This window comes from Sceloporus occidentalis, unplaced genomic scaffold, assembly GCF_023333645.1.
Source record: "Sceloporus occidentalis isolate IW3139 unplaced genomic scaffold, rSceOcc1.0.p SCAF_44, whole genome shotgun sequence".
In the NCBI taxonomy this organism is placed as follows: domain Eukaryota; kingdom Metazoa; phylum Chordata; class Lepidosauria; order Squamata; family Phrynosomatidae; genus Sceloporus; species Sceloporus occidentalis.
This window is the reverse complement of record NW_028317024.1, coordinates 5921234-6065412: the sequence shown is the minus strand read 5'-3', so window position 1 is coordinate 6065412 and position 144179 is coordinate 5921234. Positions and strand designations below refer to the sequence as shown.

Sequence of the window (144179 nt, the reverse complement as noted above, 5' to 3'; positions counted from 1 at the left end):
TGTGACTACAAATTCAGGATAATTAAAAATGAAAAAGTTCTATTTATTCTAGGGATGCACCAAAATGAAAATTCTGGACCAAAACATTCACATTTCACTTAGGCAAAACCAAAAATGACCCCCCCACCTTTATAAATAATAATAAAAACTCAAATTTTTTATAAAAGTAGGTAACACACCACAATTGGAGAAAAAAAGTAGCAATATGACTTGGCATGATAGGAGTGTGATTGCTAACAGCAATCACACTCCTATTATACCCAGGCAACCAGTAAATGCTGGTACCTAGGCTTGATGGGACTGTGCTTGCTGTGATTGCTATTAGCAGTCACACTCTTATCATGCCAAGTCAGCCAGTACATGCTGGTACAGGGTGGCTGTAAGTGATGTGCAGACCCCATACTGCTGGCAGCATCAATACACAAGGGGGGCAGCTAGCTAGGTTTCAGCATGTACTGGCTGACTTGGCATGATAGGAGTGTGATTGCTAACAGCAAACACAGTCCCATCATGCCTAGGTTCCAGCACTTACACATCCATGCTATCACACACACACACTCATTCATTCATATACTCATTAATTCACAGATTAATTCCCTCAGTCACGCCCCTGCTATATAATATAAACCACTACTTTCAGGGCCGGCCCGACAATGGAGCCGAGTGGGGCAACCGCTCCAGGCGGCACTTTTGAAGCCCTTTTTTTTTTTAAAGCGAAAGAGAGAGAAAGGGGCGCCAAGTGGTTTTCGCTTACCAAGCTGTCAGTACCCGCTCGGCGCCCCTATCTCTCTCCTCTGCGGCGAGTCTTCCCGTTCGGTCTCGGTGCCGGCTTGTAATGCTGAGTGCCGGAAGATTTCCGGCGCTCAGCATTACAAGCCGGCACCGAGACCGAACAGGGAGACTCGCCGCAGGACTGCTGAAAGGTAAGTACAGGGGGGGGGCGGCAGGGACGGAAGGGGGGGGGGAGAGGAAGGGTAGATAAGGGGGGCGGCGGCATTTTGCCTTGGGCCGGCCCTGACTACTTTATGTAAATCCTCACTACTCTGTACAGTCTTAATACCCTATAAACATGGATATTACACAATGCAGTCGCACTACCATAGACACAACCATACTGAACAGTACACATTAACCCTACACTATACACATATGTACTACCCCAGAGTCACCCTACCCTATATACATGCATCCCAAACAATTCACAGTGGAAATACGCATTTCACACACAATACCCAGTAACACAATGCTACGCACATTTATACTACACTATAAAAAGTGACACTGCCCTATTACACATACTAAACAATACATAGTGACCATAAAATTAAAGGTTGCATCCAAGGTGTACTCATTTTAAAACAAATGTATAAGGCTTTTATCATAATTAAACTTGAACTAGTATGTGGTGTTTCTCTTTCAGATGGGGCTCAATTCAAATACCTTCAATTCTAGATTGTATTTGCATCATTAAAATCAATAAAAACAAACTTCTAATAAGCAACTAAATGGAGTATGCAAAATAGTAGCACAACTTCAAAAAAATATTTTTTAAAGACCTTAAAAATGTAGTCTACTACCTACAAGACACATGTGAAGATATCTACTGAAGTAGATTGAAATAAAAACCCTGGATCGACATGTATGGACAGTGACAGTTTAATCTTTTTCATCTTAGCTAATGCTATGTCACAGTCGCTTCAATTGGGATGACATATATTACAAATATATATTTTGACTTTTAAAATCCAAAAAAGGGAGCAAAATATTTTGGACTACATAACTTTGCGCTACAGTGAATGGTCTTTAATATTGTAAAACAGATGATATCAAAGCAAACGGTAGAAAACAAAAAAGTAATTACACTACTGGCTGTACCACATCAGCATAATATCAGCATAATAAGCTTCTACTTTGGCAACAAACTTTCTAGTTAGAAGTCTTCCTTTTGATTGGTGCTTGTGAGTATGATTTGAGCATAGAGTCTTCATTTTCAGCAAGACTTACGATGGGTCATTGAATGCAGCACATGAAGTATTTATAGTTCCACATCACCATGCTTATCATGCAAAAAGGTAGGATTTTCATGGTGACTAATTTCTTTAAGTAGCTCTTTAGGTTTGGCTTAACTATAACTTCCATACCAAAAGGATTAACTGGAAAGAGTATTACATGCCTGCGCAGTGGTTGGGTACATAGATGATTCATGGCATATAGGAAGATAGACAAACATCAATAAAAGTGCTTTTCTGCATATTTGAAAGTATTCTTGCAGGGGCGGTGTAGTGTCCTAGGCAGCCTCCTGAAACAAATAATGCATATTAAAGCACCTTGTAAAAAGAAAAAAAAATTACCCTTAGAAGAAGTAGTCTCATTCGGGCACCACAATCATTTATAGAAAGGTGCTCTCATTGAGCACCTGTGCATCGGGCATTTTGATAAAACTCCTCTTGACGAGACAGTGTTTAAGCTGACTGGTGGGGAGTATATCACATAGTTGCAGACAGCAGCAGATGTGTTTTGCTTTCATGTGGGGTCTTTGTGCTTCCTCTTGAAAAGGTCTGCATGTCATGATTACATATAGACAGCGGTGCTACTGTGAAGAAGTCCAGTAAGTGAAGCAACCCTCACTCACACACACACACACACGCCTTTGCATGCACCTGATTGTATGTTTTACATTTTAATACAATTATTCATTTTATTACCGTATTTGCTCGATTATAAGACGAGGTTTTTTCCAGAGCAAATGCTCTGAAAAATACCCCTCGTCTTATAATCAGGGTCGTCTTATAATCAGACCTCAAATAGGTCTGATTATGAGACTAAGATCCAGATCCCCCGCAGCGATGCAGAGGACCTGGATCCTCCTGTGTTAATCCCCCCCCCCCCAATTTACCGGTGCTTCTGAGTCCCCGGTCCCCGGCTCTACACGCTTCCCGGACTAAGCACTGGGGACCCAGATGCAGGGGACCTGGATCCTCCTGTGTTAACCCCCGACCCAACTTACCGGTGCATCTGAGTCCCCGGTGCTTAGTCCGGGCTGCGTGTAGAGCTCTACGCGATTGTATCGTGTAGAGCTCTACGCTCTACACGATACAATCGCGTAGAGCTCTAAACGCTGCCCGGACTAAGCACCGGGGACTCAGAAGCACCGGTAAGTTGGAGGGGGGGGGCATAACACAGGAGGATGCAGGGGACCTGCATCCTCCTGTGTTATGCCCCCTCCAACGTACCGGTGCTTCTGAGTCCCCGGTGCTTAGAGCTCTACGCGATTCGCGTGGAGCTCTACATGCTGCCCGGACTAAGCACCTGGGGCTCAGATGCAGGGGACCTGGACCCTCCTGTGTTATGCGCCCCCCCCAACTCAGAAGCACCGGTAAGTTTGGAGGAGGGAGGGGGAGTGTTAAATGTGGGTTTGAGGCATTTCTGGAGGCAGAGTGCTCTGTGAAATGCCTTTTAACCCCTTTAATGCCACTCTGCCTCCTGAAATGCCTTAAACCTCCCTATATGCCACTCTTCCCCATAATATGCCTTTTAACCCTCTAAGTGCCAGAGTGGCATATAGGGTTAAAAGGCATATCATGGGGCACAGTGGCATATAGGGTTAAAAGGCATATTATGGGGCACTGTGGCATTTAGAGGGTTAAAAGGCATATCATGGGGCACAGTGGCATATAGGGGGTATAAGGCACTTCTGGGGCAGATGTGCATAACTGGGGGACAGGTTGGAAAATAGAAGGAAATAAAACCAAAATATTTTTCTCAAGCATAGCTTTTATTAAAAAAAGTGTTTAAATGAATTAACATTTACTGGTAAAACTTTTTTCCTATAGGGTCGTCTTATATTCAGGCTTTTTCTTTTTTTCCTAAATTAATATTAAGATTTGGGGGGTCGTCTTATAATCAGGGTCGTCTTATAATCGAGCAAATACGGTATGTGTGCGACTAGGGTAATATATGGAACAATTAACTATTAGAGTAATGTTTTTTCTTATACATTGTTACGTATTCTTAGTCAGACTTGTATATTCAGCTCTCATATCCTCATTATCAATGTAATATTCCAATACTTAGGGGAACCTTAAATATTAATTTTCGGATACTTTTCTCAGAGAATATTGCTTACATATGGTAGTGTCCTAAATATTTGATTATTATACAGTAGATGATAGAATTAGCTTTCTAGTTCACATTTTGGTGCAAGTATAATATTATTGCCTGTCTATAATATTATTATTATTATAATATATTATTATTAGAAGCTGTAACAATACCAGATGTTGTTCGTAATCAAAATAAAGCATATGAGTATACATTAAAATGTTTTGTGTGTCAAGAACACAATTTAAAACTTTTACTGGAGATATGATGTCAGCATTTCCCTATTTTTTGTTTAAGTTTCACAATGTTTCTTTCACTTGTTTTATTTGTCTTGGGTCACATTATATCAGAAATATTCATAGTTGTAACATATAAACTCTGTACTGTCCAGAAAGAATAGCAGTAATATACAATAAGGTGCCATTGCCAATAGTATAAAGTCATTTCTAAATTATGCTTTAAATGTTATTAAAGGAAGAGATTTCTGCTAGGCTGACATGTTATACAATTACTGCTAGGCTTTCATTGAATTTTAAGTAAAATATGTATTTCCTGTGCCCAACAGTGAACAATAACATGGACATCTGTTGAACATTTAGGTGCAAACTAGACATATAAAATTTTAATTATCAGCTTCTTCAGTATTTAAGACTGAACAGCTATCAACATATTTTTCATAAGGGAAGTCATGCGCTACTGTCAGTTGTATTTATTACGCTATGGAACATTTTAATATAATAATGCAGATGTCTTCATTCTATAAGCCCCAATGGTACTTATATCGAGAATTTCATTACTTTTGCCTTTGGCCAAACAATCATATAACCCTACTGAATTTTAATTCTTATTCTGCAGGCCTATTTTTCACATTTCACCACAATATTTCAATATCAAATAATTACATATTTATTACAATGGAAATCATAGTAGGTAATTTAAATTCATCCATCTTCTTAAACATATTTATGAGCAGGGTGTGTATTTTTGCCTATAAATTACCTCAAATATATTATTGTATGAGAGAGAAAACTTGAAAAATGTATCAAACTTTATGTGGGGGAACTTGAAATGCTTCAAATAAACATACCAAGGGGTATTTAGAACACATCAATTACAGCAGGACTAAAACACTTGATCAGTAGTCTCTATGAACTTTGGGTTAGTATTCAAAATTAAAGAGGTTTGATAACAAAGTATCAGAAACAGTGATCACTTAAAACTTTAAAAATATTTTACCTATCCCTAATTTTAAAATTATATTGTGCACACTCCTCTTTCATGTCTCACTTTGGTTCATCTCTCTTTTTACATACCTTTTTGGTTCTATCCCATTTTTATTTTTAGTATTTTTAACATATAGGTGAGTGAATAGAAGTAAGGATTCAACCCAGTCACAATTTTACCAGTAGACCGATTACAATAAAAAAAATCAGCATAAAATCGCTAAAAAGTGCAGAAAGACAATAGAGAGTGACAATAGTAAGTTTTTGGAACTGACAACAATTGATAGTAGGCCTTATAAAATATTATTTATTAATTGACTGATAATTAGTGATAACACTACATTTTTTCCACCAAAAATGTTTCAAGTTAAAATATTAATGAACACTAATTGTATTTAAAAATATTTTTCTCCTTGAACATTAAATACAGTGCTGTGTAGAACACTGACTAAAACATTGCCTCCTTTAACCTCTTTCTTAATCTGCAGACCTGGAATCGGCCATTGTTATTGGTTGTGTGACATTTGTGTGACTTTTTTTTTTTCTCAAACCACACTAAATGTGTTATGCTAATGACATCCATTCCTCCTTTGATATTCATTTGGTGTCCATATGGCTGATGAAGAGTGTGCCTCTGTATTGTTTACTGGAGTCAGGGTATTTGTCTAATAAATTGGGCTGATATAATGCAGCTAAAACACATACACATAACTAACTTGCAGCTGGTTGAAAACATTATATAATGTAAAACAAGAATAGTTTTAAAAATGGAAACAACACAATAGTTTTGTGTTATGGTCTGGCTGCCTTTCTGATGACTACCAGATTTACTCAGCTGAAGGCTAATTAACAGCCTGTCAGAGTTACCATGGCTACTCTCCTTTGGACCAGCCTATTATCCAGCCCACAACTAGCCCATTTAGGCTATTTAAGCAGCGACGGTTCACTTCCTCTTTGCCCTTGTGTTGTTTATGTTGTTTGTGTGCATTTTCCTGTGCTCCTGATTACCTGCACATGACCTGACTTTCCCTGACGTCCCTTCTGGCTCCGTATTCCTGACCTGACTTGTCTGAGTACCCATCTTGACTCCTGACCCCCTCTTGTCTTTTGGTTTACGTTTTATGTCCGTTCTTTTTTAAGAAAGTTATTTAGCATTATGAAGCATCAAAAATTGAAATGTAATAGACTTCTTTTCTTTATTCTAATGAAGATACAATATTTTAACAAAATCATATATTGATTTTCCCTGAAGATGTTGTTCTCTTACCTGTTGGAGACAGCAAAGTTTTTTTTCCAGAATTTTTACATTTAATCTTGAAGAGGCTTCATATATACAACTTTTTGCAACAGCGGATTAATTTATTAAACCCACGTGGAGCTTAATGTTTTTTAGTTAGTTTGGAAGGGATAACATGGGGAGCAGTAGTTTGAGAGCAGGAAGCTAAGGTGATCTTTCCAATATGGTGGTCTCTGATTACAATCCTTAAACTGTGGTCTCTAATCTATAGGTTTATTTAGTATACTGAATTATAGAATGTATACAAGATTTTCACAATCACCCTGTCCTTTACTAGAGGTTTTGCCAAATAGATAAAGCATTTGTTTGGATTCATCTGTCTAGATCTGTTTAATTTGGCATTTCAAAGTATCACAATGAAAGCAGTTCTGCTGGTGTTTAACATGTATTTATGTTTTCATAAATATAAACCACAAGAAGTGAAATGCCTTACCTTTTATAATGTAAATTGTTTGATTCCTCTTTTTTTTCCACAATTCCACGATAAACTTTTAACTAACTTTGTTAACTAACTTTTTAAACTTTTAGCAGTCAGAGTGATATCAGTAAATGAGATTCAATTACTAAAGAAAACAACTTGATTCATCATCCAAGCTGTGTAAGAAGTCTGTGGCACATCATCTAATAACAAGGATGCTGACAGTCTAGTGTGTTTTTCTTCTGGTGATGTTTTAACGAACAAAGGTGTTCGTAACAGTAGCAATTAGCATTTTCCAAAATATAAATACATTTATTTTTTTTTTTTGAGCCTTTCAGTTTTATTTTTTTTATTGATACATTTACACATTTATTTACATGTATTTATAAATGTGTATTCTGTTAAGCTCACAAATTAAAAACAGTCATTCTGATTACATTTTTTACATAGTTTTATTCTTAGAAAAAAACTAAGAACATTTACAGAAAATTAAAGGAGTAAGAACTTGTGAAATATATCAAAAGAGTTGCAAATGTTTTAATGACTTCAAGTCTACATCATGCTGGTTTTGTCTACACATATTTTCTCCTGTTTTTTTTGTTAGTCTGTTTTCCTTATATATATATTTAAAAATGATCCCAGTTCAATAAAATACTGCAATTATTTTGCAGAATCAAAAAAATATTCTCTTCACATACTCCCAAAATGTTATTGGTCACACAGTATAGTGTGTGCGACCACTTGTTTTGAATGTCCCCTACTGTATGGTTCCTACTTGAATACTCACTCTAATATTATACGTCAATCTAAAACAAGAACATAATTAAAATAAAAGTGAGCGGACACTTAGCCTGCACACATCAAAGCCTACATAAGTCTAATGATTGATAGCTTGCTATACTGAATCCAAATAAATATATTATTTCTATTTGCTAGAAGAAATAACCCTAATTTTATTAAAAATAATAATGATCCACAATTAGTTTAATTGTTAGGAAATGTCAGCAATACAGGGGTTAAAAGTCATATACCAAGTAATTCAAGTGCCTCTTTTGGAAACCTTCCTTCTTGATTTTTATGAGTGGAAATGTTCTCCATAATCGGTATGGTTTTTATAAGCTTACTGTTACTAATTCCTATCGTGGAAACCTACATGTCTAGTGCACATTTTCTAGGCAGCCTCATACTGCATGATAGAACATTTGCCTTGACAAATGTTTGGTAATGCCTGTTTTTTTAAGACATTTTTTATGTTGGTTTGTATGATGGTTCTTGTAATCTTGGATGGGGTATCAGACAGCCTTTTGGGTTCCATGATTGCAATATTGGAGCATTATGTGGATTAAATCATGTTAATTAAAACATGAACCCTTTCATAAAATCACATTAGTCTTTACATACATTCATCTATCAGGATTACCCTCTTCTCCTTATTTCAGAATTATTTGATGAGCTTCAATGGCATTCCTGGCTGTCCCTTCTGCATATCCTCCTCATGGGCACTGTGGTAATTGCCACATGTCACGGCTTTTTACCCTGGTGTCTGTAGATGAGTGTTCAATAATGCTTCCCTCCATAATTTATGTAATAATATGTCTGGTGCTTCCCCAACCTCAAATATTAATCTAGTATCACAATCTCATGCTGATGAGTCCCATTAAGGATGAAACAGCTGTTCATGAGTGGTGATGTGGCCACTTTCAATACAAAAAAATGAGTGGTGATCTGGCTACTGCGCCTCTTACTGAGTTTTGTCTAAAGGGGCAATTACTTTCAAGGGATCCATGTATAAAGTGGATATAGAGGCAAAAGGTGATTATTGTTGACCTTATTTGCATATGCCTACCCAGAATCCTCTGTGGTTGTGGCAGCACCGTGAGATTTCTGATGGAAAAACAAGCCTTCTGGCTTGTCTGTGTCTGTAGATGAGTGTTTAATAATGGTTCTACTACCCCTTAATTTTAAGTGGAAGAGTTTTCCATCACCTTTGCCCACCATAACTTATGTAATGGTACTAGGAAGTGGAAGAGTCACAGATCCAGCTGGTTCTGCAGGAGCTCTTCAAGCAACTCCTTCAGGAAGAATACCGCATGCAACAGATGAATTACATTGTTCTGTATGTGTGAGTCTCCATGAGGTGTGCTCACTGCTCCGTTTTGTAGGCATATTATTATCTTAATATTTTCGTTTTGGAGGAATACATTTTCATATTTTATGGGAAGTGTCCAGAGATTTTCACCTGCAAGCTGCACCATTATTCTTGAGAAGAGTTATAAATTTGCATTTTACAGTCTACTCCACGTAAGTGGGATTCCTTGAATTTCCTGAATACATTTACATACACAGGTTACAGTATGTTATGATATTTTTTTTAATGTTTTCTGTCTGTTGAATATTTTACTATCATTTTGGTGTAGGTGTCACTTTACTTTGTTTTAACTCACCCTATATTGATTATTTAGTTTAACTATTTATTTTCAACAGGGTTAATGGGTGATGCAGTACATAAGTGATGCTAAACACCTTAATCCCCGCCAAACTCAGTGGGCTTAATTCTTATCCAGATTCTACAAACTCATTGTGTATCATCTTGGGTCTAAGATTACCAAACCTAATGTTCTCTTACACATGTTCTGTACTGCTAAGGAGGACTACCAGAAAGCCTATAGTTCCCCATGACCATATCATAACAGCCATTTCAATCACCATGACCACTTCTCTTTTGAATCATATTAAGAATGGTCAAGCCTCTGCTCCTGCTAAGGTTTGTTTTGGGAGATTGTTCGTAACCACAAGACCTTCAAGAAGAATTATTGACCTAACATCGTTCCACCTGAACTGCTGGTCATCCTGGTGTTACTCATACTTCATACTCCATTAAGCAGCCTGTCAGATATGCGCCACTGCCAAAACACCAAAATCTTATCCTCATGGCCCCTTGCCATTCCAGACCACCCTTGGGCTCATTTATCTATGAACTTTATTGTAGATCTCCCTCCTTAGTTCATTACTATATTAAACATCATGGACCATTTTGTTTTTTATGCATTTCGTGCCACTACTTAAACTGCCTTCAACTGAGGGACTCACCACCATTCTCATCAAAGATGTACAATACAATACAGTACAATACAGTTTACATGGATTACCTAAGGAGATAGTCCAGGATTGTGGAACTCAGTTCGTCTCTCGATTTTGGAAAGCCTTCAGTCATAAGATGATATCTTATGTGCACAAAGCCTTAGACCAGTCCCCCCTCACTCAAAAATCTTTTGGCGACCGAAAGATAGCACTAGCTCTTTTGTACACATTGGGAGAAAAGGTATGGCTGTCCCCTGACCACATTTGGCTACAGGTGGCATCTCTAAAGATAGCACCCCAATACATAGGACACAATCACATTCGTAGACACATTAATCCTGCAATGTACAAACTAGACTTACCTCGCAGTCCCTGGATTCCACAAACCATCCACGTATCTCTACTAAAGCCTCTTGTCTGCAAACAATTTACCAAGGTTCTGTCCGTCCTGGTCTTATTAACTCAGAAGGTCAAATCTGTCATTGACTCTAGATTATATAAGGGAATTCTCCAGAACCTTGTCTATTGAATTGGATACTGTCCTGAGGAGAGATCTTGGACTTCCATGGTTGTCTACGATCCACGATTGGTCCGGAGATTTTTGCGAAGCCAGGTGGCCCTCTTTTCCACCCCTAGGGCCACTGTCGAGAAGGGGGTATGGTCAGGACTTACCTCCATTGTCACGGGGATTCCCTGCGCTGCCCTTTTCATCCATCCACTACTAGGGTGAAGGGGAGGGGAAAGTCACTGACCCCGGATGACATTATTTTACCTTTATAACCTCATTCTGATGATGGACTGCTTATTTCTACCCAAGACCTTCATTTCCTTGCTAGCCTCAGTTGGTTTAACTCTCCTGTGCTTTTTATTTTGTGTTTTGACCCGGCTTGTCCTGACCCTGCTTTCAGTTATACGATTTGGTGTGATGCCTCTCTCTGTTGCTGACCCAGGTATTATTGACATTGCCTGCAGCTTTCAGGCTCAGATTTGGTAGCCATACCCATTACTGAACCTATTTTGGGACTACAATCTGTCTCGCTGCCCTCGCTAGCCTACCTATCTCTGCCTTAAGGGATCCTACATTTGCATTAATTACATCATCTTTTAAACTTATTACCACAATTGCAGCATTATATCTGTATCCATGTGCAAAAAGATTCAAGTTTTTGGAACTTTTATGAAACACTCATCTACAGACACCAGACAAGCCAGAAGGATTCTGGGTAGGCACATGCAAATAAGGCTAACAATTATCACCTTTGCCTCTATATCTACTTTATACATGGATCCCTTGAATGGATCTGAGGGAAAAACAAGCCTTCTGGCTTGTCTGGCATCTGTAGATGAGTGTTTAATAGTACTTCTACTACCCCTTAAATTTAAGTGGAAGGGTTTCCATCACCTTTACCCACCATAACTTATGTAATGAAACTTTTATGTAAACCTTTAAAGTTTTGAATTATCCTGTTACTGCATTTTTGGCTTGTTGACATGAACCTGATTTGTTCAGCAAGACAGATGTTGTATAGAGCTAACATGCTTAACCCCAAAACAAAGGAATACTATCCTAAATGAACAAAGACATTGTCCCTTTGTCCAAACCTTAATGGCAGCAAATACTCTCATAAGTAAAATTTTATATATTTAAAAATTGTTAATGTTACATGTATGGAAGGAATAAAAATTCATCCTTGGAACAATTCACACAACCGCATAAAAGTATTGACTGATTTGTAGATGTTACTGGATGTTAATTGCTGCAAAGAGAGAGGAAACAAAAAGACCAAGCCATAAGTTTAGCAAGGTAAGAGGTGACAATGTGAAAGACACTCTTGAGCCAGGCAGACCTCAATGTTCCCGTGCCAATTCCCTACACTACCAGAAGTGTATCTCTGACCTTCATTAGGTGCCAAGATCCCTAGTTACTACTCTGTCAAGAGGGCACATCCTTTTGATATATTCTAACATTAGGTCCACAGAAATATATATAGGTTTTATATGCAAGTGTAGAGCAGGTTAGAACATTTTGTAATCATCAAGACCAAGCCTGGACTGGCCATCTTTCTACGGATTGGATATAACAGTCCCCTATGTAGCAGTCTGTAAACAGTGCCAGATTATCTACTAGCACACTAGACACATTTTAGGTGTGTGTTAGATGCTTGGATGACTATTCATCATTACATAGATATGGAACTTACTTTTTTCCACCACACATCACATTCATTAAGATAGATTACTTTTCTGCTCCTCTGCATCAGACTTGATCAAGTACTAGCCATGATATGGTAATTTCTGATCATGACCTCTACTAATGTCTATTGATTTTTGCCCACCATCTCCATCCTTCTTTCATTGGAGGATGAACTACTCCTTATTTAAGTCTCAATCCTTCAGATCTAGCCTCAAAGCCACTTGACAATAATTCACTTCCTTAAACACTGACTATGTTGATGATTCAATCTTATATTGGAACACAGTGAATTTAAACTGCCCTAAGAGGCCTAATTATGTAATATACTACTAAAAAGCAAAAAAAAAGAGGTGCAAGCTAATCTGAATAAACACAGGTTTCACTTTTAAAGGCTGCAGGACACCTCAAAATTGTTCCTGCCCTATAGAGTAAAATACTATTTATGAAAGCTAAGATTATATATGATACCTTGGTTGCTGAAGCTACTTATTATTGTTGAAATACAAATCCTCAACGGTTTTCTACAAACTAACAAACATAGTATGCTAGTTGTTCTCCATGTGGCTCTCTCTATGAATAGTAGGAACATTAACTCTAATTTTCAGTCCTTCTTTCAAAACCTATAAGTAGGAGATCCAATGTCTCATCCTGAATCTGATAATTTTATACAAGCCTCTAATATTCCATAACTAGTACCAGACACAGTATAGCAGCTATGATATCTGCTAGAGATTCTCACCAACAGCTCCAGAATGTTGGTTAATCTGGACATATACGAAAAAAAAGCTTAGATAAAATAGCATGGAACTACTTATTATGGCTTTTAGAGACCCAGAACTTTGGTCCTATGTTCTCCTCATGTATTTAGGCAGTGTACTCCTCCTCTCGGACATTTGTGACCGCCAACAATTAAAATTTTCCTCTTTTCCCTCGTCAACAAAAAGTTTAATTTAAAAAAAGTTTGTAACATGGGTTAATAGGACATTAGCCAGTAAACCTACTAAACATATCTACAACAATGTACTTAGCAATAGCTGTTTAGGCCACATGGCCACATTATAATGGTTATTATATTTATATAATTATTATTATAATTATTATTTATTATTATATATTTATATTTATTATTATAATTATAATTTCCTCTTTTCCCTCTTGTCAACAAAAAGTTTAATTTAAAAAAAAGTTTGTAACATGGGTTAATAGGACATTAGCCAGTAAACCTACTAAACATATCTACAACAATGTACTTAGCAATAGCTGTTTAGGCCACATGGCCACATTATAATGGTATATAACATTTAACATGCTTCAAAAACATTTTTAGCTGTTTATCGTCAGAGCCACAAGGGTTGCATACTGTGAGGCTTATTTCTAAGCCGCTTGGCTGCACAGAAAAGTGTGCATAGAATAAGTGGATTCTGCAAAGCTGCGCTGGTCTCTCTAGCATCACATGGGTTAATTATTAACAGCAACTGTTGACAAAAATAAAATAACTCTCTACTGAGCCATAGAGGCAAAGTTGCAACAATTAGCTTGTTAATTAGACAAAGTCAGCAGATGTAGTACAGCTACTGACTCATTTTCCTTGCCATTGAAAGTGAAAAGTAACCATTTTTGGATTTATACTTACGTATCTGCTTTGTAGAAGAAACTTTACGCGTTTGTTTAAATGCCTTTATTCAAGGATAAGAGACTTGTTCCTTATTCAGCTGTGCAATTACAATAAAATATGTTATGGATGTTTAAAAAAAACATACAATGAAGATGTATTGAAATAATTTGCATCTGATTTATCTATAATCTCACAAACTTCAAATGACTATTTCCTCTGGCTAGGGTGACCACATTTAATTTTTACATATTGCAGACCAGCCCAGGTAAAATGCTGCCCTGCAGTATGGAGGATGTATAAAGGATTGATTCCCTTCCACAAGTCTATACATCTCACATACTGCAGGGTATCAACTGATCTGTGCTGTAAAACATGGCTGATGCGGTCACCCTACCTATAGCAAGCAATGTTTACATTTCCTGAACATCTATTTTTCATTCACTTCCAGTTATTCATATATATATATATATATATAATCTTTACATTGCACAATTCATCAATCTATGGGGGGACATTGGTAAATTTGGGCCTAAAAATTATTTTACCATATATAAACAAAGTACACAGAAAAATCCTATATAACATCAGAATATTTATTTTCACCACAATTCATAAATATTTTATATTAAAAAAAATATATATATATTATATCCTTGGATGGCACATTGAATACCCCCCCTAAAAACACACATGCACACTTCTGAGATTTTACCGCACACCTACCTAAGGATGCAAGGTGAAATTTGAACAGTACAGTCAAGTTCCATATACGTTTGCATTTTAGTGAATAGACCTCCTTGCATTCTATGAAATGCCATTGGTAGCTGATAAATCAATTACCTAAATATGCATGGTGATTACTTGACCAGATACATTCATTTCTAATAGTAACTATTTTACTGCCAGTAGGTTGCATTTTACACTAAATGGTTGCTACAGTTCTGAGTGAAATAATATTTTGCGATCAAGCCATCTACTGTTACAAAAGCTGTATCTTAGCGGAGAAGCCATTAAGCACCTGTGGGAAATTAGAGGTGTTGCTTTAAGTTTCATAGACCTCCTAGGCCCAAGAGGTTAGCGCTAACTCACAATATAAGATAAAACACTTTATAGCACCGAAGAAGCCAAGCCAAGGAATATATTGCAATCCATGAAATGATATTTGAAAGAACATTTACATAATTTATAACAAATGGAACAGAAGTAACCCTTTACACATTCATGCAAAATTAAACAAATCTGTGCATTATCCGGAGATATTTGGCAGGCTTTCACTGCCAGCATTTTGTACCCATGACAAATAATGATTAGAAGCTAGAACAATAAACTGGCCAAGTTATCTCAGGAATGGATCATTACAAATGACCCCTGGGAGTGCTTCAAATAGTATTATGGTTTTTGACAGATAATGTTCCAAATACAGTGATTTTCTTTTACTCTATTATAACATCTTACTACTGGAGTCCCTAGGCTTCCGAAAGAGCTGGTGATAGATATTTTAATGTGCTTTAGTTAATCCGACAAAACAAATTGTGTGAAAGACTTTTATTAAATCGTTCAAGTGGTCAAACTATATTTTATCCTATAGGTTCTGACACATTTCATCTGTACTATAATGATCAAAGTAGTCTGCTAATCTTAAGGTTTATTGAGGTGATAATATCGAGGTGATAAGAAATCATTTATTATTTATAAGGGAATTTCAGAGAAGTGAAGAATTTCAAAGCACCACATGAAATTTGGTTTAGAAATAGCTTGCTTGAACCCTTTTTGTAAGATACTCTTGTTGACCCCTCATACTATGCTGTCAATACGGTGAGATGAGGTTATTCATGTAATTATAACTCACTCATAAGTAATGAATAAATAATGTTCTTTGTTTTTTTGTCTGTCTTTTTGCTTGATTTTATAAAATATACAACATTTTTAAATACCTTGCAGACTCAATATCACAGTTAGGCTAGGTTTCCACTTGGTTGTTTTTTTGCTAAAAACGCCCATAAAAACGCCAATTCAGCCACACGGCATTTTTTTTGTGAAAAAACGCTGCGGCCAGATGTTAGCTGTTCTTCAATAGGAAATCGCACAATGCCATATCCACTTGGTGTTTTTCTGTTTGGCGTTTTTTCAGTCCTCTTTGCCGTTTTTCTGCTTTTTGGGGCTCTGTGGCAGTTTTTCAAAATCGCAGCATGTTGACACTCTGGCGTTTTTTGCAAGGAAATCTTGGCGTTTTTCTCCAATAGAAGTCTATGGGAGAGAAAAAACACCATGAAAAAGCCATGTGGGTTTTGCCTTGGCGTTTTTTATGGCGTTTTTTTCCACAGTTACAATGCAGAGGATGGACCCAGTATCTGTGTGTCCTACGAGAAATAGGCTGGAAACAAACAGTTTCACACAAAACAAAGTTCATATTGAATTTTACACCATTTGGAACAAACATGCCATTACAAACAAACATACCCGACCAAGAAAATGACATCAGGAGGGGGCAGATACTTGCCATTTATCCTAATCCCTTTTTAGCTGGGTGAACATTCTAACGTGTAAAGGCTGGAAAAACTGCCTAAAGGCTAAAAACACCAGAAAAAACACCAAAACGCAGGAAAATTCCGTGGCAGTTGGTTGATGCCAGAGGAGGTCACCAATAGGCTCATTCGCACTGCCCCATAACCCGTGACGGCGAACCTACGTATTTCCGCTTCCGTCAATCCTGCGATGCCGCGAAGACAAGGTAAGCTAGATGGGGAAGGGACCGGGGAGAGTAGTAGACGAAGACGAAGACGATCACGAAGATCTTCGTGGTGTGTGTCTTCGTCTTCGCCTACGTTTTACCGCCGCCATCTTCTCTTCGGCATGTCTTCAGAATGAACATGAAAACGTACTCTTCGTGTTCGTTTTCATGTTCGCCCGAAGACGAATGCACAAGTCTAGTACATATTGCTGACCAGCCCAGATACATTCTGCCCTGCGGTATGGAGGGTGTATAACTGACTGATTGCTTCCCTTGAACAAGTCTATACATCCCACATACTACAGGGCTGGTCTGCAATATATAAAAGTCATGTTTGACCTGGAAAACATGGCTGATGTGGTCACCCTAGAGTAGGGTTCTCTTTGATGGTTATGGCTGTGATTGATGGGTCCAACAACATGAGGGGGGGTTTCCTTATTTTTTCACTCTGGCCAATCAGCATTTACAAGCAAAATGGACAAACATTAGGTATATAAGTATGCTGCCGCCATTTTGACTTCTCAGTAGCATTAACAGGCTGAAGAGAGTTGAAGTGTGAGATGGTCAGTGACAGTGACTGTATAGGCTGAGATTGATGCTTATTGGTCATCTACCATGCTGTAAGTCAATTAGTTGTTGAAATACTGTTCCTGAACAGTGTTTAAAACAGCTGTACATTTAAGCTACCAGCAAAACCTCTGCTTTGTGGACAACACAAAATAATTAATAAACATATTGTTTGCAAATTTAACAGGGTAGGGACTTTTTCCCATTCTTACTGGTGCCTACAGTCAATTTGGAAATGTCTGTGAGCTGAAATAATTCCAATTTTCTTTGGCTTGAGCAGAGGTGGCGGTAGGCATGTATGAAAAGATATAGCTCTAAATCCAAATACATTTATTAAAACCACTACATGTATATCTAAATATATATCCTAATAAAGATACATATAAACAATTTATTGGCATAAAGTGGCACAATGTTTGTTTTCTCCAGTAAATATTCCACAAAACAATTCATTAACAATTAAAAGATCCTGAAGACCTTGCTTCTATTCAGTAATGTCCTAATATCACCTCTTCTGGCTCCAAACATACATTGTTCTATCCTCATATGAGAAAAGGACTCAATGCCCCCCTCCCCCGACACAAGCCTACAAATGTTGGTTTATGGGTTATCACATCACATACATATTCCCTTATTCACTCATGTAGCTTTCTATAGGTATGACCTATAAAATGTAAACCACTTTTTTTTACTTTTATCAATTAAATAACATATTTCATATATACTTTATATCAATTAAATAACATATTTCATATATACTTTATATATTCTCTCATTGTATATTTTTCATTTTGGCAATATTAACATATTTACAGGATTTACTACACCCACATGAGTACCAGCTCCCCTTGCACAGCCTGGTTTAACCACTGACTGAATAGGCAAATAGCGCAGTGACTGTTGTACAAACAACTACCTTGTCATGAAATATAAGGAACCTCAATTCTTTTATCAAAAAAAGATCTTGCAGCTTTCCATCAGCCTATAAGTTCCCTTAAATAACATCATTTGTCTGCATGCCAGTGGCTGCTCAGTTCCCATGCGCCTCCATGCCCTTCTTTACACTGGGGGAACAATTTTTTTCTAATATTGGAGTCGATATTCGGTCATGTTGCTGGTTGTGTCTATCTGCCAGTGCCTGTTCCCTGCCACTGCTGCTCAATGTTCTTCTTTAATCTGGGGGAATTAACTCTTGTTCTTTTTGATAATATGGGGATATTCTGTCTATCTGCTTGTGCCTGCCCTGTGCCCTGCCACTGGTGCTGCTCAATCTCCTTCCTAAGTCAGTATTGTAAAGCTCTAACTGTCTGAACTAATTATATAACACTCCTCCGTGGGATACAGCACCTTCAGACTCACCCCAGGTCCGTGTTCTACAGCAAGGATCCTGAAGAGACACCAGCACATCCAGGAGCAGGCTGACATTTTGGTCCCTTTTTAATACTAGTCCACATCTGCTTTCTAGCACCATGCCATACAAGAGAGACTCATTGGAGGTCTGTAAGTACCAAGAGGTTTTTTTTATAAATAGTGCTGCTGATCCCTTTGATTTATATGCTTTAAGTGTCAATCTCTTTTTCGTATTTCCTTTATGATTGTTCTACCACCTTGGTTTTAATTGGCTTCTTTTACATTTGTTGCCCAAGGGACGTAAGTGTACTTTATTAATGTTAGTTTGAAGCTATTCCACGTATCTCCTGTGTTTCTTCCAGAGAACAATTAATCCCTGTCAAATAGCTCCTGCGATGACCTTGGCCTGTAGAAGACAGCCATCCTAAAATGTAACATTTTTGTGAAACCTCTTCTAGTTTACTTTTATGAAGTACCGTAATCAGGAGTGTCACTTATGTTCACTGTAAATACCCTCTTACCTTTATATTTGACACTCAATATGATGTCATCCTTCCAGTAACACTGCTGGGACCTAAATTATATTGCGACTGCAATATGATTGAGCTGTCTTCCACTTTGCTGAAAATATTATTATTTGTGACATTTTTAAATTGAGAATTTTCATTTTTGTAGAAGCTACTCATAATAACCTTTATAATTTTTACTTCACTTTAATGTGATTTATATATTTTGTACCAGTGTAGTCCAACACTTTAAAGTCAGGTACCTGAGATGCATATAGTCGACAGAGGTGGTGGCAGTAAACTAATAATAGAATGCAAAAACATAAATATATTTTACATTTAGTCAACTAAATGATATTAAAATAATGAAAAGGTAAACATTATATACTTTTTACTTGATATATTGCACTTTTTGTATATATATTTTTTGTGTATACCTTTCTGATATATACTTCTGGCGGGATTTCTGACCCTTAAGCCTGACGGTTTCCCATTAGGATACCTCTGTCTGTCTCCATAACAGGTGGATTATCTTTTTGATTTATTTTTTTAGTGTTTTCGTGGTTTTTATAACATAAGGAACATTATAAAGCAGTTCTGTCATTTGTTTCAAAATATGTTGATTCTGTTTGTGAGGGAAAATAACGGGCATCGGAAACTTTGCTGATGAAACTATTATATCTGAAACAAAACAAATATTTGAGATATTAAAAAAAATTTTTTCAAGTTATTCGTATTTATTTTTTCTAGCTGTGACATCAACAAAAGACATTTTAACGCAAAATATTTCTTATTTACCCTGGTCACTATTTTCATTGAAATCCTAACCTGGAAGTTGGAACTAGGGATTCACTGATATATCGGTGGCTGGAATATATCGGCCGAAAAGGGCATTATCGGCAAAATGCCGAAATAAAAAAAACAGCCGTAAATAATTGTCCGCAGGGGCCAGGCTGCTTACCTGCACGCTGGTCGCACACACTGTGCGTCTCTTATACCGTCCAGAAAAAGCAGGACCTCAGCAGAGTCACATGAATGCACGTCACATGACTCTGCTCCATTCCTTCTTCCCCTGGGGGCGCAGCTAGAGAAGTTGCTCGCACACACGGGACCCTGCAGTAGTCTGCGAGTGAAAGATCTGCAGTTCAGGTTAGGGTGTGGGGAAGGGTGTATGAGCAAATATGTGTGATTAAGGGAATGAATGAGTATATGCATGTTTGTGAATGTGTGTGATAGCATGGATGTGCAAGTGGGGGGTAGCAGGGCATAGGGAGCCTGTAATCACACTCCTATCATGCCCAGGTTCTAGCATGTACTGGCTGCCTGGGCATGATAGGAGTGTGATTGTTGTTAGAAATTCTATATATGATTTTTTTGTCCAATTTTGGTGTGTTAACCACACTTTTATTAAAAGTAAATAACACACCAAAATTAGACAAAAAAATCAATAACATTAATATTAATATATATGATTAACAGCAATCACACTCCTATCATGTCCAGGCAAGCAGTACATGCTAGAACCTGGGCATGATAGGAGAGTGATTGCTGTTAATCATATATCTAGATATATATTAATATTAATATTAATGTTACTGATTTTTTTGTCTAATTTTGGTGTGTTACTTACTTTCAATAAAAGTGTGGCTATTTTTTTTTAAAGGTTAGGGGGTCATTTTCGGTTTCAGCCAAGTGAATCCTGATATTTCGGTCCAGAATTTTCATTTAGTGCATCCCTAGTTGGAACACACTTGAAGGCAATAGAAAATTGTATTAGTATAGTCAGTAAGAGCAAAAATTAAGGAAATCACTGTGGTACTCCGCAGAAGTGGCTAGAATAGTAAAACAAAAACTTTTCCTAAGCACACAAAAACCCAAAGCAAGAAAGATAGACATACCTATAAGATTAGGAAGATAGAGGCAAAGCAAGTTATAAGAGCTTTCAAAGAACATGCAGAAGAGAAAAAATCCTCATTCAGTAAAAAAAGGTATTTCTTAGATATATAAATGAGAAAAAAAAGTAAAACAAGGATTAGTTAGATTAATAACAAAAGAAGGAAGGTGTGTAGAAGAGGATAAAGGTCTAGCTGATCAATTAGGGGAAAAAACTAATTTGATACATACAAGTTTATCGAGGCGGGGGTTTTACTTTAGCTGTCTAAGGTAAAGACAAATACCGTATTTGCACGATTATAAGACGACCCTGATTATAAGACGACCGCCCCAAAATATGAATATTAATTTATGAAGAAAAAGAAAAAGCCTGAATATAAGACGACCCTATAGGAAAACAGTTTGACCAGTAAATGTTAATTCATGTAAACTATGTGAACAAGCTATGATTGAGAAAAATATTTTGTTTTTATTTCCTTTTTTTTCAACCTGCCCCCCCCCAGTTATGCACATCTGCCCCCTGGCTTGCCACTGTGCCCCAGAAATGCCTTATATCCCCTATATGCCACTGTGCCCCATGATATGCATTTTAACCCTCTAAATGCCACTGTGCCCCATGATATGCCTTTTGACCCCCTATGTGGCACTCCTGGAGGCAGAGTGCTCTGTGAAATGCCTTTTAACTCCCTTAATACCACTCTGCCGCCAGAAATGCCTTTTAACCCTCTATACGCCACTCTGCCTCCAGAATTGCCTTATACCCCTATATGCCACTCGGCCCCATAATATGCCTTTTAACCCCCTAAATGCCAGAGTGGCATATAGGGGTATAAGGCATTTCAGGAGGCAGAGTGGCGTATAGAGGGTTAAAAGGCATTTCTGGCAGCAGAGTGGCATTAAGGGAGTTAAAAGGCATTTCACAGAGCACTCTGCCTCCAGAAATGCCTTATGCCCCCCAAACTTACCAGTGCTTCTGAGTCCCCGCTGCGTAGTCTGGGCAGAGTGTAGAGCTCTACGCGATTCGCGTAGACAACTTCCGCTGCAGCCGGGAGGAGGTGCGGTTAGCAGCGGGGGTTGTCTGCGTCCATCGCGCAGACCTTCCCCGGCAGTCAGAGATCACGGGGAACTCTTTTTGTTGATGACACAAAGATTTGCAACATGGTTGATGGCCCTGGATGTATAAGTCAAATGGCAACTGATTTAGGTAAACTGGAAAACGGTCAAATCTCCAGAAGGATATAGATATGCTCGAGAAAGTTCAGAGACAGTGTACTAAAATGGTTCATGGATTACAGGATAAAACCTACCAGGAAAGGTTAAAGTATCTTAACATGTATAGCCTGGAAGAAAGATATGACAGGGGAACATGATAGAAGAATTTAAATACTTAAAAGGGCATCAATATGATAAAGAAAGAGAGAGAATATTTAAAAGAAGAAATACTACCCCGATAACATAGTCTTAAGCTAGAGAGGCAACAATTTAAAAAAAATATCAGAAAATGTTACTTTACTGGATGGGTAGTGGATGCATGGCTTAAAGCACAAGTGGCAGAGTTTAATACAGTGAAGGCGTTTAAGCATACGGCTAGGGACTAAGGAAAGTACTCAGAAGGTATTCAGACTAGATGGGCCGAATGGTTCTTATCTGCCATCACTTTCTATGTTTCTATTTAGATTGAGAGCATGAGAAAGTGAGTGTGAGAGAGTGAATGACACTGAATGTGGGCTTTGGGCAACAAATTTTGTTCTCAAATGTAATAAAATCCCCCGTCCAGAATCAAATATGCCAAAAATGTACCGACAAATTTGTCCAAATCTTTTTGGCACATTTGCACGTGTCTACTTTTTAGGTTATGCACTGCTCTATTTTTGTATATTTTTTCTATATACTGGTCCACTTTTTAAACAACATCAATTGCTGTATTGTCCAGATATTTCTTCATGTTTCTATGTATTGAAGGTATATAATCACCAAATGTTTCTGCTAGAGGTTGTATTCTTCAGATGAATGCTATTGCCCTTTCCTATAAAATTTCTACACTGTACATATTTTTTTGTCTACATTGTAATAAATACATATTTTTACAGTTTTAAACGGCTAGTATTTTACTATTCTGTTGTGGTTTTTATTTTTTTATTTGTTGTTTTTTTTTGATTCAGTGAATAAACCATGACATCAGGAAACAGTTACAAACTGCTTTTAAGACATAAGCAGTAAAGCAGTGACGTTGTGGTACTTTTAAGTAGTATTTGCTGGGTATATGCTCTGATTCCTTGCTTTCTTGCCATAAATAATAATAAAAAAGGTCCTCTGGGATTTGATGTACTTATATAATTGGCCTCACATAGCACCCGCGAAGCTTATGGATGCAAAGATGATTAAGATAAAGGTAATTACAAAAATCTACAAAGGTTGCAAAATAAAAAAAATCAAAACGACAATTTGAAAGACCAGTTCTATTGTATTATTTGTTGTAACGGTTGGTAATTGGTATTAGAATTGTATTTAAAACATGCCTGTTGGTTTAATAATCAGCCTATAATTACATACTCTTGGACTATATCAGACAAGTGCTCATATTGTGATCAATTGAATTTGGCATACCCATGTTTTTAATGCTTTGAAAATTCATTTGTTTCACATAAACCTGGTCTTCAGGCATCCTGGATCAACAGTTCATGAGTGCTGAGGGTTGGCATTTATTGTCCATTATGGCTGTCCATTATTTTTACAAATTATATCCTATTAATTTAACCCTCCTTTACAATTCATCTCCATTCAGGCCAATGAAGCCTCACTAATTACAATTGTCATTTTTATTTTCATGTCTTGTAATGGAACTACAGATTTATTTGGAAAAATTCTGGGGGAGGTGTCCCTTGATTAAATGAGCCAAACTAACTAAGGAAACAGAAGTCATTTTTTATTGAACCTGGAACGAAGCTTGGTTAGCCGGAGCAAAGCAAGGCTACTGTTTAAAGTTAGACTAAGAAATTAAATCAGCATTTTGCTTTTGAATTCTGCACACCCCAGAGGGTGCTTTGAAAGAAAATTATATATATATATATGAACAGAGACAATCTGCTTTTTACTAATAACACACAAATTACTGTATTACACTCGTCTATATTAAATACATCATTCAAACATTCACAGGGTGGGTTGGAAAATGTATGTGAACCCCTTGGCGAATCACTTCAAAAAAAGCTAATTGAAGTCAGGAGTTTGCAAACCTGGAGCTGTATTAGAGCTTCATTGACATAAAAAAAACTCAAACATTTTGAGTTTGCTATTCTTAAGCAGCATCTGCTAATGCACCTTGGTTAGCAAAAAAATGAATCTCAGAAGACCTACAATCAAGAATTGTTGATTTGCATAAAGCTGGAAAGAGTCACATTGTAATTTCAAATATTTTACATATTCATCAGTCCACAGTTAGACAAATTGTTTAGAAATTGAAAAATTTAGTACTGTGGCTAATCTTCCTAGAAGTGGGAGCCCAGCAAAGATGACCCCAAGAGTACAACGTAGTTGTAAAAAAAAAAAAAGAACACTAGAGTAGCAGCTTGAGGCTTGAAGGAATCATTGGAACTGGTTAAAATCTCTGTTCATGGGTCTACCATATAAAAAGCATTTAACAGGTATAGAGTCCATGGCAGGACACCATGAAGGAAGCAGCTGCCCTCCAATTTAACATCACTGTTCGACTGAAGTTTTGACAGTCCACAACGCTACTGGGAAAATGTTTTGTGGACTGATGAAACTACATATAGTGTAAAAATTCCACCACATACCCACATGAAAACATAATTCCAATGATGTAGAATGGTTGAGGGAGAATCATGATAAAGCAGCCTGGACGGCTTGCCATCATTGAGGGGACAATGAATTCCCAAGTTTGTAAAGGTATCATAATGGATGATGCCAGGTTGTCTGTCTGCAAGCTGAAGGTCGGGAGAAAGATGTGTAATGCAGCAGGACAATGACATCAAAGTAAATCTTCTATAGAATAGTTTAAAACAAGAAAATTCACCTTCGGGAGTGCCTCAATCAGAGCCCAGACCTTTACCCTGTAGATATGCTGTGAAATAACCTCAAGAGAGCCGTTCACACCAGCCATCCTAGGAATATGGCTGAGCCTAAGCAGTTCTATAAGGACAAATGGTCCAAATTTCCTCCTGAACGTCATGCAGGTCTGATCTGCACCTATTGGAAGTGCTTGTTTGAGATTATTGCTGCCAAATGAGGTTTGACCAATTAGGAATGTTTAATGGGTGTGTTCAATAAAGCCATGACAGCTTATCATTATTATTATTATTTTTAACTTAAGCACATTGTACTTGTCTATACTTGTGACTTAGATGTAGATCAGATCACATTTTATGAACAATTAATGCAAAAAAACCCAGGTAATTCTGAAGGGTTCATTTACTTCTTGCCACTGTGTGTGTATATATGTAATATTTATAGTGCCTTGTCTTTTGCATTCATCAGACTATAATTCAATTAGTTACCCCGTGCCTCACATATAAAATATAGGAAAGGAATAAGCACACATAAGATTTTAGAAAATTCACGGCCGGTGGTTTATTGCCAAATTCACCAATGTGTCAGTCTAACTCAGAGACCTTTATGAAGGCTTGATCGAGTGTTGATAAAGGTCTCTGAGTGTGACTGAAATGTCGATGAATTTGTAAATAAACCACTGAACATAAATTTTCAAAAATCCCATGAATGCTTATTTATTTTTCTATATTTAAATATTATATGATTGAAATCTAAAAAAAAATATTTTAATTAAAGTGTTTATTATTTTACTCAAATTAATATTTGTGCATAAAACTGAAAAAGGAGATAAAAGATATTTTTGGAACATAGCTCATTTTAATTGGCATTATTAACAGCACCCTTTTCAATGCCTTATAATAGCTATTCTGAAACATTTCTTGTATCTTTGCCATACCATGTTCTAGGCTATGTAAGAGATATCGAGGCAGCCACATCAATCTATCACTTACACAAGAGTGAAGCACAGACTGTAAAAAGCACAGAAAACATTACATAGAGGACACTGGAGTGAGTCATAAGAATGGATTGCACTATAGAAAGAAAATAAACCTGCAGTATAAAAGCGGGGAAATGGGCATAAAACTAAAAAAATAAGGGCATTAAATTTGCTCAAGGTGAGGTGTCAAAATGGAAGTAAACCCAATATACTTCAGCCATAAGTGACATGCAATATTTATGGCTGTCACAATAAAGTTGAATTATCCCATGGTGGAAAAATATTGCTACATTCAAATTGACATTTCAATGGTGTGCTCGTTTTTTTCTGTTTTGGCTGGAACATTTATTAAGTAATTATCTAACAGTGTTTTACCTATAAAAATCTGAAATTCGCATTAAGTAGCAATAAAACTATATTTAAACATGATATACCAATATATATTTAAACCTGTTTTAATTTTTTAAATTCACAAGCAAAATGTTTATATTTCAGATGGGGGAATCTCAAGTATTTCTCAATAGTAACTACCCACACATACATAAAGGCACATAATATATATGTGTAAAAACTGTATACATACCAGCCTGGTATGCTTTTATGTCATATAACAGCTGAACAGGGCTGACAATCTGTCCTCTGTGGTGTTACTATTGACAATTGTGCTTGTAAATTTTTAGATGAAAAATATTTGACCTAATGCATTTTGACCATCAGAAAAAAGCATGGGCAGTAATTTGTTTTGAATTATAGATTAAACAATGTACACACCATTAGCAGAAGCTAAAAACAAAAAATAGAAAGGGCTACACTCCCTACTCAATACCCCCTATCCTTAATGGTATGGCTTGTATAGATTTACTGTATATCAATCCAATTACTTTATTTTATATTCAAAATAAGAGAACATTGTACAGGTATTATTTTATTATTGACTTCCAAGTCTGTTTTATGAAATAATGCAAGATGCTTTTAGCTTGAAAGCTGACATTAAATCTGTACAATTTAAAAATACAGCACATATATAGTTACTGGGATTTATAGCCATCAATGTATGTTAGGACACTCTGATGGGTCTTCTCTGCTTACTTGGTTGTATAAGCTTTTTCTGGTCCCACATGTGCAATGTTGAGCTGAGACCCTCACTTTTAAAGCCTATGGATCACATAATTAATATGTTTCTGCAAAATGCAAAACTATTCTTTTTCTGCTACTCTGGCTCATTAAAGAAAACGTCTCATTCTTACTTCCCTTTAGGAAATCTTTCCCTGTTGAGACTTGTTTCATAATACATCTAGTCTTCAAGAAAAGCCTTGACCTGTCTTTCAAGAGCAAAGGATTTGTAGGACTATAAAGCGACACAACAATGGCTCATTCTTAGCAACAAATAAACAATAGGCAGAAGAGTATTTGCTTCCATGGATGAGCTGAAACACTTCAAACAGTATTGGAGCCCAAAGTGTAGTCTATGGATATACAAGTGGTTTGTATAATCTGGAGGTACACATGGTTCTGTATCAGTTACCTAAATGTATAAGATGAGCTTCCGTTTGTGTCTACATATACCGGTAAGCAGTGACTTAGCATGTTAAGGTTAATTAGTTATCTGGCACAAAGTAAATACTTTATAAATTATGCAGTACTTCACAATAATTTACAATTTACCAAGCGAAGTAACATATCATCTTAACTCAACAATGAAGAATAGCTTCTGGTTTTTACTGCTTCCACCGCACGTAGAACTTTAAAATAAAATTGTCAACCCCTGAACTTCAAGGAAAATGAGAGCTAATAACGAAGAAGACAGCAGGTCATTTAAAACTTTACTGTGATTTACAGTTATATCATTTTTTTATCGTATTGGTCAATCTAATGTACATTTTCAGCACCCCCAAAAGAAAATAAAGAGATACACAAACGACACGAAACGAAATAGGTAATTCCAATCGTGCAAAATTTGCTTCTCTGTATAAAGCACTTCCAGAAATCCAAAAATATACATTACTGAGACTGAAGCCATTCTTTTCTTAAGGCTATACAAACACTAAAAGGAAAGCATTGCGAGAACACTTAGTCGGGGGTTTGATTCTTCTGCTTGTGATTCTTGACATCAAATGTGTGGTCCGAGTGTTTGTCTCAGAACAACAACAAAAAAAGAGTCAATGATCCAAACAATAAATTCCGATATTGACTTTACAATCACATGTACAAATTGGTCAGGTCGATAATTTCATTTATCCTAAAGATCACTGTCGTCTAAAACTAATTAGAGGCGCAGTTTCCCAAGGAAATGTCGATATAAGTAAATATTTTACCTAGAAGAGAATTCATTCTTCTACTGAGACAATCTGGGAGGGATGTTGGAGATAATGTCTTGTCCTGCCACATTAATGGCTACATTGACAGCTGAATCCTTGCTAAGCTCCAGAACTTGGCCCTTCCATCTGCTCTTTATAGAGGAAAGACTAAAAAGCCAGAAAAGGTCGAATATTTCCACCCTCCCATGAGGTTACCCCTTTCCAGTCTTAGATGGACTTTATCTGCTCTCTCCATGTGCAGAAGAACTCCATTGCTGGCTGCTTCCCTGGTAACATCCTGATCACCAGCAAAAGCTGAAATTACTGGGTAGTTATTCTGCATTAGGCTTACCTGTAAAGAAAAAAAATTAATAATTAAATATAATAAATTATAAAAACGAATTTTAATAAACCTTTTGCTTTGGTCTAACACTTGCCAGGTGACCCCAAATCAATGACTTGCTCTACCAGATTTAAATCAACAGGGTAAGGTGATAGAATCTAAATATGTTACACATTATTTGAAATAATATGGAACTATGTAATGTGGGACTGGATTCATCATATATGTATGTATATATATAACGTCTCACCTGGATAGTCTGTCTGTTGTACACTTTCACCACGTGAAAGCTGAAGCTGTAAATTCCTTTTCTTGGTGCTACAAATGCACTGGATGCCAGATCAAAATGGTTACCAATGTTTACTAACACCTGTATTGAATGAAAAAATAAATATAAGCTACATCTTATAAAACCCTGGTCAAATTATTATATTCATTTAAGAATATTATTACATAATATATAATAATAAATATATAAATTCATATTTTGATCACAGTTATTAATATATGAAACGATCCATTAATTAATACAATAATGTAAAAATTACCCTATAGGCATGGAACACTTTAACAATGATCCACCAGGGAGTGTTGAGTGATACTGGCATTTTTGTATTGGCAGTTCAAGATTTTCTGGTCCCTAGACTAACTGATCGAGCTGATGGGGGGTTAGCTATACAATCATTTCCTCCTCTCACCAAACTTACATCAAAATAGTTTTGAGCTCCAAAGCTCAACAGTTGTGCTCTAAGAACAGTGAATGTAACCAAGTAATCTTTCCACACATATCAACAGACCTACATAGCGTTAAATACTATGTTTCATAAAAATGTATCGTTTCAGTGAAAAACTTGATGACAGGGTAGTGACTTCAAAAGTGATATCTATATGCACTCACGTATACACATCACACACACAAGTACACTGATATGACAGAGAGGGAGATTATATATTTGTATATATATATTCGAAAATTTATTAAATTATATAAACAATACAGTTTTGAGATAGTCTTTTTACAACATTTTTCTGCTGAAACATTTCAGCACATTAAGAAAAAACTTCTTAATATGCCATGTGCTTTTTACTTTATAGCCCGGTTAACAAAGGCGTATCATAGCTACAGAAAGGTTGCCGTGTTACTGCACTTTACATGCCCGACAATGTATACTGGATATACAGTCAATAAGCCAATGAACCAAATGCACTGGGGTATTTCTTGCCTATACCTCCAGCTCCTTAATTAGAATATTGCAATAATTAATAAAGTTCAATATTTTGGGACTATATGCTCTATATGCTGTCATTTTTATAACTGTATACGAGATCAAACTTGTTAATGCTTGTTTTATACCTTTAACTATAATCAATGAGTTTTGTGTGTAGACAGATGTAAGTAGTTCAGTTAAAATTTGTCAATATTAGTAAGGGATCAGTTTAATGGTTTAACTGGTTTTCTTATACAAATGTATACACACACAAAAAAAAAACATGTTTAATGCCGCAGAGTATTATTAAAGGTTGATTTCCCGTTTAGCATTAAAATCTGGGGGCAGGCAACCAGCCATCATAAAAATAATGATATATATATATACATATACATACACATATATATATATATATATATATATATATATATATATATATTCTATTATTCTATTAAAAGCCAAAATCGGTGTTTATTCATTTTATTGTGAAAATATTCTATTTTTTATTTATTTGGTCTACAGTATACGTTTTGTAATTGGTTTTGCTAAAACGCACAAGTCTTTCTATTTTAAAGTTTTTTATGGTGCGTTTCCTTTGTGACTAAGGTGTCAGGTTGTGATTGGAAAATTAACAGAAGTTGACATTTTACTCTGAGGTTTTTCACATATAACAAATGTCACATTAGGATTTGCTAGTCAGCTCCCAGATGTTTTCTCAGCTAAGCGCCCTAAGTCAATGTACCATATGAGTTAGTAATCGCACGTCCAGGCAATCGGTTAACGATGCTGTCATATCGCAACATCTACATCATCCGTATTGAAAACATTTTTTTGAAACCATAAGCATAAAACGTGTAGCTGTTGTGTTATACAATACAGGTGCGTCTGTTATATACCTGATCGAAATAGATAGTCATGGTGCGATTGCTCATCTCAGAGGGTTCATGATTGGTGCTCCTAATTGCCGAGAACGCCACTTTGGCACTTCCAGAACGGACAGAGATACCCAAAGAAGAGGTGATGGCTCCGTCAGAGGACGGGTTGGAATCACAGACCACCAGGCACTTTCCTTCCAGCACGATAGGTTCTGTGTCATTCTGAGCATGGACTGTAGGTGGCGCAAACATCAGCACCATGGACAGCGCCACTTTAGCAACTCGGAGGAAGCTCCTGCTCTGCTCCCATTTCAAGGTCTTTAACGAGACACCAGCTCTCTCTCCTGCGCCATTCATCCCAAGATCCATCCTGCTACAGCAATCAGGAACCAATTAGCTGGATGTCTTGACACCAGCAGATGGACTCGCACAAGTCTCTTCCTTAAAGTGTTATCCAAAGACTGCTGTCTTTAGGAGACTTCTTAGTATTCTTGTTGGACTGAACCTTTAAACAAGAACAACTGAACCATGTAAGGAATTTCTAGGAGGAGATCATTCTGTGTTAAGTTTATTTATAACATTGCCATCCCCCAGTTAATATGCCAAGGAGATAGAAAAATGTTGTCCCACTAAGTGTTAGAGCGCTTTTACATTCTGCGATCCTATTGCACAATTTCAAATTCTTTCTTATGAGTGCCCAGCTCTTAACAATTAGGACCAGCAGGTAATGGTTTACTGTATGTATTATAGAAGGATCTATAGATAGATGCTCCTTTTCGCCCCCCCCCTTCTAGTCTAAATAATTAATTTCCTCCCATACCAAATTCGTTTATATTCGTTTGTGAGCTATTTAGTCTGTGAATGTATTCGAAACCAACTCTCTCTCCCCACTTCACAGACACAGACATGAGAGCTGTCACAAAGTATGGTACATTGATCGTTTTAATGCAAACTTTTAAAAACCTTGTGTGCTCTCAATGTTATATATAGCAGCATAGATTAACTATCCACCATCAAAGTCAAATATATAAATCGAAATATCCCTTTCCAGAAACATACAACATCAACTCTACACCAGATAAAACAGATAAAACCTAAACAATCCTACTTGTCCAACCAAGCAAACATCAAAGAAAGCCCCTTGTTGAGAACTTTCAGGACAGGCTTTCAGATCTATCATTTAACCCTGCTTGTAATTATATTCACCCTAGACAGAAGTGAGATGAAATGTTACCTGGTAGCTCCATTGTGTGGAAACACAAAGAGGATGGTGTCTCAGTAGTCTGTGAAGTTGTATTGCTTAGACAAAATGAGCTGGGTTTGTGCTGACAAAAACACAGCAGAACAGGAGTCACCTCATTCTCGCCCGCCCATTGCCAATATTCTCTATCTCCCTCCTCTCCCTATTTTCCCTCTCTCTCTCTCTCTGTGCTTTCTTCCCTTGTCTTTTTCCTCTCCCTCCCCTAACTTATTTTACATATCCCTCCTTTCCTCTCCCCTCTTTCCCCCCACTGTATCATTTTATTTTTATTTTTATTTTTTTTGCTTTGCACTCTTTTCACTTTCACACCAACACCCATCAACTACGAAATGATGACCATGGACCCCAAGGATTCCCCTTTAGAAATAATAATAAAGGAAGTTTGTGTTAAACGCTTAACCACTTAAATGCCAGAAGCTCCTCCAGTGCTTAACATTGTGACACATAAGTGCAGAATGGTCATGATTTTATTTATGATTATTACCGATTGATGTGTGTTTCAAGCATTTAAGTGTTCGCTTTTTTATCCCAGAACTGGAGCCTTATCTAGATTAATTAAGACGTCAAGGAATTTGGAGCTGTGGCATTTGTTCACCTGGTATTGTGTTTTAAATTCGTACTTGGCACTGCGGTTTAAAAAGCTTGGAACGTACTGACGATCTCCGATCTCACAAGCACCATTTCTCATTGTTCGTGTTGGCAAATGACTTATTTATCACGACCATTGTACCTTCTGTTACATTCTCAATTAAACCCACGTTAGGACTGGGGCTACACGATTCAATGATGTGTTGGTGGCGCCATCTAGCGATAACAATCGGAATAAATCGAAATCGGAATGAAATTAAGCATAATATTTTTTTTTAATGTATGTTTGGAAATTAGTTTTAATTCCTAATTAAGTTTTCCCAATGCTAAGGGCTGTTATAGGGAGCACAGATTTACAAAGAAACACTGGCATATTGATTTGTGTGACTGTCAGGTCTGTTATTTATGTCTACCTGTTTCACCTACTACATTTCCAATTGATATGTGTTATGATGTATATAGATAGATAGACAGGCAGACAGACAGACAGACAGACAGACAGATAGATAGATAGATAGATAGATAGATAGATAGATAGATACCACTTGCAATCAACTTCTGATACACACAGAATTCATCCTGATGGATGATAAAAATATTTTAACCCTTGTGTAAACAGATTGTAGTATTTCCCTGATGTACTTTTTCCTTTAGATATGACTTTTAATTTAACCAAATCTGATTGGGATAATAATGGTTGTCCTTTTACTTCACAGATGAATATATAAATCTAAATTGGGGAAAAAAGTTGAATAGTTATGTATAGTGTGGGGAGAGTTAATTGGGTTTGCTAATAATAATGCAAGGGACTTTTGTCTTGTATTGCAGTTCTAACCTGCATCATTGTAATCAGCGCCAGAAAGCAGTACAACTAGATTTAGTGGAGACAAACATTACCTTCCCTAGTCTCGAGGTTTTTTTTGTTCATTATTTTATTTTTTTGATGATATTCAGTATAAGAGTCTGTCAATGCAACATATAGTGGAATCTATCTATACATATTCCTCCCTGATGGCGCTTCTGTCTGAAAAAGGACACTTTGATAAAGAACTTATTTGAAACATTTACAAAAAAACAGATAAACTCATGCATAGTTGGATGGAATGCCAGCTAGGTAACATTACAATGTGTACCTGTATGATGGTATTTCAAAGGCCCCTTGACAATTGGTTATCATGGAAACATCCTATAGGTTTCCCTGGGGAACTTTTTTATGTGATAACTCAGACATGTTTCATGGATGAGTAATGTCTAACGGCATCAATTTGCATGGATTAATGGTTCCCAAAGAATACAACCTACAGATACATCAAGTCATTTCTATTGAAAACTAGAACCATTGTGCATTCATACATAAGATAGAAGATCTTTTATTCTTATTGTGTTCAATAACTTTCATCTAGTAAGGATGTTAATAAAGCAGGTACCTGTTAAATAAATACCATGGGATTTTCACTTTTCACATTAACCAAGGCAAATGTCAGCTACGGCTTCCATGCACCTAGTAAACCTTCTCTAGAACCTGTTAAGCAGCCATGGTAGCATTTATGACAATATAAACAACAACTGAAATAAAGGGATTGTGTACAAGTCCTGGGTATATGGAAATCTCACTAAAGATGTTTTGTATTTTATATTGAATATTGTTTCATGTTTTATTGATTGGCTCTTAACGGCATAATAATCCTAGTGCAAGGTTTTTAAACTGATTGCTGCCAGGAAGACCTTACTATACTGCTATTGATTGCACTTATCTCTTTCCACACGTGAAACATAAGTGCATTTCACATAGTGTATACAATACGATATACACAATGATATAGTTTTGTACAACAATGGAATGTTTGTGCTTCATTTCATGAATGTTTGAATTGTTTCTATTTGTGTAGGAACCAGAATTTAAGGTAAAATGACTTAAAATAGCTATATTGTTTCTATTTGTGTAGGAACCAGAATTTAAGGTAAAATGACTTAAAATAGCTATATTGCAATCGTTTCATTTTTCGGGTTACATCAAATTGTAAAGAGATAATAGGGGCTGTATCAATATATTTGTTCTATTTGGAAAATTTTTATAGTACATGCAAGTTACATTATACATTTAGAATATTTGTGGTTAAATAGAAGATAAATGCTTTTACTAATTTCAATATAGATAGATATATTAGACTAAAGATAATAGCCTTACAGGTAAATAATGCATGCATTATAGTGGTCTGTGCACTCTTGTAGTTAACATCCATGTATATTCACTTTCTAATATCCCACATTGAACTATCACATACTGTATTTGTACTGTGTAAAACTTGAATTTACATATTTTTCAGCACACATATATGATATTTAGCCTACATACTAAATGTTTTGCCAACATTAGGGCACAGTGGGGTTACTAGTTTAGGTAATGTCAAACATAATATTAATATGAAGACGTTCACTACCCATATGATTACAGCCTTTGGAAATAGGTAAGTTCCATGAAGCCCATCGAGACAGCTGCCCAGGTAAGATTTTGATCTGGTAGGCACTGTAACTGCAATTTGCCCACCCCACAACAAATCCTTACACATATTGATATATTTTTAAGGTGTGGATGTGATCCTTCACATTTTTACTGTTTTCTATGGCTGTTGATGATTTTTGTCACACAACCATTTATACAATGGTGAATTGTTATTGTTTTTCCTCTGTACAGATCCTTCAATATATTATCCTAACAGTAAGATTATGAAGTATCCACAGATTGTACTATTTTGATGGCAGAAAAGCACACTGTTTAATTTGTTGTAATTTGTTGGGCGGAGCGGTGCGTGCACGCCAGCCCCTTTAATTTAATTTGGCGCCAGAGGAGGCCTTCAATCCCACTCGCAGCCACTCAGCGGCTGTTTTGTTGGTCTGCCGGCCGCCCAGCCCACGGACCAGCTGGCCCACCAGGACATTTCCTGGTATCCCGGTGGGCCAGTCTGGCCCTGCTATTATCAAATCAAATGTTACACTTAATTTATGACTCTTATTTTTTATTTTATCTTTTTACTAGTTTTAATACAGACAAATATACAAAAATACATATAGACAAATCTTAGTCTTATATTAAAAAATATAGTATACTAGAATATGAGTATTAAAATATACAGAATTAAAGATATGTTACAAACAAAAATATTAACAGAACATACCATAAGAATGTATTTATTTAAAATTGATTTATAGGTGGAATACTAAAGGATAACAATTAATTGACGAGATAAGTCGAAATGTATTGACGATACTTACAAAGGCTAGACTGTTTGTATCATTCTTTCCCTAAGTGGCCAAATATCTGAAAAGGGGTTTTCATCAATGTTATTAATGTAGAAACACTTTTCAGATGTCAATTGGTAGTTAACTTGGGGTCTTATTTTTTTTTTTTTTTTATTGAAGCCCCAAGGTCAGTGGCTCCACAGTGAAAAAAAGGCAAAAAAGTGACTAATGCCAACGTGCAATGAGGCCGCAGTGGACACCAGGTCCCCTTCCTCATTTTCTTCAGGGATCGCATTCCACAAGGGATATTCAGCCAGTTCCTTCCCTCCATAAGGCCTGGAGGAGGGCCGGATCTTTTTGGTCTCTTCCCGCAAGGGTTGGGACCACTGGAACAATCCCTAGAGGAGTGGCGGCTGCTCAAAAGAGCTACCTAACTCCCCTCCTCACCGGAAAAATGGGCCATTTTAAGGGGACCTGGCTCCACCTTGGCTTTTCACTGTTGAAAATCTGTGTACTCTATACAGTATTTTGAAAAACAAAATATTCAAAATTCAGTTAATATGAGTTCCTATTTCTGTTGATGAAGGGATCTCTTTTTTCTTCCAACATCTAGCTAGACTCATTTTAACTGCTAGTTATATATCAATGACGAGGGTGTTATTCATCTGTCTCACAATGTGGAGATTACAGTGAAATAAGAAGCTTTGAGGAGACAACCTAAACTTTGTGTTAAATATTGAGCCAAATACTTTGTCACATAAGCACCATGCATGATACTGGGTACCCTATATTCTAGATCTTCACCAACATAAATTTGCCAGTTTGGAGCAAAACTCATTTAATCTAAAAGGAGCAAGATACCACTGATGAAATAGTTTATAACATAATTTGTGTAAGTGAATACAATGGATCTCCTTGCTTGTATTTATTTATCCAAGCTCGTGCCATGTTTCAATAGGAAAACATTTACATCCGTTTCCTAGTTCTTATTTGAATAATATTTCTCTATAGGAGTTGTCTTTTCTAACAGATCAATAATCAATAAAAAATATCTAATTCTGACAAATCTGAAACATGATTTCATGAGGAAAAAGTCCTAATTCTTAAATAGTTGATGTATTCACAGCCTGGAAAATTTGCTTTGTAAAAAACTAAATAACACAAACTGTGTATTTGGAAATAAGTTCCTGAGATTCATGCTATCTAGGCATATAGGTAATACTTCAATTGGGGTTGAGCAGGTGAGAAGCTGAGAAGTTGTAGAAAGGTTTTTAAACCTATACATTCATTTTATAATATCCTTGATTCTTGGGTCTTCTATTTTGAAATTCTTATTGCGACTTGGATCCAACCAGTAAAAAAAAAATGGGTTAAATATATTGTACTCCAGTCGTTTGATGTGGTACCAGCAAATGTTTTAGTGTTTGACATGTTTTATTGTTTTACCCATCTTCACAGGTTAAATATTTCCACAGCACAGCAGGGCGGTGAGGTAGCTGTTGTACAATGTCATTTTTACGTAAGGTAAAGCACCATATACATCTTAATAATGCAACAAGCAGGTTTTTTATACCTTTTTATGCCCAGGCTAAAAAAATGTATAAATATCAGGGAATCCCAGTCCCTCTTGTTTAAGGCTTTGTTGTAAAATGGTAGTTGGAATTTTGACTCTTTTTCACCTGCCGTATGTATGAAGAAAAAAACAAACAAGCTTAATTGCTTCGATAATTTTCAGGAAACCCACATTGGAACGATCCTGAAATAATAATAACTTTAGGTGGAATATATTATATTATTATGTTAAACCATGAAACCTATATTGATACTTCCAATCCATGAAACTTCACAATTTAAAGCCACCATTGCGCAGATTTTAAAACACAAATAGTTAATTACTTTATTGGCCTAATTTGGATGTTTACATTTCTTTAATTAAATATATTAGTAGGGAGACAACAAATGTGTTAACATTTGTGTTTTAAATAAATGTAATGTGCAGTTGGAGAATGCACTAAATCTCTTTATTAGAGACAAAACCTCAGGCACATAATGTTCAGGGGAATACAGAGATAAGAGGACATTGTCCGCGTATAACTTAATTTTAGATGAATATAAATCAACTTGAATCCCCTTAACATGGTTCCAAATTAATACATAAAGAAGAGGTGCCAAAGGACAGCTCAGTCTTGTGCTGTTTTTAATATAAAATAAACCAGAGTCTAAACAGGAACCTGACACCCTGGCCAAAAGATTAGACTATAAGGCCAAAACAGCCGGTCAAAACAGCCGTAGAGGGTCTCCTACAGGAAAGACTAACTAACCCTGTCAAAGGATTTTTCAGCATCTAAAGCCAGAAAAACTGATGGAATTTTCTTATGCTTAATGTAATTAAGTGTACGATAGACTTTTCTGTGTTGTCCTCTCCTGATCTACTGTGTATAAAACCTGCTTGATCAATATGGATAAAGACTGCACATAACTGATTTAATCCTGTCGGCTAGGATTTTAGAGACATTCTTATTTGTCTAAGTTGATCAAAGATGTTGGTTTGTAGAAAAGGCTCCTTTGACTCTAATGTCTCTGAATAGCCTAAACAAGAGAGAATAAGTTGTGGTATACCCATGCAGGTTCAGTGCTTTACCCCGTTTCAAATTAGAAATCATCTTTTTTTTCAACTCAGAAATGTTTTGTTTTTTTCAAGTTGGCAGTTTCTAAGCCGAGAAAGCATTTAATGGTAAGGTATACAGTAGACTTGTGGAGTGAGATTTGTATGAATTGCAAATTTACAGAATTTTGGTAAATTCAGAAATTCGTACAAAGCCATGAAAATGAGGCCAGACCCCCACGAATTGGATGAAAACTAAGCAGAAAGCTCCAAATTTTCTTCCAAAAGTCGTGGGTCCACATTCACTCACACTCTCTCACACCGCCAATCTTTCACAATCTCTCTCTTAAGCTCTCTAAATGTTTCGATACCTTCTCTGCCATCCACTTCCGCTTCTGCCGACCATTTTCACTTCCACATCTTCTTCATCTTTTATCTTCTCCCTTCTCTTCAATCTGCTATCTTCGTCGGCATCTCCACAGACATAACCCGGTGGGAACTTCTGGCTAAATGGCTGCAATTGTGATGATGCCCTCTCCCCGATCGGTGGAGAGAATGTTACCAAAAGTGCTGTTATTTTGCCCTAACTTGAAGGAGGCTCAAGGAGAGGACGTCACTTTAAGCGCTGCCATATTGCCCCAAGTTTAAGTTAGGAAAAAGTTTGAAATGGGCCAAAAACAAACCGAAAAATTTGTCCGAATTGTTTTTGGCCCATTTGCACATGTCTATTATATAGTGTTTTATAATATGAAAAGAAAAAGAATTTCCAATCCATAGGAGAAAGATGAGTTTCCACATTAAACATAATTTTCTTAATCTGATTTTGTTGGTTTATAAATGAAAGCTTATTTGTTAAGGTTTTACCAGGTCTATTATTACTATATTACCAGGTTTATTTGAGACTTGATATGGCTCTATTAACTCTTTCATCTGGTTTGACTTAATTTTCTCCTGCATTTCTTTAATCATAATGAAAGTATTAAAACTAGGTTTAAGTCTGTTAATTCTTTCGAGTTTTCCACAGGAATATAAAAATCAACAAGAGATTTTCCTTGTACTTTCTTTCAGGCTGCTAGCTTTTCAATGTGGAATTCTCTCATGGTACATTTAAAGAAGCAGCACAATGTATTTTGTATCTGAAGATAAATTTGTTTAATCTTAATTTTACTTTGGATGAATGATTGCAATTATCCTTAATGTCAATAAAAATGGGAGCATGATCGGACCATGTTATATTTCTAATGCGGGTTCCAATACATTCATCTAAAGAAAATGTCTATAAACAGAAAAATCTAAACGAGAGTAATAGTGATGAACATTTGAAAGAAATCTCTTTCATGAGGATGTTTTCTTCATACATCATATAGTTCATTCTTTGAGAGGACTTTAGAAAATGCTTGAGCAGAGATTTTCAATCTTGGACCCCTTTTTGCACCAAATGGTGTTTTTTTTATGTCAAAAACCAGAGCTGTTCATATTTATCAATAATACTTTGTTGACGTTTCTGAAGGAGCATATATGTTTACTAAAGCATAGAGCACATTGCTTAATTTAAATATCAGGATATTATGACGGCCATTTTCATCATAAATTAAAGTGTCATCAGACTTTTCTGAAGTTTCCAACCACATGTCTTGCCACTATAAGTAAACTAAAATTTGACTACTATGACTATGGATGCTCTCTGCATAACAGACATCACAATACAACGTATACAATTTCACATTTCACAAATTTATAGCAAAGGATCACTGGAGCTTCCACCAGTCTAGCTAGGAGGAGTATTTCTACTTGTATCATAATTATTGTTCGATATGGAAAATGGATTTAGCTTTCGAGAAGAAGATATTATTTTTATATGCATTTTATTCTGTGGGAGACATTACCTATTAGCAACCCAATACCCACAGTCAGTTACCATTGGTGAGGAAAATGATTCAACACCACCTATACATTTAGAGAGGTTTTATTGTGCATTCTAACGATGTAGAATTGTTAACCCTCCCAATATTGCAATTTATTAGTTAGACTAGTAAATTAGTTGATTTGAAATACAATAATTTAAGCAATTGCAGTGTGCCATGGTTGTTAGTAAATATATTTGTTTTATTTTGATACTATGTGCTGTGAAATATGTTTGTTGTTTACAGCCCCTCAAGATTTCATTATAGTCTATGTTTCAGGTGTATTGCCATGCAATGTAATACACATATTAACGAATATTGCAGGGATGTGAAAAAGGAAACCTTAAAGCTAGCAATGGTTAACTTCCTTGAATACAGCTCATCATGGGCACGACAGAAAAACAAATTCCAGCTGAACAAACAATATTGCTTATAGTTGTCAAAATTGTACTATTATGCCATCAATCAATCTGATTTAATTCTTTAAATTCATCACTGACATGAATTCACTTCGGCCCTTGAGGATATTCCCCATTCTGCATGATGTACTAGAAAGGTCTGTAAGCATGTGTAAGATATGTATTTGGAATTTTGTACTCTATTCTCAAGGCATCTAATGTGTTATTTACCATGTGATTCACTTCCAATTGTTTCATTAATTAAAGCAAATTTGTATCAAAACACTGAGCCCTTAGTCTACCACCCTCTGAAGAAAAAACCAGCTGTTCTTAAATAGCCCCAAAGGAAAATGATCATCTCCTCACATGAATTCTAATTGTAATGTAATGACAATATGTTAACAATATCACGTGACATGCCTTTATGGACAAAAAGACATAAGCAAGAAAAAACATAAAAATATATCTCTGTGTTAGCTAGAATCCTGTTTTTTGTGGTGTATATAGCGCATGCAGAAGCAATCACACCACTCCTGTTTTCTCTGGAACTAAACTGTGAAAATAAGCAGATCGGAAAAATACAGTTCCAACACCTGGTATCTGGTTAGAACTGTAACACACCATTGGCTTTATTCAATACAAAGTGTTTAGATACCAAGTCTAATTAATACTTGTTTTTCATGGAAAAGTTAAATGGACTATCAAAAAATAATAAGGAATACATAAATAGAACAAAAATAGCTTGGACAGGATGCAAATTTAATAATAAGGGATTGTTTTTAGCCCTTTTAGAAATTAACTTCCTCTCTCAAAGTTTATGTCAGAGGTTTCATTTACAGTTATTGTGATAGTAGCAGGTGGTGTGATAGTAGCTTTTGAATACTGGTAAAGTTTTAATTGTTACACAATAGGGAGCAAACACACTTATTTAAAATAACTAAATGGGAGTTCTACTGATTATGTGCAAGAAGCATATTGTGGTATGCTCCCTGCTTTCTGTAAAAAGGGTACCACCATACACTTACACACACACACTCTCTAACACCATATACACAAACTCTTCCCCTCCAACCATCTGTGCAGTTCACACAGCTCCCTCTTCTTCCCTAGCCCTCCCTCTTACGTAGCATGGAGCCATGTCATTACTGCAGCTCCCACTCCAAATGCGAGGCTCCTGCACTGCAGCCACGCTAGTACTGTCAATGGGCACCTTAGTTAACAGGCACTTTAGCGTGCACTTGTGTAACCTGGTAGAAAAATTTAAATTTCTACCAAACTCATATGAGTTGAACTAAAAAAAAACCTGTACATTCAATAATGCCAACATTTGAACTTGCAAAAAACTCCCTCCAGCAATAAGTACCTTTTAAAAGTTTAAAAATAAGTATATGAGAAAGGAAATGGTGGGTCTCCATATTAACAGAAGGGAGTGTAGTAATAATCTTGGGGATTTAGAGCCTACCCTCACCCCCTGCCATTGAATAGGGAGTTTAAAATACGTGGAAGCACGAGTGATCATCCTGTGCCTTACATTCATCTGCATCCTGTGCCTAGTGCACCAGGGAAAGGGTTTCAGGGTAATACAAATATTTTGGAGGATATAGAAGCCACCAATGTTCTCCCTGTCTCCCCATCTGTTGCCTTGAGCAAACAGTGGGAAAATAGATGTTTTATCTTGCCTCTTTTTCGTCTTATTCAATGCTTCATTTGCCTCCAGTGATCATGGAGCTGTGAAGGATACCCAGCAAAATATGTTTTTGTTTATCCGCAGTAAATATCTGCTACTTACATGAATGTAACAAGAATAGGGTAATGACAAGTAAGAAATCACTTTACTTGGAAAATGTGTAAATGCTATTATGATATTCGGTACTCAAAAACAAATGGTAGAATTATTAGCCATGTGTATTAAAATAACTACAATGTTTAATATACCAAACATACTTCTAAATTAAAAAACTAAAAGTGTATGATTTGAAAATTATTATATGAGTAGATATTCACCAAACTCTTTCACATTTTTACTATGATACTGCTTGATATTTACAAAGGTTCTTTCTTGTTTATATGAAGATCTGATTTCTAAAGAAATCAATGACCAGAGAATGGTGACTTGAAAATAAAAAAAATAATAAAGTTTGCTCTGAAAGCAATCTGAAAGGGCAGCCATCGTCTAACTAATATATTTGACTTTCTGGAGAATAATATACAGAAAGATGGCAATCAGATGTATTTGACATTATTATGTTCAGCTTTTTAAAGGGCATTTTACAAGAATAAAAAGATAAAAGGTGTTTTAGAAGTTGAGGCTCTTGGGGTTAGAATAAAAATAACAAAGTGAATAGAAGAGAGGATGGAGAGGTAAACAGAGTCTATACAGTGACTGGATATCTCTAAAATCCCTGATAGTACTATTTGTACATTTTTAACAGGTAAGTATTAAAGTAATTCAGGAAAAATTGCTAAAAGAGTGTAAAACAGAGTGCATGATTTAAATACCGTATTTGCCCGATTATAAGACGAGGTTTTTTTCAGAGCAAATGCTCTGAAAAATACCCCTCGTCTTATAATCGGGGTCGTCTTATAATCAGACCTCAAATAGGTCTGACTATGAGACTAAGATCCAGATGCAGGGGACCTGGATCTTCCTCCTGTGTTATGCCCCCCCCCCCAATTTACCGGTGCTTCTCAGTCCCCGGTGCTTAGTCCGGGCAGCGTGTAGAGCTCTACTCAAATCGCGTAGAGCTCTACACGCTGCCCGGACTAAGCACCGGGGACTCAGATGCAGGGGACCTGGATCCTCCTGTGTTATCCCCCCCCAACTTACCGGTGCTTCTGAGTCCCCGGTTCTTAGTCCAGGCAGCGCGTAGAGCTCTACGCGATTCACGTAAACAACTTCCGCTCAAGCGCGTAGAGCTCTACATGCTGCCCGGACCAAGCACCGGGGGACTCAGAAGCACCGGTAAGTTTGGAGGAGGGAGAGGGAGGGAGTGTTAAATGGGGGGGCATAAGGCATTTCTGGAGGCAGAGTGCTCTGTGAAATGCCTTTTAACCCCCTTAATGCCACTCTGCCTCCAGAAATGCCTTTTAACCCTTTATGCTCCACTCTGCCTCCTGAAATGCCTTATACCTCCCTATATGCCACTCTGCCCCATAATATGCCTTTTAACCCCCTAAATTCTAGAGTGGCATATAGGGGTATAAGGTGTCATGATTAACTCATATAACGTAGTGGATGCATGGAAGGGTAACCCAGCAGAGGTGGTTAGTTTCTTTGTTTAAGCATTCAATGAGTTAATCTGAGGTTGATTTAATGTGTTTCTTTGTGAATGCCCTCTGTATCTGTTCTGGCTAGAGGTGTCATCTTCCCAAAGGACCCCTGTGGTGATTCATGGCCTAACAGATAAGGACCCTGAGTTATAGGAATTCCATTCCTATCTTAAGTGGGGGGTTTCCATCACCTTTACCCCACCATAACTTATTGGCACATCAAAGATGGGACCCGATTCTTGGGGATGGTGTCATATAATCAGTCATGTGGTCAGAGGGGCGTTTGCTTGCAAAAGTCTAATTTAGGGACAAAGCAGCGACCTCAAAGCAGAACTCCACGATATTCTGTGATCAGAACAACATCATAAGAAACCATCTGGACTTAAGGAGTTCCCACAGGCCTACTTATTGGAGAAACTCGTGAGTGAGGGTCCTGTGTTTAAGTCCCATTGTGTTTAAGAACGGTTTGCCATTTTATTTTTCTTTTGTATGTCTTGTTTTTGTAATTCTGGCACTGTGTAATCTTTGTCTTTTTGTTATTAAAATATTCATAATCCAAGTCTGTCTTTGGGCTCTAGTATCGATATCCACAAACCCTAAGAAAGGATAACACGTTACCATATTGTTATTAAGTTTTACAGGATATATATATATATATGTTAGTTGCCCGGGGTGGGTTGATATATATATAGAGATAAAGGTTCTAATTCGGATTTCTCACGAATCCGGTATCAAAATCGTGAGTGGTGGCAGACTACCTGGGGGGATACAGGCAGGATTTGGGGGTTAATTTGGTATAGCTTATGCCTTGTTAAGGGGTCAAGTTAGTAAATCCAGAGGCCTGGTGCTATTAACCCTTTCATGCCCACGCCCTCCACACAGTCACGGCTTGGCAAGTAGTCCTGACCGTGACATAAGGCAATTCTGGAGGCAGAGTGGCACATACGGGGGTCAAAAGGCATATCATGGGGCACAGTGGCATATAGAGGGTATAAGGCATTTCTGGGGCAGAGTGGCAAGCCTGGGGGCAGATGTGCATAACTGGGGGGGCAGGTTGAAAAAAGGAAATAAAAACAAAAACAACATATTTTTCTCAATCATAGCTTTTATTAACAATCAATTGTTCACATAGTTTACATGAATTAACATTTACTGGTAAAACTTTTTTCCTATAGGGTCGTCTTATATTCAGGCTTTTCTTTTTTTCATGAATTAATATTCAGATTTTGGGGGGTCGTCTTATAATCACAGTATTTATCATAATCTGTGAAATATAACATATATTGTTGTAATAATCATGGTCATGCCATTTTTTGCTATAAAACACATATATGTGCAGTACTGTGCAAAAGTTTTAGCTGGTGTAAAAAAAACGGATAGATAGATTCATAGATACTAAATATACACTATTGCAACTATAAAAATATAAAACAATTTATAAATTTGTATGTCATCATAAAGAAGGAGAATTAAGGGCAGAATTATATAAAAATATACAGTTTATACTTATGAATACATTTCTATAAGTTTAATAACTTTACCATTAATACTTGGTAATATTCATTAGATTGTCTCTGGTAAAAGAGGTGTTGGTGGCCATAACAAAACACACATACATTTTGAGTACACAAATACAGATGGTTGTCTTTCAACGTACATTTCAAATTGATGATCGTTAGCATCTGTTTGGTATAATTGTTTAATCAGAAACCTAACTATATGCCTACAAAATTCCTGATTTTGTGCAAGCGTATCTAAAAGAATTGATGCTGTTTTGAAGACAAAGGGTGATCATACCAAATATTTATTGATTTACATTTTACTTCAATCACATGTTATTTTTTTAAATGATAAAAATGAACTTTTAACATGTTTATTTTTTAAATCATTCTTATTATTATAGTATTTTTTTACAACTGCCTAAAACATTTGCACAGTACTGTACACATTATATCTTATATGGACCGACAGGGAATTTTATGACATTGCATTCCAAATATATAGACATGAATATGTCTATACCAGCTTCCACTCTTTTGGGAAGGCTTTCCACAAGTTTTTGAAGTGTTTCTGTGGGAATTTGTGCCCATTCATCCAGTAGAGCATTTGTGAGGTCAGGCACTGATGTTGGATGAGAAGGCCTGGCTCGGAATTTCCGTTCCAGTTCACCTCAAAGGTGGTCGATGGTGTTCCATCACCACTACCTGGCCGAATGAGCAAAATTCCCACAGAATCATCCAAAAATCTTGTGTGTGTATAGATAGATAGATAGATAGATAGATAGATAGATAGATAGATAGATAGATAGATAGATAGTAAATTGAAACCTTGTCCTAGACACTTTGGCATAAAAAAATTGTTTAGATGGTACAATATATTCTTTGTTTTAATAATCTGGAACTAAACCAGAAAAGACCAAATACCTGAAATGTATTTTGCAATTCATCAATTTGCTGTTGTTGCACATAACAAAACATGGAGTGCTCAAAAAGCTTAAGTTGCTTTTACATTTCTCACCCCAAAAGATTTAATCACCATTTTTGTTCCTATCTAATATTTCATTCTATTTTGTGCCAAATGAGTACCGGTTTGATTTTAGCATTCCCTGAGAAAATATGAATAGAGACAAATTGGAGTGAGGTTTAAGAAGGAAAGTAAATAGAGATAATTGGCCTGATTCAATAATGCAACATAAAGCACATATAGCCTCAAAAATAAAACGTATTGTTAATTACTGGGATGGATACTCAACATATTTGAAATGCAATATTCAGTACAGGCATACGAATTTAGCACAGTTTAAAGCCATTTGTGCATCTCTACAAAACATACATGCAAGAATTTCGTATAAAAATTCATATTCTAGATTAACATATTTATTAAATGTATCCCACAAAACTGTTTAGACACCTGTCCCTGATTCTGAATTTTTAAACACAGAAATGTATTTCTCAGAAAAAGGGTGTGCCCTTAGATTTATATACGTTTAACTATATTTGAAAAAAAGTGGCAGAGATAGGAAATGAAGATACTTGCCAGCCACTATCCTAACCGGCCATACACTTGTGATATTTTTTAATTTTGAATGTAAACAGCAAAAAGAAGATCTTATTTAGATTCTAAAGTATTAAAGATGATTGCTGGTGGGCAGGATTACTTTGGCAAGCGCTAGTGATATCTTGTTTGGCCCTGCGTCAGCATGACTCAAACTTTGAGTGTTTTTGTTTTTTTGTTTATAAGTAGTTATGCACTAATTGGAATGAAGTAAAGGTAAAACACTCTTTAGGAAATGAGATTCATCATATCCCTTGAGACAGCCTATTGGACAGGCGAAACATATGAATGACAGAAGCACATCTGTCATGTGGACTGACATTTTGAAAAGCAAGTTGAACTTTTTGTATGCAAACCATTGCAGATAGTTTCATGTACTTAAATAATTAAGAGTACTTAATAAATGCAATTTTAATGCTACCTGGAGTTCTCAAGACCTTTTCCTTGATATTTACAGATTTAATCTTTGATGTTATATATTCTATCGGGGTTTCAATTTTTTTTATCTTTATTGTGCCCATTATGTAGGAGGTGAGAGTAGGTTCTCACCCTATTGAGAGTGTGCCTTGACGTGGCGGGTGAGCTTAATTATGCTTTGGCCAATTCATATAACCAAAACCTCTCATTTATATTATGTTTATATATTTGTTGCCAACTTTATTAGGGTGAGAAGCGCAGACAGTATTTTGTTTTTTTGTATACATTGTACAGCCAACACACTGTATTTGCAGCATGCTCACACTGTTTGGTAGGCCTCATATTATACATTTGTATTATCTGAGCCTGAGACTAGCTTAGCGCACCGACATTTTTTCTTTTCATTGATATGGATTACACTAAGTATTTTGTATTACATCTATGTAAACAAGAGTAATGCTGAATATTTCCTTTTTTTATATTTTTATGCAGCAATTTCAGGGGGTAAATTAGAGTGTGAATGATGAGAACAATTCTCACTTCTAATATTAATAATAATCATAATATTAACAACAAATTATCTTATTTTGAATAACAAGTTAGATACAGCAAGTCCAATAAAAAATAAAACATTCATGTCTATATAACATGTGTCTCAAAAATCCACTTTACTTAACTTACCTAAAATAACAAATGTAAATAAGTCACTGATAAGAAGTCATAAGAAATAGTGAAATAAAAAAAAATATAGGAAATAAACAGTGTCAATAATATTTACCAGCCATATATATAAAGGAAGTAAATGGGCTTAAATTTAAAAAATGAATAACAACCAACAATAAGGCAAAGCAGCTAGTCTTGATGGTAAGACACACTCCACAAGGGAAAACCTATAGAAACAGAAAAAAAACCTCAAACCAACAAAATATGAAAATAATTTGTTCCATTTAGTTTTTAGCTGACACCTTGCACAAGACATAGCTCCACTTTCCAATATTATTATAATTATTGCATTAATATATACAATAATCCTATGATAATACATTATTTTCTATCAGCTCTAAATTAAGGGTCTGCAAATAAAGGTCTTGTTTATACCTTAAGCAGGGCCTGCCTTTTTACCTGGATTAATGTGTACTATTGTTACCTGACACAGTATCTTTCATGGTCTCCATCAGTTTAAAATGATTAAATCTGTGTGGTAGATTTTGTTTGAATGATTAGGTTCTATTTCACACTAATATGTTTTTAGTTTCCATATAAATTTATGTAGGAGGATACATGATTCAATAATAGCAGAGATAATATTTGACACATGCCAACTCTGAAGGATACTTATGAGCAAATGAATATACATGAAATTTCCAAAAAATGTTTGCAAGCTATATTCATGGAAGCAATGGCTGGCAGCGAATCAAGCGGCACATTCTGCTACACATTCTGCTATCTGGCAGCTACTTTGTTTAAAGGCTCTCTCTATTCAAAGGAATTGAGAAATTTGCTTGCAGATGAAAAGTCACACTCTTGACTTTTTTAATGGAAATTATGTTATTTGATACAAAACCCATTGTATTCTACCATTGGCCCCTCTTTTCTAGGAGCTGAGAACTTTTGCTAGGTATCAACCCTCATCGCACAAATATGTAGATGAACAGCAAATAATAGGCTGGATTTAATTATCAAAAGATATCACAAGTAATTCAAAACAGAAAAAACAGTGACGCATTTCTTTTCAATTTATAAATCAGGACAAATATATCTCAGTCTCTATCTCATTTTTTTCCCATTACAATCCACACAAGGATTGCTAGTGAATTACTTTTAATAGATTAAACTTTGTTATGTAAATAAATCCAATATACTTCTTAGTGCTTTCGCTGTTACATAAACGAGCATCAACATGTCATATAGTCACATAAAAAAGAAACGTTAATAGGACAGGTAGGATATGAGTTATAAGACTAAGTGTAAAGTTGGTGCTAGAATATTCTGACATGACAGTAAGAATTCAAGAAAGGCTGGGTAGTATAAACCAGGGGACACTAGCAATTTAAATCAGGGTAAGACCACAAAGGTCACATGGGACATAAACCAAAAAACTTTAGTAGGTCCACAAATCAAGCATATGGAAGCACAAAGAATAAAGAAGGAAGCATAAAGACAATACTTTTGTTTCAAAGTAGCTGAATTAGAGTATATTCTTGAGTGATGAAAGTGATGCTTTTTCTTTCATTTTTCATTCCAAAGCTTGCATGATGTCCTTGGGAGTGGGAAAATTAGTGACTTCTATACCTTGACTAAAGTCCATTGGCCAACCTTGGGATAAAATGTTCCTTGTTCACCCCCCCATGACTATTGATCTCTTAGCCTGGATAAGTTGAGTGCAGTCTTAGTTATTGATTACTAAGACTTTAGATTAGTTCATTAGTGTCAGCCAGAAGTGTTAAATCAATTTGTTATCCAGGGTTACTATTGGTCTATGCAATATAGTAAAACAATTCCATAAAATCGTAACCATATGTTCTGTTTAGCTTTACACAGCGATGACTACTTAAAATAAGTCACCAACTTCACTATGCATTGTTACGATGGACAGAAAGGTTCTTATCTGCCGTAAAATTCCATGTCTAAGAACCAACCCACTAATCCTACAAGAAACGCAGGGCTACCCCTATACAATGTATAGCTCTGGATTGTCATCTCACTAATTTAATCTATGGGTAATTAATTAATTAATTTAAATTACATTGAAATTAAATCAATACATTTAAAACTTCCAGTTTGGAATGGTGTGCCACTAGGCTAATGTATACTGAGGAATACACAAAAATCTGCACCAGTTTTCCAGATACTGTTATTTAGTATACAATTCATGGTAGTCTGGTTAGTGACCTGATTTCTTTAAGGGATAATTCTAGTTGTCTACTACAATTGTAGTTAGAAGAACATACAGTAAATTTCTAAATGAATATTGAAATTATGCTTGAAATTGTGTTGCTATGTGTTGCATTTCAGTTTGATATTGTACTTTCAATAAGTACATGTGGTTGACTACATTATAAAGGTGTTTTAAAATTACTTATCATTGTAATACTACATGACAACTACCAAGAAGGTAAAGCCTTTAAAAGAAAATCATAGTGAATATAAAAGACTTTTTCCTAGAAAAAATGAAATATTTGATCTGAAGGAGGTAGTTATCTATGATGGGTTCATTAGAATAATAACGTCTTGTTCACTGAAAAATAATAAATATATGCCCCAATGCCCCTAGCAAAAATTTGGTAGAAATAATGATTTCTGTTTTTTTCTTCATAACAAGGACAAACAGTCATCTACTGCCCTCTAGTGGATAACTTAAGTTTTGTCATTTTTCGTGTCCAAGTATGAATTTGAAAACAGTTTTTTTTGTATTTTATTATATATTTGCCAACTTCTTAGATCATGGTGTTATTACTGAATACTTGCTAATATCTCTAATTTTTTTTAAAAATAAACATGGTGTTTCTCCCAGCTGGTTTTACTGTGTATTTATTTCCAACAGTATGATCTGTATTATGTTTTCTAAAATAAATATATAAAGAAAATGGACTCTGTATATTTTTGTATGGTTGGTGTGACATACAATGAGGTCATATTGTCTAAGTACACCGAATCAAGAAGGTTCTCCATGCAATCAACAATGTAAATATGCATTTAACTCGAAAATGGTACAAGACAGTTACAGAAGTTGGCAATCAATATAGTGACACATGAAAGAAGACTCAAGAAGAAAAATTAAAGCCGGCTCATTAGAAATAATGTGGTATAAACCATAACTTTTTATTGTAGAAAAACAGAGTGAAATAATCCAGAGGCAGCTATCCAAAAGGATACAAATAATGCTGGTGAATTATGTGTTTCATGCACATGCAACATATTTTCATAAAACAAGACCCAGGACTAAGTCTCTACATCAGGAAAAATGGGCAGAGTAGATGGACCGAATGATTCTTATCTGTCATCCAATTCTATGTTTCTATGCAAGTGTAGCAACAAACACTTTAGGCAATAAAATTTAGAAAAAGAAGTTGATATAGTTGCTCTCACAGCACATGCGTAATACAAACATATATACATAATCCTATACTGATGATTATAATCTGTAAACACTATGACATAGATACATCTAGTGTGATGAGGTAAAATGAAGGACTGGAGAAAATAAATAAATCTGCAACATTAATCAATGTTCGTTACCAAAGTAAAAATAAAAACAAAGAGACACAGACACAAAATGATAATTCAAAATCCATATATTTGCTAAAAATGTGCTCCTGTGGAAATTTCTGGCTCTCAAAATAGACACATATGGCACATGGCTGAAAGAAATTTATTTTTCGATAAAAATGTTTAAGCTACTACACATGCAATGTTGTTGCACCTAGCATAGGTTACAGTTTCTAGTATTATTACATGCTTTTCTGATCTCATAGGAATAATTGCTATGCAGTAACTAAAATGGTTGTTGCTTACATATGTAAATTCAGCGTTGGACATAGCAGGAGGACATTTGAAATGGCTTATAGCATCTTATTATGAAAACAAGATAGTTGACTGATAGGAAAATAAATAACTTAACACAATATAAAACAATGTACAAGTTCACAAACCCAATAGGCACTTCAATTCGCCTTGATTGACAAGTTGAGACAGCAAGCATTCCTTAGTGGTGACAAATCTCTCATGTGGAAGATTGAATGAGTTCCCCTTGAGCTCTTATGCCCATAGAAAGGGCAAAGAAATAAATCAAAACTAACTTGTCAATTTAAGAAGGACATGAGGTTGAATATTATCAGGCCTCAGGTACTCTGTGCCCTCATAACTTTCTATTTGTCAATGGAGTATTAAGACTGACAATATTGTAAATGTCAAGTCTATTAGTCTAACTAAACAAGATGGAAGTGACATGAAGTTGTTTAATTGGATAGTGTAAAAACATCTAAAAACACAAAAGAGCAAGATTTATTAAAAGAGATATTGCTTGGTGGAGACTAGTTTTTACAACGATACAATTATTTTTAAATTGCTGTACACTTGTGGTCTCACATTATATTAAAATGTTTGCAATATTGGCTTGAAATAATGTATATATTTAATGTAAGCTCAACATTAAATTGCCTTTCATGCCCTTGATTCATTGTCATATAGAAAATGATGTTTCCTGCAAATCAATATAACTGTCCATGTGGCAAAGAGTTTCAAAATGAAAGTATAGTATCATTACCTCCAGTACACACTATTCTTCGAAACGACACAAAATCTACTGTGACATCCTTCAGAGCAAGCCATAATGATGTAGTGGACAATATTTAAGCTGTATGTCTAAACTCTATTTTTCTAGAGGTAGCTGTTATTCTATTAAAAGCTAGATTTATAACCATCTTAATGGTAGTCATGGGAGGACTAGACAATTGATTTGTCAGTTTGATGTATTTGTTGTATCTCAAATCAATAGACAGGTTTTGCAATTGAAAAGTCATTGATGGTGAGAAAAGTTTATTTGCAGTGGTAACAGTGGCGAAAATGAAATATGACAGTGAACAGTTATGAACATTACAAATGAATTGCTGGAATCCTTAGAATATGTCAAAGTAGTACATTAGAAAACCATTTTTTATATTTAAAGTGTCCCCTTGCCTATTTTCTTTATTTCCCAGCTTTTCTGTCCTGCAGGAGATGCCCAACACATCTCCTGTCTTGCAATATACTTACCACCAGTCAGCACCAGCACTGACTTAGGGAACACTGATCTAATTATTCTTTCATCCCAGATGTGACAGCCCTAATGTGTGAGTACTTTCAGGTACAGTCTTAAAATGGATGAGGATGTCACCACAAGCACTGTTATTTTGCACTCACATGAACTGAGGGCAATATGGTGGCGCTTGCAGTGATGTCCTCTCCCCTGATTGGCGGATCAGGACAGGACATTATCACAAGTGCCGCCATAGTGCCATCAGTTGGCACTTTTCGTGATGTCCTCTTCCCTGATTGGAGGATTGGGGAGGATGTAGCCACAAGTGCCGCCATTTTGGTGGACGTTCCAGCTGGGTTATGGCCGCCAAGATGCAGACGAATAAAGATGATAGCAGATTGAAGAATGGAGAGGAGAGAAGGAAAGGGAAGTAAAAAGATAGAAGAAGATGCAGAATAAGATATGGAAGCAGAAGTGGGCATCAGAGAAGTTAGCGAAACATTTAGAGAGTGTGAGAGAGGGTGAACGAGAATGCAAGTTAATATAGTAAAAATAATTTCTCTACTTGAAACCCAATATATTTAAATATAACAGTTTGTAAAATTAAGAATATGAAAGTTGTTAGGTGTTGTAGAAGAGTGTGACACATGTATACCCCCATACATTCTGAATTGCGATAAAAGAGACACATAGCAGGGCTGGAAGAAAGACTTGTGTATTGTGAAAGAGGGACACTCAGGGTGTATGCAACACGGTCCTTCTTGCTGAAGAAACTTGAAGAAAGAGGTTCCCCGGAACTAGCCATAGTGAATACTTTACACTACTTGTTGCTTTACCTGTGAATCACCACAAGAGAGAACTACTTACGTGGATAACACAAACTTCTATTTTCATTTACAATCAGTATATTAAAAATATTTTCCAATTTCATATAGTGTGTTAAAAGTTATCAAAATATTTTTATTCAAAATACAGTTTTCATGTTTTTCAGGATGACCCTTTCTTCGTCTTGTATTTGGATACAAAACATTTAAATAGGGCCATACAGCAAACTGATGAAAAGCGATGAGGAAGGCTCCTCCAGCTCCCTGTGATCAACATCCCACGGACACCATGCTCCGAATTTGTAAAGACTTACAACTAACGAGGATCTCTCCTATTTAATCTTACACATTAAGGCAATGCGTGATTCAGAGCCTTCGTACTGACCTACACCTCATTGACACCACAATCTAATCTAATCTAGAGACCTGGAGCACATACAGAGACACTTAGGACCTACCGGAATCTGATGCCCCTGAAGATCTGTACTCTTTCCTGCGCACACCATTTGATCAAGTTCTGAGCATAGCAGAGTTAGAGTGCATAGAGCCGTATGACCCAGATCCCCAGGTGACCACAGACTAAGAGATGTGATATGCCAGATACATAAGTAGCTACTTAAGGAGGAGATCCTGCGGCAGGTCAGGCTCCACCCTGATTTTAATGTAGCTGAGCCAGCAATTCACATCCCCCTCCGACCTCTCTTCGATCACACTGCAAGCTAGGAGGGCTCTCCGCTGGTGCTACGATAGGCAGACATCGGATACGGATGGGGCTTCGCCTTGAGCTTAATTGCCAACAGGGGAGACTTAAGAGTATAATTTAAAACCCAAGAAGACTTCCTTACTTTTCTACAAACCTTAAACGTATCTGAAATTGCATTGCCAGATTGGACCGCAATGCAACTGCATAACTCTCATAAGCATAGTAGGCCCAAACCAAGGCCATTTGCCTACACATCTTATATTTAATACTGTTACACAGTTGTTTGGCACTTAAATGTTTTAAATGGTGCATTATTGCTGTGCGCTGACTGGGCTCCGTTCTACATATATGGCAAACTTCCACTAGAATCTCTCCATATTGGTCAGAAGTACTCTGCATTATTAAAGAGCTGACTGGCTCTGATTGCTGTTCTGATCCCCCTGACATGCTTACTAAAATACCAAAATGCCATTGGCAAAATACAAAAAAAGTTTGACATACATATTTTGAACAAAGCCAAAACACTCATTCCTTTGTTTTGGAAGCAACAGGACCCATCAGCCATTGCCACTTGGATCACAAAAATGGAGGAGTGCAGACAGGTGGAAGAGGTTTTTTAGAGATACACCAATACTTGTTTTTCTTGGTTGGACTATATGACACCAGAACGGATCCAGTCGCTTGTTTCTACATCACTGTCCTGCCTGACATGTAACAGCGCTGCGGAATCTGCCGGCGCTTTATAAATAAATATAATGTAATGTAATGTAAAGTCTGGTGCAAAGGTAAGAGATTGTTAACAAATTTTATGTCCCTGCTGACCTTTAAATTGGTTTAACTTTAAAATGTCAACCACGCTTGTAAGGAAGTATTATACTTTATACCTTTTATTGGACCAACACTGAAAAGCTTTCAGGACCTCAGGGGTTTGTCACATCTATCAACTGCTAGATAAAGGAAATAGCCTGGGCCAGACTTCCATCCCTTCCACCCTTAGCACAAAGAAAAAATAGTGCTTGACTGGAAGAAGGTGTACCTTAAACTTGCCATCCCTTTTCTGTCAAGACCCAGTCTACTTAGAAAACTAGCACTTTTGCATGTTAGGTTCTACTCCTTGTAACATAGTAACACAGTGATTTAGGTTGAAGAAAGACCCAAGTCCCTCAAGCTTAACCCTTCTACCTATCATTCCTGCTTTTGATCCAAAAGAAGGCAACCCCCCTCAATTAAGCTATTTTTTTTTGGATTTTGCCAATTAGGGGGAAAATAAATTCCTTCATGAATCAAATTTCTCCTTGGATCAAGAAGTTCTAGAATATTAATTTTATATTCTATCATTTATAGCCCTGCATATATGCTTTTCAAAAAAAAAATATCCAGATCACTTTTTTGAAGGCATCCACTGTATTTGATAACATCAACTCTTTTAGCAGTGAGTTCCATACCTTCATTGCTTCTACTGTAACAATTTCCTTTCTTTGTTGTCTGTGAAATCTTCACTCTTTCCGTCTCAGAGGATGACCTCTGGATCTTTGTACATTTCTGTAAATGGACAGGTCACTGGAGAGCTATTTTTAGTGGCCCTGCACATATTTATACATTGTTATATTATCCCCTCTAAGATGCCATTTTTCTAACATATATAGATGTGATTCTGTTTATTTATTAGTAACAATTAAGATAACACTATATGTCCTGTCTCATTTTTTACAGATAAGTATTTTGTTTGAGTAGTAATTTGACAAAACAAGGAACTTGTCAAACACATGTAGTTCAACAAACACATTTTGTATATTAGGAATGAATAAGCCATAATAATTTATGCGGGTAATCTTTCCATAAGATTAGGTGACAAGGGCTGCCCCTATCCTCTGGAATGCTCTCCCCCGGCCTATCCGTCTTTCTCCATGCCTTCATTCCTTTAAAAAATCCCTCAAGACCCACTTCTTTAAGGACGCTTACAACATAGCACATTAACGCCCTCCCATATTCTTTTAGCTCACCTTTCCTAGTCCTTCTCCTGCAATACTTTCACTAGTGTGGCTGGTCCATCCCTTATACTGGCACTTTTACACTTTACCTACCAATCCCAACCGATCTATGCTTAACAGTTGTCTGATAAAGTGTAGTAAAATGCTTCAAGGACTGCCTGTCAGTGTGTGTATGTATAATGTTAAATTCATTGTGTTTGTATATGTAGTCTGTGTCAATGTGTGTATAGTGCTAGAGTCAGTGTGAGTGTATATTATTAGACTTGCACATTTGGATATGTGCAAACTTGTTTTTAACAAAAATTGACTGTTTCGTTTCTGAAAACTAGGGCAATCCCAGACTAAACTAACAAAAACTAATTGCAAAACTGACAAATTTTTGTTGAATTGCCTACTATAGATGAGTTATCTGTTTTTCTTTTTTGGGACATTTTCTGGGACTGTTGCCAGTAATTGCAAAATGTTGCTTTATCTGGGGCCATACAGGCGTAAACAAGCTATGATTGGCCTTATGGCAGCACTCCTAGAAGATGTGATTAAGGTTCAAAGTGGGTACACGAGTTAAGCATTCAGACCCCAATCATTCTAACAGATGCTGCTTACTAACAATCCAGATCACTATAAAATTACACTTTTAATAATTTCTTTAAAGATCTCAACCAAAATACTAATTCATATTAAAGAGGTGCAAAGATTTAAAAAGCCCCCCCGGATTTCTTCCAAAAAATGAAACAAAACATGTGTCCGAAATGGTTTTGTACCACGTGCACAAGTCTAATATGAAAAGCGTTAGTGTGTTTGTATGTACAGTGTCAGTGTTTGTTGTGACAAAACCACTTAGCCGAAGGTCAATAAAATCACTTTTAGGGCTCTAAAGCATGTCTTACATTGCAATAAGGCTCAGGAACATTGTATTTCCAGAAATCTGTGCATTTTTATTTACAAGTTTGCAAGTTTTATGCAGATCTTAAAAAATACTACAAAGTAAGAATGCTTCCAAAAATAGACATGTTAATAGTTTAATTTTTAACATTTTTTCAAACAGCTGTTGCACATCTGACTTGGTGTGGAGATTTCTGGTTGCTGTATTGGAGCTCTAGACATTCATCACGGATTATTTAACCACTGCTTTCTGTTTTTATATCATCTTCTGCCTAATATTGGAGCTCCATGACGACTGCACATATCATCCAGCGGCACCATATACATAATTAGAGAACCCCATAGCCATTTTTCTGCACTCAGTCTGCCTTAAAATGTCTGCCTGGGAGAGACCTTGCTGATGCAGTATAACTACCTTGTGTCCTGTCTTGCATGGTGTATGACTTTCGACATTAAACTGACTTCAGCAACCAGGGGCGGACTGGGCCGGGGGGCAGGGGGGCAATTGCCCCCCAGGCCGCCCTAAATCCGGGCCGGTGGGCCGGACTGACGAGCATTCAATGCGGCTGCGGCCGCAAAGTTAAAAACTAAGCGGCCGCGAGCAGGATTGAATGCGGCCGTCATGCGTACCTGGCGTGGGGGGGAGGGGGGCGGTCCGCCCCGGCTGCCGCTCATCTGAGGGGTGCCACCATGCCGGCACGCCTTCAGAAACGATGCGCGCGGCACAACATTGAAGCCACGCCCACCGTCTTCCGCGCTCAGTGCACCGGAAGGACAGGAAGAAGAAGAAGAGGAGGAGGAGGAAAAGTGAGAGTGAAAGAAGAAAAGGTAGGAAAGAGTGGATTAGTAAGTGTGTGAGAGTGATGGGTGTTATGCTGAATGTAAGTGTGTGAGAGTGATGGGTGTTATGCTGAATGTAAGTGTGTGAGAGTTATCGGTGTTATGCTGAATATAAGTGTGTGAGAGTGATGGGTGTTATGCTGAATGTAAGTGTGTGAGAGTGATGGGTGTTATGCTGAATGTAAGTGTGTGAGAGTTATGGGTGTTATGCTGAATGTAAGTGTGTGAGAGTGATGGGTGTTATGCTGAATGTAAGTGTGTGAGAGTGATGGGTGTTATGCTGAATGTAAGTGTGTGAGAGTGATGGGTGTTATGCTGAATGTAAGTGTGTGAGAGTGATGGGTGTTATGCTGAATGTTTGTGAATGAGGGTTTCAGATAGCATGGATGTGTAAGTGTTGGGGGATAGCTTGGCATAGGGAGTCCGTAATCACATTCCTTTCATGCCCAGATTCCAGCATGTAGTGGCTGCCTAGGCATGATAGGAGTGTGATTGCTGTTATAAATTATTTTTTGGTCCAACTTCGGTGTGTTAACACTTTTATTGGACAGAATAATTCAATGACAGTATTAATATATATATATATATATAATTGCAAACAGCAATCACACTCCTATCATGCTAAGTCAGCCAGCACATGCTAGAACCTGGGCATGATAGGATTGTGATTGTTGTTATATATATGTGTGTTTGTGTGTATATATATGTTAATATTGTTGTTGATTTTTTTGTCTAATTTTGGTGTTACTTTTAATAAAGTATTTTAAAGGTTTTTTTGGGGGGTTTTTTTCAGTTTTGGCCAAGTGAATGCTGAATTTTTAGTTTCAGTCCAGAATTTTCATTTTGTTGCATCCCTACTATATACTATGCCAGTCACTAAAGTGGTAAGCCTACACCACATCAATGTTTGGCTTAGTATATAGTGATAGGGGTTGTCAGTGTCTGGCTCAATGTATAGGCACACATTGACGGTGGTACCGCATAATCCCTAAGCATATAATGATAACAAATATGCTGTACCCCTGTCAATGTTTGCCTAACCATAGAAACTATGCAGTTTTAAAGTGTGTGTGTGTGGGGGGGTGCCACATACAGGGTCTGCCACAGGTGCCAAATACTCTCGGTACCCCCCTGCATCATGCGGCTGTCAGACCCAATGGCCATGCCTCAGCTCCTCTTCCCACGTCTTAAAAGTGGTGGGATGAAGAGCTGAGGCATGCGGTGCGTGCACGCCGGCCACTTTAATTTCATTAGGCGCTGGTGGAGTGACTGCCGCACGACGGCCGCTTTCAATGTCGCTCGCAGTCGCTTTGATGGTGCAACGGGCCAGTTGACTAGACTTGCCCCCCAGGCCTTAGGCTGCCAGCCCTCCCCTGTCAGCAACCTCCTACACAGCTGTTTCTGTTTCAGTTTCAACCTACACACTAAAGTTATGGCAATTAGCACATCTTTGGTATAACTGTTTAATCATACACCTAATTAAATGCCTACAAATCCCTGACTAGAAGAAGTGATGCTGTTTTTAAGGCAAAAGGGTAGTCACACCAAATATTGATTTGATTTAGATTTTGCTTCTGTTCACTCATTTAGCATTTTATGAAACATTTCTATCTTAGAAAGCATTCTTACTTTATAGTATTTTGTTGCATCTGCCTAAAATGTTAGCACGGTACTGAATATAATGTTAAGAGTCAGCGTGTGTGTGTTAGTGCATGTTCTTGGATGTGTATAAGAATGTGATGTTAGCATGTGTAAGTTACATTATAGCGTTACCATATCAGCATATGGTGTTAGAGTGTATGTGTTTATAGGCATGTATGTGTAAGTCATTGGGTGTTAGAGCGAGTTTACATGTTAATATGTGTGCATATTAGTTATGGGGTTGGGGGGTGCTGAAGAAATACTGCACCCAGACATTATACTATTTATAATTCACTTAATTATTATATTAATTACTTATATTAATAGAACATTTCTTAATGCAAAATTGACAGTTTTACCCACATTATTTTATACCAGGTGAAGAAAATTTTACATCACCATTTTCTTATCCTTCAGCTCTTCTAGAAGATGATATTAAAGATATGAATAATGTTATGCATACTTCAGATCTAGTACATTAACAATGCTCAACCCACTAGCAGCAAATCACCCCACTAAACAAACACTAAGATGTGCTTGTAATAGATTTGTATATATTAAATTTTCTCTCTTCACACCAAACACACCAACCTACCGCCAATCCCGTTTTAACACAAGCTACTTACAGGTGTAATTCAGCATCAACAGCCCAGCTGCATACAACTGCAACACTGTATGGTGCAGGCCCCCTAGCTGTTTGGTGCAGGCCAACTAGCTGTTTGTGTGCACAGATCTTGAATGATGGATTCTTATAGATGTTACGTCTCATTTTGCCAAAAAGTGTCATTCTTTTTTAAACAGCAGATTCACGTTTAACATGTATTATAAGATACAATATACCATTCTTGTAATTAGTTTATTTAGAAAAATAACATATATAAACAAGTTTATTTTAGAACTTCATTCAGTTTCTTAACACAAATCCAGTGTGAGTTATTCATTTCTTCTGAAAAATATGCTTACAGTCTCCATCACTTAACAAAGAGTTTTAGCATGGAATACATACATATATTTCAAGCCTGGTCTATATAACAGCAGTATTAAATTACTGTATGTAAATAAAGAAACTCACTTGAAGTTGCTCTAAAAGACGTTTTTCTTTGTTTGGTTTGTCGGTTCTCAGGCTGAAAGGTCTTGATTCAATGAGCCGTCTAGAGCGTAATTGATATTAATAGTGGTGGAAATTGTATGGTTTGTGACTCCTATACCTTAAATAGTGATTGTTGATTCTGTGCTATCACAGATTAAAAAAAACCCCAAAGTTTATAGTTATAAAGACCAAAATACTAAGCAATTAAATGGGGTGCACAGATTTGTGTGCCTAAAATAGACACACTTGCTTACACGTGCATTCTAGAGAGAAAAGAAAAACTTTGTCTAGAAATATCTAGACGTGTCTAAATAATTTTAACATACAATGAAAAGCTGAAAAAATATGCATAACGTGATACCTTGGACAATATAACCCTTTTAATATCATATTAAATGAATTATATATATACTAGCACTGAAAGGATTACTAGTCAGAGACTTCAAGTGTGTCCCTTGGTGTGGTCAACTAGAAAACATTTCTGGGCTTCCTGAAAAGCAACTCTTCATTGGCAAAATTGCTTCATAGGAAAAGAACACTGTCTTCTGCCAAGACTTTCATGTAAAACTATTACATTTGTAGCAAACACTTCAGCTGAATAAGGTTTATGATAATACATATTACATTTAAAAAGAGATTCAGCAGAATCCCTTTCTGTACATTTGCCTACTCTCTTGCTCCTAGCTCTTAAGCTTTAAGGAGATGTCTTTGTCCAAATATACTTCCAGCTTGCCATTCTGCAGATTTGATATACTCGCTGCCAGCCAGTTTCTGACTTGTACAATAGTTACGGGGGTGTCATGAGAACCAAATGCATATTCACAGAATCTTCCCATTGATTTCAAAATGAACACTTTCTTGCCAGTGACTGGTTGCCTGAAGTTGGACCATGGATATGGTGGTGTGCTGCAGTTCTGTAGCTGCAGTTTCTTCTTAAGGTATTTTTATTTCTACATGTTAAATGAATGGAATACAAATGCATACATTCTTCATTTGTGGGGCGGCACGTAGCACTGTAGAGTCTCTTCAATCGAAAACTGACACCATTATGGTAGAAAGCCCAGAAATGTTTAAATAACCTAATTAAAGGACAACAAAAATGTTACATACAAGAATATGTTTTCAGATTTAACCTTTCAGTGCTGTAATATAGTTAACAATTAATAAAAATGTAATCACAGTACACCAGAAATATATAAACCCCACCATTCAGTATAAGTATATTTTAATTTATATATTTTTTTATCAGAATTACTGCTTTACAAAATGAGACTTTAAATTTACAAGGATCTCAACAGATTTTTGTTGTAACAAGACTGAACCATCAAGGATCTCTCAACATTTTTACAGGTTTAACATAACTGAACTTTTAATTAGAAAATAAATTGGTGTCATTTGAGTTATATAATCTTATTGGATATATGTTGGTTTAGATATGAAATCATAGGACACTGTGCTGTAATTATGAGATATATCCACAAATCATTTATTTTCTGCTTAACAGTTGTTATCATTTTTTGGATTTTGGCAGAAGAATTGCCTACTGACAAGTATTAATTCAGCGTGCAAGTGTTTAGATGACTGATTGAATTAAGCCCAAAAGCTTTATAATTTAACAAATGAGCATATCAATTCATAACCTAGGAAATGCTATACATTTGTGTATGGACAAATATATCAAAAAGTACAATATGCAAGCTAGAATGCAGAAGGGTTCAAAACATCAATGAAATTAAATTCTGCATGCTTTTTACAGCTTGGTAACAAAATGTTTCTCCTTTCTGAATGTTCTTCTACTAGGTTGATAATTGTTTCCCATATATTTTGTTTATCCCCATAAAATGTAATGGCAATGCCAGAAATATTATAAAGCATTAGCAATATTAAAAAGAAAATAAAAAAAATCAAGACAGAGCAAAAAAAGAAACAAATACTTATTGCCATTTAGTAATGTCACTGAAATGTTTTTCATTTTGTTAAAAGAATATTTTCTGCCTAATAGCATCATTTTTTATTCAATTTTTTACTAAACTGAAAAGCCAAGAACATTAATTTCAAGTAATCAGCAAGGTAAAAATAAAGTACAAATACACACTAAGAAAGAAAACCGAGTGAAGGAAGAGTTCCAATTGTATTCCACAGAATTTCCATTTAAAACATAAAACATGTTAGCTTATCAAAATAAAAAAAAGCCTTACAATGCAGGGGTATTTGCAATCAGTAACTAGATTCTTCTTCAAGTATCCAGTAAATTTCAAAGTGTATTTAAAAACTAAGGAGCACTTGGTGGCCAGCAACCAAATTACAAACAAATGTCATTGAGCAGGAACATCATGTTGAGGGTAAAAATGTTTGCAAGTCCTACATTTGCAACAAGGCAGTGGAATGAGTTTATTATAGAGTCCACTTTTCTGAAGATGGGTGTAACAATTCTCTAAAGAACATACTCATTTTTCATAGACGTGTAAAAAGAATTCTTCTCTGAAATTAAAATAAATGGTTAAGAACAGTTCATCCTAAAAAGTGAAAAACAAAAATATTAGCGTTAATAAAATCATTTGCAATAAAACAAATTGCACAAACAATTTAGGTGCAAAATAAGACTATAGAATAAATAAGAAATCAAGCAATTCAAGTTAACTTTCTTTACATATGGGTCACCTTTGATTTTTTATCTCCCTCTATCAGGTTCAAGGACTGATCACCTTATAAAGAGAATCTTAACAATACAATAAAACTGGCCTTTACTGTATTAGAAAAGTATATCAGAATGGACCAAAATACAAGACACAAATAATCTTCATAATAATAATAATAATCATCGTCATTATAGAAGTTATAACTTAAAGGGCTGAGCTCTATGAGGAGCCTTGTCACATTGGAGTCTGTTTTAGTCAATGCAAAATGCATGGTTTGAGATGCTGAACTCCCTTGTGTTCAGTTTCTAAACTAAGTACCCAGTTGGATAAAACTTCTGAAGTGCTTGGTAAATTAGGAATTTATCGAGAACTTAAAATGCGGTCATGATTACCCTAGTGCACTTGAAATCCGCCAGCGTTCAACAAGTTAGCCTGTCCTTCAAATACTACACCAATTTTCACTAGTAGGTACAATAATCATTCTTTTCCCAATTATTGTAAAAGCATACCAGATTAATAAGTAACATATGAATTGGAACTAGCAAGAACTTCCCTTAAATATAATTATATATTTATATATACATATTATAAATGGTTTTATATTTTCATGGTCAGCTAGCAAAGGGGGAATCAGAATAAAGGAAATGAGTGGCAAATCAATGGTACATACTGGCATCATTTTTAGTTGTGGTTTGGTTGGTATACGCAACATGGTTTCAACAAAAAACATATGTTGATGATGACAATACAATGAATAATGTTAGTGACCATTGTTATTTTACCCCTTCATTTGATATGATTAGAAAAAATGCACTTTACTACACAAAATATGGTACATTGGTAAATATATTTTCTTACCTTGAGATAGCTTTTCATACCCTAGTTGTGTTGTATTCAGTTTCATGTTTGCTTAGAGACCCAATGAGGCAGAACCTGGAATGTTATGGCTATTTCATTCAACATGTTTGCATAATAGTAATACATTCAGCTATGGTCTTTATACAATGTATATCTAACAAAGAAGACACACTGGCATGCAAAACACTAGAAAGAAGAGCATTTTTAAGTGATTTTAATGTGCAAAGAAAGTATGTAGTGCATGTAAACAAACAAATAAGCACACATAATCTGCATGCAATACAAACACAAATACATATATTAAATGCCACCACATTCAAGAAATGAGGTTGTGCTATTAGTTTTTTTTAATACAGCCATTAAGTGTCTATTACAAAGTAAAAATATTTACTTTAATTGTGGTGCATGTGTGTTTTTCTTGATTCATAAAACAGAACCACATTTTCATATTTAATATTTTTAATGAATGTTCTTTATAGAAATCTGTGGTGTCTGAAATATCTGGCTGTGTCCTTTCAGGCATATAAAAGACTATGGTATATAAAAAGGACAAAATAGCTTCATAAAACACAAAATTAAATAAAATGCAATATTTGATACATGCCTCTTAAAAATATTTTTATTGCCAATTTTGGTTAAAAGAGGTTGCAAGTCTTTTGAAAGTATCTCATATTTATTTCTAAAGTTTAAAAAAAGAAAGTAGCACTTTCTTTTTTAGTGCAAAATGAATGTGTGCATTAAAGGGAAAAATAATAATAAAAAAAAGACATTATTATGGTGATGGGCAAAAATTATAATGAAAATAAAAATTGTATGAAAAGAAAAGAGAGTTGAAAGGAAAGTCCATAGGAAAAAAATCTTCATCAAAAAATTATAGATACTGACCGCTGGACCGCCTTTTCATGACTAGACAGTCTGTGACTTGTAGTGGGGACTTCTTCGATTTCATCTATGTCACATGCATCTGCAGCATCTTGTGAGTAGCTATGCTTCATTACAAGGATGTTTCTTCTGTTTGGATGTTGTAAAGTTGGATTAACAGGCTGGTTTTGCGTGTCTGTTACTATAGTAGTTTCCCTAGTACTGAGGTTACTACGGCTGCCCTTAGTGCTAGACATTTGTGATCCACAGTGATGGTCATGAATGCATTTTGAAGATGATCTCCTTAGTTTATGGTAATTCTCAAAATCATCTGCAACATCGGCCATATCAGCTGTACCACCTGTACCTCTAAGAGTGCATAATTCATAATGAGGAGGCTCAAATACCTCCTGGAATACTGTTTGGTCAAAGTCTGTTTTCCTTTGGATGAATTTTTTACGAGGTTGCTTGATCTGTACGATTACAGATATGATAATTAGGATAATAACAATGCACGTAGATACCCCAATCACTGTCCCACTAGTATTGGTAAGCTGGTCCAAAAGGTTTGATTTTCTTTTTTCTACATGATAAAATGAAATGAAAATTAACTTTATTATACACAATTCAATATAATAGAATATACATTTGTATTTATGATTGTACTAAAAATATTTAATAGAGACACAAAAAATCTAAAAAGAACTACATTTGTAGGGACATTCCTGTTTCTTAGGGGTCCTGTCCCGTCAAATTCGGGTCTGTCCTGGCATAAACATACTGCTGTATACTGTATGCATTACACTGTGCACAGACAGTATTGCGTCCTAAACTGCCTAAACGGTGCTGAATGAGCTCCGGACACTCAGGCACAGAAGGGGATGGAACCTAAAGTAGGTGGAATCACGCAGCACCGCATTACTCTGCCTACTTTAAGTCCTGTCCCTGGAAAAAATGTTGGCAAATATGATATATTAGCAAAGTTTTACTTTATAGCACACAGTAACATTCATCTTCCTCTTTAGCAAATAGCCAAGGTGGTTGCAACTATAATTATATAGCTTCAATGGGGATGTTAGGGAGGTTAGTAGACCTGGGCGCCGGCCAACTCTTCGTGTTTGTCTTTTTGGGGGGGGAAACTTTGTATTCCGTGAATATTCACCCGTTCCTGTGTTCGATTCGGGCAAATATTTGTGTACATTCTTCGTGTTCGTTTTTTTCTTTGTTTTTTGTTGTTTTTTGTAGAAGGGGTTAATACGGGGTTAACTCGGTACGGACTACGCAGCAGCTTTGGCGCCAGCATTTTAAATGTCCGTACGAGCAACTCTATTGGTCGCCTGCAGGGGCCTCCTCTGCCATCAACCAATGAAGAACACCTGTACTTCATTGGTTGATGGCAGACGAGCCCCCTGCTGGCGACCAATAGAGTTGCTCATACAGACTTTTAAAATCCTGGTGCTGCAACTTGGCCGGTTGAGACCACTGGTCTCCCTGCTGCAACAAGCAACTTTATTAGTCGTTCGTACGGACTTTTAACTGTTGCAGCAGGGAGACCAGTGGTCTCTGCCGGCCAAGTTAACCCCTGACGGAGAACCTACGGATTTCTGCTCCCGTAGATAAGGTAGGCTACATGGGGAAGGGACCAGGGATATTAGTAGACGAAGACGAACACGAAGATTCTTCGTGTTGTGCGTCTTCGTCTACATTTTGCCGCCGCCTTGTTCGTATGTTCAGTATTCGGGCTGAACAACGAAAACGCACCCTTCGTGTTCGTTTTCATGTTCGCCCGAATACTAATGCACAAGTCTAGTGGTTAGTGGTATTCCACTAAGTAAAATAAGCAAGACAATTGATAGACAACATTTGATGTTATGCTTTTCTCATCAAAAGTACCGTATTTGCTCGATAATAAGACGACCTCCCAAAATCTGAATATTAATTTATGAAAAAAAGAAAAAGCCTGAATATAAGACAACCCTATAGGAAACAAGTTTTACCAGTAAATGTTAATTCATGTAAACTATGTGAACAATTTTTTTTAATAAAAGCTATGATTGATAAAAATATTTTGTTTTTATTTCCTTTTTTTTCAACCTGCCCCCCCAGTTATGCACATCTGCCCCCTGGCTGGCCACTCTGCCCCAGAAATGCCTTATACCCCCTATATGCCACTGTGCCCCATGATATGCCTTTTAACCCTCTAAATGCCACTGTGCCCCATGATATGCCTTTTGACCCCCTATGTGCCACTCTGTCTCCAGAATTGCCTTATACCCCTATATGCCACTCTGGCATTTAGGGGGTTAAAAGGCATATCATGGGGCAGAGTGGTATATAGGGAGGTATAAGGCATTTCAGGAGGCAGAGTGGCACATAGGGGGTCAAAAGGCATATCATGGGGCACAGTGGCATTTAGACGGTTAAAAGCATTTCACAGAGTCACCGGTGCGTAGTCCGGGCAGCGTGTAGAGCTCTACGCGATTTGCGTACACAACTTCCGCTGCAGCCGGGAGGAGGCGCGGTTAGCAGAGGGGGTTTTCTGCGTCCATCGCGCAGACCTTCCCCAGCAGTCAGAGATCACGGGGAACTCTGATCTCTGACAGCCGGGGAAGGTCTACATAGTTGCATAGAGTGTGCACAGTCTCATACTCTATGCAACTGATACCAGCATGTTAATTATTATACAAAGCAATGCTACTTACAGCAAAAGGCAAATTATATACTCATAAACCACTCAATGTAAAGCAACCTTTTATGCTCAAATTAGAACAAAAGGAAGTAAAAACACCTTTTGCTTCAAAGATGGGTACCTGTACCCAGTTTATAAAACATTTTTTACCTTTGCAGTGATTTTCATCCCAAGGATACACACAATTCTGAACTCCATTGCAGACCAATGTATTATTAATGCACATATTACTATGACAAAAAAAGGAGTTTGCTTCACATGGAGCTATAATGAAAAAAAGACATGTCAATATCAATAAAAAACAAATATATATATATATATATATATATCTAACAAATACAAAACAAATCAATTCCCAAATAATTTCAAAATAAAAAAATTAACTTTTGCTCATTTTCCTGAATCACAGGAAAAAGAGAGAACAGAAAGGTGGTACTATTTTGTAACAAACAAAATATGATCTCTATCACGAGTGTATGTGAGATGATAGCATCAAAAAGCCCCAGTAGAATGCTCTTGCTTATCATTTACCTTTAAGAAATAAGGATCATAATTATTAGTTTTTTTTAAAAAAAACGTTGATTAAAAAGAAAACACATTAAAAAACACAGTATAATTAGAGCGTATGCTCACTGTGCTATCCCAGTGTTTGTGTGGAAATAAGCTTCCGTTTCAAAGCTCCTAATTAATTATATGTTTTAATCATATTATAAGCTGTCAACCATGGTGAAAGGGAATCTTTCTGATCCTGTTAACCCCTGCGATGCTGCATAGATAACGGAAGTGAAAATCCATACGTTCACCTTCAGGGGTTAAGGACCTTTAACATCTAACGTTGGTCGTTGTACGGACCTTGAACTCTTGGAGCGGGGAGACCAGTGGTGTCCCCCGGCCAAGTTCCGCCGTCAGATGCTGAAGGTCCGTGTGAGCGACTATTGGTCGCCTGTAGAGGCCTTGCTCGTACAGACCTTTAACTTCTGGAATGGGGAGACCAGTGGCACCAGGATTTTAAAAGTCTGTACAGTCTGTGCAGGTGCACTTCATTGGTTGATGGCAGAGGAGGCCCCTGCCGGCGACCAATAGAGTTGCTCAAATGGACCTTATTAAATCCTTGCGCCAAAGCGCAGAAAAAAAAAAAAAACACGAAGAATGTACACAAATATTCGCCTGAATCGAAAGCAGGAGAGTAAGTTTATCTGCAGTGAGGATCCCAAAGTAAAGTTTTAAAACATGGTCTGTAACTTTTCAAGCCTATTTGTTTGATGCTATATAAGATAAATATGTCACTTTCAAGAGCAATCTTACAATGTGTCAGTAAATGATGAGGTTTCTCCAGTAGGTGGTGCTGTTTGACTTATTTTTATTTGTTCCACATACATTTTTTTGCCTTCTCATACATTCTTTCCCTCTACTATCATCAAACCTCTTTCTTAGCTGTGCAGAATACAATCATTCACCTCATTTTCTTCTCTGAATTCTTTGTTATTTAATACTTTAAATGCCAAACCCAATGACAGCTTGTTACTTATTTATTATTTCATTACAACATCTGCAGGAGTTTGTTCTCATATAAGATTATTATAGCGCCATTTCATATCTACATTTTCAAGCCCCCGAATGTACTACTTTACAAACAGTGGCGACTCTAGAAACAATATATAGGGGGGGGGCACACAAGATACCACAGTCAAACTGGGGGGGCATTAATAATTTCCAAAAGTAATGTGCTATGGAATTATACTTTTGTTATTGGGCTAAAATAATACTTGATCATTCAACATGGGAAGCCTGAAGCCACAATTGAGTGTGACTAATCCTTGAAATAAATATTATAACACAATAAATAACTTTTCCACTAAATGATTTCAGGGCCTTGTAACGTTTTGTCCCCTGAAGTCACTACAACTTCAGGAGGGCATTTTATCTCTGGATAAATATAAATTAAATAATTCCTACTGTAAGTTAAGTGCCAGGAAACAGATGACCAAACACACACACCAACACAGGCTCTGTCACACCAACACCCAGACACACACACCAGGACAGGCTCTGCCACACCGACAACCAAACACACACACCAGGACAGGCTCTGACACACTGACACCCAAACACACACCAGGACAGGCTCTGCCACACTGACAACTGAACACACACACCAGGACAGGCTCTGCCACACAGACACACACACACCAGGACAGGCTCTGTCACACCGACACCCAGACACACCAGGACAGGCTCTGCCACACTGACAACTGAACACACACACCAGGACAGGCTCTGTCACACCGACACCCAGACACACACACCAGGACAGGCTCTGTCACACAGACACACACACCAGGACAGGCTCTGCCACACCGACACCCAGACACACACACCAGGACAGGCTCTGTGACACAGACACACACACCAGGACAGGCTCTTCCACACAGACACACACACACAACAGGACAGGCTCTGTCACACCGACACCCAGACACACACCAGGACAGGCTCTGTGACACAGACACACACACCAGGACAGGCTCTGCCACACAGACACACACACACACAACAGGACAGGCTCTGTCACACTGACACCCAGACACACACCAGGACAGGCTCTGTCACACCGACACCCAGACACACACACCAGGACAGGCTCTGTCACACCGACACCCAGACACACACACCAGGACAGGCTCTGTCACACCGACACCCAGACACACACACCAGGACAGGCTCTGCCACACTGACAACTGAACACACACACACCAGGACAGGCTCTGTCACACCGACACCCAGACACACACACCAGGACAGGCTCTGTGACACAGACACACACACACACAACAGGACAGGCTCTGTCACACCGACACCCAGACACACACACCAGGACAGGCTCTGTGCCACAGACACACACACCAGGACAGGCTCTGTCACACCAACACCCAGACACACACACCAGGACAGGCTCTGTCACACCGACACCCAGACACACACCAGGACAGGCTCTGTCACACCGACACCCAGACACACACACCAGGACAGGCTCTGTCACACCGACACCCAGACACACACACCAGGACAGGCTCTGCCACACCAACAACCAAACACACACACACACACACCAGGACAGGCTCTGCCACACAGACACCCACACACATCAGGACAGGTTCTGCCACACACACACACCAGGACAGGCTCTGACAAACAGACAACCGAACACACACACCAGGACAGGCTCTGCCACACCAACACCCAAACACACACCAGGACAGGCTCTGCCACACCAACACCTATACACACACACACCGAGGACAGGCTCTGCTACACTGATAACCAAACAGCAGGACACAATCTACGTCACAGACGTCTACATCAGGCTGGATTTTTCACACTGCATTGTCATTTATACCCCCCTTAGTGTTTTTGCCCCTTGTGTATTGATACCCCTGCTGCCCATATATATTAACATTAGCCCCAGTTGCCGATAGCAGGTATAGATCAACACATTAACACACAAACCAAGCTTTGCATGTATAGATCAACTGAAATTCACTTGTGATCTCAAATAAACAGAATCAGACATACAAATCCTGTATTTGCAGGTATACAATAGTATATGAAACGTAGCATTGCAGGTATAGATCAAATAAATACATGGAAACAGCATTGCAGGTATTAATCAACCGAATAAGACATATTAACCCTGTATTTGCAGGTATACATAAATAATGTATGGAAACATAGCATAGCAGATATGAATCTACAGAATAACACACAACCCCAGCTTTGCAGGTATAGATCAATTGGAATTCACAAAAAACACATAATTAAAAGGTATATTTAAAACCCCCTAAATTACACGCATAGATCACAGGTTGCATACCCCAAAGCCAGCCCTGGCGTCCACAGTGCAATCACACTCCTATCATACCCAGGCAACCAGTAAATGCTGGTACCTAGGCATGATGGGACTGTGCTTGCTGTTAGCAATCACACTCCTATCATGCCAAGTCAGCCAGGGTGGCTGTAAGTGATGTGCAGACCCCATACTGCTGGCAGCATCAATACACAAGGGGGGCAGCTAGCTAGGTTTCAGCATCTACTGGCTGACTTGGCATGATAGGAGTGTGATTGCTAACAGCAATCAAAGTCCCATCATGCCTAGGTTCCAGCACTTACACATCCAACCAGTAAATGCTGGAACCTAGGCATGATGGGACTGTGATTGCTGTTAGCAATCACACTCCTATCATGCCAAGTCAGCCAGTACATGCTGTCTTCGTTCTCTGCTGCGGTGGCCGCTGCTTCACTGCTGAGCGCCGAAATATGACGTCATATTTCGGCGCTCAGGATGAAATGCCGGCACCGCGACGGAGGTAGTGGCCTCGTGGAGGAGAACGGGGGGCGCCGAGCGGTTGCTAGGCGCCCCTCTCTCTCCTCCGCATTAAAATTTTTTTTTAAAAAGCATTGCGACTTTTTTCCGAATTCGGCAGGGGGGCAACAGGGGGGGCAAGGATTAACCTAGGGGGGGCAATTGCCCCCCCTTGCCCTCCTGTAGCGACGCCACTGTTTACAAATGCATTTTAAAATTCGCTCAGAGCAAAAATATATTGCTGCCTTTTAGCCTAAATTTCAACTGTTCAATTATACAGTATATTTATACAATCCCAGAAATGCTTGCTCAGGTTATCGGATAAAAATACATCAGTTTGATAAATAAAAAGAAGTAACCACTTTTTTAGCTCCTTAAGAACAGCAATCACTTCAGTTTTGTTTAAATATCTCATTCCATCACATTAACATGCACTGGAAAATTTGTAGAATTGTTTTGTCCCCAAAGTAAAACATGTTTAGATATAAACTTATATTACATTCCACATAATAGTTTGTGTTGCTTTCTGTTTTACATTTTTTTGACATAATATAACACCTTTAAACATATTATTTATGTTTTTGTTATCTCAGCCCAATCCACTAGATGCATCCCGACTCCTTATTATGCTGTAATGTGGTAATCAATAGACTTGCTCAGTCTTAACCACCCACAGGGACCATATGACCCATTAGTTAAGCAGGCCTTCATAAGCATTGCTATCAGTGTGATGTTTGACCATCCATAATAATAGCCTACAGTTCTGCGGACAAAGGAAGTTTATTTGAAAAAGTGAAATAATCCGAAGTTTTCTGCAATGCCCTTTAATGCGTAAAGAAAAATATTGATTTCTCCATGAGATTTTCCCTTTAAACGCTAATGAAATCTGTGCAGCTATCAGTTCCTTTTTCATTTGAGAGCATTATGAAAAATGGTTTGTGGAATGCAGCAAGCATTACAACTACTGATACAGCCTGCTAGGCACATCGTAGGAGGTAAGAAGAGCACCAAGAAGAGAACCAAATGTAATTAATGTGACTAATGACTTTGGATATTAGTGTAATCAACATGACTAACTATTCTGTGTGTATTAATATACAAATTAATTAGTCATTTCTATTCTATTAACACATACGTGCCTAAAAATAACATAACAACTGTGAAAAATTAGACAATACACACAAATATTAGGTTTGGTTTATATAATAGTACAGAGTCTTCTATTTGCAAGTATATAGGGAGTAATATATTGTTAACAGTGAACTTATGTGCATTTTTTTAGTTTACCTACTCAGTAGCCACTAGTTGAAATATGGAAAAAGGACTTAACGTCGCCGTGACTTGGCCACCCTACTGGTGTGCTTGTCTCTGAAGCGATTCTTAAATGAAATAATTGGTGGTTGCACTATTTTATATGCATTCACCCGCTCTCACCTTCTGTGTGGTTATTTTTTGTGGTTGTACTTGCTGAATGAAAAGCCTCACTCAATTGCTGTCACTGACAAAAAAAAATAAACCATACAGAGAGACTATATAACTCTATGATGCCTCTTTAACATAGTTTCTGTTAGGGTTGTCCTAGCCCTGCATGGATAATAAGACCTCCAGCTCTTCATGATGCAGGAATAGGAATCACAGAAAAATGTTTTATATGGAAAATGACAGTAACAAGAACTGTCACAAAATGTAAGTAAAATAAAATGAAAATAACACAACCATTTACTTACATAAGTATATCAGCCCATTTTATCGTTAAATGAATATTGTGGCACGCTTTACTACATGCAAATAGATGGAGGCATTCGTTAGCTATTGGAGTGAAGAATTAGTATTCTGTTTCTTTTAAGTCCTCCCCCAGAAGCCTCCACTGAATGCAGGAACCATACCTCTCTATGCTTTTTGCACATGCCCAGTAGAACTCTGATTGTAGTTAATGTGAACTGAACTGCTATTGAGATCAACAGGAGAAGCAGTAACCATTCACCTGTATGCTATCTGAGCAATCAGGGCCGGCCCAAGGCAAAATGCCGCCTGGGGCAAATTTTAAAATGCCGCCCTCCCCTTATCTACCCTTCCTCTCCCTCCGTCCCTGCCGCCCCCCCCCCTTCTTGTACTTACCTTTCAGCAGTCCTGCGGCGAGTCTCCCTGTTCGGTCTCGGTGCCGGCTTGTAATGCTGAGCGCCCCGAACAGGGAGACTGACAGCGGCGCCCCTTTCTCTCTCTTTCGCTTTAAAAAAAAAAAAAAGGGCTTGGGGCAGCGAAGTGCCGCCCCTTCAAGAGTGCCACCTGGAGCGGTTACCCCACTCGGCTCCATTGTCGGGCCAGCCCTGTGAGCAATGATGTTTTGCTAGCTTAGTTGTGCTTGGCTGTGGCTTCCTCTACTTCAATGGAGGTGCTACTGGTTACTGTAGAAGCAGTCATGGGAGGGCTTAAATAAAGCAGATGTCTCATTTCTAGTTCCAGTAACTAAAGAATGCATGTTTCAAACTGCACCGGGGTTCATGCAAAACAGAAAACTCCAGTATTGTGGTACACATAATTTAATACTATCAAATAACATAAGACTATTCTTCAAATTAGAGCATAATTAAGTTAGTTATATAGTACATAACATTTTTATTGAAGTGGTAGACAACTTCAGTAAAAATAATAGAATTTTATTTCTCATTTATCTGAACTATACAAGTCTAGCAAAGGTGTAACCCAGGTTTTATATTATAAGTTCAATAATATATTTTGTGGAACAATACTGTGAGAGAGGTTAGATACAAAAGCAAACTACTGAAATTAATGTTATATTATGTGAATGAGGTATAATTCTGCCTTTTCTTAATAAAAATGGTGACACAGCTCTTTCAAGTCTGAGCATGGGTTGTAATGGACAAGTACAGCTGGTATGGATTTCTGTACTGATTCAATATACTAGTGATTTATCAACAATTATATTTGAGTCAGTATGTGTCTGGCAAGTTACATACATACATGAGTAGGTGTATTAGTAATGTATTACACCACCTGGTGGGAAAAACAAGGATCATTTTCAGGCCAACTGATTGGATCTGTCTGCAATAAATAAACTTATTTTTTTTTTTAATCATAAAGCCTGTGTGTTTATCTTCGGTGGATATATATATATATATACACAGGCACCTACAGATTACTACAGAACTTGCAGTATGTGCACAACTTATGAACTAATATATATATATATATATATATATATATATATATATATTAACAGCCTCTTTGAATTGAATTGCTTCTCTAAGATCATTGCTGATGTCTTTCCTCCTTGACGTTGTGTTAATACACACTTGAATGCTCCAGACCAGCAAACTGCTAAAACTTTGGCCACACTTGCTGATAATCAATGAATCAAGAGTATTTAATTAGCAACACCTGTCTGCTACTTAGCATTCCTTTGGAAACAGTTAGGGGTTACTTTTCACACATGGCTTCTCAATTTTGCCTTTATTTTTGTTAAATAAATCATGAAATGGTGTAATATGTCATGAGTTGTTGTTCATCTGCTTTTGTATTTACCACATTTTTAGACCTGATAAGGAACAAGTGATTGTTATTATGCCCTTATATGTCAAGCCTTAGAATTCAAAGAGGGTGTAGTTTTTCACACAACTGTATATAAAAGACGTGCATATAATACGACGACACACGTCTCATATATAATAGACACGTGCCAAAGCGATTTGGACAAATTTTTCTGTTTGTTTTTGGCCCATTTGTTTTCTGCCCATTTTGTTTGGCCAATAATACGGGGGGGGGGCATTTTTACTCTTACTTACTCACACTCTCACTCACTCTCTCACACTCATTCTTGTTGTATCTTCTGTATCATTGTTATATCTTCTCCCTTACCTTCTCTCTTTTCCATTCTTTCTTCAATTTTCAATCCTAATTAGATATCTTTTTTCTTTGTCTGCATCTCCGCGGACATAACCTGGTAATGTCTGCCAAAATGGCGGGGCTGCGTTTACGTGAAGGATTAGGGAGATGATGTCACCGCAAGCACCACCATATTCCCCTCACTTGGTGCTTTCAGTGACGTCCTCTTCCATTTTGGGGGAAGTTTCCGGTTTATGTCTGCGGACATGTGGACGAAGAAAGAAGATACCAGATAGAATGGAGAAGAGACGGGAAAAGATAGAAGAAAGAAGATAAATATGCAGAAGAAAATGCTGAAGCCGAAGTGGTCGGCAGAAGCAGAAGTGGTCAGCAGAGAAGGTAGGGAAACCTTCAAAGAGTGAACTAGAATTGGGGGTCTGGCTGGGCTTTTCTGGGCTTTGTACGAACTGAGAGAGAGAGAGACGGATATATAAGATTAATCTTGTTTTCTCTAGTATTATTCACGGTGCATTTTACCATGGTCCAAGACTTGAGAAAATTTGCACAATGTCCTTGTTCTTTTTACTGGCTGATTAAATAAAAAGAAACACTAAAGTACGAGGGTGAGTCATATGTACTCACGTGTAGTTATTCTGCCCATCAGGCACCATCTCCTTCAATGTGAAAAAAGAGGTGATGAAAACCAGTGTGGAATGGGTATATAGAGAAAAAACAATAAGGAATACTTCCCTTTATGTTGTTTGAATTTCCCGGATACTCGGCTGCAGCCCGTACAAAAACACTCTCCAAGTGTTTAGAAACAGGAACAAAAAGACACTAGGGGGCGCTCGTGTATACCGGTTGTAAAGAATGAGAGAATAAAAAAGAAAAAAAAATATAATTGTGTAATATCCAACACAGGTGATTACGCTGTAAGTCTATATAATGCACTTACAGTGTTCACTTGTATTCAGGCTTCAATAGATCATCCTGTCTTCCGGATGTGTATGCAATAGATATATGTAAGAAAACAGAAAGACAGGTAGGGACCCCAATGGTGTATTATCATGCACTGTTTGTAGCGCGCAAATACATAAATGCACTTACACTTTTGGAGGGGTTTATAAACCCTTACACGTCAGGTGCCTTTTCCTCTGCTCCTCTTGTAGCACTTTTCAAAGTTCTGTGTGTATGGGGCTGGGTCCCAAAATGGAATCAAGCTAAAACCACTTTTATGTATATAATAAAAGCTATTTATTTAAGGCTGACGTGCCAAAATACTAAAAATGTTCACATACATTCTTTTTGTTACCATCTCCTTCAATATAAGCCAGACAGTAGTCACTAATTGTTATTTCAACATAAATTGCATGTTGTATCCCAGTTTTGTTAAATTTCACACCCACTCCCTGTCTTTACAACCACAAGTTACAAACTATAATTTTAATACCGTATTGGCTCGAATATAGGCCGCACTTTTTTCCCCCACTTTAAGTCTTTAAAGTGGGGGTGCGGCCTATATTCGGGGTCTAGCGCCCGACGCCCGGGACATGCAGGGTTAGGATACAGATCCCCCGCAGCGGTGCAGGGGACACGTATCCTACTCTCTGATACGCTCAGACAGCCTCCCCTGCCAGCACTTCCCACGGGGGGAGTGCTGGCACGGGAGATTGTCTAAGCGCATCGTGCAGACGTTCACCGGCAGCGGTGAACGTCCGCACGATGCGTTTTACCTCTGCCCCCAAGACTTACCAGCGCCCGACGCCCAGGACATGCAGGGTTAGGATACAGATCCCCCGCAGCGGTGCAGGGGACCCGTATCCTACTCTCTGATATGCTCAGACAGCGGCAGCGGAGAACGTCCACATGATGCGTTTTACCTCTGCCCCCCCGACTTACCAGAGCAGACTCCCGGCTGTCTTGCGGGGCCGGCGGGGGACACCTACGCAATATGCGTATACAACTTCCGGTGCCGGCACATCCGCTGAGTCCCGGCACCGGAAGTTGTATACGCGTATTGCGTAGATGTGCCCCGCAAGACACCCGGGAGTTTGCTCTGGTAGGTCGGGGGGGGGCAGAGTGGCAGCATATCTCGGGGGGGGAGGACTCCAATAATTAGGATAACATAAAAATAAACACAGTGTAAACATGTACAGTTGTATCAGAAATGGGTGCCTTGTTATATAATGGAATTCTGGTGTGTATATACTTCTAAGGTTAATATATTTTTTCTTATTCTTGGGGAATACTGAGTGCACAAACCACTGTTTATTAGTGATTATTTGTATATATTTTTGGTTATAAGACACAAAGGTTCACAGAGCAGCTGGTATTGTTTTATGTACGTTTACTTTTAGTTTTTACTTTTGTGTAACTTAAATTACTAATTGTATTAAAAAATGGGAATAATCAAATAATAACTTAATACTAAGTAGGCTTTTAATGTGCCCCAGTGCATAAGACATTTGTCAACTCTGTACTAGACTACATATGGCAAATAATTGAAAGTGTGACAGCTACTCTATACCCATACAATAATTTTTTATACAACTATGTCCAATCTTTTTAACAAAAAGGGGAACCAGTAGGTTTTAAACAACCACTAGTGACAGATGCTTATGAGCACTCTGCTATGTACCTCTCAACACTGATGGACAATGAGGGACACGTTCGCTACAAGGGGTATGGATACAGATGTGGCTAGGGGCAAGGGCTTTACCGATACTTTTGAACTTACTTAGTGACCTGTGGCAAGCTATTTATATAACAGAGTGATGCATTTTGAATAATAATATTAATTTTAATGTAGAATACTGTGGTGCACTCATACTTGTCAGGGAGGCTGAGCAACCTGTATAAACCACAGGAGGTATGATACATCTTTCTACAGATAACTGGTAGCAGAGCAAGCTAGGGATGACTATGGAAGTAATCCATGTTTCTAGTATTGAATTATGACAGATGATTTAGGTTTTCCCTGGATTAACTTTTGTATTCCATTATTAATGTTAAACAGTAGACTAGTGCATTTGGATTCTAAAAAAAATCCAGATTTTATCCAGATTTGCTAACTTTGTTGATTTGCACAAATGTGCAAAAAACGAAGAGGGACCACAACGAAACGACGACAACTAGGGAAAATGAAGCAGAGAGCTCTGAATTTTCCTTTGCATTTCATTGCTCTTTCATTCTCATTCACACTCTAGCTCACATATTCTCTCTCTCTCTCCCCCCCTCTCTCACTGTCTCACCTTCTCTGAAGACCACATAAATACCTTTAATCTCCTTTTCCTTAGCCATGCTTCTTTTCTTGCCTCTTCTTGTTCTTCTGTCTTCATTCATACTCCCTGGTATCAGCTCAGTAAACCAGGACTTCAGAAGCACTTATGCAAAGGGCAGAGCCTCTGCGTGCACCCTCTCCCCAGGTTAGAGGAATGGGGTAGAGGCTGTCTCCGTAACTGCTCCCTTTTATGGGCCCTTTTTACACAGAGAGGCCAGAGTAATGCATAAGGATTTCCTGAGAAAGTGAGGTGAAGAAACGCTACTGTTTCTCCACTGATTCATCTACTTTATTCTGGCCTCTTCCTTTTACCTTCAGAAAATGGCAGAGCCTTTCACCTATTACTATAATCGTATGGAGAGGGTGTGTACAGAGACTTCATGAGGCCTGGTTAATGGAGCTGATAACTGGGAGAAGCGAATAGAGACAGAAGAGAGAAGAATAAGATGAGACAAGACAAGAAGCGGAGCTGTAGAAAACGAGACAGGGACACAGAAGCGCACCGCTTAGAAGGTAGGGAGATTGAGAATGTGAGAGAGAGAGTGAATGAGCATGTGAAAGTGTGAGTGACAATGAATTTTGTTTTCAAATAGAAATAGCTCTTTGAATTTCATTTGAACCAAAAGGACAGGAAGCTAAATTCATTGTCCATAAAACAGTGGACCAAAAATTAAACAAAAATTTTGGTCCATTTGCACAAGTCTATTAAACAGATAATTTATCTCATTAGCACAGTGTTTCATTCATCAACATGTCTTAGCATACTGTATAATGCATTTATAGATAAACATTTATTATTTACCTTGACAATTTACGGTTTACCTTAATGAAGACATTGATGCTCCACATTTATTGTACACATTGAACATTTCCCCCCAGACCTAAAGGACAAAACGTGTACATGGGCAGAGAACTCGTCTTGGCACAGAATGTGAGCACAATAATTTACTGTGCATTTTTATTATACCAGAATATATGTTGCTCTGTCTCAAAATAAAAACTCAAATGGTTTATGCCCTTGAAAAGAATTTAGCTAGGACTCAAATATATGTTTCTTGTATCAGACATAATACAAATGATCTCATATCATTCAACCCACACTAGCAAGGAACAACTCTGTACATCACCAATTTCGTGTTAGTATTGTAATATATTTACATGTATGGTTTTATACCTTGCTCATCATAAAATTCTAAGACAAATTGGGAGTCAAGTAATACATATACCATCTACTCCTATTAGAGGTTGAAAATATACCTCGAATAGCATTTTTCAGTGCTCAAAATAAATTCCTTTGAAGGATTCATTTACAAGTACATACACAGAAGAAGTAACAGTAAGCAAAATAAATTTGATACATCCAGGATTTTTAAAATCATGTTAATGTATGGTGGTGTAACATTCTAATTCATATATGCCCTAGGTCTAGGATGTATGTTATTTAAAAAACATTGTATTATACAATATATTACTTTATATTTTATCAATTTGTATTTATTTTTTCTACAAAGCTGATACCTAATTTAAAAAAATGGGCATCTGATCACATGACAATGATAAAGATACTAATTCCTTATATATGACAAACCAAATAGTTAAAGCAACTAAACAATTTTCTCAAAGACCCCAATCCTCCTTAGTAAATGTAATATACACAGTATATACAGTACATGGCACACAGGGGTTACATTCCATAATTCTGCTATCTGAACAATATTTAGATTTAGAAAAATACACATGGTATATATACCAACAGAGCTATGGAATAAGGTGGCATGGTATGACAATTCACATTTTCTTTTACATCACGTGTGCCCACAACTTCCAAGAATTTTCAATGCATGGGTGCGGCCTCCCACCACAATTTTACATTGAGAAGAAAAAGTGCACTACCTGGGATTTTTTCAATGCTTTATTAGATAAAAATTTATATTTTAGTATATAAAGCACTGTTAAGCTAATCACCTATTCATGTTTACTTGCGCATTACCTGTGCATTTTATCTGTTTACTATTTTTAAAATTAGCTATATTAGGTTGCAGGCTCTGTACTTCAATGCCTGCGTAGAGGAAAATGCTGCTACAGCATTCAGCCTTGTTCCTCGAATTACAGCTGATAGACGTGAGACATAGAAGTCAATTCACTAAACAGTGATTTATTTCAGTTTTAGACGGACCCGTCCCCTTTGCCAAAGATAGTTTGCATCCTTTGAGTTCCAAGGGGGTGGCCAGTCATTTGTTCCCATCTAGGGGACTTAGAGTTAATTGCACGGGATGTTTTTTTCACCCCATCCCTCAATCCCAGTGGGCAGGGGATAGGAGCAGGGAATGTGACATATATGCTCCCCAAGGGTATGGTATGTGAAAGAGGGGGGGGGGAGAAGTGAGCGCCATAACTATGCAGGATATTTTTTAGATATTTTTACTCCACATTCCACAGAGATGGGGACAGGTATAGTTGAGCCCTGTACCCACCTCCCCAAGGCTACGTTATTACCCTTGTCCACTGTACATGGAGTAAAGGGCAATCATTCCCCCACTTTGTTTAACAGAGGGGTCCAGAAAACCATGTTTATTTGTGTTTTAGTTACTTATATACTTAATGTTTGCGCTTAGGGTTTAATGTTTATTCTTTTTCGGGCATTGAAGTACAACTTATTTAACAAACATGCACGTCCTTGCAGTTAACTTGCACATTTTAGTATATATACAATTTGCAAGTGTTAGTATGTGAGGGCATGGAGCCAGTTAACCTTCAACTCGATAAACAGTCAGCCAGTAAGGGGTTGGCCCCTTATAATGCATTGTTAAGTAAAATAGTAAATTTACCTGCCAAAATAATGGAAAAGAAAATAGTGTCAAAGAACATAATAAATCAATGCACTTCTATTCCACTGCTTTAAAAAACAATCCTGTATAAAAGATTGTGGCAGTTAATGTATGACCATGTTTTATGATTTAAAGCTGTGCTTCCATCTTAGAATAGGTCTTATTAATATACAAAAACAACATTTATTATTAGATAATAGATAAAAGAACTTTTAGTGAATATTCATATACAATCTACTCACTGAATATATGGTGCAGACCATTTTGCCATAGAAACATTACTAAAGACTTTATGACATTATTAAAAGAGAAAATCTGGGGCGGGGGGGTTCTGTAGGTGTCATGTTTTATTGTCAGTAGGGTATCTAGCATGGAAGAATTCTATAATATTTGCATTAGTATTCCTTAATTCCTGTTTTCCTATTCTGATTGGTTTATAGTAAATCACACATCCACTATAGTTATGAGTCACCTTTCCTAGCTGGACTTTGGACACGTAGAGGGGGTGCTAACCTGAGCTGATGTTAGAACCAAAGCCAAATGTGAAGCCAAAGTCTCGCACAACTGAAGATATATTTTACCATTTTTTTTATAATAAGTGGTTTCCATAAGGATGTCTGATGCCATTTATGCAAGTAATGTGAAGCAATCAGGCTGTGTTCTGATCTCCAAGAGGCTTTCAAGTCATAAGAACTAGGTTCCTAAATATATATACACATATATACAAATATATACATGTGTATATAAATAAAATTTAGTAACTTGGGAAAAGTTAAAATCATTCAGTATCAAAAAGTTAAAATACCTTTTGTTACAAAAAGTAAGCACCAAGCAATAAAAAAAAATGTATGATTCATTTGCAAAGTTCTTCCTCTGTTAGCTATTGAAACAGGGACAAAACAATTAAATTAAACTAAATGTCAATACAGGGATTGTGAAGCCTTCTTTTAGCAAACAAGCACAAAATAAATCAAAAGGAAATCTAATAAATGCTTAAAGGAAAACAAAAGATTTACAATGGGATAAATAGCTCTCACAGTGCACAACAAAAAAGCAAGGAGCTTGTACAAGGAATTTATTTAGATGGATAAAAATGTCAACACATTCTTAAAGGAAAGTTCTGTTTTTTGGAACCAGACCATTGGGCAGTGTCACGTTGCGGAGCCTGATTACTCAAAAGGGTGATCTGCCCTTGTTTTTGCAACACACCTGACCTCCGAGAATTGCCTCCCTAAGCCTGGATGGTTGCTCCCTAAGCCTGGATGGCCTAGGCACGAATAAGTTGCTGCCTGGAGATCTGATAATCAACTGTGATTTCTGGAGCTCTGGAGAAGTTTGGCATGTTTCCAGGTATACACACAACTGTCAATATGTATTTACTTGACTTGACTTGACAATGACTAGCTGTAAACGATTCAGTGGTGCTGGACATATGGGAGAGGCACCAGAAATGCGGTTTTCCAAGGGTGTAAGAATTCTTAAGGCAACCCCCTGGACTTCAGTGTGAATTCTGATTGTCAAGTAGAGAATGTACAGGATGAATATAACTGCACATTTAATTACTATCTCTCCCTACCATGCAGGAATAAATGATGGCTCATACTGCATAGGTTAATGTTGGCTTCCGCTGCCGTGTTCAAGAGATAGCAGCTAACTTAATCTATGTGGCTACCACAGTTCATAAGAGTTGGATTTTTATTGAAAAAATTGCCTTGAGAACAACTACTGGTTTAAATTATTTTCTACACAATTAGAACACTACACGCACAACTATCTTCTTGCGATTCTTAACAATATTTTATGTATGAGAGTACAAAAAAACACTAATAATTGCAGTGTTCCCCTATAATATAAGCAGCATGATTAATTAAGCCACTATTAGAGCTGGTACATAATGTAATTAAACATAATTTTTGGTAACTTACGTTCTTGGAAAGATGTGAAGAGCATCTGAAAGCGACTTGTCCGGCTGCCTTCATCTGCCCACATTCGTATTACGCCAAGCCCTGTGCGCAGCATAACATCATTAGCCACAGTGCTGCAAAATTTAGCTTTCAAATCTTCCACTGAGCTGCTTCCATCATACACAGCCACAAAATTTCGTTTACATTCATTTGAATTTTGCATTTCATAGTCCAAAAAGCGTAAGTATATCTGAAAATAAAGAAAGTACAGTTTGTGATCACGTTTTGGCTATTACACATTGATTGAACATTCACTGCTCAATCAGTAAGTACTTCAATTATCTGCTATTCAACGCAAACCATTTATTAAACTGCACATTGCCTCCATCCTTGATGAATAGAGGGTGTTTATTTGCCAAAGGCATCCAGAATGTCTCGCAATACATCCAACCATGATGGAACAGCATTTATGCAAAGAAATGAAAAGTTAAATGATTAGTAAAATGTTTTAGCTTTCTTTAAGTTTGCACAAGGGAATGCATACTTTGAGGGCTATAGAGGTTTTAACCAAAAAAAACAAACAAAGGGTATCTAAAACTAACATTTAACTGACATTTACACAATAGATTTTTTTATTAAAAATTAATTAAAAACGTTTAAAAAATGTATATATTTCTGCAGACAAAAGCAGAAACCATTTTTATGTGTGTATATGTATGTATATATATATATATATATATATATAATCATTGGTTGTTATGACTGTGATTGATGGGTCCAACAACCTATGGGAGTTTATCCTTACATTCACTCTCGACAATCAACATTTACAAGGGGAAGGGACAGGCATTAGATATATAAGTGTGCTGACACCATTTTAACTTGTCAGTAGCAGCAGTAACAGACTGATGAGAGTTAATTAACAGGTTATTTCAGTGCAGAAAATGTACTGTTGTAGGGTGGATTTGAGAAGCTGTAGTGACTACTGTAGTGTTCCTAAGAGTTTAGTTGATTAACACAGTTGCCCATTAATGCTATTAGCCAACCCTGTAATTTTTGGGCAAGTAAATTCTTTCAATCATATCATCTATTATTGAAAATATCCAAAGCAATTTTGCTGTCCGTGCACATGCCTAGCAAATACTAATATATACTGTACATTGCGAATTCTTTGGTTTACGTCGTACTCTAGACTAGTGTTGACGCCAAATTATTAACATTAACAGATAAATGGTGCTTTGTGGTTGCAATGGTTGGTGGAAGTTTCTCAAACTATTAATCCATTTATGAAGCATGGCTGAACTGACTGTTGCTATAGTAACCTATTGCAATTGTTACAAGACAATTTTGCAGGCAATCAGCTACACTAAAGATCTGATCTGGCCATAAATAGCTGTCTTAACTAATATCACAAATCAGATAACCATGAGGCCCCAAAAGAAAATCCTTACCACAACTTGGACAGCCATCATAAATCTTGGGGCCCAATACATGATTAATGCCTGGGTACCCATCAGCCCACCTATGTTCATCCCACTGCTCCACCCATAACATGTGGATATACACACTCATACAAATGACATACAGTAGCACCCACAACACCATTCGCACACAAGGAAACACAACACTCTTAAATACATGTACGCATCCAAAAACACTAATAAGCACCCATTGACTCTAAAACTGAAACATGAATCTCTAAGAATGAAGAGGGACCACAAATTAAACAAATTAAAACTTATGCGAAAAACCTCTGAATATTTGTTATCAGTTAATTCATTGAATTAAAAGTTTTTAATGATACATACAATAAAAACATACAAATTTTGTAATAGACAAATGTAACATTTTTCAATCGACAATATAGTCGAGCTTCTTAAGAAAATGTAGTAATACATTGTAACACCGTCGTATTAAAATAAAACAAAGTGGTTGAACAGTCATATGAAGTAAATTGTTACAGACACGTGTGGCGGTGAGTGGCGTCTGGTGATTGAACTGAATTTTGTTTGGAATATTACTCCTTTTGAAAGCCCTTATAGACATAAGCAATCTCTCCTGTTTACAGTTTGTACCCCCAACGATGTTATGGTGACACCACAGGAGTCCAAATGATTGTTTATTTTTAATATAATTTTTTTTTTCCATTTCCTTTTGTTTTTCTATTTTTTATTAGGTCAAAAGGTTCCAGTCCCCCCTGCTCACTCATTTACACTCAGCATTGTTGTACAAATATGCATTTACTCCGCTGTTCAGTTGTTTAATTTTTCTTTCAATTGTCCTGTGAGACTCTTCATACAATCTACTTTTCACTTTCCTACTGCTTTTTGTTAGTCTTTGATAAATCAAATTTTGTTTTCTCTCTGTGCTGCAGTCATTTGCTTAATCACTGCACCAATGTCCACTTGTACGTCAGTGTTGTTACCTGGTTTACCCTCAGTCTCAGCCTGTCTTCTGATATCATTTCTAACTTTAGAAAGCTACACTTTCATGACATAGAGACATTTTTAAAAAGGCAAATATGCTCTGAGAAGGCTGTGAAGCTGGGGAAAATATTTAGTCATTCTTATTAAAAAAATACAGGTAGTAACTACCGTGAAAAAGAAGTTGTTAATTCATATATTACTGATGCGTGCATAGTGAAAACAAGAAGGACTTTGGTCAGGCACATTTTACTTTAACACACAATGGATAGGATGGATTATTGCTTAAAATACAAAAGCTCTACAGTGAACAACGCAACAATATAAAACAACAGATTTTGTAACCATATACCATTCAAAAAACCCCAAAAAACAGAAAGAACCGTCTTTTGCATGGATCATTGCTGGTAAACAAAGGAAACTTGTAGCTGACTCACTAGATGATCAATAGCTGCTGTTAATATCCAGTGGTAGACAGACATGAGTTGGAACATGGACTCATAAATTATACTTCCTTATATCGTATATACTATACTTATACAATATTATATTTTAATGACTCATTTCTAAACAAGACCTGAAAAATAAATTACTTTATTACAAACATTCTATTGACTCAAATCAGGTAGATCAGGCTGTGGATTACTCATTTAACTCCTCGAACAAAGGTAAGAAAAACATTTCTAAAATATCCCAAAACCGTAAACTGATTGGTGCCTTCACACCAGGTAAATTCTCATATACAGTATAATACATATAGTACATTAATAGTCATTTCCCCGTCTTGAGGCTAAATAACATGCTATAAGAAGTGTATTTACAGTTTAATTTAATTTAGTAAGGAAAAAAACTGACCTTGGACCTTGGTGGTGCTCGGATATACCATTTGCAGTCAACTGCTTCATCTGCAGTAGCCTTTCCTTCTTTTAGAATCTGCACAGATTCTATTATTCCTTCTGGTCCTCCCATCTCAAATTCGCAAACTGGAAATTCAACAAAGAAAACATAAAGAACTGTTATGTATCTCTATATATGTATATTAACAATTTTTGTAGTTGGGGTTTGAAGTCAAAGGTAAGGAAGCAGACATTTTCAGGGATCCAAAACAGAAGGGTTTCTGGAACTTTATTTTAATGCTGCTTTGCAGGAAAAGGCTGTTCAATGTTTCCATTTGTACTTTGGAGCCATGAGTAAGTTGCTGGAAATCGACAGAATGTTGTAGGAGGTGTGGAGAGCTAAGGTGAGCATACTGGTCAAGTAGGGAGGCAACTTCCCGGAGAAGTGGTTGTGTAGTAGGAAAGAAAGGTAAAAGGTATGTTTGTAACCAGTTTCTGTCAGTCAATTTAGATCAGTTTGCATTTTAAGACTGATGGGTACTGCTATCACATAGGAGAAGAAAGCAGCAGAGATATGAAAAGTGTTCAGTTTGTCAAGAAGGATTTGTAGTGCATTGAGGCATTGGCATTTTTGGCACAATCATTTTGACAATTTGTTATGCAATTGGGAATTGTTTAATATATATATTTTTGTCTTGGTCCAAAAACTACTGAGACTGTTTTATCAAAATTTAGAAATAACGTTTATTATGATTGATCTTTGGATGAAAAAACCCTGATAGACGTGAGATTAGTTGGACAGTTAGTAATGTTTGCACAATTGCTTGCCAGCATATATTTCCAAACTTTTACAATGGATAGGTAGGGATATAGATCAATAGTATAATTTATATGCCATGTAATAAACACTTTACTAACCTGGTAATGGTTTCAGAACCCCAAGATCTTTAAAATCTGGATCTGAACAATAAGAAAAACAGAATTCTGTGAACACAACATGTCAGGCATTTTCCTAAAATATGTTTTGGGAAAAAATACACTTTTGAGGAATATATACACATATTTTCCAACTGAGTTCCAAATTCAAATATTGGTAAAGTTGTATATGTTGTCCAATTTTATGCTGAATCTGTTACTAAATAACGTTTTATCCACCGGGCCATTTAAATAAATATAACAAGTTCAAATGACATAAAACAAATATATACTATATATATATATATATATATCAGCCATTTTTAAATGGCATGAAATAATAACAAGCTAATTTAATTATTTAGATATTGTTTTAAATTACTTTAAATAACTGTAGAAATAAACAATCTGACCGATAGAAACTGGTTGATAAATCAGGGAAACACTGAATACATTTTATGCAAATTACAAATTGTAAATTTTTGGGGCCTGCCACCACTATCATTATGGCGATCTGGTTGGTGCCTTTCACAGCCAACATCTCACTCCTACAATGTGATGCTGGCTGGTAATGAGAGCAGGTGGTAATTGCCCCTGGCCTGCCCCAATTTAAGATTTTTTGCCAATACCTGAAGCCGTTTTGAGCATTTTGCCTGCAATTCCACATTTAATCATGTATAGACACCATTTATGCTACATGAAGGCTAGATTAAAAAAATAATCTCAACATATTAAATATGCATTAGGAAAGGAAAGTCTATCTCTCCTTGTTGGTAAAGCTCACTAGATATAAGCAAATATAGGAGGAAAATAGCATGTTCCAGTCTGTGGAGATTACAGCTGGGGTTCTATGGCCAGTTAAATGAACACACATTGTGATATTTACCTCATGTGACCAGCTGCCATGACACACTCTCCCATGAGTCTTTACTCCAATAGGAACCACCATGGAAAAATATGGAGTATTGTACCACTTTTCCTCCAGCTTCAATCCTTATCAGACTTCACTCTTCATAATGCATATTTAATATTGTGAAGCAAGAATTTTTTCTTATACCACAATTGCTATGATTAGCAAACAGAATTCCAATCAATTAATGGGCCACTAAATATTGCCTTAAACTGTCTAAGTGGGCTACATGGGGAAAAAACATATAACATATTATGACAGATTGGGTGTTGTTTGTAAAGATTAATTCTTGTGCAAGTTGCTCTTATTTACCCTTGCAACCAAAGACCAATTAGCAGAAATGTAATAGGTTGTTAAGGCAATAACACACACTAAAATTGTTAAGAAAAATCTCATTATATTTACCGTATATTAAAATATATTTCAAAATTATAGGCAAAATGTACTTAAATATATGTGTATCTTTAACATTAACAGCTTGATTTCAGCAAAAAAGGCACCTCTCTAACAGCCCACTATTCAGGTTGTAGATTATTAAAGCAGGTTAACAGGCTGAGATAACCTAAACTGAAATTGCTGCAACCTGCTTTAGTAGAAAGAGAAAGGTTAAGCCCTATGTCCATGATGATATCATCAATTAAATGCTAGTTTTCTAACTTATAATTAATGTTTGATGAATTAACTTGTGTTTTGTACCAATCATTATGTACATGTAAAGACATTTGCTATACCCACGTGTACCATTCACTAGATTCAGTGTTCTCTCACATTAAATAAATGCTGCTATTTTAAATTTGATTGCTGGTATCTTACATTTCTACACTGGGCTAAAGCTTCAAACTACTTGCTGAAGGATGATACCCATTCTTATTTTTATTTCACTGTTTAAATATGTTAGGATTTGCTTCAGATATTAGCATTCATCAACAAGACATAAGAGGCTGTATTACAGTTGTAGGGATAAGAAAATGCCATTTTAAAATCAGTAATCTCATTTAAACCAAATCGCAATCATTTTGCTTTGGGTATGGTTTTCTCTATGATTGCTATTGAAGCCTAGAGCAAATATTTCTTTTAAATGTGATTACTAATTTTAAAACATTTATTTGTCATACCTGTACTAAAGTCTGCTATGAGGTACTGTCGTTATTGACATTATCTAATAAGTCATAACACACTTTAATTTCACAAACAAATACTGTTTGCTATGGGGCATAAATTCAAATATAATAGAATCAGGGGGAATGCCTTTATTTTCCATAAATATGGAATTTCCACTGTAAATATGAAATTTTTACAAAGAATCACAGTCATTTACACAGCCTGTCCTTATAGTCATTTAAGCAGGTGAGGCCACATTCTTTCCCAGTGAGGCAGATAAAGCCATGCAGTTCTAATCGACCCCTCACTCCCCCTCCCTCGTAACTCACATAAGCACTGGCACACATATTTACACACACAATCTTCTCATTTACACAAACTAACACACTTATCCTAACACACATATATCTACTTAAGCTTATACATACTCACTAACACGCACTTCCACCCTCATGCTAACACTAACACATTTACACCCTCATACCAACACACACACTTACGCATACACACTCATGCTCATACACATACACTATATGGACAACAGTATCGATACATCTGACCACTGGGACTTTTAGGACATAAAATTCTAAATATATAGACATTAATATATAGTTAGTCCCCTTTTGCAGCTGTAACAGCTTCCACTCTTCTGGGAAGGTCTCCACAAGACTTTAGAGTGTTTCTGTAGACATTTTTGCCCATTCATCCAATAGAGCATTTGTGAGGTCAAGCACTGATGTTGGACAAGAAAGCCTGGTTCACAATCCCTGTTCCAGTTCATCCCAAAGGCGGGACAAAAATTCCCACAGAAACACTCTAAAGCGTTGTGGAAAGCTTTCGCAGAAGAGTGGAAGCTTTTATTGCTGCAAAGGGAGAGGGGCAACTAAATTTTAATGTGTATGTATTTAGAATTTGATATCAATAATTTTGTCCATACAGTGTACACACTATTGGTAACACACATACACATTCATGATCACTCACACACCTATATTCAGCTCGCACCTGCTTTTAAACTGAATATTAGTTGTTTATTTCGTTTTCTAGTTTGTTCTTTTAGTTGCTTTTTCTTTTGTTAATCAATCAAAAACATTTGCTAAGTTGGGTACCAATAAGATTAAAAAAGGAGCCTAAAGAAGGATTTCTATCGGCACTGCACAATAAAGTTCCCCTCAGTAGCGTATCAGGGGGGGTGCCACCACGCCGGCACCCCTCCAGAGACAGACAGTAATGTCCACCGCTAGAGAAGCAGGCCTGGTTGGGAAGATCAAGGATCTCCCTCTAACCGGCTGAAAAACAATCAAGGGAGCGGGAGGTCTGTTAATACAGAACTCCGATCCTGCTCCCTTGCAATGCGTGCAGTGCGTCGGGATTTGCTGTGATATCCCGGCCCACAACCCTGAAGCGGCTTAAAAACAATCAAGGGAGCCGGAGGTCTGTTAATGCAGACATCCAATCCTGCTCCCTTGAGATGCGTGCGGCAACTGATGCTGTGCATCAGAATCTGCTGTCATATCCTGGCCCCCAACCCTGAAGCTGCACCCACCACCTTCCACGCTCACTGCACAGGAAGGACAGGACACAGAAGAAGATGAAGAGCCAAGAGGAAGAACGAAGAGGAGGAGGAACAGTGACAGAGGAAAGGTAGGAAAACATTCAGTGAGAGTGGATTAGTATGTGTTATAGCATGAATGTGTAAGTGTGTGGGGGGGTAGCATGGCATAGGGAGGCTCCAGCTTGTACTGGCTGCCTGGGCATGATAGGGGTGTGATTTCTGTTAGCCATTATATATATATATATATATATATAATATTGTTGTTGAAAATAACCCCCCCACACACCTTTAAAAACAAAAAAAGTAAGTACCACACCAAAATTGGACAGAAAAATGCAATAACAATATATATAACAATCACACTTCTATCATGCCCAGGCAACCTGCTAGAACCTGGGCATGATAAGATTGTGATTGCTGTTAACAATCATATATATTTATATATATCTTAATATTGTTATTGATTTTTTTTGTATAATTTTGGTGTGTTACTTACTTTTAATAAAAGTGGGTTTTTGTTTTTTTTAAAGGAGTGTGGGGGGTCATTTTCGGTTTCGTCCAAGTGAATGCTGAATTTTCGGTTTCGGTCCAGAATTTTCATTTCGGTGCATCCCTACTATACTAAGCCAGACACTGATGTGGTAGGCCTACACCACATCAATGTTTGGCTTGGTATATAGTGATAGGGGTTTTGCTGCATTATTGTCAATGTCTGGCTTAATGTATAGTGATAGGGATTACGCTACACCATCATCAATGTGTGCCTCAGTATATAGTGATTGGTGTTATGATGTACCCGCGCCAATGTTTGCCTCAGTATGAAGTGATAGGTGTTAAGCTGTACACCCGCCAATGTTTGCCTCAGTATAGAGTGATAGGTGTTATGCTGTACCACTGTCAGTGCATGCCTCAGTATATAACAGTAATCCTATACCACCATCAATGTTTGCCTCAGTATATAACAATAACAGTTATGCTGTACCACGGTAATTTTTTGCCTCAGTATATAATAATAACAGTTACGCTGTACCGCCGTCAATGTCTGCCTCAGTATATAATGATAGCAGTTATGCTGTACTACCGTCAATGTTTGCCTCAGTATATAATGATAACAGTTATTATATACTGAGGAAAACATTGACGGTGGTATAGGATAACTGTTATCATTATATACTAAGGAAAACATTGATGGTGGTATAGGATGATAACAGTTATGCTGTACCACTGTCAATGTTTGCCTCAGTATACAATGATAGCAGTTATGCTGTACCACCGTCAATGTTTGCCTCAGTATATAATGATAACAGCTATTATATACTGAGGCAAACATTGATGGTGGTATAGGATAACCTATCATTATATACTGAGGCAAACTTCGACGGTGATATAGGATAATAACAGTTATGCTGTACCACTGTCAATGTTTGCCTCAGTATATAATGATAGTAGTTATGCTGTAGTGGTTGTATCAGGGTAGCAAAAGCCATATTTGATTAACAAAACGACATTCCAAACATGACAATGTTAAAAAAATACACACTGCTTTCTTGTGAAAGGCATTCAATCAACTAATCTCAGCAAATTTGCATCTGTAATTTGAGATTGACTCACTATTTAATCTTTCTAGTTTATATTGTGTTCCATGCCATGCAAAAAGGTCAAATACACCACATGGAGGTCACCAACAGAGAGCATTTCTATCCTGCCCCTACTGCATTATGTAACATCATGTGGTCAGTGGCTACTAGGAGACACATAGTCTACCTCCCCTAGAGGTGTTATACAGACTAAAAGGTTAAAATACCAGCATTTGAAATATCCTGCTGAGTCTAGTTTTCAAACAAATATGGGGTAAGTTGAATTGGCCTGCTTCAAAGATGTCCCAAATACCACGAGGGCAGAATGACCACATGTCAAAATTCCAATCTGAAACAATCACACTTCCCAAATGTAGGGGTATTGCTGTATTCAGGTGACGCTGCTGAACACACACTGGGGTGTTGTTTGGCTGTGGCATACACCACAAGCTATAAATTCCAATTTTTTAAATATGCGCCTCCCACATGTGGTCTTTTAGTCCACAAATAACCCAACAAACTCACACAGTTGGGGTGCCAATGCATTGGGGGTGCTCAGGATGTGTTGCTGAACACATCTTGGGGTGTTCTTTGACATGGACATATACCAGGAGCTGTAAATTCATACCTGATGTAAAATGTGTGTGAACAAAAAAAAAACAACACCACAAAGTTTGACAAAGGCTGGTGGTAGAATTTGTCCATGGAAAGAGTTAAAATACCAGGATTTGAAATACCCTGGGGTGTCTAGTTTTCATACATTTGGTTTGATGGGGGGTAAATTGAAGTGGCCGGTTTCAAAGATGTCTCAAATAGAACATGGGGGCAATATAACCATATGGGAAAAAATGGTTTGGAAATAGTGATATGCTACTTATTATTGTTATTGCCCTATAACATGCAAAAAAGAAAAAACGAATTCTACATTTTATTTCTAAACTCAGGACAAATAGAATATATTTAGCAGGTTTTTTATTAGCTTTTATAGATGAGTAAAAGATTACAGGTACATTAAATGAGAAAAAAGAAAATGACAGCTAAACGCAAGCACCACAGAAATGTTACAACAACTATTTTCAACAAGGACACAAAAAATTAAAAGGAGGGGTTAAGAAGACTGACCCTAGGAGGAGAATCAAGGAGTCATGATGACTGTTGGGGTTCCCCTCAAATGCATGTTCCTTTGTATCCTGCCCTTAACTGTAAGTTGTGGATTTCAACATACAGAGCCAAGTACTCCAGTGTTCCTGTTATTGTTTGATTTCCTTTCATTAAAGTATGTTGCATTTTATTCATATCCATAAATATTATTAATATTCTTAAGTCAGGCCTTGATCATAACAACTACTAACAATTTAGATGAAGTAATGCATGTGACACTTATATGAATAATTATTAGGATAGTTGCAAAAAAAAGGTTTATTTTTTAATTATTTCATGTCATGAAAACTCGAGGATAATGTTTTTTCTGATGGCTCTTCTCCTTTTGCATCTTTTAGATGTATGGAAATAGATACAAATGGTGTTCCCTACAATGGGAGTAATTGCTTTTGCACAGTGTGTGTATGTATGTACAGTATATATGCAATTTTTGATAAGGTGCATGGTGTTATCTGTGGGCCTTACTGACACATTTGATGATTAAATATTTCTTCAATAAACTGAATATTAGAAAGTTTAAATGACTAAAGTGAGATAGGAAAAAAAAAAAAACATTAAAGCCACACGTCTAATTCATGACCCTAAATTTTTTGCTTGGTAACTTTATAGCAAAAAAATCATTCTTCTTATTCCTATTGCAGTATTTCTAAGACCTTTCATTCAGTGGTCCTGGTTTTCCACTCCTCAAAAGCCAACAACAGCTATACCAAAACTATAATTAACCTCACCAGTCTAAAACTCTTCATTATGCTATTCATAGACACTGAGTCATCTGTAGTTTTACCAGTTGCTTAAATAACCCATTGTGATAAGGAGACAAACTAAACTCTGTGTCATTGATTGTTTTGAAATTATAATGATAAATGTGGAATTAGTCTGAAAGATGTCTGACTCATGAAAACTCTCATATTATGATGTAGATAACAGATACACAGGGAACAATTTTGGGGACAATTAGTGTATAACATTTATCTCCTCATTTTAGTAGGTGTCAGATGGGGCACATGTTCTAGTCTGCACAGTAGTTATATCTGATGCAACAGTGGTCAATATGTAGTTTATTCTTGCCTTTTGAGTTTCTTCTCACTGTGTTGCGCTATGCGATACATTATTTTTTAGCCCTATACATTACTTCTGATAGAGCAACTGTGGAATTGTGAAGCAAAATGTCACTCAAGATTGTATGCTGATTTCCCCCGCTTTTTGAAAGTACACTCTACGCCACTTTGCTTTTACAAAAGACCTACATTAGTACCTGTTTTCGGTAACCAAAACATATCTTAGGTGGATTTTTGATTTACAAAAAAAGTACTGTAGTTTGGGGTAGCCGTATTAGTCCAGTGCAGTGGCGTACCTACCGGGGTCGCAGGGGTCGCGACTGCGACCGGGCCCCGGCGGCAGGGGGGCCCAACCCAAGGGGCCGCACGAAATCGGGCCCCGGCGGCAGAGGGGCCCAAGCCAAGGGGCCGCACGAAATCGGGCCCCGGCGGCAGGGGGGCCCAAGCCAAGGGGCCGCACGAAATCGGGACCCGGTGGAAGGGGGGCCCAAGCCAAGGGGCCGCCCGATACCTTTTTATGTTTTTTTTTTTTTGTTTTTTTTTAAATAAGGCAAGCCGCGCCACGGAGCTGGCGACGGCCGCCTAATCATTGATGCAGCGTGAGGGGCGAAAGCTCCGCCCCCTCACGCTCAGAGGATCACATAGAGCATGAGGGGTGAAAGCTCCGCCCCCTCATACAGACTGCAGGAGCACTGGATCGTGCCACAAGAGCTGCATGAGGGCTGAAAGCTCCGCCCCATCACACAGACTGCTGGAGCTGGAGCTGGAGCACCGGATGTCGTGTCAGTCACGTACATCCAGTTTGAAAATAAAACGGCTTCATCTATCACTCCATCAGCACTTCATCAGGGCCCCAAAGGAATAGGGAGGTAGGTCCAATAATGTATTTTAAAAAAAAAATATTGTATATGTCATTAAATTATTATTTCATTATTATTTCAATTATAAACATAAAAATAAATATATGTGTGTGTCTGTGGAGGGGGACAAAACGCATAAAGTTTTTTTTCTTTAAAAAATTGAGATTTCTAGATTTATTTTTATATAGATATACATATATAAACACATATATAGATTAGACACACAAGTTCAGCTCCCCAGTGTCACCTTTGTCCCCATCCAGCCAGGCACAGGATGGGCTGTTTGGGGACAAAGATGGCAAACCCTACGTGTGTTATCTGGGTGCTGGTCAGGTTCTATGTGGGCAGTGTGGAGGCCAGGGCTGGTTTTGGGGTGTGCAACCTGTGATCTATGCCTATAATTTAGGGGGTTTTAAATATACCTTTAATGCAGAGTTTTTATGTGAATTCTATTTGATCTATATCTGCAATGCTGGGTTTGTGTGTTATTCTGTTGATCTATATCTGCTATGCTATGTTTCCATACATTATTTATGTATTCAAAGAAAAAGGGGCGCATGTACAAAAGGGGCCCTATGTACATGCGCCCCTTTTTCTTTGATTATGTCCTTTGTACATGCGCCCCTTTTTCTTTGATTTCGCCCTATGTACATGCGCCCCTTTTTCTTTGATTTCGCCCTATGTACATGCGACCCTTTTTCTTTGATTACGTCTGGTCTTGAACATCCTGAGGAGTGTTTTGTCAGGTTGCTGCAGTGCATTGCTTGAGGAGTCTTGTTTATTATTATTTTTACTTTTAATTTTCACTTTTCAATTTGAACACATATCACGTGATAGAGTGATCTATATTTCTTAAGCATTATTTATGTATACCTGTATTTTTATGTCTTATTCAGTTGATCTATACATGAACGTACTGTTTACATGTGTTGTTTATTTGATCTATACATGAACTACAGGGAGTAAGCAAGAGAGGTATGGTTTAGTTAATGAGGGACAAGGGGACTCTGGGGATGATTACTGGGGAGAGTACCATGGTCAGGGTCAGAAGGAGGGAAGACTGCACCCTAATGTTAGGCATTTTTTTTTACTTTCTGTAGGAATAAATAGAACTGTGTAATTTTTATTTATCCAGAGATAAAACGCCATTTCTGAATTTGTAGTCACTTCAGTGGACAAAACATTCTAGGCCCTGAAATCAGTGAGAAGAAAGGTAAAGGTTTTATGTTATTTACTCTATTTCAATCTGCATATTTTATTAAAGATTATTAGTGGCACTAAATTGTAACATGACTTTTTTAGTGTATTGATGTACTCCCAATCCCATCACAAAAGATCTCATACATCTGCTGAGCTCTGAGGTCATGTTTATCTAGCATACATGGATGGTGAGGAGTTAATATTCTGTCTATTCCCTGCTATTTATTTTGGCCTTTTAACACTTTTGGTTCCTGGGATTGTAATGTGGTATTCTGTTATTGTAAATGAACAATTTAATATAGTTTTAAAAAGAATGATTTATAGCTATTTGGATAGTACAAAGTGTGGCTCAGATATTGTCAGGGCTGCTTTTTATTCCCAGTCTGGCCCTGCCTCCAGCCACCCAGTGTCACTTCTGTCCCCAATCAGCCCCTCCCAATGTCACCTCTGTCCCCAATCCCAGTCTACAAACAGAGGTGAGTCACTCTTGGGTCAGATGTCCATCTCTGCTTATGATTGGTTAACACAGCAATCATGCAGGTGAAGTTTTTTTTTTTTCTTATTTCACCCTGCTGCACTGTAAAATGTATATCTGTCCAACTCAACCTATAATCTGTGCATAGAGTTCCTTGCCTGAAGGGCTTGTGTACTATTATCTGTCATATACTTTATTTACAGATAAAATCTATTTTTCAACAATCATGTCATCCAAAAGTGGTGCTCAGAAACGTAAAAAGGCAAAAGAGGAGCAAATGAAAATTCAGAAACTCCCAAAAATAAGCCACTTCTTTTCCACCCCAACTGTGTCTGAGAGTGCTATAGCTAGTAGTGTGCAAAGTGAACAATCTGTGCAGGAGGAAAGTGGAAATGTCGTCAGTGAGACAGGAGTCAGTGAGGACACTCACTCTACTGAATCTCCACTGGTGGAAGACGACAATCCAGGTGAAGGCTGTAGCACAATGCAAGACCAACCAGTAGGCATCACCACCAATATAGACATTGATTCAGATTTGGAGAGCAATAGAGCAGCTTCAAGTGGTGGTATAGACAGTAGTATTTTAGGTGAGAAATATGTGACTGATCGGGGGCATTACCCAGTCACGATAACAGATGCAAATGTTAAAAAGTTTATATTGGCTCATGGCCCATGCAGACCTCCAGGACCTTTCCCGCGGGATAACGATTCAATGAAAAGGTGCTTTTCTGAGCACTATTATGAGCGGGTGACAAAGACAGGGCTTAAACTTTCTGTAATGTGGCTGTGTTACTCTCCAAAACTTAATGCCGTTTATTGTGAACCATGCTGGTTATTTGCAGACCGTAAAAAGGTGGGGTTTGAACCTGCATGGGCGAAAGGGATCCAGAAGTGGCAGAGGCTGTCTGCTAAAATTCAGAAGCATGAGTATTCACAAACTCATATTGAAGCTTGTCTAGTATATGACCAGTGGAGGCGGCATAAAACTGTAGATGAGGAAAATGAAAACCAGATAAGACGGGAAAAAAACTTTTGGAGGCAAGTTTTAAGTAGAATTGTTAATGTGACTTTAACAATGGCAATGGCTAATCTGGCCTTCCGTGGTCACAGAGAGCGTTTGGGGGAGGTGAACAATGGCAACTTTCTGACCATTATAGAACTGCTTGCAGAGTATGACCCAGTTTTAAAGGAACTTCTCCAGTTACCCCAGTCTCAAGGTACTGTAAAATACTTAAGTCCTAGAATTCAAAATGAAGTCATAGAAATTCTGTCAAGCAAAGTGCAGCAAGAAATTGTTACTGAAATCAAACAAGCACAATTTTTTTCCATAATAATGGATACAACACAGGATATATCTAAAACTGATCAAATGAGTCAGATATTTCGTTATGTTTCTGTGGAAAGGGATAGGAATTTGAGAGCTTCTAGCATTACAGTAAAGGAGGCTTTCTTAGGGTTTCATGCCATTGGAGATCAGACGGCAGCAGGCATAGAAAGTGATATTGTTGCCTGCATAGAAAAGAAGGGCCTTGACATATCAAAGTGTCGTGGTCAGGGATATGACGGTGCTGCAACAATGAGTGGTGTATATTCTGGGGTTCAGGCTCGTATTGCTCAGAAAGAAAAAAATGCCCTGTATGTTCACTGTGCAGCACACAACCTGAATCTAGTTATTCAGGATGCTGTTGCTGACATAGAAGAAGTTTCCTCATTCTTTGACATCGTGCAGAGCGTATATATCTTCTTTGGGGAAAGTATACGAAGATGGAACGTTCTGTCATCATTCACTGCTGAGTCCTCCGTCACACTAAAAAGTCTTTGTCCTACACGCTGGTCTTCTAGACATGATTCCCTGCTTGCGTTGCGTTTCCGTTTTGTAGATATCATGCAGGCATTATCAAAAATTATCCTTCTCTCTTCAAAACCAAAAGAGAGAGATTATGCTGCAAGTATAAAGAAAAAAATTGAATCTTTCCAGTTTGTCTTTCTGATTGTCCTGCAAACAAAAATCTTGAACCATGTTAACAGTATTTCAAAAGTCTTGCAATCGACAGACATGGAATTGTCTGGTGCAGTGCAGCTCATTCAGAATGCTGTTACAGCCCTTTCCAACTATAGGAATAATTTTGAAGACGCAAAAGCAGCTGCAATAACACTTGCAGAAAAGTGGGGAATTGAAAAGAAGTTTAAAAATAAGAGAATTAAAAAAGTTAAGCGCCACTTCGATGAGCTTTGCATGGATGAAAGACTAACTGACCCAGAAGAACACTTTAAAACAACTGTTTTTTATAGGTGTTTGGACACAATCTTAAACCAGCTCTCAAACAGATTTACTGGCATGAATGCAGTCCTTAACAGATTTCAGATAGTTCAGCCCATCAGTCTTGCTTCTGAATCTGATGACAATTTGATAATAGCAGCAACAAAACTGCATGAGTTCTACAGTGAGGATATTTCACCAGATTTTCCTGGGCAACTCCTCTCCTTCCGTTCGGCACTCCAGGAAGAGATTCGCAGTTGTTCTACTGTGAAGGGCCTTGCTCACCTCTTGCTTGTTGAAAACAGTGCATTATCTTCTACTCTCCCTGATGTTTGCATAGCTTTGCTGCTGTTCCTCACCCTCCCAGTAACAGTGGCATCTGCTGAAAGGTCATTTTCAAAGCTAAAACTAATTAAAAGTTATTTGAGAAGCACAATGTCTCAGCAAAGACTTTCAGCACTTGCAACGTTAAGCATTGAAAATGAGAGAGCTAGAAGACTGAACATTGACAGCATTGTTGACGACTTTGCAGACGCGAAAGCAAGGCGTCGTAAATTTTGATGAGAGAGTAGTAAGTGTGAAGTTAAATCGCTTTCGTTACAAGTTACGGTTTGAGTTACAAGTTCTACTAACAGGTTTTTTGGTTGAACCTTGCATGCTTGGTTCCAAGTTGAACTAACCAGTTGAGTTGAATGCATGGTTCTTTTTATTCAGTAGTTGTTTTATTAAAGTATGTCAACATTTTGTGTTTTTACAGGTTTTCCATCAAAGAAAGTTAAATGTTTAAGTAGTTAAGTTGAAGTTACCGTTGTTGACCCTGTTGTGAACCCTTTTTTGAAGTTTCTTTGCCGTATTTGAGGAAATTTGAAAATTTGAGTAAGTATTTGTGTGTGTGTATATATATATATGTACAGTATTTATATTTTCTAAATTGATTTAATCTAATTTCAAATGCCTTTATGCAAAGGAAGTGAGTATCTGCCTTCAATATCCTTTTCACACAGCTATTTAGAGGAATTTTAGTATAATATAACTTTAAGAGCATAAAAAGAGTTTATGGGATCAAAATAAATAGCATACTTTCATAGTTAAATTAGTCATTTGGAAGTGAAGAGGGTTAAATAAGTTGAAATCTAAAAGGAAGTCACTCTACTGTCTAACATTGCCATAATTGCCATGAATTTCTCTTGGTTTTCTTATAGAAATATACATCATTGACAATAACTTCACTAAATGTATAAAACAGGTTGATTAATGGTTGTCCTTTATATTTGCAGAACCACACCATCAATGGCTGTTACGTGTCACCTTTTACCTGTCCTGAATGCTGCATTGTTGAAGATAAAGTAAGTTGAAAAAATTTACAGATATTATTCGATATGTAATTTGTTGAAAAAAAAATTGTTGGGTAAAAATCATGTTTTTTGGGGGGGGGGGTGAGGGGGTGGGGGGGGCCCTTAAAAGATTCTCGCACCCGGGCCCTGAGGCGTCTAGTTACGCCCCTGGTCCAGTGTATAAGAATGCAAAAAACAGAATGTTGCAGAATCTTGTAATACCTTTTTTATTGGACTAACAGTATTTAAAATAATAGACGAGCTTTCGGGAGTCCTCCCTTTATCAAGTTAAAAGCATTTCTGACCAAGCAAGTGAAAAACACAGTTTAAAACTGACCAGTACATGTTCTGATACAGGGTTAAAACAACACGGTAGAGAATTTGCAGACAAAAAACTAAGAGGGTCGTAAATAGTAAATAGTGGCATATACTGCACAGATAAGGCTAGGGGGGGAGCAGGGGTAAGTGTGTAGGAGAGAGAGAAGAAGAGAAAGGAAAAAAAAAACACAAACACAGGTTATAGGAAGTTTTGATAGTGTGCTAAGAAGCTCAAATCCACATTAAGTCCTCTGTTTTTACAATCATAAAAATGTATCATTTTGGCTTCAAATGTCTTTCTTTCTTGGGTGTTTTTGAAATTACCTCTCAGTGTTTTGATTTTAAGGTCATATATGGAGTGACCTGTTTGGGTAAAGTGGTGCCCAACTGGAGTGCAAAGGTTTTCTTCATCATGATGGTTGATGGAGTATCTGTGCAGATTCATCCTTTTATTGAGTTGCTGGCAGGTTTCACCGATGTAACACCCTATAGTACATTTGGTGCATTGAATCATGTATACAACATTTTGTAAAGTGCATGAGTATGATCCTTTAATATTGTATGTCTTGTTGTTGTGGGTGGCTGTGTTGCTGGTACAGATGTGTTGGCAAAGTTTGCATCTGGCTTTGTTGCATGGTTTGCTTCCATTATCTGTGTGTGTTGTTTCAGTATGTAGTTTGCTACTCACCAGCTTTTGTTTGAGATTAGCTGGTTGTCTGAAGGCCAAGATCCCTATACAGAAAACCCACAGACCGATCCAACTACCTTCAAAAATCCAGCTTCCATCCATCCCACACAAAGCAAGGCATCATCCATAGCCAAGCCACCAGGTACCACCGCATCTGCTCCAACACTAATGACAGAGACATGCATCTAAAAACACTGTCTGAGACACTCAAACAAAAGGGATACAAACCTAGGATCATCAATAAGAAAATTAACTCTGCTCTACAAACACCACGTGAACACCTGTTGCAATACACAGACAAACAAACATCCTCACGCATACTTCTAGTAGCCACATACAATCCTGCCCTAGAAGAAATCCGAAAAATCATCAAGGATCTGCAACCAATGCTAGCAGAGGATGTGGTGTTAAAAGAAATTTTCCCTGAACCCCCCATCTTGGCCTTCAGACAACCAGCTAATAGAGCTCATAAGGGTGTTTTCCGCTTAGCATAAAACTGGACTTATTACACTCAGAGAGAAAAAAATCTTAAAAGCGGCTGAAGTTACTATCGGTACTGCTAGTAGCAAAGTGGTCTCTTTTAGTCTGCATCCAGTAATGAAGACATTTACCCTAATCCCTATTATTAACACCACTAGTGATGCTGTCCTTAGGCCTCTACTAGTGTACCATTCAGAAAATCCAAGGGCATTCAAAGGTGTTCAAATCCAAGCAGTTGGAATAATCAAGTGCACAAGTAGATACGTTAGCCCTTTTGTAGAAGAATATTGACAATAGATGTCTTATGATTATCTATAATTGTGCTGCTTATCTTGCATTACAAAGTATGGTGGTAACATTTGTGTTGTGTTCTTACCACCTAATAAGATGTGGTTACAATGGCTACAACCGTGTGACCGATGGCTAATAACCATAATTATTAAGGCTTACTATATGCAAAATGTGATGCATTTTATTCTAAGTACCATTGACAGCGAGGGTAACTCGCATCTTTGCAAGAGATCTGGAAAGACAACAATATACAACCTCCAACTGCGAACCTTGAGGAAGCTCTTGATAGGCTAACAGTCTGGATGGGGAATGGTGTTTGGAGAAAACCGTGTCCCAAAACGGTGACCAATTTTAAAGCCTTTGAACCAACAGAAATAAATAAGGCAATTTAGACTCTGCTAAGAAGGCTGGGTTTGTGGAAGTTGACAAAGATGATGTAAAGGAGGTTTTGGAATCCCATGACCAAGAACAGACAGATGAAGATAATGCAATTGAATAAGGAAAGTACACAAATTGAAACCCAACGCAATAGTGAACGGCCCAGTCGTGCAGAAACTGATTTTGCGTAAGATTGTCGCTTCGATTGACAGCAGGGTAATGATTGTGGAAAAGAATTACTTTAATTTTGAAAGGGCATGTAGGTTTAAAGCAGGTTTGCAGAATATTTTGAGTGCCTACAAAGAACTGTATGACAGAAAAATGTGTGAGGCTAAGCAGACAAAAATAATGCGTATTTCAAGCCTTCCACATAAGTCACAGCAGCCGACAAACCTCTTTCTTCAACATCAAGGCAGGCAGACATAGAAGGCCTGCCCTGCTGCATTCAATGGTGATGACCCTCTTCCTCTCTTTTCTACAACCCAGTCTCCTGTAAGTCTCACAACACCGCATCATCATCATCTCTATCTTCCCAATTCCTTTAAGTGAAACTATGTACATTATTTCTACATTGTGTATTTATCATTTCATTCCTGATTTTACTATATGTAAGTGTTTTTTTTAGCTTTTATGTGTTGTTCGGTAGGTTGCTTTTTGAGTCTGGGAATGGTTAATTTTTTTTCCGCTCATATAAATTAATAGTAATTGCTTCTTCGTTTAATGCTTCAGTTTACAAAAGGTTTCATAGGAGTACTCTACTTTCGGAAAGTGGGGTAAATCTGTAACTGTCATCTTGTTTTGCCCAAAGTGCATAAACTAGGAAATCATGAAATGGACCAGTTATGACTTAATCAACATTTATTTCACCTGAAAGCACTAAGCAAAACAATGGAAATCTGCCAGTGATATTACCACGAATTTTAAGCAGAAACATCAATGGTGTGCAGTTTCCAAGGCACTTTCATGTATACAATTGCCATAAATAAGCTTTACAGAGCTTGTACTGCATAATGATGAACAGAGTCATGTATATGAGCACTGAGGCTGAAAGAGATACCACAATTAAACTGTGGTAACATGGGCTGTGGCTGCTCTCTTCCCTTTCAGCTTACATAACAGATAATGTATTGAATGGCTTTTCCTGGCTCCTAATGAGATAGTGACAGGACTAACAACATGATAGCTGTAGCTTAATCCTTTATTATATCAAGGAGTGTTTTGCTACTAACCCTACTTTGCACTGTTGTTGGTTAAACAGTAAATTAATTATAAATATACATGAAACGATTTTTCCCCACTCCCATCTCTGTTGTATTTTGACTTGCTTTTTCAGCCCCTAGCACTAATAAAACAGCTTGGCTAAAACAAAGTAATGACTTAGTAACTGCAAATCTTACTCTTTCTCTTGGGACTCTGCTGTTTTTCATACTGTTGATCAACTTGTTCTCATTGACATAGTCAAATCTATATTTATACACGCTAAAGCTTTTTCTTGGCTAGTATAATACTGATCCAATCATTTCTTCACTTCTTGGCATCACACAAGATTCAGTTCTTGTTCCTCTGCTCTTTTTCCTCTAAACATATTTTTGCAATCTAATTATATTGTTCAGCTTCCACAACCTTCTCTATACCAGTGACACTGAATGTTACCCTGAACCTGTTACATGGTGCTGTTCATGAAGGTTTCTACTTTGAAAAACGTTAATTTCTGCCCAGTTTTTTTATTTTATATTTTCGTATTCGCTTTTGGATGCACCCTCCTAACTTTCCATATCTGTTTATAATATTACTGCGGAGCTGTGTGGTGCCATCATGTACATGCCAGTGTGTGAGTACACAAAATTGTTTATTCTTTTCATCTAATGCTAAAATTTATGCTACCAAGGTAACTGCAAAACACTGCATACCATAGTGTATTTAGTAACAAACTAGTCTGGTAGTACCCATTAACCCTTTTGTGAAAATTGACGTGCCATGCACTTCATGGAAATGCATACAGTTAGTAACAACTGACATATCAAAAGCATCACACTGAAAGGAAACATGGATCTCACACGATGTCGGGGCCCTTCTGCCAGCTGGAAACAGATCATCCGTGTAAAAAAGTTCCATGAGGGCCTATCTAGACCTTCCTGAGGCCTCTGCAGGCTAATCATAGGTACTGCGATCAGCAATGCAGAGCAATGGAGTCCAGTAAATATAAAATAACAATATTTAAAAATAAATGAATATAAGAAAGACTCTAGCTATGTCCCCATGACATCATAAGAAGAACCATCCATTTCCAAATAAAAATGTCATAACATATTGTATCTTAGTAACAAGCTATTCTGATGGTGCCCATTAACCCCTTTGCAACAATTGTCATGTCAGACACATCATGGAAATCCATACAGTTAGTGACAATTGGCGTGCCTGGGTCAATATCGAGGCATTCAGCAACACCAAAAATATATGCAGGGGTGCAGAGTGATCGCTCTATGGAGCGATCATATTCCCCATATTAAAAAGCATCATGCCTTTTAAATATGGTGCACCTGCTGCTGAAAAAGAGCTTAGGAAGCGATCAGCCATCAATTCCTTTGCTTAACCGATATTGAGGAATTTCAGGAACATCCCCCCCAAAAAAAGATGATGTGTAAATGCTCTCTGGAATGATCACAACCTCATTGTTGAAAGGCCTCTTACAAGATGGAGGAGCCCTTCTCCTGACTGGGAGCAATCAGATTAAGAAGGTTCCATAAATGCAGGGCTATGGTCCCTGTAAAAATCCAAAAATATAAAATTAAATATTTAAAAATTGTTAAAGAATAAATAAAAATTTAATAACATGTTAGCATTGGCTCATAAATGGAGCCATCCTGTTGTAAAAAAATATTTTTTTTTAAATAACAATAGGCGCCCAAACACCTGGTGCCGCTTTCGCTACAATATACATTAAAACAAAACCTTTACCCCTTAAGTGCAAAAATAATAAAAAGTAGTGTAGAATGTACTGCCCTATAACTTGCAAAAAACATGAAAACATTGGGTATTTCTAAACTCAGGACAAATATGAGAATTTATTTAGCAGGTTTTTTTCATTAGCTTTTCTAGAAATGTTTGAAATAAAAGTAAATTTTTCACCATATTGTTTTCTTTTTCTTTTTATAATACCTATTTTGATCATATCACATAATGCATCTAAAGAAAGCCCTTCTTGGCCTTAAAAGCAACAATATAAAATTTGTGTGGGTACAGTAAATAAGAAAGAAGAAAATTACAGCTAAACACAAACCCCGCAAAAATGTTACACAGCCATTGTCATTAAGGGTACACAATTTGAACAATTTGAAAAACAGTCCAGTCACAAATACCTTCAGAAAATATTGTAATTCACTAAATGTCAAAAAAAACAATACAGTTCATAGGAGTAAGATAGCTAACATGAATCTGGTTATTATCAGTCGTTATTTATTCTTTTTACATGGGTGTTTTCTGGACAAATTTTCAATAGAAAAAGAAGCTGAAATGGACACTTAAGCTATCATATTATTATTAGTAGTGGTATACTTTAATGTGGAGATACTTCCTAACAGTCAGCTCCAGCTCTGGTTCAGCCAAAGTCACGCATTCAAAAGGCTACAAGGTTTTGCATAAAGTCATATAATACATTTAAAACAGACAGGTAGTCATGTGATTATTTTTCATAGTAACAAAAGCTTGTTTTGTTATTTGTTTTGTGTTGTGCTTGGATTTCCACATATAGCCACTAGGCGTATAGAGTAACAAGCACTTTAAGCACATACCGTGACCGAATGCATTCTGTGCTCCTTATTTGTTGTGAAATGTGTTGGAACATTGTTTATAGAGTATATAGTCTTCAATGCGTGTTAGGTATGTCTTCTAGACAAAAAGCTGGCCTCAATAATATGTAAAGAAACACCAGGACATGTTCTTTAGAATAATTAAGTAAAATATATTATTCTGCTTAATTCCTTACTCATTTACATTTAAATGAGACCTAAAAGGTATTTGTAAAGCCCTGCCCCCAGATTGGTCTTTAATCTTGCATCCTAAAAGAAAAATGTCTGTCTTTGGGCTTTTTAATATTTAATAATATTGTGAGTAATAAATATATGATAATACGTGTTATCACTCAGTAGCTCAATAGATCACTCCTGACATGTCAAATATGTTTTGCTGAAAGATAATAAAATAGATTAGTTTGGGCAAATCTAAACATAGCATATCTGCATTATTCACTAATAGTTTTGAAATTAAATAATAATTAGAAAGCCCCAGAAAATCTTTTTATTAGCACAATAATTAATTGCATCCAGTGCCTCAGAGTATTGTCCCTGGAGCATTATCTGTTAGATAACATCTGGCAAAGGATGTTTGTATATCCTTTTACACAGCAAATGTTGGTTTCCCTATTTCATCAGGAGAGATGGGTTGTGAGTGGAATGATAATGTAAGCAGTTGGATTCTGTCACGCTTCAAAGAACTTTTTAATAATGACTGTGACACAGTAATCAATTTATTTGAATTTTATATCTGACTCTAGCATTCTATTTCACTATTGTTTGTCAGCTATTTCTACCATAGCTTGAAGCAAACAGTAAAAAATGCATAAAGAAAACCTAAATGCTGCATTAATTACTAAAAAGCATCTCATCTAAAGTTCATATGTTAAAAGATACAAGTACAATTATTGAAATAAATAATTGGTCATAAATTGTTCGTAGAAAGATATTCTACCACAAAGGATATGTATCGTTGTGCATCTCGATGTAAAGGCTGTTAATTCATTGTTAAATAACGGTATACATAAACTGAAATACCACTAATGTGGTTTATGCGGTAACATTTTCAAAGTGTCATATACACTGAATGAGTATATGCCTCAAGGAAAGAATGAGTGAGCACTTCTTAGATATTCTTAATACCAAAAAAAACGACCACACTAATATGTTTTTTGACAAAGAAATTATGCCACAGTTTCCCCATGGGCGTGGAAGGTTGTTTTTTAGGGCTCGGGGGGGGGGGGGGGTTGGGTTATATGAAAGCCTTATTAAATCAAAGAGAAGTGTTCATTAGGTATAGATAGAGAATGGGAGCTCAATTTTTAAACTGAGTAACATCACAAATCATGTGGCACATACAGAATACTTACTCTTATGTTTGCTCTATGGCAGAAATACTAATTATTGGATAGACACGGTGCCAAAATAACAACCAATAAGCCTTTTAAATGTAAACTTGTATTAGCTAACACAATGTGCAGTTTGAACATAAGTGATAAAGGGCCTCTGTACACCTATTGAGAATTTCCTTTAAAAATCAACCGTTTCAAGCTACAATAGTAATTTTCTCTCATTTTGCTTCTTGATTCCTTACTTTTTTCTCTTTTCTCTTGACTTGCCTCTCCTTTTGCTCTATTTTTCTCCTGCCATTTGACTCTTTTTCCTCACTTTCTCTCCAGTCATTTCTTTTTCTATATTGGCTCTTTTACCTCTATCTCAACCACTAAAACCATGTACGTGGCCACACACCATCCACAGGTCCAGGAAATGACTTGGCATAAGGTGGCAACCAATAATGTCTGTCTGTATAGAGTCTGTATAGAGTCAAGCGACCAAACCTTAGGGTTGAACAGTCCCACCTACCACACAGGTACCTCAATAATGGTTTCCAGAGATGGATTTAAAAATGCAATGTGCTCCCACTGATTCAGCTCAATGTAGCCATGAAAAATTGACTCACCAAACTTGGGGTACTGTGATGTAGTGGCTTGCTAAGCAATATATGGCCATATAGTGTGATGGAATCCCCAATATTTATGCGTTAGATATGTGTTTTTAAAATAGTTTTTGCTGGGTATGTGCTGAAAACTTGCTTTTTTCTGTACAGAGCCACCCTGATCTTGGCACGCCTAAATAAACAGAAATATGTATATCTGCCAAACATAAGCAGCTTCAATTAGTAGTCATGATAAAGATGAATGCAACAAATACAAACAAAATGGAATCTCTACCTTGGTAAAAAAATAAAAACATAATACAATTATTTCTTGTGTTTAAAGTGGTCTGAACTACTATCCCTGCTTGGTGTCACTCTTCTAAAATGGTGGTGTGTGTATTGAACATGTACACAGACAGACACTTTGATATATGATATCAGTGCAATCATTTCATATAATATTCTGCTAATGATTGATGCATTAATCCTTTCTTCATGATATCTTAAATATTGATTTATTGAGTCTTTATAATATTACATTTTGCTATCATATTTTGATAATAGCAGAATGTATTATGTTACTTAGAGATGAATTTGTAATTTTTTTTCAAAAATATTTGTCCAGTAAATAGAGTTCCAAGTGACTCAAAAGCTCCTTGTCTCTGCCTTATGCCAGCACATATCTGTAAAAATAACAACTATTAGCAATGTTCGTTGACATTTTGAGAGTCTCAATATCCTTGCAGGTGGCACTACCCAAAGGCATTAGGGGGTCCAGGCTCCAGGCGGCACTTTTGAAGGGGCGGCACTTTGCCGCCCCAAGCCCTTTTTTTTTTTTTTTTTTTTTTTTTTAAAGCGAAAGAGAGAGAAAGGGGCGCCGAGTGGTTTTCGCTTGTCACGTTTGCTAACACCAAAAGCACTCACCGCAGGAAATCAACAGGAACTCAGGATGATCCCAACAGTGAGGAAGCTGCAGTGATAGCTGAAAATGGTGGATACTGAGCTGAAGCAGCGAGGTGCAGAAGTAGCAGATATGGGAGCAGCCCAGGATCAGATATACGATGCCGGACGTCAGACAAGCCAGGGGTCAGAAACACGATACGGATAGTCAGCCAAGCCAGAGGTCAGAAACACGACGCGGATAGTCAGCCAAGCCAGGGGTCGGATACACGATGCGGATAGTCAGCCAAGCCAGGGGTCGGATACACGATGCGGATAGTCAGCCACGCCAGGGTCAGGTACACGATGCAGATAGTCAGCCAAGCCAGGGTCAGGTACACGATGCAGATAGTCAGCCAAGCCAGGGTTCGGTAACGATGGTCACAGGCAGAGGTACAAAATCAGCAGGCAAGTGGGTAGTCAGGAAATCCAATGGTCAACCAAATAGCAACAAAGCAAACTCAAACTCAAAACGGAGGAAAGACCACAACAGGGTGCCTGTGGACAGATCTGCAGGGTTTTTAAATCTGGCGCCACAGAAAGCCACGCCCCCAACAGAGCGTCAGGGGCGTGCCCTGAGATGTCCCTCTGACTCACGGCTCCAGCCGTGAGAATTGGCTGCGCCCCCAGTGGAGACCGGCGAACCGGTAAGTAAACCTCTCTGGGGATTCCTTAGGCAGCGAGCAGTTTTCATTCTGATCGCTGCCGAATCCCCAGATCTGCCTTCCCGCTTCCTGCACCGGCGATCGGGTTGCAAATCGCCAGTGCAGGGAGATCGGGAACTCCGGACCCCACCGCACTTACGTGCCGACGTTCGCCCGCCGGAGACGGAGCCCGAGCTCTCCAGCTCGGGTCTTCGTGACCCGCGAGCAGATCGTCGTCCACAAGGACCCGGGACCGCGACCGGACCCGGGACCGCGACCGAACCCGGGGCCACGACCGGTCCCGGGACCGCGACATTACCCCCTCCTCGAAGGCCGGCCGATGGGCGCAAGGTCCCAGGCTTGGTGGGATATTTGAGGTGAAATGACCGGAGCAACGCAGGGGCATATACATCAGTAGATTTAACCCAGGACCTCTCTTCTGGACCATACCCCTTCCAGTGAACCAAATAAAATACAGAATTTCTGACTTTCTTGGAATCCAGTATGGATTGGACCTCGTACTCAACATGAGAATCAATTATAACCGAACTAGGGCGAGGAATAAATCTGGTAAAACGGTTGCAGGTGAGGGGCTTAAGTAGAGACACATGAAAAACGCGAGGCATTCTAAGGGAGGAAGGAAGATTAAGTTCATAAGCTACTGGGTTAATTTTGCGCAGAATTCGAAAAGGACCAATGTAACGTGGGGCAAGTTTCATGGAGGGAACTTTAAGCTTAATATTTCTCGTGGATAACCACACACGATCATTAGGCATATAAGACGGACCCAACCGACGATCAGAATGCTGTTTATATTTGAGGGCCGCTGTGGATAAGGCGCGACGGACTTTGTCCCATACGGAAGGTAATGGTTTGACATAAGAATCTACCGCTGGGACCTGGGAATCCTTGAATGAATCGGGCAAAGAGGAGGGATGGTAACCATAATTACAAAAAAACGGAGTAAGTAATGATGATTCATGAACAGTATTATTTCTAGTGAATTCGGCCCAGGGCAAAAGTTGGGTCCAATTGTCGTGATATTCATTGATAAATAAACATAAAAATTGTTCTAGAGTCTGGTTCGTTCTTTCAGAAATGCCATTGGTCTGGGGGTGATATGCTGAGGAATAGGCTAGGGATATCCCTAACGAGGAGCAAAAGGTTTTCCAGAACAATGCCGTAAACTGCACCCCCCTATCAGAAACTATTTGCATAGGAATACCATGTAGACGAACCACGTTATCAACAAAAATAGGGACCAAATCGGGAGCCGAAGGTAATTTAGGGAGAGGAACAAAGTGCGCCATTTTAGAAAAGCGATCAACTACAACCCATATAACAGTATTCCCTTCGGAGGGAGGGAGGTCAACGATAAAATCCATGGCTAAATGGGTCCAAGGACGAGAGGGAACCGGTAAAGGTAGAAGCAAACCGGAAGGTTTAGAATGAGATGCTTTAGCAGTGGCACATGGGTGACAAGAAGCAACATAATCTACACAATCCGACTTTATCTCAGGCCACCAAAACTGTCTACCTATAATTTCCAGCGTACGCCGAGCACTAGGGTGACCTGCCGGGAGAGCCGAATGGGCCCAGGATAAAACCTTACGTCGTTCTGAAGCCGGAACAAACAGAGAACCTATAGGCCATTTACTATGGACGGGTACCTTGGTTTGCGCTTTAAGAATACGTGCATACATCGGCGAATACACATGAGTGGAAACTGATGCAATAACCTGAGATGGGGAGATAATAGGTTCGGGTTTCCGACGTATTGTCAGTATCGGATGCGAACTGTCTAGACAAAGCATCGGCCTTAATATTCTTAGACCCGGGACGGTAGGAAATGAGAAAATTGAATCTACAGAGGAACAAGGACCATCTAGCTTGTCTGGGATTGAGTCGTTTGGCGTGACTGAGGTATTCTAGATTTTTATGATCCGTCAAAATAGTGACAGTATTCCTTGCCCCTTCCAAAAGATGCCTCCATTCCTGGAGTGCTAAAACAATATCCAGAAGCTCACGGTTGCCCACATCATAATTACTCTCCGCAGGAGAAAATTTCTTCGAAAAATAAGCACACGGGTGAAGTTTCGCATTAAAGTCTTTCCTTTGAGAAAGCACAGCTCCCACCCCAATCTCAGATGCATCCACTTCCACGACAAAAGGCTTAGTGACATCAGGATGTCGTAACACTGGAGCAGATGCGAAAGCTTTTTTAAGGAGGGAAAAAGCAGTAATGGATTCAGCAGACCAGTTTTTACAGTCAGCTCCCTTTTTCGTCATGGCGGTCAGGGGGTGTACAATTTTAGAGAAATCTTTAATGAACTTCCTATAATAATTAGAAAACCCTAAAAATCTTTGCAGGGGACGTACAGCTTGAGGTTGAGGCCAATCGGAGATGGCAGACAACTTGTTGGGATCCATCTCAAATCCTGCTGCAGAAATTATGAATCCCAGAAACGGAACACTGGCAGCTTCAAACAAACATTTTTCGAGTTTAGCATACAGTCTGTTATGACGAAGGCGCTGAAGAACAACCCGAACATGGGTACGGTGTGACTGAAGATCCGGCGAGTGAATCAGAATGTCGTCCAGGTAGACAATGACGAATTGGAGAGAAATATCACGAAATATATCATTGATGAATTCTTGAAACACAGCCGGAGCGTTACAGAGTCCGAAGGGCATGACCGTATACTCGTAGTGTCCCATTCTAGTATTGAAGGCAGTTTTCCACTCGTCACCTTCTCGTATACGTATTAAGTTATATGCCCCCCGAAGGTCTAGTTTCGTAAAAACAGTAGAGCCACGTAAGCGGTCAAAAAGTTCTGGAATGAGGGGAAGCGGATATTTGTTTTTAATAGTTATACGATTCAGTCCTCTATAGTCAATGCATGGCCGTAATCCTCCATCCTTTTTAGTAATGAAAAAAAAACCTGCTCCGGCAGGGGAGGTAGATTTACGTATGAAACCCCTATTCAAATTGTCCTTAATATAGTCCTCTAATGCCTGTGACTCAGGTAAAGACAAGGCGTAGGTACGACCCCGTGGGGGCAGAGTGCCCGGCAGTAATTCAATAGGACAATCATACAGTCTGTGAGGAGGCAATACTTCGGCCTGTTTTTTATCAAACACATCTTGGTAGTCCTGATAAGCCCAAGGCACCGCTGTAGCTGATATAGACCGAATGGAGGTTGTCTTGGAAATAGCTCTGGAAAAACATTGGGTAGAACATTTCTGGTCCCATCTCAGGATATCCCCGGAACACCAGTTAATTGAGGGATTGTGAAGCCGGAGCCAAGGAAGGCCTAAAATAATCGGACATGCAGGAGACGAAATAACATGAAACGATATGGTTTCCTGATGAAACAACCCCACGGAGAGCAGTATGGTAGAAGTTTGTTGTGTAATGAACGAAGGTTGTAATGTTCGACCATCAATGGCAGAGATGGCGATAGGTGGAAATACCTCGACAAGTGGAATTTTATGAAAGAGAGCAAAATTATGATCAATAAAGGAACCAGCAGCCCCAGAGTCCAACATAGCTGATGAAGAAATCTTCATCCCACCCCATTCCAGGGACACCGGAACATGAAAACAATCTTTAAATTTAGGGGCTGAAACGTGCTCACCCAGACCAGGCCCCTTTACTTGGACTGGGCACTGTAGTTTCCCGGCTTGTTGGGGCAGGTTCGAACAAAATGACCTTTCTTGCCACAATATAGACACAACCCTTCTGCTCGACGACGATTCTTTTCCGTATAAGACAATTTAGTAGCTCCCAATTGCATTGGTTCTTCTGGAGGTAAAACAGGTGACGAAGGTCTGGGGGGTGGGCTGGAGGGTAGCTGATGACAGGATCTGTATTCCAATCTTTTAACTCTTTGCGATTGTCTCTCACGAATGCGACTATCCAACTTCAGAGCCAAAGAAACAAAATCTTCTAGGTCATCAGGTAACTCTCTAGTAGACAGTTCATCCTTAAGACGTTCAGATAGCCCGTCATAAAATGCTGCGATTAAAGCCTCATCCGACCAATTCACCTCTGCAGCCAAAGTCTTGAATTCAATTGCGTATTCAGCTACAGAGCGGGAGCCTTGAGAAGAGTGAAGTAACGACAACGAAGCTGTAGCTGCTTTTCCAGGAACATCAAAGGTTCTACGAAATGCAGAGATGAATGAAGCACTGTTATAAACTTTAGGAGAGTCTTTTTCCCATAACGGCGAAGCCCATGCCAAGGCTTTACCCGACAACAATGAAATGATATAACCCACTTTCGCTTTTTCAGAGGCAAACATATGCGGGGTGAGTTCAAACTGAATCGAACATTGATTTAAGAATCCACGGCATGATTCTGGTTCACCGCTGTATCTGTTCGGAGACGGCAATTTGAGAGGAACAGTAGCTTGAGAAGACCCCGGCATCATGGCTGGGGAAGCTGTGTCTGAGGCTGAAGACAGGACAGAGCCACCGGATGCCGGGTCAGACCTGACAACCAATACCTGCAGGGCTCTGGCCATATGGTCCAGAGTATCTTGCATGTCTTTAAATCTTGCTTCATGGGAGTCCAAAGTTTGACTATGGGACGACAGCACCTTGCTAAGCTCAGAGGGATCCATGACCCTGTTGTAATGTCACGTTTGCTAACACCAAAAGCACTCACCGCAGGAAATCAACAGGAACTCAGGATGATCCCAACAGTGAGGAAGCTGCAGTGATAGCTGAAAATGGTGGATACTGAGCTGAAGCAGCGAGGTGCAGAAGTAGCAGATATGGGAGCAGCCCAGGATCAGATATACGATGCCGGACGTCAGACAAGCCAGGGGTCAGAAACACGATACGGATAGTCAGCCAAGCCAGAGGTCAGAAACACGACGCGGTTAGTCAGCCAAGCCAGGGGTCGGATACACGATGCGGATAGTCAGCCAAGCCAGGGGTCGGATACACGATGCGGATAGTCAGCCACGCCAGGGTCAGGTACACGATGCAGATAGTCAGCCAAGCCAGGGTCAGGTACACGATGCAGATAGTCAGCCAAGCCAGGGTTCGGTAACGATGGTCACAGGCAGAGGTACAAAATCAGCAGGCAAGTGGGTAGTCAGGAAATCCAATGGTCAACCAAATAGCAACAAAGCAAACTCAAACTCAAAACGGAGGAAAGACCACAACAGGGTGCCTGTGGACAGATCTGCAGGGTTTTTAAATCTGGCGCCACAGAAAGCCACGCCCCCAACAGAGCGTCAGGGGCGTGCCCTGAGACGTCCCTCTGACTCACGGCTCCAGCCGTGAGAATTGGCTGCGCCCCCAGTGGAGACCGGCGAACCGGTAAGTAAACCTCTCTGGGGATTCCTTAGGCAGCGAGCAGTTTTCATTCTGATCGCTGCCGAATCCCCAGATCTGCCTTCCCGCTTCCTGCACCAGCGATCGGGTTGCAAATCGCCAGTGCAGGGAGATCGGGAACTCCGGACCCCACCGCACTTACGTGCCGACGTTCGCCCGCCGGAGACGGAGCCCGAGCTCTCCAGCTCGGGTCTTCGTGACCCGCGAGCAGATCGTCGTCCACAAGGACCCGGGACCGCGACCGGACCCGGGACCGCGACCGAACCCGGGGCCGCGACCGGTCCCGGGACCGCGACATCGCTTACCAAGCTGTCAGTACCCGCGCCCCTCTCTCTCTCCTTTGCGGCGAGTCTTCCTGTTCGGTCTCGGTGCCGGCTTGTAATGCTGAGTGCCGGAAGATTTCCGGCGCTCAGCATTACAAGCCGGCACCGAGACCGAACAGGGAGACTCGCCGCAGGACTGCTGAAAGGTAAGTACAAGGGGGGGGGAGGGTAGATAATGGGGGGGCGGCAGGGACGGAGGGAGAGGAAGGGTAGATAAGGGGGGGGCGGCATTTTAAAATTCGCCCCAGGCGGCATTTTGCCTTGGGCCGGCCCTGTCTAGGAAGCCCCCCACGTTTGGGATAGCCAAGTGTAGAGGGCACTGCAAACTTTAACAGGAAACAAACTAATAATTCCCTCAAGATTGTAAGCTTGCGAGCAGGGCTCTCTCCACCTAATATATCGGTTTGTCTCAGTCTGTCAGTTCTAGTCTTGTCATACCCCTTGAATATATGTATTGTATTAAGCGCTGCATAAATTGTTAGCGCTACATAAATAAAGGATAATAGTAAATATAAAAAATCAACTTCAGAACAAACCTATAATGTATTTGTAATGGATGGAGTAATGTGTTTTATAGGATACTTAGGGCTTATGGGGTTTGTAAGTGAGGTATATACACTGCTGAGTGCTATTTGCAGGTTCTGATCAGACTTTAGGGTTAACGCACCCCACCTACCATACAAGTGTGCCATGGTGTCCAGAGGGGCCTTTGAATTGCAGGACAGACTCAGTGAGTTAAAAATCAGTGCAATTCTATTGATTCAGCTCCATTGAAAGAATAGTTAGGACTAGCTAGGACTCTAACATTGGCCATACAGTTAAATCTAGTCTGAGCCTAGCAATAGCCTTGACCCTACCATATAAGCAACCTAGGAAACTGCTTTGGGGCCCAATCAGAATTTGGACGCAAGGGTGATACGCATTCATAAGAATGTTGTATCATTACAGCCTCATTTGTGTGGAAGATGGGCTGCTTAAATCTTTTTTACATAGGTCACCCCAGATTATAACATAACATTATAACCCTGTTAAACTAAGAGCTTCTCATATGCAGGGAATATTTCTATTACACCTTACGGTGTTTACACTGAAGTTGGCTTGTGTTGCTTACTAGAACCCCATACTGATCCTCTTAGTTCAGACGTGAATATATTAAAATCATAAAAGCTGGAGAATCAGGGTTTGTCAACATCATCCACTATATAAACAATAATGCAAAACACAATGCCCAGAAGTAACTGAAGTAATTAGGAAGCTTGCCAGATAGTCTACAAATGTGTTTGTGTTTGTCTTCAGCTGAATATTTCTGTTGCAGATCCATGAAAATGTGAACATTTTTCATTACTTCTTCTACAGGATAATACAAAACCATTAGTTTATGAAATGTGTGATTGCTTGGAATCTTGTTGCTATAGGGTAACCAGATTCTTAAATCCAAAATCCTTAAAGGAGAACAGCTGTCAGCATAACTAAATTCAAGTATTGTAACTACCTATAACTTTTCATCAGGCCCAGTCCTGGATCAAATTGCACCCCTGGCAAGAACATTTTTGGTGTTTTTCGATTTTAGATAGCATTAAGCTTTTACATAAATACTGTGTGTTAACACTGTTTGTTATAAATACATGTTTTGCTTTGCTGTGTTGTTTTGTCAAAACATTACAATTACTTTTAGGGTTGTAGAACAGAGTGATATACTTATACACACACCAAACATTTAAAGCTCTTGGAACTCTACTGGAGGGACATTAGAGGAGGTAAGAAGTGCAGTGAGGTTTGGGTCCCAATAGGATCTACCCCCTTACTACTTTTGAACCATCTAACCAGGAAGGATAAGCCACTGCCTGGTGCACCAGTTGAGGAACCATTGGAAGCTGACCGGGTACCTGGTGCTGAGACCAGTCCTGTATTTAATTTTCCTTTGTAAATATTAGACATATGTGATTCAGGTAACTTAAGTAAGAGAACAAAAGATCCGCTTGTCCTTGATATTTAATAAAATAAACCCATGTACCCAACTGTTTCTGTAGGCACACATTTATTTTAAAAAATATCAAGGACAAGTGACTGTGGATATTTTGTTTCATTTATTGGCTTTATGCTATATGGTGGTAACTTGAAGTCAGCTCAGACTCCAAGCACCCTGCCGGATTTTACCCTGGGTTACAGCATTAACCTGTTCTATTTGTCTATATGAATTACATAAGGGGCTGTTTCACTGTAGCTAAGAGTCGTGGTAGTGGCATATCAATCATTTCATCTCTTGACAAAATCTCTCCTTTTCTCTCAACACTGTGTGTCAGGATCAGTTGAAGTAACTTACAAGTGAGATAAAACTTAGTGATCAAGAATACTTTCCTAATATTATACACATACATTGAGTTTCTAATAGGTGTATGTGGTTTTCCTTTTACCAGTTTGGTGGACTGAACTGCAAAATGTGATATTTAGAAGTGACAAATCTTCTTTAAGTACATTTTAAAAGCCAACTTTCTTGCAGTAACGTTAAATGCCCTAAAGGTTTTCTGACTCACAACTCTAAACTAAACTAAACCCACTCCATGTTATAAAATTTTGGGCACTGCCCTGCAGAGCAGATCCACTGAGAGAGGGAGAGCAAACAGTGTTAGGCTATTTTAGGAGGGGATGTGTGTATGTGTGTAAGTGATTATTTACCCTTTGTATATATATAAAAATATATATATATATATATATATATATATATATATATATCCTTCATATACACAACTGTATAACAGACTCTGCTGCAAATCATGATGGCACACAAACCACTGGCAATATCCCAGATTATTTTTCTTCATATACAAATAAAGAAAGGTTACTATTAATCTAGCAATAATGGTTGTAAAGGGTAGGCTGTTTAATCATTATTTCAGCTAATTATTTTGCAATAGAGATTGGAGGTTTCCCTGGATGGCAACTGAATACAATGAGTATATTTTGAATTATCTTCCACACTAGAGGTATCATTATTTACAGATTAGATTATTAATAGAGAGATTTTCTTCACACTATTTTCCTGTTTGAAACAAGTCAGATGTGTTTACTGTGGTTTATATGAGCAATAATCATTTAGCATGATAGTAGAAAAACAGCAAGGAAAATTGAATGCCGACAACTCACACTGTTAAACAGGTTTCTTAAAAGAACTGCATACAATAATTATTGTCAATATAAATTAATAGTTAACTCTTGTATAGTAATCCAAAGCAGCTATAAACCAATTGCTAGATAGGGTTGGAGGTTGTACTCACCAGGTGTAAAGTTGTATTGTGCAGAAAACCCCAGAGATTCTAGTTCACCGTCAGCAAAAAATTTAATCCACAGGAATCTTCCACTTGATTTAATGTAAGGTGGGCTTTGTTGTCCACAATAACGCCCAATTATAGGAGAAAAGCCAAAAGGTCCATCTCTTACTTCAATGTGGTCAAATTTACACTCCCAAGAAGGCTCTATAGAATATTTTTCATTAAAATGAAGTTCAATACACTGTCTTGGAGAAGCTGTAAGAGGAAAAAACATAATTCTAAAACACTATGTAAAATGTATGTTTAAATATATGTGATATGACAAACCAAAAAAAATCACAAAGAAATATTGCATAATTCCACAAACACTGAGTATGGAGAAAAAGGATAGTGTGTTTGGTTTCATGTTGTTTTATAATTACATGTAATTTTGAAGTTTGCAGAAAAGCAATTTCACAAAACAAATTATGTAAGAAAATTCATATACAAAACAGAAAGCAGCATTGTTTTATGGAATATTAATGATTTTCCCATAGGCATATACATTTACAATCTATAGTTTGCACAATAGTGCTTTGTTTTCCATAACAGGTACTTAACTATATATTACAGGTAAAATGGTATGTCTGTGTTGCATTAAATATATTGTCCACAAACTACTCCCACACTTTCCAACACCTATTAGATATGTCTTCAAGCATTTTGGATGACAAGCTAATATTACTTCATTATGTATTTTGTCATATTGCTGTGCTCAACAAGAAGAACAGGGAAACTGCTACATAACTCCTTAGAGACAGATTTTTCACTACTTAATAGTGACGCATGATATTACATTACATTTTATTTATAGAGTATCAGCACATTTCCTAGAACTTTTATAAAAGAGGAGGGTGAAAATAAACATTGACATTATGATGAAATTATACAAAGTTGTCAACTGCAATAATATAAGTTAAGACATACAAGGTACAGAATGAGAAGATGGCCCTGCTATAGCAAGCTATTAGAAGGGCCTGATTGGGCAAGAATGATTAGATTGTAGCAAGGGTCATGTATAGTCAGTGGTTTGGAGAGCTCAACAGTGGGGAGAACAGATGGTTTCTTTTCAGGATTCACATTCCTGGTGTTGGAAGGATAGATTTTATGCTTCAGGGGGGCTTTTAGTAGGCATTTAAAACTAAAATAAGTAGGAGAGAGTCTTCACAAAATGAGGTAGGTAGAGAATGGGTAAAGAATCTTGGATACACGAGTCCTAACACCTGAGGCACACAAACAGAGAGCAAGAGAAGAAACAATCACAGAGGTGGGATTTGTCATGGACATCATAAGAATAAAGGGTTTGTAGTCAAAGGGGGTGGTCAGCAGTGCCAAAGGTTGGAAAAGTCCAATAGGATATGTAAAGAGAAGTGACCTTCTGATGAGGGCAGTATCAGTAGACTGTTGTGTATTTAAATTTGATTGGAAAAGGTCAAGCAGGGAGTTAAAGGAAAGAAAGTGGGTTAGATCATTGTAGGTTAAATGTTCCAGTAGTTTGGAGATTAGTGGAAGAAGTAACACAGGGCAGTAGCTAGACGTGGTAGGAACATGCCAGTGAAAAAAAGAGGAGACATGGATTATGAGAGTTTAAATAGATTGGGTTGGGTTCTCTAAAAAGAGAAGGAAGGATATGTGAGAGAGTAGGGCCAATACGGCAGGCGGTGAGGCAGGAGTACAAGAAGACATAAGAAACATTGTTAGGGGTCACATAACTAAAGGTTGAAGGTTTAGGGAAGAACATGAGGAAGCATGTTACCCCTGCTGTTAGTAATTTTTAGGAAGGTCTTGGGCAGAGGGTGCTGGGAGATGGACAAGGGTCTTAAAAATAGAAAACACTGCTGTCCTGAACAATGGGTTCACAAATATCAACCAGAGATAGGGTTGCGATTAGTAATACGTGTGTTTCAGAGCATGAATTCATACTGGGGTTACAATAAACAGGTGTGAGGTTATTATTGTTGTTTGGTTTCTTATGAAAAGTGTCTGGACAGAAGCAGGTAGGAATTGGTTGACCAGGGCTGGGTCTGATGTTGCCTAAGAGAGGAAAGACATTTGCAGTTACATTCCTGTTTCAAGCAAAACAGGCCATGACCACAAAGCAGTACATATACTGTATGATGGGAACTAAACCCTCCACCACAGATCCAAGAAGCATACAGAAATTCACTTGAATCAAAAGAAAATTTTTATTACATAGAATCTCTTATTTGGATTTGGATAAACCAAGGAATTACTACTTCACAGGTGACCAGACCAGTTTATTACATAGAGGAAAAAGATACTTCACACTTATTTTCTGGCAATTACAATCAAGCTAGTTTCAATAACTAAATTTGTGTTTTAAATATGAGTTTATGATGGTATTTATTATAGAAATGTAATTCATTAGGGAATACAAATTAAAGGTAACACTGTTTATGTAGTACTACATACTGTATGTGGTAAGAATTTGGCCATCCATTCCATGATCCCCACAAATGAATCAAACCTTGCTTATATATGCTTATTGTCAGTGAAATACAGTGGTGTATATTTATATTTTGTGTTTTGGGATTGATCCTACATTATGGGCATACTTTATGCAAGTACGTGATGTCATTGGCTGATGTCTTGCATATGTCTTCTGCCCCATCTTGGTCAATCATCATCTTATTTATCTAACTTTCATATTTTATTTATCTGCCGGATCCTACCAATTGCAACCATAGGTTTTGCATAGCTATAACTACAATGTCACTTGTATGAGAGGCCTTTTAATGTACAATGGTTTACAGTCCCAAGGAAAATACAGAACTGGACATATCTGATAAATTGTAGTACAATTTATTCCTGACACCTCCTTTTCCCAATTCACAAACCCAATTACAGTTATCTCTTGACTCCTCCCCTTACTAGGCCATAAACCCCTCAATAGAGCACAAAGAATTGCCATCATTGATTAAAATTAACATCACCCTTCCACGTCATCTTTACCAATTGCAATTTATTCGATAGTCTAGATTACAAGAAAGCAGCAGGTATTGATGCCCTCTACAATAGCGAAATAGCTTCACTAAAAAAAATATCATCTTAATATACCTGAAATTATCTGCCTTTGTACCTTTTAAGATCAACATATAATTGGGTATAACTTTTATTCATTATAATTTTTTATTTTCTTTTTTCTATGTTGAAACACGACAGACTGAAATAATTTCTGTACAACATACATGTCATGAGAAAGCTCAATGTATACATTTAGTGACAAAATTATGATATGACAATGTTCATCCACTGTATTATTCTAATGTGTGTGTATATATATATTTATTTATTACATGAACAGGCCTTTATAGATCTTAAATATGACTTTTCTGTATGTTTTACTTCTAGGCTAAAAGAGTTCACTTTAAAACTTTGCCAATGCCGTCCTTATATTTAATATATAAGAAACATAGGTATATAATAGGAAATCATAGAATTTATAGGGACAACAGAAAAAAATTTACCTTCTATAATATAGATGCATTCTCTGTCAGGAGGGTACTTGTTGGGATAATTGGGAGAGGTAAATATTCCTCCATCTAAATTCTTTGTCCAAGAGCCACACTGCACTGATTTCTGACCTTCTGAGTTGTTTTGTCTGTCTGGAAATGCAAAGTCACACAAAATAAACAATTGCAAAATTTGTAAATATATACATATTGTATAAGATTGCTTCAAATACATATTGTCGTATTCTGTCGAGGTATGTTTACAAAGGGTTTTACGATCATATGTCATAATATAAGGATTTTGCATATTTAAGTTAAGAAATGACCTTCATGTAAAGTGGTCTACTTACCTGCTCCCTTTTTTGTTGCCCAAGACACATGTAGAATAATTAGACTTGTTACAACTGAAATGAAAGAAGATACTTGTGTTTATTATGCTTGTCACTTTCAAGAATATTCCATAAACTGCTACTAATCATTCAGATGTATTAAGAAAACACTGAAATACAAAAATAGAGTTTTTGCATTCTAATTTCACATAGTTGCTCGGTTATGTATCATTGCAACAAGATATATCAAATATGTCTGGTATGTCAGACAATGTCTTATATGCCCATGAGTCAGTGAGATAAGGTAGTCATCTTCCTATGTGCTAGAACAGTAATGCAACTAGAACCTTCAGTGAGAATGAGCTATTATCATTTACAGCATTTCCAATGGCATACAATACCCACATAAAGACTGCATAATGAACAGATTTATGAATGATATATTACAGTATATGTCCATGAACACTTAAATATATGAATCCATATGTATATATAATAGTGTATATGTTTATTTGTATTTCTTCCGAAGTCATAAAACTTAGAAAATTGGAGAAAAAGGAGCTGTAAACAGCAATAATCTTAAAAGCCCCTCCAAATAGGTCCTTTGTACATAAGAAAATACTTTCAGTTGAATATTTTGTTTTCTTTAGATTTAAACTGTTCTAGATTATAGAAATATAAAACAGTGGGAGAAAAAAAAAAAGCAGTGATTATGGAGAACACACACAAACAGCTGCATCAAAAGACCAATATATTGACACCCAGGCATAGCTGTCCTTGGTTCTTAATGAGTTATGGAAATGAACCTAGGTGAATACACACAAACGTTTGAGGGCCTTTGAATTTTTAATGTAGTAAAACTGATCTGGCAATTTAAATGCAGTTCTGCCCAGAATGTCTAGCTTCATAAATAAAAGTGTGTACTAATACAGTCTATCATTATCCATCAACACCACACAATGCCAATATGCCCTCTAAAGCCCGACCTAGCATATCACAACTGTATGTCTAATAGCACACATTATTTTTATGGCACTTTTCTGTGTGTAGCCTTTACTAATCACTGCAGAAAAGAAAGGACACTGTTATACCTTGGATCACCACAGCACCAACACACTTCACATCTTAAGCATATGGAAGGAGTTCTGCTACATCTTCAGAATTTCAATTTTGCTAAGCATAATACAAGCTAAACCCCCATTGAACTCATGTTATATCAACGTAATTCCTCATCAATAGTCTATGACATTCTAAATCGAGAATGTATGTTAAAGGCAAGTCTACTAACAGTGTGTTGATGCCTGGAAGGTATCACCTAAAGCATTAGGAGAAATCAGACAGGATAGAGGGAATGTGATGTTGCTGGTACCCAAATGGTAGCTGGCTGCAGCTGTAGAGTATACTCACTGTGAAACAAACTGCTCCCATGGATCATGTCTGTTCCTTACACAAGGGGCTTCGATCTCCACTAATTCCATTTAGATACAGGAGGACTTCCAGTGCGGGGGAATAGGGTGGATTAGAAAAAAAATTACAAGCCAACACAGCAGGAATTGCCACTTCCTCTTTAAAGGGCTCAAGTAATCACCATGATCGCATATACAAATAAATGTATGTATGCACTGCATGCGATCACATCGCTCTAGATCATCATGATCATCATGATCATCATCATCGCATTTCCAATCCCGATCCCCTGGGCGCTGCAACAGATCTCCGACACCATGAAAGAACCAGTAGGTCACTTTACCACGAGCATTGTCAAAAACTGGGAAATCAGCAAAGTAACCGCCGCATTCAGCCTAATCATTAGTTTCATATATGACCAGCACCGGATCGAAGCATCCACCCCATTTACATATGAGCGTTTCCTGGCTCCTTCGCTTGTTTCCATGCATTGGAAGGATTAATTGGTCCGTCATCTGCTCTTTCTGCCCGCTCCACCTTTGCAATCTTCTGAAGACGAGCTTTGCAAAAATAGGGATTTAGTAATATTTCTGCGATGAAATCCGTATTAAAAGAGCGAAATCCCTCACAAAGGAACAAATCCATGTTCCAAGCGCACTACTCGTTGCATAGTCGTGGCAGACATCAAATAACTATGAATATTATATAGCCTTATTTACGAAGAAGCGTAACGCAGACCCGCTTTATTCCTTAAAGAAATCCCTTACGGGGCCCCCGAGCGGAGACAACCTGAGACGCTTTCGTTGGAGGAGCCGGTGTTATCTCTTCACCAAGTCCCTTAATATTCACGGTGCAATAAAACTTTAGCAGTTAATCCCGTGAGCAGATGTAATTCTTTCCTCCCCGATCAATCCAGGCGAAATACACACAGAGCCGCTCATTCTCTCTGGACTCGGGAACTCACATGTTGTCCTTGTGTGACATTTTTAAAAATGTGTATCATCAATAGAGATGCATTAAAAAACATTCCATGAAAAAAATGTAGGTTTGGTCCAACTGCAGAATGGATCGGTCTCTTTTTTTCTTTTAATCCTTTTTTGCAGCTCTGGCTTGGATAGATGAGTTTTCCTTGTTGTTCAAAATGCTAAAACACTTCCTATTCTTTTGAAGGTACTGCAGGTTCAAGGATTTCAAAACCCATCCTAGCACCGAGAGGCGCTGCGATCTCCATTTCCAATACACACTGTGTGCTGCATCATTAGGACTACAGACAGGAGGGAGCAAGGTTGCCTCTAGATAGCCAACTGTTGATGTACTGCAGTTCCCATTATGCTAAACCTGCTGCCCGAGTATAATGGGAGTCATAGTCCATCACATCTGGGGTAATAACAGCGATTGCATATATTTGACGTAGAGTAACACACACACACACACACACATATATATATATATATATATATATATATATATATATATATATATATATATATATATATATATATACTATGCTATACTATATATATATATATATAGTATTGTCTCTGTGTCCAAGAGAAATGGCCAATGAATATTGGGATGGATTTAGGAGATAAAGTTATCAAAAGTATTAGAACAGTGATTATCTCAGTTAATGTTTTTTTTCCCATTGCAGTGTATAGGAGGATTGCTATTCAATTACTTGTCATTAGATTTATCTCTCACATTGAATCCAGATCATTATCTTCAAAGGGGTTAATTTAAATGCTCTTAAAGTGTCACAGTTGATCTCTAATCTTTTGTTGCCCATCCCTGTTAACATCAACCAGAATGATTGCAGATCTGTACTATGTTAGCTTTGGTGGAATATTACATTTTATTGACTGTCATGACTCTATGGTTTTGTGTTTACATCACCTCTTTAACCCCTTAAGGACCAGGGTTTTTTAAAGGTTATTTTTAGGCTTCTGCAGTGTTTGTGTTTATCTGTAATTTTCTTCTTCTTCTCATATATTGCCCCAACATGAATTATATATTGATTTTTTTCAGGACAAGAAGGGCTTTCTTTAACAACCATTATTATGATAATATCATCTAATTTACTACAAAAATAATAGAAAATGGTGAACACGTGGAAATAAAACACTTTTTCTGATTTTTATTTGAAAAGTTTTTTGCTCATCTACAAAAGCTAATGGGGAAACCTGGTAGATTCTAATATTTGTCCTGAGTTAAGAAATACCCAATCTCTTTTTTGTTTGTTTGTTTGTTTTTTTGTAAGTTATAGGGCAATAGGTACAAGTAGGCTATTACCATTTCAGAACCATTTTTTTAAATCTGGTCATCCTACACCCATGTCCTATTTGGGAAATCTTTTGAAGCTAACCAATTCAATGTATTCACATCAAACCATATTTTATTTAATCTAGACAACCCAGGGTATTTCAAATGCTGGTATATTAACACATTCCATGCAAGGTTTTTTGGGAAAATACAGCACTGATTTTAGGACATGCTGATATAAAGACACTCCAGCAACTGTGTTTAAACAAAGAAAGCAATCGTTAATCCTTTGGGGTCACTTAGAAATGTCTTTGTTTTTTAAAGAAAAGCAAATTTTGTCCATTAAAATAATATTAAATGCATCAAAAATACAGTGAAGATGTTGTTAGTGTTGTAATCACTATTGTAGCTGGAAACATGATGTTTAATGAAACATCTTCATACGTGAACATAGGCCCCCATCACTCCTGTGTTCCATCATTAGAAAACTAATTTTCAATAATGTTAGAACAGCTAGAAATGTCCTTGTTTTCCACGAAAACAGCTAAGTGACCCCAAACATTTTAATGGTAGTGTGTTTACATATTATTTATTTTTCTTTATGTAAACAGAAGCTCTTGTGGAAGTAGAAAATATAACAGAGTAGCCTAAAATACAGTTTTCATTTCTGTACAACAGTGGACACAATATTAGTTATAAAGTTTGAGATATTGTATCATTCTGGTTCACATTCAGTACTCCTCCCCTGGTCACAGTTATATCATTTATATGGTTGGTTATTAGTAGCTTTTAATATATGTCATATTGCAGTAACATCTTGGGAAAAGTTAAATTATCTGCCACAAATCTTACTATATTATACCTTACACTTCAGAAATCACTGGTGCAACCTTCATTGATTTTTATATGAAAAATACTAAACTAAAAGCATAAAAACATTACAGCATAGGAACACATATTACTTATTTCTTCAGCATGTAGTTAAAATATTTTTAAGTGGTAGCAGACATTTCTTTTTCTATTCGTAGTTTGAAGTGGTCTGTAACACAATGCAGAAATAAATCGCTATGTTCTTGCAATGTGGAAATGGAGATACATTTGGAAGCTGACCAGAGTCTACAAGAGGTATGGAGTACTGGATTGAGTTTACTGTTAATGATTTCTACATATATGAAGGTAGTAGGGACAGTGCTGTGTACCAACTGACACAACCCATACCATACAAACTGATGTCCCCCAAATAAACACAGACATCAGTACATGAATGTAAAAGAGGCAACAGCTTTTATTAAAGTTCTCACAAAATACTGTATTAGCCAACAACAACACAGCACCTGAATATTTATATTTTATAAATAACCCACCCACAAAAATCTCCATGAGATGCTCACCTCCCCCACTAGTCCGTCATATACCTCCAAAAACCTTCCAATCACAATTCTGACCATCAGCAGGCCTTAAAGCTATGGGCCTGCTGCAAGAAATTCACATTAGGAAACAATATCAAAACCAAGTCAAGTTGTACTTAATAACCTCCCCCAAATTCAACCAAAACCAGGTTTTCAGTCACTGTACCCTAAATTCAAGGACTGACTATCTCACTATTTTCCAAAAATATCCCACCAGGAACCGACTTACGAGGGCTAACCAACTCCCCAATGCACATGCCGCTGAAGAATGCTAGCGAAAGGGCCAGATGAAAAAGATGAAGTTGTATAGCAACAGCCAAAATCTACTCGCAAAGTGCCAGGCACCAGCCTCCTCCAGTCACAAGAGCGGGTACCCCTCCTCCACCCCTTCATAGCCTGCTGAACTTCAAACTCTTTGGTACAGTCGGGAAGACCAGAAAGTGTGAACAAAATGCTGAGATCCATCAGCTAGCCTGACACAGTCAAAAGACAACTCAGAGGCTACCCATCAGCATCAGCACCCCATGAGTTCAGTCCTCCTGATCATGAAATCCCCCCAAGCTTCCCTGAAAAATGCCAACTCATCCTGGACCTTACCATACATATCCCAGGTTGCCCCTTCAGTCTTCCAGCCCAAGCACCCATAGCTCCACCAGGCACGGGTTCCTATCCTCTCACTAAAAGTGAGAGAGAGCATCGGCCATCACATTACACATGCCCAGGATACGCACAACCTTACAAATCATATTTAAGCAAAGGCGATGAAGTACCAGGTGCAGAAGCAACCAGAAGATGCAAAAACACTGGACCACCCCTGGGTTTGTCACAATGAAACACCACCTCCCAATTGCAAATGCATTCCCCCCCCAAAGGACCACCACAATCAAGCTCAAGGAATGCAAGGTTCGTTATAAGGCTGTCTTTTTGTCACCACTCTGTCCAGCTGTCCATGCACCAATGCAAATCATGTGGACGAATTCACAGGAAATCAAGGTGTTACAGGTTGGAAGACAACCCGGATTCCATTCCTACCACCCACTCTAGAAGAGTGTTGAAACATTCAAAATAAAAACGAGATTGAGCAACCCATCTGGAGGCTCAAATCCACATAAAAAGTCCCTCAAACTGACACCCTAGGAGGTGGTGCCATTCTGGACGCATAGGCAGAAGCCAAAACACAGATTACACATCTACCTTTGCCATGAGAGCGCCACCCCTAGCTGCCCTAATCGACTGGCAGCAGTCCTATTGATGGTATTAGTTAAACAATGGAGTTCCTACCTGTGCTATCTTTGTTTGACAGCCAGGCTGGATCCATCTCTGAGTACCTTGGGGCCCTGTATGACAGGTCATTTTGTCATAGGGTACAAAAAATTAAAAAAAAACAGCTTTGTCCTTAACAGGTTAAAACATGTCTATTTTTCAAGCATTCGTACTTTAAAGCATTTTTTACATACATATATATATTACGTATATATATATATATATATATGTGTGTGTAAAAAATGCTTTAAAGTACGAATGCTTGAAAAATAGACATGTTTTATATGTTTAATGTCTTGTATTACCAGGTTTTAAGGTGATTGTTGAACATGTCTGGCTTGGTATCTTTGAGGGTGCTAGTGATCTGTTTCCCCCAATGCAGTGGTTTTCTGATTACTCAATTAAAGCAGGTGGTGTTGCCATGAGAACATATAATGCAACAGTATATGTTTCTATTAGCTTCCTGAGATGTATACATTGTTCCTGGAGAGCCAGCCAGATTCATTTGGCTAAGACACATCTATTTCAGAGAAAAAGGAGGGCAATTTTTTGCACGAATGACAATGTAACGAAGTTGTAGGTTTTTATACATTTTACTGCCAACTCATGTTCAGCAAAAAAGTGTTCTACATCCAGGACCCATATAATTAAACCCATCAAGATTAATGGACAGTTTATTTTGAATAAAAATTTCAATGGGATGGAATTTTCTATATGTGTATGTGGTTGAAACTACGGTGCATGCTTTTTGTTGTGTGTTTTGTGGCTAGTATTTTTTGACTTGAGAGCTAGTTTTTAAAATGGAATGTTAGTCCAATAAAAAAGGTATTAATCTATAGTGCAGTATAGTGCAGTATTTTTTTTTGACACACACACACACGTGTGTGTGTGTCTAAAAAAAAAAAATTGCACTATAGATTAATACCTTTTTTATTGGACTAACATTCTATTTTAAAGACTAGCTCTCAAGTCAAAAAATACTAGCCACAAAACATCTATAAAACACATAAACCTACATAGAACTTCCATTAAGATATATAATTTAAAAAAAATGACAGCTCCACGGTTGGTCACCACTTCACCCAGAGGGACCACTTCATTGAGGACCTCAAAATAAAAGTACTGAAATAAAGATTAACTATTTCAGCACAAAGGACACTATAAACAGTAATTGGAATGCCTTTGTTTCCATGATATGTTTAAATACATCCTAGATAGATATAAATAAATATGTGTGGTTATATATAAAGATATACTGTTTGACTTGCTTTTATCCTTTGTTTCTATAATAGTTTAAATATGTTTTTTTTTATGTAGAACTCATAGAAAGGGAGAAGAACGGTAGAGAAACAGATATATTTTTGAGTGTAAAATAATGTTTTGTATGAAGTAATGTAGTATAGAACTAAAGAAATGTGTGGTCTGTGTCATAGTGTTAACATTAGCTTTACTTCATCTACAGACTTGGAAGCACCATTTAATTAGTCATGTGATATTCCTTAAACATAAAACACACTTTATGGCAGAGCATATAAAGCCCTTCTTAAAATGGAACTATCACATTCAAGTCTTTTAGCATAACTAAATTAAACAAAACTATATAAAGTTTGCACTTTTTGTGTTTTAGTCATTGTAATTGTTTTAGAGATATATGTAGTTTAAAAGTAAGTAGCACATAGATTGTAAGCTCCTTTGAGCAGGGCCCTCCTAACCTGTTGTTTCTGTAAGTCAAATTGTTAGGTTACATACTACTTGTTATGTCCTGTCTACCCACTTTACAGGGCTACGGAATTTGATGGCGCTATATAAAACAATAAATAATAATACTAATAATAAAAACAATACATTTACTTTGGGAAAGTTGTAATAAAGGTAGCAAAACATAGGACGATTAATCAATTTTCCAAGATTTTACCCTTCTCCTCACCCTACCTTACAAAGACTACAAGGCTGATTGGCAACAGGAAAGGTAATTTAGTAGTAATGAATACTTATACAAATCCTCAGAATAGGAAATTATGATGAATCTGCTTCTATGCTATAGATACAAAATGGGTTTGTAATACAGTACATATACATTGATTAGCTGCATCAGTAAATGCAATTAAACAGTAGTAGTAGTTATTACACAAAATTATAAAATGTAGAATGTGGGAAATGTGACAGATCTGCAGCAAATATGCCAATAATATATCTAAATTAATGAAATTAGACAATACTCCCAACTTCACTTTGCAGCTCCTGGTAAATGTCACTGCCAAACACCTTAAAACGTGTACAGTAACTTAGAAAAGAAAAAATGTCGGTGCCCTAAGCTAGTCTCAGGCTCAGATAATACAAATGTATAATATGAGGCCTACCAAACAGTGTGAGCATGCTGCAAATACAGTGTGTTGGCTGTACAATGTATACAAAAAACAAAATACTGTCTGCGCTTCTTACCCAAAGCATAATTAAGCTCACCCGCCACGTCAAGGCACACTCTCAATAGGGTGAGAACCTACTCTCACCTCCTACATAGTGGGCACACAAAGCAGTTTATACTGCTACCAAAACCAGATTAATGTGTTGGGGGATGTGCAATTACACTGTTTGGTAGGCCTCATATTATAAATTTGTATTATTTGAGCCTGAGACTAGCTTAGCACACCGACATTTTTTCTTTCCCCTGTTTGCACATATTTGAGGTTGTTGGCTCCTCATCAGTCTGGTTGCAGCTTGTTGTCCAGGGGTTAAATGGGAGGAGGTTTAATTGCACCTCCCCCAACACATTAATCTGGTTTTGGTAGCAGTATAAACTGCTTTGTGTGCCCACTATGTAGGAGGTGAGAGTAGGTTCTCACCCTATTGAGAGTGTGCCTTGACGTGGCGGGTGAGCTTAATTATGCTTTGGCCAATTCATATATCCAAAACCTCTCATTTATATTATGTTTATATATTTGTTGCCAACTTTATTAGGGTGAGAAGCGCAGACAGTATTTTGTTTTTTGTGTACAGTAACATATGCTGAGTACAGGGATCAAATGCATAGATTTGTTGGGTTGTTTGAGGGCTAAATGGCCAAATTTGGTAGGTGTGCATGTTTTAATTTGTAATTTTGACATCTGATCTAACCCTAAGGTCCTAGGAGCAGATTTCGGTTTTGCTGAATGCCTCAACGTCAATGCCATGACATGCCAGGCACACCACTGGTTGTTAAGAAATTAAAGACCCACGGCGCCAGTCCTATATAGTGTAAATGTGCCCCGAATATCAGAGATTTCTCTTGTAACCAGACCACTATGGAATAGCAGGCGGGCTTCCACTCCTGGACCTGCTATTCTAGGTCAGAATATATCACTGACAACAAGGCAGTATGAACTTGAGGTTTCTTTACAAATAAAGTATTGTAAGCTCACAGAACAGGGCCTCTTCAGCTTCTGTACCAGTATGTCTTAATGTGTTTTAATCTTTTTGTGAAATTTTTATCATATTGTAAATTTTCATTTTCATTGTAATAATGCTATGTAATCTCTTGAATTGCTCAACAATGTCCTATCAGTCTAAGAAGTTATATAATGTCACCTCATACTGTAAAATCATGTAGGGCTGTTCCTGAAAGTCATTTATCAAATGACTTTTCATTAAAGAGTTCTGTTAATTATCCGATTTATATTTAATTTTACGTGGATTCAGAACACCATGCTAAATAAAACAAAATATATTTTCTTCTTACAGATAACAAGATGCCTCAAGGATTTAATTGTATTTTTATATCTATTTACCTATTTATGATTGCTGCAGCATGTGTTGGTGAAGATGCAGATTGATCTTGTTTTCAGATAAAGAACCTGATTTTATTCAGTGACTTTACTTAAGTCTAATACATAATATAGGAAAGGTGACTTCTACTAAACACACATGTTTAATCTCTCCTATGTTATTATTATTATTATTATCATTTTATTTATAGAGTGCCAGCTGATTCCATGGCGCTCACACGGTGAGGAAACATATAATATTAAGATTATACAAAATTGATAGTAACATGCATGATGAAGGCTCTGCCCTTTAGCAATTCAAACCTATACAGGGGTTGGGAAAGAAATCATATTACTGAAATTTAACATAAAAATATATAATTGTTATAATTATTATTAGCTAAAAAGGATGGAACCTACATAGCTCCACACATCTTCTTGTTTTTACAATGTACTTCAATTATAATGAAATTAGTGCCATGGTACATTAAGTTAATGACTAATGTTGGCATACAGAGCTCATTTGTTCAATAGGAGCTTCATGTGCTGAACGTATCCATCTGTCAATGTTAATAAAAAGTAAAATAGAAAAATAACTCAAATTTAGTCTCACTGTAAAAGAACGTCCCTGAAAAATCTATATACATGGGAATGGCTGTTGCAGCTGGCAGTAATAAAAAGCTTGATAATCATTTACTATATTTTATGTTAAATCATCTATTGATTGATAGTCAATCGTTAGAATATACATCTCTAAAATTAACCATTCTTTCTAGGACAAGATCACGAATTTGTGGACAGGATCATTTTCTTTTTTATGTTATCTATTTGTCTTTAAGTTTGAGTTTTCCACACCTTCTGGTATTAAATGTGTTAATAAATTGTTATAATAATAATAATGTGCATTTAGATTTTTACTTTGTAGAATAAAGATTATTTTGTGAAGACAGTATTTAAGGATCTGATTACATATATAAATATTATGAAATGTGTCATTCACTTGTACTGAAATCACATCTTTGCCTGCAAAATTATATTTATATTATCTATATGGATTATGATTCATTTTTTCAATGAAGTGTATTACCTTTAAAAGGTAAAGGCTAAATTCTGTCAAAATAAATTTGGCTTGTATAATAAGATGTCATACTTTTCTCTTCATGCCTTTCTCACAAAGGGGATCATTTCGATCACACCACTATTTACCAATAATATGCATAATGTCTAGAATAATTGCGGAATAGCAAAACACATAATTAATTACAACAAAACATCTGGTTATGTGGCATTTATATATTGTTTGTAATTTGCATCAAACTAAAGGTTTCTAATGCACTCTTTGTTTAGGGGTGCTTCAGGGTGTATATATATATATATTATATCTCTTCTCCTTTTATGAAGAGCTGCAACCTTTAGTAATTAACTCTTTTTTGCACAGGCCCTTGGGTCAGAAAACAGTAAGAAAGAGAAGTTATACATTAGGGACTACTGTCTGGAAGTGAAAGGTCATAGTCGATGGATCATCATCTAAAACGGAGTCTGCTCTGGTTTTAGACTATTTTATTAAATCTGTTCTATTTCACCAACTTTTGTTCCAAACACTGGAAGTACTGCAAGATTTATGGGTGCTGTGGTAACCCCAAGCATCAGCTCAACCAAATGGCCCATAACATATTTGAAATAGAGGCTGGCCCAACATGCTCTTGGTGTACTGTCTAATCTTGTCCAACACTTACGGTACAAAAGTGACCTCCTAGAAAGCTCATGTTTGAGTAAAGACTGTTTTTATGTTGAATGTTGTGGATCTCTGTCACACACTAATACACACCATTCATTTGTGCAAACACACCCACAATACATTGTCATAATGGCACATCACTCACCCCTTATATTACATGGGATAACTAATGGCTTAATAAGGTCTTTTGACTTAGTAAAACCCAGTTTACTAAGGGGCATGCACGTTAGGGACAATACAACAAAGGAATACAGTTTTGCAGCAATCAGTGTATTTTGTTTAAAAGTGCACATATCAAACCATCTTCTCAAAAACCTCCCCAGACAAAATGCACAGGTCCCGACAGGTAGTGCCACTCTTGGCTTAGGGTTAGTCCTTTAGGCCGTTCCTCTACCCTGACAGCTTTGAAGAATTTCCTCTCTCCTCAACAGTCTCTCTGATTGTGAGCCTTCAGAGAGTTTAAATGTCCACTTCCTGCACATGTTGCAGGCTTCATCAAAGTCTTCAACTGGACCTTAAAAATCCAGTATGGGCTTCCAGTCTGTTTCAACATTGGAGTTAGAGCATTTGCCCACCCCGCCCTCCTAATGCTCCACCCCAGGGAACCATACACCCAATTTACACATTATTTCTACACAGACAATCTACACAAAACATCTCCCTGGGGCTGTACAGTGTCGAAATATTCACAAATGTGGAAATTTCATTTAATTATTTGGGTGCAAACAAAATTCCACTGAATTTATAAAACTTTTAATTACATTTAGTTGGCCACTGGCCTTATCTAACTATGAAAAAAATAACAAACCTAACTGAAAATAAATTGCTTATCTAATTATTGCCAGGAATACACAAGTGAGCTCTGAATGGATGTAAGCCTTCATACAAAGCACATTATTGTTTATAATTGATATATGGCTGAAGAAAATGTACTATATAGTAATATACAGAACAGTACTTATAAAAACATGTATATAACTGGCTTTGGTGGCCCTCTAAAATGCTATTATGTTCTTTCAGGAAAAAAACTCTAGGGACTTTGTAAGCTTAGTTCCTGATGGGTGCATAAGATGCATATTTATAAGCTTTTAATTGTATTCTGTATCCATAGCATGCAGTTGAAATTCCAGAGTGGTAAAGAAAAATCTATAAATTCACTCTATAAGCAGAATAATGAATAACAAAAAATAAATAAATCATAAGGGGGGTTATGTATGAAAATAAGTCTAAAAAGTAGTCTTATCACCATAATAACCAATGGAAGGGACCATTCCATTGCCTTCTTTAGTAATAAAGCCACTTTTCAAGCTTTGGACCAGTATCACTTTTTGTACAACTAGTAGGCAAGTATGTACAAGTATGTACAAGTATGTAAAGGTTTATTGATATTTTGTGCTATAGGAGTCAGAAGACACATTGTATAATCTGTAGAGCTAAATGGTTCATGTTTACATCTGTTAACATAACATATGCTTGATTAAACATACTATAGGTGGAGACCATTTTTTCAATTTATGTTTACAATTATTTTCACTCTCAAAGTGATGTAATAAAGGTCGCATAAGGCAAATAAGAGTAACAAATCTTATTGTAACAAGTTACCGTGTGAGATAAAGGAAAAACCAATATGACTTATGGAAACTGGTTGAGAATAATCATGATTGCATGTCACAGCTAGAAAAGATTCAGGTTCCAATAAGTGGCGGTTTACCTAAAACAGCACCACCACCACCACCGTAGTGAAAGTACAGACTAGTGTAAATGTAAGCAATTCTAGGTAGGTCCAATGCATCCATGTTCTCTGAGACCACCCCTATTTATTCTAAGTGCCCTCTACTCCCAGTGCCCATAGCCCTTCTGTCGGTTACTCCAACAGTTCCCATAACCCTCTGACTTCCTCCCCCAACAGTCTGTCTTTCTTCCACATGGCTTGCCATCCCCCTCCAATTCCATTTGCCTCCTGTGCCAATATCACCCCTCTGCACACTATTCACTGCTTACCTTTTATGCTTGCTGTGGGACCAGTATGTAGAGCCATGCTGGCAGCAGGAAGACCTAATAGCCAGGTAAGTTCCGGCTTATCCACCATCTGTCCTATCCAAAGGGAGTATCGTCAATTATGACATTGACAAGGAGCTGTGCTCAGTTTTCTATTTCTCACTTGCGACGGGTTTGGTCTGAAACGCGGGTCCAGGGGCCCGGAAGGCAAAGGCAGACATTGAATCTGCTTTCTGCCTGTTGCCGATCTACCCCGACTGCTGACTGCCATCACCTGTTGGGGTGTTGATTCGAAGGTGCATTTTGTGTGCCTTTTTTGAGAAGTTTCTTCTTGGAATGGTAGAGGAGGTGGGTTGTTACTCATTACTTCTGACAATCTCCTGGCCTGGGAAATTCATTCTGTTCAGGGGGGACGTGCTTTCCCATGAAGGTGACAGCTCCAGTCTCTGATTGGGCTCCTCCATTTCCGCCTGTAGAATAATCCCTGTAGATCAGGTGTTCAGATTCGCGATTCGCGTAGACAATTTACGCTGCAGCCGGAAGGAGGTGTGGCTAGCAGCGGGGGTTGTCTGCGTCCATCGCGCAGACCTTCCCCGGCTGTCAGAGATCAGAGTTCCCCGCACCGGTGCGAATCGCGTAAACATCTACACACTGCCCCGGCTACACACCGGGACTCAGAAGCTAGCCACACCTCCTTCCGGCTGCATCTACACGCTGCCCCGGCTGCATGACAGGGGAGTCAGAAGCACCGGTAAGTTGGGGGGGTCTTAAATGGGGGGCATAAGGCATTTCTGGAGGCAGAGTGTTCTATGAAATGCCTTTTAACCCCCTTAATGCCACTCTGCCTCCAGAAATGCCTTAAACCTCCCTATATGCCACTCTGCCCCATAATATGCCTTTTAACCCCCTTAATGCCAGAGTGACATATAGGGGTATAAGGCATTTCTGGACGCAGAGTGGCACATAGGGTATCAAAAGGCATATCATGGGGCACAGTGGCATATAGGGGGTATAAGGCATTTCTGGGGCAGATGTGCATAACTGGGGGGCAGGTTGGAAAATAGAAGGAAATAAAACCAAAATATTTTTCTCAATCATAGCTTTTATTAAAAAAAATAGTTTACATGAATTAACATTTACTGGTAAAACTTTTTTCCTATAGGGTCGTCTTATATTCACGCTTTTTCTTTTTTTCCTAAATTAATATTCATATTTGGGGGGTCGTCTTATAATCAAGCAAATACGGTATTATGTCACGATTAGCAAAAATGACACGAGAACGTTACCCTTCGTAGATTAGAGTAAAATAGTAAATAACACCTTTAGTAAATTAAAACACATTTAAAAAGAATTGTTGCTAAAATAATCTTTTTTTTTTTAATTAACATTAAAAAATCAGCTATGTAATTGGATGTATTTAATAAGAATTGTTGGAAATAGAAATAAAGCACATTTATTTATGTGCAACCGGGTTATTGTGAGGTTTTGGTTTTTTCCCCCCTCAAAGATTTCAGTTTGTTTTGCAATTGAATTGCTCACGTTATAGGTCACATTTAAGGTGGAAAATGTTCTGACATGATTTATCTTTGTCTCATTCTTTAACATCATAAGAACCTGGCATTTTTACAGGGGTGTGTAGACTTTTTATATCCACCGTATCTATCTATCTATCTATCTATCTCTCAATATCACTGCAATGCTTTACCATTAAAACAATATACATAAGCATACCAAATTAATTACACAACAAAAAGGAGCATTGATGATTTCCAAATCCAGAGTCCATGAACAGATAATATAGTTTTAACTAAAATGTATTGGTTTTGTTGCATCATCTAAGATACTTTTGAGTAAATCACCACTTGGAAGGTCAAATATGAAACATATGTCAACTTCTTCATTCATCTTCTACTTGTATTTTGACTTGTCACCAGTAGAAAAATAGCTGTTTCTCTTTTCCACCATCAAATCTAGTAAGCGCCAGGATCAGATTTATTATGACAATGCAATCTAGCAAGTGATCTGTCATTAGTCCTTTGGCAATAATGTGTCTAAAGGGACAATTGTACAGACAAGATAAAACGATTATACTAAAACTGTTTCTTGCAGGTCACTTTTCATTAGAGGTTAACCAATATTTAATAAACTGCCAAGTTAGGAGATCTGGGCTCATGTACACAGAGACAAATTTATTTAATGATAAGTGAAGTAGAACAGCAGTAGAGTGTCACGAAACTCTGCAATAGCTGCTTTCTAAACTTTTATGCTTGAAGGGCTCAGTATTGTTAGGTAAAATAAATATGTTAGAATATTTGTCAAGTTTTCTCAAGGTAAGACTTATGTCAAGTGCTAATTTTATTGATTATAAAATATCTTTTGCTGCTTGTGACATTGCAGACAGTACAACATGAGTACTGTATAATTTGAAATATTGTCTTTATTCAATTCTTCTGCTTCAGTTGGGGGTAAGTAAACATTTTCATAATATCATATGCTGACACACATGCCCTCACACGAACACATATGCTAATCTAAAATACTAACACACATAGACTCATGTGCTCATAAAACCTCCACCAAGTGCTGAAATACAAACTATATACTAATACCCACCCACATACACTGTGAACAGCTATTTGCCCCTTCATAATTTCTTCTATTTTTGCTCATTTGTCACATTTAAATGTTTCAGATCATCCAACTAATTTTAATATATTTCAAAGACAATGTGAGTAAACACAAAATGCAGTGTTTAACCCCCTAAGGACCAGGCTGTGTTTTACCTTTTGTACCATTGGGACCGAGGCTGTTTTAACACCTTTGCGGTGTTCGTGTTTAGATGTAATTTTCTCTTCACTCATTTAGTGAACCCACACAAATTATATGTTGTTTTTTTCAGGACAAGAAGGGCTTTCTTCAGATACCATTGTTTTAATCATATTATCTAATTTCCCATAAAAAAAATAATAAAATATGATGAAAAATGTTAAAAAAAACACATTTTCTGACTTTTACCCCAAAAATCTTTTACTCATCCAAAAAAGCTAATGAAAAAACCTACTAAATATATTCTACTATTTGTCCTGAGTTTAGAAATACCCAATGTTTTTATGTTTTTTTTGCTTTTTTCTGCACATTATGGAGCATTAAGTATAAGTAGCATTTTGCTATTTCAAAACCATTTTTTCCAAATCTGGTAATTCTTCCCCCATGTGCCATTTCGGGTATCTTTGAAGCCAGCCAATGCAATTTACCCCATCGAATCATATATTTTTGAAAACTAGACACCCCAAGGTATTTCAAATGCTAGAATTTTAACTCTTTCCATGCACTAATTCTACCGCCAGTCTTTGTCAAACTTTGTGGTAGTAATTTATTTTGTGTTTTTTATCGCTAAAATTGCTCTTCAGGTATGGATTTACAGCTCCTGGTATATATCACTTTCAAACAACACCCCAATATGTGTTCAGCAACATCTCCCGAGTACAGCCATACCCCCCATGCATGGGTTTGTTGGGTTGTTTGGGAGGTAAAACGCCACATTTAGGAAGTGCACATTTTTTAACTTGGAACTTTTACATCTGGTCATTCTGCCCCCATGTCCTAATAGCACCATCTTTGAAGCCGGCTAATTCAATTTACCCCATCAAGCCATATATTTTTCAAAACTAGACACCCCAAGGTATTTCAAATGCTAGTATTTTAACCATTTCCATGCATGAGATTCTACCACCAGCCTTTGCCACACTTTGTGTTAGTATTTTTTTGGTATTTTTTTTTTACACAAATTGTACTTTGGGTATACATTTATAGCTCCAGGTATACGTCACTATCAAACAACACCCTAATATGTGTTCAACAACATCTCTCGAGTACAGTGATACCACCCATGCATGGGTTTGACTGCTGTTTCGGGTTAAAAGGCCACATTTGGGAAGTGCGCTTTTTTCCCCCTATTTTGGTCAGTCTGTGCCTATGCCCTATCTTTGAGCCTGGCCACTACAATTTACCTCATAAAACCATATATTTTTGAAAACTAGACACCCCAAGGTACTTAAAATGGTAGCATTTAACCCTTTCCATGCATCAAATTCTACCACCAGCCTTTGCCACACTTTGGTAGTATTTTTTTTTTATTTTTTTCACAGAAATTGTACTTTGGGTATGAATTTATAACTCCAGGTATACGTCACTATCAAACAACACCCTAATATGTGTTCAGGAACATCTCCCGAATTCAGTCATACCCCACATGTATGGGTTTGTCTGGTGTTTGGGGTTAAAATGCCACATTTTAGAAGTGTGCTTTTTTTTCCCCCATTTCGGTCAGTCTGTGCCTATGCCCTATCTTTGAGCCCGGCCACTCCAATTTACCCCATCAAACCATTAATTTTTTTAAATTAGACACCCCTTGGGTATTTGAAATGCTTTTATTTAAATTTTTCCACGTCAGGATTTTTGGGAAGATACAGCGCTAATTTTAGCACTTGCTCATAATAATAAACTTTATTTTTTTATTTTATTTTACTCTTTTTGGACTTTTTTTTTTACATTTTGCTGGAACTGGATAGTTCCTCTAAAGCATAATAATTTTCAAATGTTACCATGTTTTTTTTTAAGCTTTTTCTTTTTTTCGTTTTTTTTTTTTTTAAATATTTTACTAATCACATAGTGATTAGAAATCTGGGCTCCATTGACTTGTATGGTTGAATGCAGTACCTGTATTCAACCTGCAAGTGGAGTTAGAGTTCTCTAGAGGGTCTGGAGACCGTCTAGCGAACTTTTTCAACTTTATTACTTTTTTTCCCGGGCCGCCGACATCTTGCGGATGGCAAAGACTGCGTGCAGCTGCGGCTGTGACCGCTCTGGGGTAAGTATTTGGTGTCGCTGGATGCCTCCTGATCGAGGCATTCCAGCGACACCATTGAAGTTTAGGAGGTGATCACTGATCGCCTCCTAAACGCTTTTAAAACAGGCGTCCGCCGCCATACAATGTATGGCGGATGTTGATGCCCCGGGGAGGGGCCAGACATGGCCCATCATGCTGATCTCGGTGTTGCTAAATGCCTCGACATCGAGGCATTACAGCAACACCGTTTAAGCTTAGAAAGTGATCGTTGATCACTTTCTAAGCTTGTTTAATTCTCATGACGTGTCAGGCACGTCATAGGTCGTTAAGTGACCGTTTTGCATGACGTGCCTGACCCGGCAATGGACGTTAAGTGGTTAAATGTTGATGTCATTTATTGAAGATAAAGAGTTCATCAAAACCTATATCAACCATGCGAAAAAGTAATTGCCTTCCTAAATCTAATAACTGGTTGTGCCATCCTTGGCGGCAACAACTTCAATCAAACATTTGCGATAACTGGTATTGAGTCTTTTAGATCACTGTGGAGAAAGTTTTGGCCTACTCTTCATGGCAGAATTGTTTTAATTCAGCCACATTGGAGGGTTTTTCAAGCAACTGCCTTTTTAAGGTCATGCCACAGCATCTTAATCAGATTTGTCAGGACTTTGCATTGCAACTCTCCCTTGGATGCCATTTTTGCACGGTCTCTTTCAAATTGTGTAACAGTAAACATTGACTTTAACTGAGGCCTGCAGTTTGTACATGTTAGTCTGGGTTATTTTGCAAATTTTGGTAGGCCCGTGAACTCCTGGGAAGGTTCACCACATTTTCTAGATTTGTAGATAATGGCTCTCATTGTAGGCATAAAACTATCCTGACAAGATCACGGACTGATTATGGTCTGAGTTTTTATATCAAGAACAATGGGTACACTCGATGGGATGAATGGTTTTTATTTTCCATAAATTCTATAGCTTGGTTGCTGACTCATCAGCACAACTGAGATTGGATCTGAGGAGAAGGTAGGTTCATATGCGGAATGTATAAAGTGTAACTCATTAAAAAACTGTACCATACATGTCTAGCTTTGAAGTGTGCTCATTTTGTGATCGCCTTTTACAGTTTAACTGTTTTTTTCAAAGTGCACTCCACCTATGTTTCTTGTGTAATGTATGCTGGAGTTTTGTAAA

At 37.6% G+C, this 144179-nt stretch overlaps 2 protein-coding genes across 2 annotated transcripts; both read right to left on the bottom strand.

Annotated features, from left to right (window-relative positions):
• Nucleotides 1-28435: 28435 nt before the first annotated feature.
• LOC149289626 (cerebellin-2-like) lies at nt 28436-31076 on the bottom strand. The gene is made up of 3 exons (XM_089490455.1): nt 30729-31076; nt 28875-28994; nt 28436-28633 (listed from the first exon to the last, which is right to left on the bottom strand). The coding sequence occupies exons 1-3, from the start codon at nt 31074-31076 to the stop codon at nt 28436-28438; spliced, it is 666 nt and encodes a 221-aa protein (XP_089346581.1).
• A 33587-nt stretch (nt 31077-64663) lies between these two features.
• On the bottom strand, nt 64664-125758 carry LOC149289625 (neuropilin and tolloid-like protein 1). The gene is made up of 10 exons (XM_089490380.1): nt 125731-125758; nt 124345-124398; nt 124010-124147; nt 120489-120737; nt 88592-88633; nt 87693-87820; nt 84436-84664; nt 68350-68463; nt 65535-66093; nt 64664-64724 (listed from the first exon to the last, which is right to left on the bottom strand). The coding sequence occupies exons 1-10, from the start codon at nt 125756-125758 to the stop codon at nt 64664-64666; spliced, it is 1602 nt and encodes a 533-aa protein (XP_089346506.1).
• Between the last annotated feature and the right edge of the window lie 18421 nt (nt 125759-144179).

What these genes read in the sequence shown, in the direction of transcription:
- LOC149289626 (XM_089490455.1), bottom strand. Translation starts at nt 31,076, where the DNA reads ATGGATCTTGGGATGAATGGCGCAGGAGAGAGAGCTGGTGTCTCGTTA. An exon ending in TGACTATCTATTTCGATCAG is followed by an intron (nt 28,995 to 30,728) that starts GTATATAACAGA and finishes CATTCAATACAG; the next exon opens with GTGTTAGTAAACATTGGTAA. An exon ending in ACAACAGACAGACTATCCAG is followed by an intron (nt 28,634 to 28,874) that starts GTGAGACGTTAT and finishes TTTTCTTTACAG; the next exon opens with GTAAGCCTAATGCAGAATAA.
- LOC149289625 (XM_089490380.1), bottom strand. Translation starts at nt 125,758, where the DNA reads ATGATCCATGGGAGCAGTTTGTTTCACA. An exon ending in ATGCATCTATATTATAGAAG is followed by an intron (nt 120,738 to 124,009) that starts GTAAATTTTTTT and finishes TTCCTCTTACAG; the next exon opens with CTTCTCCAAGACAGTGTATT. An exon ending in GAGCACCACCAAGGTCCAAG is followed by an intron (nt 84,665 to 87,692) that starts GTCAGTTTTTTT and finishes CTTTATTTTCAG; the next exon opens with ATATACTTACGCTTTTTGGA.